At 39.0% G+C, this 138,923-nt stretch overlaps 1 protein-coding gene across 1 annotated transcript; it reads left to right on the top strand.

Moving 5' to 3' along the window:
- The first annotated feature begins 19,698 nt into the window (after positions 1–19,698).
- On the top strand, positions 19,699–129,944 carry LOC143034102 (IQ and AAA domain-containing protein 1-like). The gene is made up of 19 exons (XM_076200045.1): positions 19,699–19,793; positions 20,018–20,108; positions 37,196–37,357; positions 47,120–47,257; positions 50,608–50,778; positions 58,197–58,334; positions 61,363–61,562; positions 73,370–73,535; positions 76,657–76,659; positions 77,670–77,802; positions 84,221–84,369; positions 84,693–84,831; positions 88,394–88,546; positions 94,121–94,320; positions 109,973–110,038; positions 120,061–120,192; positions 122,089–122,274; positions 125,084–125,178; positions 129,237–129,944. The coding sequence occupies exons 1-19, from the start codon at positions 19,699–19,701 to the stop codon at positions 129,406–129,408; spliced, it is 2,589 nt and encodes an 862-aa protein (XP_076056160.1). The 3' UTR covers positions 129,409–129,944.
- Positions 129,945–138,923: the final 8,979 nt, after the last annotated feature.

Genomic DNA, 138,923 nt, shown 5'->3' with positions numbered 1-138,923 from the left:
CTTATATGGTGATGACTAATATTTGATTACAAAGGCGGAGCATGCCGACAGGAGACCTTTTGGTCCATATCTGGGTCGGATGCGAAAAAAATCATAATAATAATAAATTAATAAATAAAAACTATAATAATGTAAATAACAAATAAAATACATAAATAAATGCATAGGTATAGTTAAATAATAAACAAACAGGTAAATAGTAAATAATAATAAATTGACATGTAACTAATAATAAATGAAAATGAAACAGACAAATGATAACAAAGCAAAAACAAATAATAAAAAAAATATATAATCATTACAGCATCTTGCTTAGGTGTTTATCTAAATGATTCTTAAAGCTTCGAACTGAACTACATTGCACTACCTGTGCAGGAAGTTTATTTCATTCAATAACTACACGGGTGGCAAAGTTGTTTCTACCTACTTCCAAATTGAATCTACTTCCGGACAGTTTGAGACCATTGTTTCTTGTCTGATTCTCATTCAATGTGAAAATTTTGTCACTTTTGATGTTGTCCATTCCCTTTAGAATTTTAAAGACCTGTATCAAGTCACCTCTGAGTCTACGCTTTTTTAGGGAAAACAGATTCATATGTTTTAGTCGATTTTCGTATGATTTATTTTTGATATTTGGAATCAGTTTTGTGGCTCGCCGTTGTACGTTTTCCAGTCTGTCAATGTCTTTAATGTGATTCGGTGACCATACGGAAAGAGCATATTCCAAATGTGGACGAACTCACGATTTATATAGCTTGTTAATGAGTGATGGACTTTTGAAATCAAAAGATCGCGCAATCAGTCCTAGAATCTTATTTGCTTTCTCAGAGGCTGAAATACACTGCTTGGGTGATTTGAAATCGTTACTGATAATTACGCCGAGATCTTTTTCACTATCTACTTTTGTTAACGAATGTCCAAATAACTTGTAATCGTACTTACTGTTATTTTTACCTATGTGCATTACCTTGCATTTACTTGTGTTAAATTTCATTAGCCACTTTTCAGACCATTGCTGTAATTGATCTAAATCTTCTTGAATATCTAATTGGTTTAAGTGATCATTTGCCATTCCGCACAGTTTTGTATCATCAGCAAATCTGGAAACAGTAGATTTGAGTCCATGGTCTATATCATTTATATATACTATGAATAGAAGTGGTCTAAGAACGGAACCCTGAGGAACTCCACTTGTAACATTTTTCCATCTAGAAGTTTTTCCATTTAAAACAACTGTTTTCGACCATTCAACCAATTACTAGTCCAACCTAATAGGCTACCACTTATTCCGTGTAAAGCTAATTTAGTAAGTAGTCTTTCGTGTGGGACGGTATCAAAAGCTTTTGCAAAGTCTAGATATATTAAATCTATATTGTTTCTTTTGTCATAATTCGAGATAACTGTGTTGTAGAATTCGAGTAAGTTAGTCACGCAAGAACGTTTCCGTCTGAAACCATGTATCATTTATCAGACGGTTACTTTCTAAATGATGTTCGATAGCATCTCTGATTATAGTTTCCATTATTTTTCCTACGATTGAAGTCAAACTTATAGGCCTATAGTTACTTGGTTTCTTTTTGTCACCTTTTTTTGAATATGGGAGTAACGTTAGCTAGCTTCCATTCTCTAGGGACATCTCCGGATATGATGGATTTCTTGAAAATAATTTCTAATGGAACAACAATCTCATTTTTAATTTCCTTAGATTCTTGGATGCCAACCGTCAGTTTTATTAACTTTGAGTTTATCTATACACCTTTTAATTTTTTCTTTTGTTATATTTCTAGACTTTTCACAGGTTTCAGTTTGGAGTTCACTTTGAGGTGTTTCGTTTACGAATACCGAGCTAAAATAATTGTTTAAAATATTACACATTCCTTCATTTGAATATTCAAGTTGACCGTCAGCAGATAATAATGGGTGGCAGCATGATAGACAGGTCGTTCTGCATTTTTACAATACGCATCTAAGCGATTTTTATGAGTTAAATGTTACAGCTTCTGCTGTTTCTGTTGGGACTCATTCCACAAATTTCTACATTTAAAGTAAAAACATTGTTTTGTGATCTATGTATACCAACATTGGGGTAGTGTTGAAATAATTGTGCATTATGTTGGGGGTTAGGTTCGTCCAACGGTGTAAATGGTAGAAACAATTTTTGCTTGTAGACACTAAGATGTTTCCACAGCTGTCAGGCGCGGATACAAGGGGGGTGGCTCAGGGGGCCCAACGCCCCGAGTATGAAGAACAATGGTAATGGTCCATTACCATTGTTCACTCATCTCGAGTTTGATTCTCCTTGAATAAACACTTTTTAGTGCAAATTTATGATTTGAATTATATTTGTGAATTATATATGATTTAACATACAATTACGAGCAAAACAGACTTAGGTTTCTGGACCAATCTCCAAGCCAACAGCATTATTCTTGGGGTTGAAATATTGGCGTGTGTGAAGTATCGGTTATCGGTTCGGTCCCCCCCCCCCCAATAACATTCCTGGATCCGCGCCTGACAGCTGTCATGTCATCCCTACAATGTCAGTCTTTTAAAGTTGGCAGGTTTAGATGTCAGCATTCAGAATAATCTTAATGTCCAAGTTGAAGCTTCAAGCACTTTTATAGCCCTCACTTGCACCTAACCACTAACTCACCATCCCATTCTCAGAAAGTGGGAAGTGAGAAACCCCTGGTAGGGCAGTCTTATCAACCAAGTATCAAACCATTGTTGTAGGTTATATGAATAGTTCTGGAGTTCAGCTGATTTATAACTTCCAATTACTTTATGTAAGCTCTCAACATCATCTGTAAACATATGTAAAGGTGAACTGATATTTTCTTCATATAGATATATCACCCTGCCAATTAATGACACACACACACACACACACACACACACACACACACACACACACACACACACACACACACACACACACACACACACACACACACACACACACACACACACACACACACACACACACACACACACACACACACACACACACACACACACACACACACACACACACACACACACACACACACTTCAGCGAATGGACGGCTTGGATGACGTTCTGAAGAAAACTGAAGTCTGTGGAACCCAACGCAAAGAGAAGTGCCTAGTGTTTTTGCAGGGTGGGGGGGAAATTGCTCGTGGAGTAGTGGGAAAGTAGGGAAAGAGGAAAAGGGGAGGGATTACTGAGGGAAATGGAAGGAAATGAGGAGGGAGTAGACTTGGCCCAGCCAGACAAGCGGAAGGTAAACAAAAGACTGAGTGAGGATGACATGTCTAATAAAAATGTAAAGATTAGAAGTATAGAGAGGAGCAATACAGAAGAAAGTGACGAGAATATGTTCCAGGGATTTAAAGAGGGTGGGGGGGGACACAACCCCCGCCCCCCGACTGATAAGACTAGAGGAGAGAGTTGATAAGGTGATCGAGGACTTGGAGCGTAAGTTAGGTAACGTAGACTCCATTTTCCAGAGAATTGAAAGGTTGGAACAACTAGAGAAGGCTAACAGAAACTTAACTGAAGAAATAGAGGACCTAAAAAGACAGTTAGGAAATGTAAAGGAGGAGAATGAGAAATTGAAGAAGAATAGTAATGAAAACAGAGAGAAAATAGCTACAGAAGCTAAAAATTGGAGAATAACTCAAGAAGGGAATAAGGTTTCATTCACTGACATAGTCAAACAGCAATTGAAAGAACATAATGAAGACTCAGTTATTAAAGTGATGAGACAGAAGGAGAATATAGTAAGAGAATTGGCTGACAAAAAGAAATGTATAATTATATTAGGAATGGAAGAGAAACATAACCCAGATAGAACCGCAAGAATCAAGGAGGAAAATGAAAGAGTAAGCAGTTTATTAAAATTAGTCCAGGAAGATGAACCAGAAATTATAAAGGAAATTGAGGAAAAATTCAGACTCGGAAAATATAGTACAGATAAGACCAGACCAATTAAGATTAAATTCAGGTCACAAACAACGGCAGAGAAAATTCTATCCAAGACAGGGAAACTAGCAACAAATGATCAATATAAAAAGGTATGGATAAAAAGAGAAATGAATAAGGAGGAAAGAGAGGCAGAAAAGCAGAAAAGAATTGAAGCTAAGGCAAAAAACGAGGAAAGAACGGAGTCAGAGAAAGAGAGATTCTATTGGAGAGTAGTGAACATGAAAATAAAGCAGTTCGACATACTAAAGAAAAACATAAGGGAAACAGAGAATACAATGGAAGTGGCAGAAAACTAAGAGTGTCTTACACAAATATAGATGGATTGATAACAGGATTGAATGAACTGAATGATTATTTGAAAGAAAAAGAACCGGACATAATGGGAATTGTAGAAACAAAATTAAAAGGCCCACTACCACCCAACAGTGTAGGACATGATACATACAATTATTGGATTAGAAACAGAGAGAAAAAACAAGGGGGTGGAGTTATGTTCCTGACTAAGAAGGATATAAACGTGAAAGGTGTCATATATGGAAAGAATACAGTAGAGATGATTATGATAGAAGTGGAAGACGGAGATAAGAAGAGAAGAAAATTTGTGATCAATTATGTGCCTCCGAAAACAGCCTCATGGGAGGAGAGTGAACATAAAAGTATGTTAGAGGACACAAAGATAGCATTAACTAAAATAATGGAAGACGGAGGAAGAATAGTTATGATGGGCGACTTTAATTGCAAAGAAATCTGCTGGGAAGAAATGACAGTAAAGAGTGGTGATGACTCATGGGGAAATGCTCTACTTGAGATGATTACTGACCATTCAATGACACAATGGATACAAGAGAACACTAGGTATAGAAATGAAGAAGAACCATCGAGGCTAGACTTAATAATTACATCTGAACCTAGAATAGTGGACAAGATTGAATATAAAACACCAATAGGTAAAAGTGACCACATATTGATTGAACTGGAACTTAATGAAGAAAAATATATGAAAAGAAATGAACAATATAGAAAAGGAAGAATGATGTATGAAAAAACAAACTTTGATAAAATAAGAGAATTCTTCCAACAAGAAAACTGGGAAGAAATATACAAAGAAGAAACAACAGTGGAAGAGAAATGGAATATTTTGACAAAAATTTACAAAAAAGGAGTGGAAAAGTATGTCCCAAGACAAAAACAAGAAAAAGAATATGTAAAATGCTGGTACAACAAAAGTTGTAGGGAGTTAAAGGACAAAAGAGACAAAGCCTGGACCAGATGGAAAAAAGACAGAAGACCTGAAAAATGGAAAATATATACTGGTTATAGAAATGAATATGTACAAAAGTGCAGAGAGGAAAAAAGAAAATATGAAAAAGATGTTATAGAAAAGTGTAAAGATCAACCAAAACTATTCTAATGATTTGTAAAAAATAAACTGAAAAACAAACAAGACTTAGAGAAATTAAGACAAGGAGGAGTTGAATATACTGAGGAAATGGAAATGGCAGAAATTATGAACAAACATTTTAAATCAGTGTTTACAAGGGAAAATATACAACCTGAAGAGATTGAGTGGAAGGAAAAAGTCCCCCCTATGGAAGAAATAGAAGTAACAAAGAATGAAATATTGACACACTTGGGTAATTTTGATGTCAGAAAATCGCATGGGCCAGATGAAATAGCAAACTGGATTCTGAAAGAATGCAGGAATGAACTGGCAGACAAAATACATAGCATAATAAGCAGTTCCTTAAAAGAAGGAAAAGTTCCAGAAGATTGGAAAAAAGCAAATATAGTACCTATATATAAAGGAGGAAATAAAGAAGAACCTACCAACTATAGACCAGTCTCTCTAACAAGTACAATAGCAAAAATATGTGAAAGAATTATCAAGAGTAGATGGGTAAAATAATTGGAAAAAAACAACGTACTAAATCCAAGACAATTTGGATTCAGACAAGGACGATCATGCGTCACCAATTTAATATGTTTCTATTCAAGGCTAATAGATATAATACAAGAAAGAGATGGATGGGCTGATTGTGCATTTCTAGACCTAAAAAAAGCTTTTGACAAAGTACCACATAAGAAGTTGCTTAAGAAATTAGAATATGAAGGAGGAATACAAGGTAAATTGCTAAATTGGATGGAAGACTTTTTGCAAGAAAGAAAAATGAGAGTAGTGATAAGAGATCAGCACTCAAAATGGAATGAAGTAATAAGCGGTGTCCCGCAGGGAACAGTTCTGGCCCCAATAATGTTTGCTATATATATTAATGATATGGATGAAGGAATTGAAAGCTATATGAGCTTCTTTGCAGACGATGCAAAACTACTGAAAAGAGTGAAAACTGAAGAAGATTGTGAATCACTACAGAGAGATCTAAATAAAGTACATGAATGGAGTAGGAAGTGGGAGATGGAGTTCAATACAAAAAAGTGTAGTATAATGGAGTTTGGAAAAAGCAAAAACAGAATAACAGGATCATATAATTTGGGAGAAGAAGGAATAAAAAAAGTAGAAAATGAGAAGGACCTGGGAGTCATTGTTATGAATAATATGTCACCTGAGAAACATATAAATAAGATTTTTGGAGAAACTTATAATTTAATAAGAACAATCAAAGTGGCATTTACATACCTGGATGAAGAAATGGTGAGGAAAATCCTAATCACCCTGATAAGACCAAGATTGGAATATGCAGCAACGATATGGTCACCAAGTACAAAAAAATGTATAAAAAAAACTTGAAAGAATACAAAGAGCAATTACAAAACTGGCACCAACACTCTCAAAACTATCATATGAAGAGAGACTACAAAAACTTAAACTACAGACACTAGAGCAAAGAAGAGAGAGAGGAGATTTGATAGCTATTTACAGAATCATGAAAGGCATAGAAATTACTGATAGAGAGAATCTGATAAAATGGGATGACAGAAATACAAGAGGACACGGAAAGAAAATAAAAAAAGACAGCTATAGAAGAGATTTTAAAAAGAACAGCTTTCCTCACAGAGCAATAGACAGTTGGAACAAGTTAGATGAGAAAGTGGTGTGTGCAAAAACAATACATGAATTTAAAAATAGTTTAGATAAAATGAGATATGAAGACGGGACCCCACGAGCATAGCTCCCCTTCCCGTAAAATACAACTAGGTAAATACACACACACACACACACACACACACACACACACACACACACACACACACACACACACACACACACACACACACACACTTCAGCGAATGGACGGCTTGGATGACGTTCTGAAGAAAACTGAAGTCTGTGGATCCCAACGCAAAGAGAAGTGCCTAGTGTTTTTACAGGGTGGGGGGGAAATTGCTCGTGGAGTAGTGGGAAAGTAGGGAAAGAGGAAAAGGGGAGGGATTACTGAGGGAAATGGAAGGAAATGAGGAGGGAGTAGACTTGGCCCAGCCAGACAAGCGAAAGGTAAACAAAAGACTGAGTGAGGATGAAATGTCTAATAAAAATGTAAAGATTAGAAGTATAGAGAGGAGCAATACAGTAGAAAGTGACGAGAATATGTTCCAGGGATTTAAAGAGGGTGGGGGGGACACAACCCCCCCTCCCCCCGACTGATAAGACTAGAGGAGAGAGTTGATAAGGTGATCGAGGACTTGGAACGTAAGTTAGGTAATGTTGACTACATTTTCCAAAGAAATGAAAACATGGAACAACTAGATAACACTAACATAAACTAAACATAATAAAAAGAGGACCTAAAAAGACAGTTAGTAAATGTAAATGAGGAGAATGAGAAATTGAAGAAGAATAGTAATTAAAACAGAGAGAAAAAATCTACAGAATCTAAAAATTGGAGAACAACCCAAGAAGTGAATAAGGTTTCATTCACTGACATAGTCAAACAGCAATTGAAAGAACATAATGAAGACTCAGTTATTAAAGTGATGAGACAGAAGGAGAATATAGTAAGTGAATTGGCTGACAAAAAGAAATGTATAATTATATTAGGAATGGAAGAGAAAGATCACCCAGATAGAACCGCAAGAATCAAGGAGGAAAATGAAAGAGTAAGCAGTTTATTAAAATTAGTCCAGGAAGATGAACCAGAAATTATAAAGGAAATTGAGGAAAAATTCAGACTCGGAAAGTATAGTACAGATAAGACCAGACCAATTAAGATTAAATTCAGGTCACAAACAACGGCAGAGAAAATTCTATCCAAAACAGGGGAAACTAGCAACAAATGATCAATATAAAAAGGTATGGATAAAAAGAGAAATGAATAAGGAGGAAAGAGAGGCAGAAAAGCAGAAAAGAATTGAAGCTAAGGCAAAAAACGAGGAAAGAACGGAGTCAGAGAAAGAGAGATTCTATTGGAGAGTAGTGAACATGAAAATAAAGCAGTTCGACATACTAAAGAAAAACATAAGGGAAACAGAGAACACAATGGAAGTGGCAGAAAACTAAGAGCGTCTTACACAAATATAGATGGATTGATAACAGGATTGAATGAACTGAATGATTATTTGAAAGAAAAAGAACCGGACATAATGGGAATTGTAGAAACAAAATTAAAAGGCCCACTACCACCCAACAGTGTAGGACATGATGCATACAATTATTGGATTAGAAACAGAGAGAAAAAACAAGGGGGTGGAGTTATGTTCCTGACTAAGAAGGATATAAACGTGAAAGGTGTCATATATGGAAAGAATACAGTAGAGATGATTATGATAGAAGTGGAAGACGGAGATAAGAAGAGAAGAAAATTTGTGATCAATTATGTGCCTCCGAAAACAGCCTCATGGGAGGAGAGTGAACATAAAAGTATGTTAGAGGACACAAAGATAGCATTAACTAAAATAATGGAAGACGGAGGAAGAATAGTTATGATGGGCGACTTTAATTGCAAAGAAATCTGCTGGGAAGAAATGACAGTAAAGAGTGGTGATGACTCATGGGGAAATACTCTACTTGAGATGATTACTGACCATTCAATGACACAATGGACACAAGAGAACACTAGGTATAGAAATGAAGAAGAACCATCGAGGCTAGACTTAATAATTACATCTGAACCTAGAATAGTGGACAAGATTGAATATAAAACACCAATAGGTAAAAGTGACCACATATTGATTGAACTGGAACTTAATGAAGAAAAATATATGAAAAGAAATGAACAATATAGAAAAGGAAGAATGATGTATGAAAAAACAAACTTTGATAAAATAAGAGAATTCTTTCAACAAGAAAACTGAGAAGAAATATATAAAGAAGAAACATCAGTGGAAGAGAAATGGAATATTTTGACAAAAATTTACAAAAAAGGAGTGGAAAAGTATGTCCCAAGACAAAAACAAGAAAAAGAATATGTAAAATGCTGGTACAACAAAAGTTGTAGGGAGTTAAAAGACAAAAGAGACAAAGCCTGGACCAGATGGAAAAAAGACAGAAGACCTGAAAAATGGAAAATATATACTGGTTATAGAAATGAATATGTACAAAAGTGCAGAGAGGAAAAAAGAAAATATGAAAAAGATGTTATAGAAAAGTGTAAAGATCAACCAAAACTATTCTACAGATTTGTAAACAATAAACTGAAAAACAAACAAGACTTGGAGAAATTAAGACAAGGAGGAGTTGAATACACTGAGGAAATGGAAATGGCAGAAATTATGAACAAACATTTTAAATCAGTGTTTACAAGGGAAAATATACAACCTGAAGAGATTGAGTGGAAAGAAAAAGTCCCCCCTATGGAAGAAATAGAAGTAACAAAGAATGAAATATTGACACACTTGGGTAATTTTGATGTCAGAAAATCGCATGGGCCAGATGAAATAGCAAACTGGATTCTGAAAGAATGCAGGAATGAACTGGCAGACAAAATACATAGCATAATAAACAGTTCCTTGAAAGAAGGAAAAGTTCCAGAAGATTGGAAAAAAGCAAATATAGTACCTATATATAAAGGAGGAAATAAAGAAGAACCTACCAACTATAGACCAGTCTCTCTAACAAGTACAATAGCAAAAATATGTGAAAGAATTATCAAAAGTAGATGGGTAAAATACTTGGAAAAAAACAACGTACTAAATCCAAGACAATTTGGATTCAGACAAGGACGATCATGCGTCACCAATTTAATATGTTTCTATTCAAGGCTAATAGATATAATACAAGAAAGAGATGGATGGGCTGATTGTGCATTTCTAGACCTAAAAAAAGCTTTTGACAAAGTACCACATAAGAAGTTGCTTAAGAAATTAGAATATGAAGGAGGAATACAAGGTAAATTGCTAAATTGGATGGAAGACTTTTTGCAAGAAAGAAAAATGAGAGTAGTGATAAGAGATCAGCACTCAAAATGGAATGAAGTAATAAGCGGTGTCCCGCAGGGAACAGTTCTGGCCCCAATAATGTTTGCTATATATATTAATGATATGGATGAAGGAATTGAAAGCTATATGAGCTTCTTTGCAGATGATGCAAAACTACTGAAAAGAGTGAAAACTGAAGAAGATTGTGAATCACTACAGAGAGATCTAAATAAAGTACAAGAATGGAGTAGGAAGTGGGAGATGGAGTTCAATACAAAAAAGTGTAGTATAATGGAGTTTGGAAAAAGCAAAAACAGAATAACAGGATCATATAATTTGGGAGAAGAAGGAATAAAAAAAGTAGAAAATGAGAAGGACCTGGGAGTCATTGTTATGAATAATATATCACCTGAGAAACATATAAATAAGATTTTTGGAGAAACTTATAATTTAATAAGAACAATCAAAGTGGCATTTACATACCTGGATGAAGAAATGGTGAGGAAAATCCTAATCACCCTGATAAGACCAAGATTGGAATATGCAGCAACGATATGGTCACCAAGTACAAAAAAATGTATGAAAAAACTTGAAAGAATACAAAGAGCAATCACAAAACTGGCACCAACACTCTCAAAACTATCATATGAAGAGAGACTACAAAAACTTAAACTACAGACACTAGAGCAAAGAAGAGAGAGAGGAGATTTGATAGCTATTTACAGAATCATGAAAGGCATAGAAATTACTGATAGAGAGAATCTGATAAAATGGGATGACAGAAATACAAGAGGACACGGAAAGAAAATAAAAAAAGACAGCTATAGAAGAGATTTGAAAAAGAACAGCTTTCCTCACAGAGTAATAGACAGTTGGAACAAGTTAGATGAGAAAGTGGTGTGTGCAAAAACAATACATGAATTTAAAAATAGTTTAGATAAAATGAGATATGAAGACGGGACCCCACGAGCATAGCTCCCCTTCCCGTAAAATACAACTAGGTAAATACAACTAGGTAAATACACACACACACACACTTCAACGAATGGACGGCTTAGAAGACGTTCTGAAGAAAACTGAAGTCTGTGGATCCCAACGCAAAGAGAAGTGCCTAGTGTTTTTACAGGGTGGGGGGGAAATTGCTCGTGGAGTAGTGGGAAAGTAGGGAAAGAGGAAAAGGGGAGGGATTACTGAGGGAAATGGAAGGAAATGAGGAGGGAGTAGACTTGGCCCAGGCAGACAAGCGAAAGGTAAACAAAAGACCCCCCGATCAGCTGAGCGATGATGAAATGTCTAATAAAAATGTAAAGATTAGAAGCATAGATAAGAGCAATACAGTAGAAAGTGATGAGAATATTTTCAAGGGATTTAAAGAGGGTGGGGGGGACACAAACCCCCCCCGACTGACAAGACTAGAGGAGAAGGTTGATAAGGTGATCGAGGACTTGGAGAGTAGGTTAGGTCATATGAACACCATTTTACAAAGGGTTGAAAGATTGGAAGAACTAGAAAAGGCGAATAAAAACTTAACTGATGAAATAGAAGACCTAAAAAGACAGTTAAGAGAAGTAAAGGTGGAGAATGAGGAATTGAAGAAGAATAGTAAAGAAAACAGAGAGACAATAGCTAAAGAAACTAAGAATTGGAAAACAACCCAAGAAGGAAATAAGGTTTCATTCACTGACATAGTCAAACAGCAATTGAAAGAACATACTGAAGACTCAGTTATTAAAGTGATGAGACAAAAGGAGAATATAGTAAGAGATTTAGCAGACAAGAAGAACTGTATAATTATATTAGGAATGGAAGAGAAACACAACACAGATAGAACCACAAGAATCAAAGAGGAAAATGAAAAAGTAAGCCAATTACTAGAATCAGTTCAGGAAGATGAACCAGAAATTATGAAACAAATCGAAGAGAAATTTAGACTCGGAAAGTATAGCACAGACAAGACCAGACCAATTAAGATTAAATTCAAGTCACAAACAACGGCAGAGAATATCTTATCCAAAACAGGGAAACTAGCAACAAGTGAACAATATAAAAAGATATGGATAAAAAGGGAAATGAATAAAGAGGAAAGAGAGGAAGAAAAGCAGAAAAGACTGGAAGCTAAGGCAAAAAACGAGAACAGAACGGAGCCAGAGAAAGAGAGATTCTATTGGAGAGTAGTGAACATGAAACTAAGGAAGTTCGACATACAAAAGAAAAACATAAGGGAAACAGAGAACACAATGGAAGTGGCAGAAAACTAAGAGTGTCTTACACAAATATAGATGGATTAATAACAGGATTGAATGAGCTGAATGATTATTTGAAGGAAAAAGAACCGGACATAATGGGAGTTGTAGAAACAAAATTAAAAGGCCCACTACCACCCAACAGTGTAGGACATGATGCATACAATTATTGGATTAGAAACAGAGAGAAAAAGCAAGGGGGTGGAGTTATGTTCCTGACTAAGAAGGATATAAACGTGAAAGGTGTCATATATGGAAAGAATACAGTAGAGATGATTATGATAGAAGTGGAAGACAGAGATAAGAAGAGCAGAAAATTTGTGATAAATTATGTGCCTCCAAAAACAGCCTCATGGGAGGAGAGTGAACATAAAAGTATGTTAGAGGACACAAAGATAACATTAAATAAAATAATGGAAGATGGAGGAAGAATAGTTATGATGGGCGACTTTAATTGCAAAGAAATCTGCTGGGAAGAAATGACAGTAAAGGGAGGAGACGACTCATGGGGAAACGCTCTACTTGAGATGATTACTGACCACACAATGACACAATGGATACAGGAGAACACTAGGTATAGAAATGAAGAAGAACCATCGAGACTAGACTTAATAATTACATCTGAACCTAGAATAGTGGACAAGATTGAATATAAAACACCAATAGGTAAAAGTGACCACATATTGATTGAACTGGAACTTAATGAAGAAAAATATATGAAAAATGAACAATATAGAAAAGGAAGAATGATGTATGAAAAAACAAACTTTGATAAAATAAGAGAATTCTTTCAACAAGAAAACGGGGAAGAAATATACAAAGAAGAAACATCAGTGGAAAAGAAATGGAATATTTTGACAAAAATTTACAAAAAAGGAGTGGAAAAGTATGTCCCAAGACAAAAACAAGAAAAAGAATATGTAAAATGCTGGTACAACAAAAGTTGTAGGGAGTTAAAAGACAAAAGAGACAAAGCCTGGACCAGATGGAAAAAAGACAGAAGACCTGAAAAATGGAAAATATATACCGGTTATAGAAATGAATATGTACAAACGTGCAGAGAGGAAAAGAGAAAATATGAAAAAGACGTCATAGAAAAATGTAAAGATCAACCAAAACTATTTTACAGATTTGTAAACAATAAACTGAAAAACAAACAGGACTTGGAGAAATTAAGACAAGGGGGAGTTGAATACACTGAGGAAATGGAAATGGCAGAAATTATGAACAAACATTTTAAATCAGTGTTTACAAGGGAGAACATACAACCTGAAGAGATTGAATGGAAAGAGAAAGTCCCCCCTATAGAAGAAATAGAAGTATCAAAGAATGAAATATTGATACACTTGAGTAATCTTGATGTCAGAAAATCGCATGGACCAGATGAAATAGCAAACTGGATTCTGAAAGAATGCAGGAATGAACTGGCAGACAAAATACATAGCATAATAAACAGTTCCTTGAAAGAAGGAAAAGTTCCAGAAGATTGGAAAAAAGCAAATATAGTACCTATATATAAAGGAGGAAATAAAGAAGACCCTAACAACTATAGACCAGTCTCTCTAACAAGTACAATAGCAAAAATTTGTGAAAGAATTATCAAAAGTAGATGGGTAAAATACTTGGAAAAAAACAACGTACTAAATCCAAGGCAATTTGGATTCAGACAAGGACGATCATGCATCACCAATTTAATATGTTTCTATTCAAGGCTAATAGATATAATACAAGAAAGAGATGGATGGGCTGATTGTGCATTTCTAGACCTAAAAAAAGCTTTTGACAAAGTACCACATAAGAAGTTACTTAAGAAACTAGAATCTGAAGGAGGAATACAAGGTAAATTACTAAATTGGATGGAAGACTTTTTGCAAGAAAGGAAAATGAGAGTAGTGATAAGAAACCAGCACTCAAAATGGAATGAAGTAATAAGCGGTGTCCCGCAGGGAACAGTTCTGGCCCCAATAATGTTTGCTATATATATTAATGATATGGATGAAGGAATTGAAAGCTATATGAGCTTCTTTGCAGACGATGCAAAACTACTGAAAAGAGTGAAAACTGAAGAAGATTGTGAATCACTACAGAGAGATCTAAATAAAGTACAAGAATGGAGTAGGAAGTGGGAGATGGAGTTCAATACAAAAAAGTGTAGTATAATGGAATTTGGAAAAAGCAAAAACAGAATAACAGGATCATATAATTTGGGAGAAGAAGGAATAAAAAAAAGTAGAAAATGAGAAGGACCTGGGAGTCATTGTTATGAATAATATGTCACCTGAGAAACATATAAATAAGATTTTTGGAGAAACTTATAATTTAATAAGAACAATCAAAGTGGCATTTACATACCTGGATGAAGAAATGGTGAGGAAAATCCTAATCACCCTGATAAGACCAAGATTGGAATATGCAGCAACGATATGGTCACCAAGTACAAAAAAAAAAAAAAAAAAAATGTATAAAAAAACTTGAAAGAATACAAAGAGCAATTACAAAACTGGCACCAACACTCTCAAAACTATCATATGAAGAGAGACTACAAAAACTTGAACTACAGACACAAGAGCAAAGAAGAGAGAGAGGAGATTTGATAGCTATTTACAGAATCATGAAAGGCATAGAAATTACTGATAGAGAGAATCTGATAAAATGGGATGACAGAAATACAAGAGGACACGGAAAGAAAATAAAAAAAGACAGCTATAGAAGAGATTTGAAAAAGAACAGCTTTCCTCACAGAGTAATAGACAGTTGGAACAAGTTAGATGAGAAAGTGGTGTGTGCAAAAACAATACATGAATTTAAAAATTGTTTAGATAAAATGAGAAATGAAGACGGGACCCCACGAGCATAGCTCCCCTTCCCGTAAAATACAACTAGGTAAATACACACACACACACACACACACACACACACCTCTCATGGCGCTGTGGTTAGAGCTCTGGCCTGCCACTACGGAGGTCCGGGTTCGACCCTCGCCCGGGGCTGAAATAATATCAGTATCGCAGCGCTGAGGGGTGTTACTCCAACTCTCGTGGGCGGGGAGTTGGGGGTGTGTGTGTGTGCAAGGTCATAGCATTATCCATAGATCGGACCTACGAGCTCTGAGCTCTCTTCCAGGAGGGAAATAGCTATCGATCACGAGTCCAACACGTGATCCAAAAGACCAAGTTAATACACACACACACACTCTCTCTCTCTCTCTCTCTCTCGGTGGCGTGGTTGGTAGAGTTCCAAACTATCAGTATGACGGTATCGACGGTACCTGGTTCGAATCCTGCCCAGGACTGAAATTATTTCAGTATCGCTGCGCTTTGAGTTGTTACTCCAACTCTCGTGGGCGGGGAGTTCGGTGTGTGTGTGTGTGCGTGTAAGGTCATAACATTACCCATAGATCGGTCAAACGAGCTCTGAGCTCTCTTCCGGGAGGGAAATAGCTGTCGATCACGAGTCCAACACGTGATCCAAAAGACCAAGGTGAAAAAGACCAACGTGAATCACACACACCGAACGCGCTACAGCACTAACTGACTGAACACACACAGAAGCACAGCTGAACAGACACTCAAGCATACGTATATATGTATAAACTCGCATGTAGACACATATACTCGCTAGTACAGACGCACATACACATTCACATAGGGACTTGCACTAACAGGCACGCATACTATGTCATCAAATGACATTGGACTGCTGTGTGTTTTTCGCTGCATTGAACCAAAACCAATATATATGTGAGAGCACAAAAACTCTAATTGACGAGTTGAAATCAACATTATCCCAGGCAACTTCTAGCACGTTTGGTGAGAGTTACATAAAAAAAAAAAAAAAAAAAAAAAAAAAAAAAAAAAAAAAAAAATATATATATATATATATATATATATATATATATATATATATATATATATATATATATATATATATATATATATATATATATATATATATGGTGAAGGTAGGTTAGGAAGACATAAATCAGAATCCGAGATTATTTCTGACTAGTTTCGCACAAATAAGCTTCTTCAGAGAAATAATGTGTTGGCACTCATTATTTCTCTTAAGAAGCCTATTTGTGCGAAACTAGTCAGAAATAAACTTGGATTCTGATTTATGTCTTCCTCACCCACCTTCACCAATCTGTCACAATGCCTCAATATATATATATACATATAACACTACAATCAATAAGTAATGAGAAAATGTCAGGAGACTCTATTTATTTTTATAAGCTTCCAAAACTGTGTCTCCTTCAAAATAATTGCCTCTTGCATCTACACACTTCTGCATGCGTCTCTCCCAATCCTGGAAAACCTCCTCAAAGTCCTTTTTCAATAGTCCCTTCAGGTAACTTTCCAATGCCTCTTTCAGCTCCTCTGTTGACTGGAATATGGTTCCTCTGAGGCTGTCTTTCATGCGTGGGAACAGGAAGAAGTCGCAAGGGGCTAGGTCAGGGCTGTAGGGTGGGTGTTGTACCACTTTCATTCCCATGTCGGCCATCTAAGTGGTCACCAGCGTTGACTTTTGGCATGGGGCATTGTCCTGGTGGAACCACCACTGACCACGCCTCCACTGCTGAGGCCTCTTCCTCCTCATCTTCTCCCTGAATCTTTTTAGAACAGTAAGATAATATTCCTTATTGACGGTTTGAACCTGAGGAACCCATTCAACGTGAAGGAAATTCCATCCAACTTGTAATTTTTAGGCTGAACTGGTGTTTGTTTCCAGATTCCTGTGAGGCTCGGGTCTCTTACAAGAGAGAATCAAAGAACAGGCTGAACGTAGCCAAGTGCCTCTGTTTAAGAATCAATACTCTAGAATTAAAATGATTTGATAAAAATATAAATATTTCTGTTGGACAATTGCATTTGTCAACATAATTTGAATTGCAAACGATGTTGAAATTGTGTGAAAACAGGATAAAACTGACTCGAGGAGAGACTGATGTAGTTGATGGCAGATTTTAGTAGGATATATGAGAGTAAAAAAGTGGAAAGAAATGTGAGCAAAAGTAAGATGATGAGAAGTATAAGGGATGAAGGTGGCAGGGAGTTGGAGATGAGTTTAAAAGGTGAGAGGTTGGAGAAAGTGGATAACTTTAATTATTTAGGGTCACATGAAGTGGGAGGGAGTTAAATCATGTAGTAAAAAAAAAAAAAAAAATGTGGGTGATGAAAAATGTCACAAGAATGCAAAAAGAAGATTGTATGAAGGGGTTATTGTGTCCACGCCACTGTATGGAGCAGAGATCTGGGACTTGAAGTAAGTAGGAAGGAGGAACCCAAATTTGTTTGATATTAGATATTTAGAAAGCATTGTAGGAGTTATGAGGATGAACTGAGAAAAAATATGGAGGTGAAATAGCGGGAGTGGAAAGAGAACTGGCAATTAGTGTAACCAGTATTTATGATACATACAAACAATGGTGGTTTGCGGGTGAGGTAAAGTCTCTGGTGGACTTTCTTCGTTTCATCAAGAATATGATCTGGGATAACATTGTTGTACAATTAGGTCCTTGACCTAACACTCCTGGTGCCGGGCTTTGATCTCAGCACTGCCCTGGGGAATCTCCTGGGGAGTCCCCTTCTGCAGGCTCACGATCTGGGTAGATGTCTCTCTGTGATACAGCTGTCCGATAATAAAGGGGATTAGTGGGTTGCCATCTGTGAGACGTGTTAGTTATCAATTATAGGCATTGGTGTTAGTTCCGTTATATAGGGATTAGTCATGTGGTTAGTAGACTTGGTTAGATATAGTGCATGTATGTTAACTTACAGTAATATAAGTGGGGTAGGTATGAGAAGGGGTTCAATGAGTCTATCTGGTGACATTAGGCATATTCGTGTGGCGACACTGTGGGGCATCCTGTTATGATCTGAGTCATTTTTTGGGAGGTTGGAAAGTGATTGGGTCTGCAAAGATTACAGGTCTTGCTCAAGGCGAGTACCATAATGCATGTGTGTGGATCACGTGCGTGGTTGGTGATGGTTAGTAACGGTTACAGTTAGTGTTGATCAAAGAATACTGGGATATTTTGGATATATAGAAAGAACTAATGGGAAAGTTAACAAAACAAGTGAAGGGCGGAGGAGGATTGAGTAGATTTGAGGGGAAGATCAACACTGAGGTGTTGGACGGGATGTCCAATAGTCCAAGCACATAAGGCAAAGTTGAAGGCTTTGGCTTACTTACGCGGCTTCTGGCATAGGCTCCTCACCACATTCACCTTGAGCAGGTTGAAAAGAGTATTTGTGCGCAAGATGAATGTTTGTTGAGCAAGGAAGGGAGAGGGAAAATATTTTGTGAATGGATGAGAAATTGACACAGCCCAAAAGGATATTTTTCTTGTCTTCTCTGTAAATTCTCATGTGTGTGTGTGTGGGGGGGGGGGGTCGCCATGAAATAAAACGATAAATATAAACCAGTTTCAGCTGCCAGGACTTGCTGTTAAAGTGCTGTCTTGGTGGGATACAGGGAATACACCTTTATCTATAATGAACTAAGATGGAAGGGCCAACAAATGGGGTCTGGATGGGTGAATGATGGGTATATTTTTTGACTCTGCCACCTACCTTGTAAGGGATACTGAGGAATACTGGGACCATTGTGGGGAATGAATAAATAAGTTACAATATTGAAGACTGAATAATAGTTTTGTTATAATAATTATTACCTTGAGTTTCATTAACTGACAGTTTACAGCTCTACAATGGTTGGAATTGGTCCTCTCGCCCTGTGATAGGTCTCTGTTATGTTTGTGTGTGACAGCTTCTTCGTCATTGGCTTCTAGTAATAGCAGAATGGGTGCACATGCTGGTTGTCAGTCCTCTTATATGAAAAGCTGGAGGAAATACAGTTGAAATTGATACACAATGCTATCAAGCATTGGGCGGCATTTTGTAGGACCACTGGCAGGCATCCGTCATTGGTTCATAGTAGTTGTATTAAAAAAAAATCTTTTATCGAAAGTATATCTTCTAGTTTGTGTGAGTTAAATTAATCTATGTGGATCCCCAGTTGGAATTTATTGAATATATCTAGGCCTTGCTCCAACTGTATGTGGTGCAAAGCAAATTTCAGGAGTGGTATTCCGTTTGTTTTACACACTTTGGTAAAGGTTTATATTTTCCATTCCACATGTAATTCTATTTGACAATCAAATAGGTGATCACTATTATGTATGCAACAGAAACGCGGGGGGACGTTTGGGATCTTTATTGTGACGTTAAGCGTACAGAAGAGAACCACAATAGGAGAGCTACATGCTCCCAGTAAGACAGACGGCTATAGACTGACGTGGGGGCAACGTCGTACTCCCTGCGCAGAAGGAAGGCGATGCCACGTCCTACATATTCAATCAATGAGGGCCTTGTGCCCGTGACAGAGTCCTTTAGTCCTTGTAACCCTATGGTGCCCTGCTCGTGTCGAACGCCAGGGCCCCTCATAGCACTATACCACAATCACAACTGTAATTATATACTTATCTATTTCACAGAACGTACAATGACCTATGGGGTGCGACCCAGAGCCACCTCACCCGTGTGTTGGAAAGTGAACAAGGAACTGAAGCTGCTTTCCATCATGATGTGAGCCTGTATAATTAATTTTTTCGTTAGACCACAGCAGAGATATCCTTTTTTTTTTCCTCAAAACTTGCATGCATTATTATTTGTTACCTTCACTTGTTGAAAGCAAGACCAAACCAGTGCTGCCATGAATTTAGTTCATATACAGAAAGTAGCTGTTCAGATCACAGTAGGATTTTGTGGAAGTCAGAGCTTGCTGTTAAGAAAAAAAAAGTCTATTTTTTCACATTCATGAATATCATACCATACTTTAACTTTCCATTGTCTTTATACCTACATAGTACGGAGCACTATACAAACCTGACCATAATTTTTTATTATACGAGGGTCATTCCAAAAGTAAGGCCTCATATTTTTAACTCAAAAAGTTAAAGAGCTACGAAGACGGGAGTGGCACCATTAAAACGAGCGACCTTTTGTGCTCCAGAATTTATTTTTCTACGTATTCACTACCAGTCTCAATGCACTTTTGCCAGCGATGAACGAGAGCCTTGATGCCTCAGTCGTAAAAGTCAGCGCCTGCCGAGGCGGTCCATTTTTTCACGGCTGCGATTACGGCGTTGTTGTCGGGGGAAACTCTGCCCACGTAATGCGTCCTTCAGAGGTCCGAACAAGTGGAAGTCTGACGGTGGCAGCACCGTCCAGCCGAACTTAGTCACACATTCCGCGGTCTTCAAACTTGTGTGTGGCCTGGCGTTGTCGTGTTGCAAACGGAATGTTTCCCTTTTCTCTGGCCTTACACGGGCAATCCGGGCCTTCAGCTTGGCCTACGTTTCAACGTAACGGTCAGAGTTGACAGTCGCCTCTGGTTTCAAGAAATCCAGGAGGATGACGCCTTTCCTGTCCCAGAAGACGGTGCACATCATTTTGCCTGCAGATGTCTGCGTCTTGAACTTCTTCTTTGCTGGGGAGTGTGAGTGGTGCCATTCCATCGACTGTCGTTTGGAATCCGGCTCGTAGTGGTAACACCACGTCTCGTCACCAGTGATGATGCGGTCCAAGAATCCGCCACCTTCGTCTTCGTACCAAAGGTGACGGATATCCCGTCGGTGGTCCTTTTGGTCCTGCGTGAGCATTCGTGGAACCCACCTAGCACACACTTTGTTGTATCCTAGGGATGACAACATCGTTTCCAGAGCACTGACACCCATATCCAACTCTACACGCATTCCATTCACCGTTATCCGCCGATCAGCACATCTCTGTCGCCTCTCTGAAATCGACGAACCCATCTCCTAACTGTGCTGACATAAACTGCATCGGCTTCGTAAACGTTCACCAGGCGCCGGTGAATGTTGATTGGTTCAATTTTTTCTGTATGGAGGAATTCAATGACGCATCTCTGCTTCTGACGCACGTCTATGACAGGGATTGCTTTCTTAGAGTGCCACACCATCAGTATCTGCAACAGAGAGAGGAAACTTTCAGGTCATGAGTGCATAAGTTCAGTCGTCACAACCATGCAATTTGCAATCCCCTCAGATCCCTTTGGGTGGAATAAAAAATAGGAGACATTACTTTTGGAACGACCCTCGTAGCAGGACTGGCATTCTGCATGTAGTGTAGAATTTAACTAAGTTTAATCTACTTAGATATATAAAAAGATAAATGATGTGGGTGTTCTTATGAGTTTCCATAATCAATGAACAATGAAGTTTTGATAATGCTTTGGTATGTATTATTCCGTACTGAGGTATTGATTGCATGTTGCTTGTTATCATGCAGTGGTTGTTGCATTGTAGCATGCTGTCAATATTTTAGGAAATTTTTTGGGACGCCCCTATGGGCTGAAGCCAACATGATCTATTTTAGAGTAAAATCTCTAATCACAGAGGAATGATGCTACTTTTATTCTACATCTGTCCCTTCTTTATGCTGTTCCCTTGAAACTGTCGTTTACCACTTCTGTGACTCTACGTCTCCCTGTGGTGGTGGAGGTGGAGGGCTAGGGATCCTGCTCACATTATGTTCATCTTATGAAAAAGTCAAGACATAAGAGGTTCTAGGAGAACTCCAACCGGAACCCTAAAATCTACGTCATTAAATGTGCGTGGTGGTAGTACAGATGAGAGCAAAAGGAGAGAGGTTGTGATATTGTTAAGCGAAATTAAGATGAAAGGGAGAGTGGTGGGGAGAGTATTGGGAGTGATGAGGAGACGAGGGAGAGAAGGAGTTTCTCTGTTTGTAAGTGATAAAGGAGAAGCACGTGGTGGAATAGAGGGAAGTGTCGTCAAGGTTAATGTGTGTGAAGGTGAAACTGGGATGGGAGATAAGGGTTTTTGTTAGTACATATTGACCTGGTACTGAGAAAAGTGAAGAGGAGAGGGAGGATTTTTTGATAATTTTAAATGAATGTTTAGAGAATTTTAGGAGGGATGTCAATGAAGTAGTGTTTGGGGATCTGAATGCTAGGGTTGGGGGGTAAGCCAATAGATGGAGTGTAGCGGAGGTAAGGTGCTACGTTGTAATTCAATGTAGCGGCGTAAGGTGCTACGTGGTAATTCACTCTATTCGAATTTTTCTCCTTTATTAATAAATTATAACACAGTTTCTGTACACAATTCTTCACTAGGGCACGTCACACACCGACTGCTCCTTGACTCGTGCAGTCCGGTTTTGTCTTCCGGAAATGCTGAGTCTGCTGAATTTTGAGGTGCTCTCAGTCACCTTGTCAAGATTTTTAGTCGGAGTGTTTGGCCCTTTACAAGTTTGTTCTTGGTTCATAATTACTACCTATATCCCATTCTACAATACATAATATATCCAGGGGGGAAGGGTTGATTACTATTGTGTTGCCGTGTGTTATTCCGAATTGGCGATTGACTGCATCTATTGGTGTGTGTTCGTGTGTCTGTGTGTGAGTCCGCCTCTGTGCGCTTGCTAAATTGCTGATTCGGCAGTCGCCGCACTGTGGCTCGGAGCGGAAGTGTGGCGCCACGATGTCTGGGTGAATGTGACGTTGTCCGCATGGTGCATGGGAACGTGGTGATGTGGTTAATGTGGTGTATACATATCGCCCTCCCCCTGGGGTTAGGTGCCACCCGGCACCTAATGGTACATGGTTAACAAATATAATATTGATATATATATATATATATATATATATATATATATATATATATATATAGTTATATAGTCAGAGACACAAAATCTTTGGGTGGTTATAAGTGGAGAAGGGTGTGTGTGATGTTGAATTGATTATGAGGGTTCCAAGAGGACATGTTGAACAAGAAATAATGGGTATGTGATGTTGTGTCTCTGAATGGGGACTAAGGTTGTGTTTCACCAGTATTCATATATATTTTCAACTTTTATCTATGAGTTTGTGTGACACTTATATATTATTTCTGAGAAACTCTCATCTGTGAGTTTGTATGGCACTATCTGTGTTTTCTAAGAAACTCTTATCTGTGAGTTTGTATGGCACTATAGTATGTTAAGATATTGGTGAGACACAAGGTAAAACTTATCCTAGGTTTACAGCAATTTGGGAAAACCTTTTTCAAGCACTTATTTCATGCAAAAGTACTTTGTTATTATTATTATTATAAAAATGATGATTAAGGTTGAGAGGGCAGTGGAGGCATAGGGTAAGATTTTATATTGTAGGTCTAAAGAGTCTATATCAAGGGTAGTTGATTTGTTTAGGAGACGTACCATGTCTATCTCACTTGGGAGGATGGTATCGGGGATCTTAGGGAGGGGTGGGAGTATTAGTTGGGTTATGGGACCTAGATTGTGGGTGGTGTTTAGAGTGCCTTGGTAGTGGAGTTGGTTAGGTAGGAGCATTGAGTCCATCATATAGATGTGACAGGTGTCTGGTAGGGTGATAGAGCCGTTGATCTTATGATGGGAGGGTGGTTTGTGTAGGCATATTACGGATACTATTGTGGGGTGGGGAGGAAAAATGAAGTGTTTATTTCCTACGTGGATGTGGTGTATTTGAGTGTTGTCCGAAAAGCGAAAGTCGCATGTCTCGGAAAGGTTGACTTTGGGTGTTGTGAGTTCTGAGAGGCAAGGTTGGGATTTGGTTAGTTGGAAATGGAATGGGTAAGCTGGGCAGATATAGAAGTTTGGACGTGCTGTCTTGCAGGTTGCCATGGTTTCTGGGGAGGTAAGGGTTATCCATTGTCCATCAGTTGATTTTAGGATGGTGGAGGTTGGCAGGTTGAGGGTCATGGTGCGGTTTTGGTAAGGGTAGGGAAAGGGGTAAATTTCCCAAAGGGAGGATCTCTTGATCGGGTCCATAGGTATGTGGATAAGAATAGATTCTTGAAAGATAGTTAATGCTAGGATGGGGTAGTAGTAGTGGTTGCATCCTGTGGATGGAGTTTTTGTTTTAGTGATTAAGGATATGTATATCTGACTCTCGCTAAGGTTATAGTGGTCGGAAGGAAGTAGAGAAGGTTTGATAGATATGCGGAAAGAAGTTCTTATTGTAATGTTGGCCATTTTAACCTCCACTGAGGAATGCATGACGTCCTGCATCTTCAGGGGCGAGAGCTAAAGTGTATGTTTTAGTTGCGTCGACGTAGTGTCATGTGATGGGAATTTCGCTTGGTTGGGTTATTTGTTAGTCTGGTGGGTGGGTTCTGGTTGGGAGGTGGGGTTGCGTTTAGGTTAAGTTTGACTTTTCTTAATTTCTCTCCGTGTATGGTTACGGTTGTGTGATCGGAAGGGTCCGTTAATAGGAAAACATTGTTGGGGAGTGAGGTTGTGACTGTGAAGGGGCCTAGGAACTTGGGTTTGAGTTTGTTAGTTCTATTAGAGTCTCTGACCATGACTGTGTCTCCAAGTGTTATGTTGAGTGGAGATGATCGTTTGTGTTGTTTGGTTTTGGTTTTTTCTTGGGCTGCTTTGAGGTTTTCTCTGACCTGTTTGTATATACTTTGCATGCCTCTTTTTAGGCATTGTGTAAGGTTTTCTAGGTTGTATAAGGGGGGTGGGGGTTGGTTAAAGATTTGGTAGGGTAGCCGCATTCTTTGGCCAAATATGATCTCATGGGGGGACATCTTTGTTGCGGAGTTGACTGTGCTGTTGATACTGGCTTGTACCTGGGGTAGCCAATCTTCCCAACTATCCGAAAGATCGTTGGCCAAAGGTCTGAGGATTTCAAGCACTTTTCTATTAGTGCGTTCTACTAGTCCATTCCCTTGTGGATGGTAGGCAGTGGCGAAGGTTTGATTTATGTTGTATAAATGTGCTATTTCGCGCATTACTTCGTTCTTGAATTCAGAACCGTTATCAGACAGCATTTGTCTTGGTATATTATACCTGCAGAATATGTTGTTAACCAATGCTTTGGCCACAGTCTCTACTGTTTTGTCTTGTAGTGGAACTAGGATTGTGTATTTTGACAGATAGTCGACTGCCGTGAGTACATAATTGGAACCTTGATGGCTCGTTGGCATTTTAAGTAGGTCAATGCCAAGTGTTTCCCATGGTTCAGCAGGGAGTGGGATGTCTTTGATATTGAGTTGTTTGGGGTCAGGTCCTCTGAATTGGTTGCAAGTGACACATGAGTCTATATGTGTGGTTATGTCTTTTTTCATATGTGTCCAAAAATATGAATGCCTAGCAGTAGTCAGTGTCTTATCCCTGCCTGAGTGGCCTCCCATTGCGCTGTCGTGCAATATGTGTAGGACCTTGGGAACTGGGGCTTTGGGGATGACAGTAACTTCTCTGTCGTTAGTGGTTCTCCTTATGATTCCGTCGACCAGTTTGAGTTCCTCTATAGGGACAGGTGGTCGGGACTGTAAGGGTGTTCTTGAAAGTAGATGTTGTTTTACTTTAGACCATGTCGGGTCTTTGTCTGTTTCTTCTCTAAGGTCTTGCATAGGAATACAGGTTGTTTTTGTTAAGGTTGATATGTGAATTTGTCTGCTTAGTGAGTCTGCTACTACGTTAGCTTTTCCAGCTAAGTATGTGATTTTAGGGTCAAAGTCTAGTAAGGTGGTTTTCCACCTAGCAATTCTGCCATGTAGGTCTTTAGAGTTAAAGAGGTAGACTAGGGGTTGGTGGTCTGTAAAGATGTTTATCTTGTATCCTAGTATGAGATATTTGAAATGTTTTAAACCCCATATCAATGCAAGTCCTTCTTTGTGGGTTGTTGAATAATTACTTTCAGGCTTATTTAGTACTCTACTTGCGTATGCAATGGGGTGCTCTTTCCCGTTTTCATCCTTTTGTTGTAGAACTGCGCCTATTCCTTTAGAGGAGGCGTCGGTGTAAAGAAGGAATTCTTTCTTCATGTCAGGAAAGGCTAGGACAGGAGTTGTGGTAAGAGCATGTTTAAGGGTGTCGAAGCTTGTCTGTTCCGCTTCAGACCATTTGAATGTCTCGCCTTTTCTTGTGAATTTGGTGAGAGGGGATGCTATGTGTGCAAAATTTTGTATGAAGTGTCTATAGTATGAGGCTAGTCCTACGAAACTTCTTGTTTCATCTGCGTTTCTAGGGGTTGGGAAATTTGCTATGGCATTTATTTTGTCTGTGGTGGTATGGATGCCTTGGGTGTCTACCTTATGGCCTAGGAAGGTGAGTTCCGTCTGTAGGAATTTGCACTTTCCTAGTTGGATTTTCAATCCCGTGCTTTTTAGTCTTTTTAAGATAATCTCTAGTATATGGAGGTGGTCAGTTTGTGTGGGGCTATAGATGATGAGGTCGTCTAAGTAGACGAATAATGAGATTCCTATCATATCGCTGAAAATGCGATTCATTAATCTCTGTTGGGTTGAGGGGGCATTCTTAAGGCCAAAGGGCATGTGCTCGAAGTGGAAATGTCCCTTATCTGTGGAGAATGCAGTTACGGGTTTTGATTCATCTGTCAGTTCCACTTGCCAGAAGGCTGACTTAAGGTCAATTGTGGAAAACACAGAATTCCCGTTTCCTATAGATTGCAAGACATCTTGCATGGCAGGTAGTGGGTGTGGGTCAGATTGAGTTAGGTGATTGATTTTCCTAAAATCTACAACAGGGCGTAGAGTTCCGTCTTTCTTAGGGACTAGGAAGAGGGGACTGTTCCAAGGGGAATCTGAGTGAGAAATTACACCTTGGTGTAACATATCATGCACTCTGTTTTTTTCTTGTGTTTTCCTTCTGTGGGGTATGCGGTAAGCGGGGGTGTATGAGGGGGTGGTGTTGGGGGGGATTTGGATGTGGTGTTTAGTTATATCACATTTGCCTAGAGGTTCGCCTTCTAAGGCGATAGCCGATCTATTCCTTTGGAGGAGGTTTAGTAGCTTGTTACGTATCTCTTCGTTGGCTGATGTTGTTATTTGGTTGGGGTGGATAGGGGTGAGGTTTTGTGTTTGTCCTAAAGTGTTGATGTGTTGTGGGAGTGGTTCTTGGATTGGGGAATTATGGAGGTGGACTGAACAAATGTTTGTGTTCTTTCTGATTTTGCGGTGTTGGTCGGAGAGATTTGTTAACATAGCTAGGGTGTGTTTATTTTCTGACACTAAATCCCATGAAGGTTCGAGGGATATGTTGTTAACTCTTGACGTATCTGGGTCAATTATGACATCCTGATGTTCGATTGCTCCGGGTATATAAAGTGGGACTGTTATTGAATGTCTAGGGGGTATGATGACTGTGTTAGACATCAGTGCCTTTGAGGTGACATAAGGTGGTGGACGGAATGAGTAGCTCTTAGTTGGAGTGGGGTTATTTAAGCCAGATAGACATGAAAGAGGTTGTGTGTCTGGATCGGGTGTTTCAGGGATTTTGGAGTTGTCATTTTCATCTCGGAAGGAGATTTTGTTGGTATCTAAGTTGATGATGGACTTCCATTCTCGTAGGGACTTTAAACCTATTATCCCTTGGTGGTCGAGACTCCATGCATCTGCTAAGTGGAAGGATGTGAGGCCTACCTTAGATTTGTTAATTTCTATATCTAAGTCTATCATATCATGAAGTGATATGGTACTTCCTTCTATCAGTAGGCCTTCTGTGTTGGAGTACTGGATTTGGGGTGGGTCATTAAGTGATTCGTAGAGAGCTCTGGGGATGAGGTTCAGGTTTGTGCCTGTATCAACCATCATGTCAACACTGATTTGATCTAGTGTTACCTTTAGAGTGATATAGTTGTGGGGTGGGTCGGACGTTCCTATGGTGGTCTGGTGCGTGAGGCTGGTACACGTTCCCCCAATCGGTGTTGAGTTGTGTGTGTTGAGTTTGACGTTCTGTGGGAGTACGGTGTTTGTTGTGATGCCGTAACTGGTCTGTTTGTTCTCTGATGAGGATGTGGTTGTGATCTTTGTTGAGAGCATTCCTCGTTGGAGTGAGTTGTGGTTTTGTGTAGGTTGCAGTATTTACCTGGCCGTGTTGGTCTTGATATGTTGAGTGGTGTGTGTGTGGGGGGGGGGGTGCGTGGGTGATTGGTTTTGTTGTTGGGCTCTACATTGGGAATCTGTGTGGGAGGTAGTTCCATGAACTGAGCAAGGGGTAGTGCGGTGTTGTGTCTGTGGTTGTTGGTGTTGCTGTGCTCTACATTGGGCATCTGTGTGAGTCGTTGTTCCATGAACTGAGCAAGGGGTAGTGCGGTTTTGTGCTTGTATTTGTTGTTTTTGTGTGCAGTCTCTGGTGTTGTGAGCTGTTGAAAGATGGTAGGAACACCAGGTTGATGGTTGTGCTGTATTGGGGCTAGGGGCCTGGTGTGACTGAAGGCTATTTAGTCTAGCATAATGGTGCTGGTCGGAGAGGGAAATGTTGCAAGCGTTGGTGATATCTAAGATATAATTATAAGCTAATGGGTTTCTGGTGTTTAAATCCCTTCTAGCTGCTTCTTTTTGACACTTTGGTGGGAGTTGGGAAAGATAAAGGCCTATCTCTAGTAATGTGTATAGGTTTTCTAATGTCATTGCTTTTTTTTCCTGAGATGTTTGTGAAGGTCCAAGGGCTTTGGTTTTCTAGATTTTCCCTAATTTCTTTTATTGCATTGGCAACATTGTCTTTGATGTTAGTCTGTTTTTGAGTTCTAGTGTTGTTTAGAAATGTGAGGAGAAAGTTAATGTTGTTTGTTTGTTTGTTCTGAAAGACATTAAACAGATGGGATTTGTATTCATTGTATGTGATTCCACCAGCAATAAGGTTATCAAGCATTCGAGCCGTGGATCTATGCTCATCTGAGGCTTGTATATTCTGGCGGCATAGATTTATCTTCTCTAAGTTAGAGTAGTTAGGATTTTTAGAGAAAAAAAGGTCACATGCCGTTAGGAAGTCAGTGATGGAGAGTCCGCTAGTTTGAGAGAAGGTGGGGACTTTGGTTAGAGGGGAGATAGTTTGGTAGTTATTGACTATTGTAGGTTGGTGTTGGGATGTATGTGGGTTGGTTGGCAGTTGGGTTGGGTGGGGATGTTGTGATGGGAGTTGTGGGTGAGGATGTTGTGATGGGAGTTGTGGGTGAGGATGTTGCGATGGATTTGGGTAGGGGTTTGAGGTGAAGGATGTTTGACTTGACGTTTGGAGAAGGGCAGGCTAAGTTCTCGTATACATGGGTTGTGGGGTTTGGGGGTTGTTGTTGGGGGTCTACATGAGGGGCAACTTGGAGTTGTGGTGAGGTGTGGGGGAGGGGGTTGAGGGGTAAGAGTGGTTGGTTTGCGTCAAGCAGTTCTTCGTGGAATGGGACATATTCTAAGTGTGGGTTGTCAACGTTATTCTCGGGAATAATTGTAGAATCTACTTTAGGTGTGGAATGATCGATGTCACTGGGGGGTTTCTTTTCTTTCGATTGAGAAAGGAATGAGTCAATTAAATTCTTGACTTTGGATCTCGTTCCTGAAGCCATGTTAGTGTCTAACTAGGGATGCGTGCATTACCTAAAAAATAGTGTGTTATAGTTAGATAAGGGGAGAGATATAAGTCATCAATGGGTAATATATAGAATATTCTAATAAAAATGTGTATAATGCAAACAAGAATCACTTAACTGATAAAATGCATATCAAAATGATACAATGTATGTAAAACAGGGTAATAATAATGTCATAAAATTGTAAATATGCATAAAAGGGTAATATGAAAGTTCTTGTAGGTACAATATATATAACAAGGTAATAGTGAAATCTATAAAAATTAATGCATGTACAATTATATTATATAGCACTGTTACCTTGGACACTCGAAGTTGTAAGTGTAGACAGCTGTGTAGTTACCGTTAGGTGGGGCTGTCGCTGTCCGTAGATTGGTTTGTTTTGACGGTGGGCAATTACCTCCAGGTGAGGCTGCTTGTGGTTGGGTACATCTAGACGTATGAAGTCTAGGTGTATGGTGCTCGCATGGAATGGGAGAGAAAGCGAGTATCAGGGGGATTTCAGGGGTAGACGGGAATTATTAATATAATAAAATGGTATGAAGGGTGGATAGGAATTACAATATTTACCTTGATATGGGTTTTAGGTGGTTGGAGTCGGTTGCGACGATTGCCCGGAATTGTGTACTTGGTGTTATTGTGCTTGAATGGTGATAGAGTTGACAGATTCTTCTATTCTGACAGAGGTGTCACTGTAGACATCTGTCTACAGAGACTATGGTAGCTTACTGCCACCAGGTGGTTTAAAATCGAAAGCCTTCGATTTCACCACCGATTCTAAGATTGATGCAATCTTAGAATTCAGACTGTCGTCTCGAAGGGAGTGGTTGGTGGAGGGGTAGTGGGTAGACGTGTCGTTTGCTTGGAAGCTTGCTGACGAAGCAAACGATTTCTTCTTCGTTGACCGTGGTCTGCTCCTTCTGAGTGGTAGGCGTGGCTCGAATGGCTGAAGATTTTATTCGGCCTTCTGTGGTAGGCACGAGTGTAACCAGTGTTTCTTGGTGTAAAGTAGGCTTGACTCTTCGGAGTTTAGAAATGGGAAGCACCGCTCGCCAGTTGGATTGGTTGTGTAACCTTGGTTGTATGGCTGAGGACGGCGTTTCTATTCAGAGCGTGGGAGCACCGCTGCCGCCAATGTAGCGGAGGTAAGGTGCTACGTGGTAATTCAATGTAGCGGCGTAAGGTGCTACGTGGTAATTCACTCTATTCGAATTTTTCTCCTTTATTAATAAATTATAACACAGTTTCTGTACACAATTCTTCACTAGGGCACGTCACACACCGACTGCTCCTTGACTCGTGCAGTCCGGTTTTGTCTTCCGGAAATGCTGAGTCTGCTGAATTTTGAGGTGCTCTCAGTCACCTTGTCAAGATTTTTAGTCGGAGTGTTTGGCCCTTTACAAGTTTGTTCTTGGTTCATAATTACTACCTATATCCCATTCTACAATACATAATATATCAAGGGGGGAAGGGTTGATTGCTATTGAGTTGCCGTGTGTTATTCCGAGTTGGCGATTGACTGCATCTATTGGTGTGTTCGTGTGTCTGTGTGTGAGTCCGCCTCTGTGCGCTTGCTAAATTGCTGATTCGGCAGTCGCCGCACTGTGGCTCGGAGCGGAAGTGTGGCGCCACGATGTCTGGGTGAATGTGACGTTGCCCGCATGGTGCATGGGAACGTGGTGATGTGGTTAATGTGGTGTATACAGGAGTAGTAAAAAAAATTGGGGTACCAGGTAAGAATCTTGGTAGAGAGATGAAGTTGGAGATGTGTTTAGACAATTATCTAATTGTAACAAACAGAATATAAGGAGAGTCAAGCATAAGTATACATGGGGAAGGGCAGTGAAGGGAAGGGTGGTTGATAGGGCAATAATGGACTTTGTAGTGGTACTCAAAGGTTGAGCAGTAGTCGTCACTCAGGTCAGGTCAACCGGGTAGCTGCTTCAAATAGTGATATGGTGAGTGGTTGTGTTACCGTATTCAGCCCCGATGAGGTACAATCTCTACTTAGTAGAATTGAAGCCTTGGAGGATACTGTAAAGTGCCTTAAAGAGGAGAATCGAGTTCTCCGCTTGAAGGCCCAAAATACGGAAGACAAAACTAGCTTGGAGCCTGGATGAAAAACGGTGACAAATAAGATGCAGAAAAGTGGAAAAAAGTCCTCACCTGCCCCACTCAATTACAAGAACTCGTTTCAAGCACTAGCGGGTCTAGAGGAAGAAGAAACTAAGGAAATTCAAGAGAAAAAAGGGAAGGGCAGACGCTGGATCCCTGCCCACAGGTAAGATTTTGGTTGTATGAGACATTCAAGTGAGGTACTTAGACAGGGCCATCTGTGATAAAGATAGGAAACATAGGACGCAGGTGTGTTTCTTCGGCGCGGGGATAGGAGATGTTAGAGATAGGATTGAAGAGTGTTTAGTTGGGGAAGGTAAGGCCCCTGTCGTTTGCTTAAGTGCTGGGGGGGGGGGGCAATGACATAGGTAAGTTAGGGAGTGAGGAATTGTTTGCGCGGTTCCGGGATGCGCTAGAAAATATTAGGAATAAGGGAGGTGTTCCTGATGTATGGAATCCTTCCGAGGCGTAGAGTTGAAGGCATGTGGCATTCCAGGGCTATTGCAATGAATTGCAGGCTAGCAAAACATTGTAAGGCCAATGGATGGGCATTTGTCAACAACTGGGATCGCTTTTACGGTAGGAATCATCTATATACAAGGGACGGGGTGCACTTGTCGCCCAGAGGATTTCGGCTCCTTGCTGAATCCCTTGACCGAGAAATAGGCATCCTACAGGGTTTTTTCGGGTAGATTACGTGGGAGTAGGGGGGAAAGTATCGGATTATAGTTTAGGCATTAGAAACAACTTAGAGAGGGACTGTGAAAAGAATCACCAAAGCAGGTGGAGGGAAGATAAACTAAAAGTTTACTATACAAATTGCAGAAGCATAATTAACAAAATTGATTTGCTGCTAGGTAAAGCATGGATAGAGAATTTTGATATTATAGCTATTACTGAATCATGGATCAATATGGCTGATAAATATTTCCTTCCGGAAATCGAAATAGAAGGATATAAGTTTTTTTTTCACAAGGATAGGATTGGCAGGTTAAGAATACAATAAACTGTATTGTCAGCAGTTCGATTAAGGAAGAGGACTGTACGGAATCTATTTGAGTAGAGATTATAGGCAAGAATAAGAAAATTATTATTGGCGTCTTGTACAGACTGATCCGAGGGGAGAAAATACTCTGGACTTAATTTTAACTAATAATGAGCACCTAAAGAGTAACGTAAAAATGGGAGATAGTCTAGGCTCTAGCGATCATCAAGAAATAAGATTTAATATTATTTGGGAAGAATTAAAAAGTACGAATAACGTCCAAGTACCAGACTTCAGGAAAGCAAACTCTGACAATACGAAAACCTATTTGAAACTGAATATGAAATGTTATACGGGTCAGGTCTCGGTACATGACCAGGGGTCAGGTCATGACCAGGGGCCGGGTCACGGAGGGTAATATGCAAACCTTGGGTCAGGTCACTTGGGGGCGGGGGCTCAACAGACAGGTCAGCGATTTGGATGGAATGTATAGCAATCTAACTGATCTAATTATAATCAAACACGGTCGTCGCAATGCCCTGTTCTGGGATCCATCAGACTACTAGGCCACCGCGTTACCGATTGCAACATCACGGAGTGTACAAAAGACCCGGAACCTGGTATAGTCTAATACTCTAGGAATGAAAGTGATAGCCATATGCCGTCCGATATACTTCATTTCACTCAGATCCCGACGCCAGCCTTGAGGTATAGTAGCATATAACCGAGGCTCTTATTCGCTTCGCCTTTGTATCTGTCACAGAACAAATCACTCGCCACGGTGAAGTTTTTCAAATAATCAAACACAGTCGTCGAAAAACCTCGATCCGGGGTACTGTTACACCACCACACAACAGACTACACCATCGCTGGGCGTAGATAAGACCTGGTGTTATACTCCAGAAATGAAAGTGATTGCCATCTGCCGTTCGATATTTTTTGTTTCATCCAGCTCCCGACACCACCCGTGAGGTATAGTAGCATATGACCAAGGCTTTTATTCGCTTCGCCATTGTAACTGTCATAGAACACTCGTAACAGTGAAGTTTTTCAAATAATCAAACCCGGTCGTCGCAAACCTCGACCCGGGGTACATCAGAATGCTACACCATCACGTTACCTATTACACCATTACTGAGTGTACAAATGAGATGTAACCTGGTTTGGTCTCATACCTTAGGAATGAAAGTGATTGTCATCTACCGTCCGATATATTTCGTTTCACCCAGATCCCGGCGCCACCTGTGAGGAGTAGCATATGACCAAGGCTTTTATTCACTTCGCCTTTGTAACTATCATAGAACTAATAATTCGTCACGGTGAAGTCTTTCAAATAATCAAACCCAGTCGTCGCAAAACCTCAATCTGGGGTACATCAGAATGCTACTCCACAGCGTAACTGATTATATCATTACTGAGCGCAGAAAAAAAAAAAAAATCGGAACCTGGTATGGTTCTTACTCTAGCAATGAAAGTGACTGTCACCTGCCATTGTTGTACATAGTATCGTCGGCATTTTTAATAGAGATCAGTCATACAATAAGCTTAGAATATCCTAGCCATTCTTATGGATGATAGCTGTTCTTTAGGAATAGTACCAGTTGATAGCACTGAGCACGGAATTGTTCATCCCGAGTGTGCGTAATGGTGAACATATCGCAGCGAACTAAGTGTTCTGACAGGTACTACCACCAGCCTAACAAAGTTTTCACATGCTTGCGGCCTCTTACCACGTGACGTACTCCTCCTGGTTTCGGACACCATCTCCAAGGCACCTAAATCCAATACCCCATATGAGGATCTGAGGCAAGCAGTTCTGGCCCGTCTCGATTCTTCCGAATCTACACGCCTGCAGGATCTTCTCTCCAAAGAACTCGGAAATGAGAATCCGTCCGACTTGCTGCGACGCATGAAGCGATTGCTCGGAGACAAATGCACTACATTCGACCAATTCACCTTACTCCACCTATTCTATAGTGCCTGCCACCAAACATCCAGGCAACCTCTTCAGCGCCAAGAACAAGCTCTCACTCCAAGAACTAGCCACGCTCACTGATGACTTCATGGCGTCAGTACCAGTCTCACTGTCCTGCCTGCCACAGCAAGCCAGCAGTCTCTACCACCAATGTCTTACCTCTAAACAGCTAAGGGCATCAAGAAACCTGTCTTCAAGAGGAAGACATTTCAGCAAGAACTTAACCTTCGCCGATCTTTCGAGTGAACCTTCTACGTTGCAGCAGTTTCCCAACCAATTCTTGGCGCCGATCTATTTACCCACTTTGATCTCCTGATCGAAATTAAAAATCGCAAGCTCCACGATCCCCTTACATCGATTTCATCCAACGCCAGACCAACAACCGGAGTAAGCCAGCTTTCAACCATCAGTGCCGATAACAAGTTTGCTTCTCTCCTCAGGTCTTTCCCTACTTTGACACAACCTTACTCCACGACCATGACCGTGAAACACCACGTAAAGCACTACATATAGACTACGGGACCTCCAGTCTACGCCAAGGCCCGTCGTCTAGCTTCAGAATGCCTCGAACTAGCGAAGGCAGAACTGGAAGTCCCCATGCGTTAAGGCGTTATTCGCCCAGGCTCAAGTAACTGGTCGTCGGCGCTCCACATTGTCCCCAAAAACAACGGCGACATCAGACCATGCGGTGAATACCGCGCCCTCAACTCGCGAACTGTGATGGGTAGGTTTCCAGTTCCCAACATACAGGAGCTTTCCTCACACCTTGCAGGAACTCGCATATACTCCCGGATCGACCTTGTCAAAGCCTTCCATCACATTCCAGTACCCCGAGACCCTGACTGGTATTCGATTCCTCTCTGGACCGTGAGTTAATATTCCTAACCTTTTTTCATTTGCCTATCTAGGCCGATTTGATTTAGTTGGAGTATTTACAGGGGCGTACATAATTCCGACATTATGGAAACTACATAGTTTTCTTTTTCTTTGTATGCGGGTAACCTGAGGCGTAGAACTGTCTTCTCGGGTTCGGACATTTATGCTAACCACGCTAGAGGGTAAGTTTTGGGGCGAAGATGGAGGGTGCGGTAGGGGTAGAGGGAAAGGAGGGGGGGCGCTGTCGTTAATTGGAAAAATTGCGCGTCGGTCACGTAGGCCCGGAGAGAGAGAGGGGAGGTGGGGCAGGGTATATCCCATGATTCACAGTTAGTTCAAATTAACCTACTGAAATTTCATCCATAGATCTTACATACATCACTACGAACAATACAAAAATGCATAGGAAAAACTTTGGCATTACATATTGATTTTGTTAGTTCTGTAGTTATTTTATTCAGTAGAAATTAGAAGAAAGGTTACATATTATTTCATGATATTCATAGTTGTGCACTATGTTTGAAGATATTGCTTGTTGATTATGTTGACGGGGTTGAGTTGTTGGATTCTTGGATAGGGAGGAACACTGAAAAGCTGGCACCGCCCTGGAATCGGACCCGGAACCTCCCACTGTCTGGGTAGGCGTGCTTACAACATCACCGTCGCCTCTATTAACTATTCGCACATCGCCATTCTATGGGTCTCCGCCGGTCCGAGAATCTGCTCTGCTTCTGGATCGAAATCACTGCGTCAATTTGGATAGGTAACGTCACTGGAAAGCTGGCAACGCTTTGGAATCGAACCCGGGACCTCTCACTGCCCGGGCAGGGATGTTTACCGATTACATTACGGTCGCCTCTGGTGACCATTCGCACAGATATTTATTGGAGTTTAATGTATTCAGAGAATGTAGTTGGTCTAGAAAGTTACGTTTTTGATCTGACGTTTGTAAGTTTAACCATGGATGATGATGATGCGTGTCAAAGTTGTAACCCACAATGTTGTTTGTGATGTTGAGGGATTGAAGTTGTGGGGTGCGTTCTGAAGGTATTGTTGTTAATGGCATGTAGATGTTTATTTTGTATGTTAATTTTTGTTATTTGTTTGTTATTTGTTTGTCTTATCATTTCCTGTTTTTTTTTGGGGGGGGGGGAGGGTGCCAACAGGTGCCAGAATGATGTTCTTTGTATTGCGCTTTATCGTCCCTAATTGAGTGTAATCTGTGTATATTGATGTGGTGAGTTTTGTTGCATTTATGAGGGTTTTGTGTATGTTGTAGATGTAGAAATATATTGATGTTGACAAAGATACCCTTTTTTGTCTTACAGCAAAAGGGTGAATTGATTCGACATTTGCGAAACACGTATGTGAGCTACCTTTGTGTGGCGCGGAACCTGGACACTTGTCACAATCTTCTGGTGCAGCCTCAAAAGCGACAATTGTTGCGTCATCTCCTTGACAGTACACTAGGACGCATTGTTGAACTCAAAGTAAGTGATTATTCATTTAAAGGCCCTACAGTGCATCTTTTCTTTTTTCTTGATTTGCGGGGCTGGTACCCGCTCGGACCTCGACCTTGCAGGTGGTCCGGAACAGTTTATATACACGGTCCGTTGTCCATGCGATGCCACTGTTTTTGACGGAGGCACCCTGATCTCGGGGGCGGGGAGGCGTTATCCCTCAGCCGCAGGCGTTGCCGGGGGGAGGGTGTGCCCTCAAGAGGCTGAGGGTTGCCTCGGAAGGGTAGACAGTTAGGTGCCGCGTCCCACCAGCCGCAGTGAGCAGCGGGCTGAGTCCCAGGCGAAGGGTGCCCGTGGCTCTACACTCTAGCAGGTAGTGGTGAAGGGGTGGTTGCATCTCGGCTCTACAAAATTTGCAGCGTTTGTGATTGTCTCTTCCCGCGCTTAGCACTTGCCACCCACAGCGATATGCTAGGCGAGTCCTGTGGACGATAAATTCCGCCCTTCTACCCGGAGGCAGGTGGACTGCCTCGTACCCAGTGACGAGGAAGTAACACAACGCTGATTCCTAAGTACGGAGTTTGCTGTCGTGGTTGGCCCTGGACATTACTCTGTCCATCTTGATAATGACGCTCTTAGTCTGTGTGATCGTGGGTGCCAAGGGCAGTGTAATGTTGCTGAACCTCGTCGTTGCATTGGCAGAATAATCTACAATAGTGTTTCCTGGAATCCCGGCGTGACTGGGGATCCAGCAAAATGTTGCAGACCTTCCATGCTGGTACGGAATCTGTACCGAGTGCTAGATTGATGTCGTTAAGTAGACGTCGTCTGTTGTCTTCATGGGCCGAACGACGTTAATACCACCATTGACTCTGTGTGGATGACGACTACTCCCTGCCCAGCGGAGAAAGCGTGGACCAGGGCCTTGGAGATGGCAGTAAGCTCCGTCTGAAGAGTAGAGCCTCCGTCACTCACTCTCCATAGCGCGGTTGCCCCTCGGCGGTTGTAAAAGCCACGCCACACCTTCCCGTGAGAAGGTCCACTGAGCCAAGATCTAGATATACCAGGTCTAACCACTTCCGACCGAATTTCGAGAGAGTTGGCGCAGCGGGCCCGTGACATCACCTGGCTGCTCAAAGTGGGCTTCGCACGTCCCGTTGCTGTTAGTTGTAGCTGGCTCGTCGTACGGGAAGTGTCGCTGCCTCCGCTCGCACCGCTCCACGCAATTAGTTATATTCTGACAATGAAGATCTATATATACCGGTATATATAGATCTTGACAATATGGCTTATTGTACCATAAAGGGTTGTGGCTCAAACCAAAGAGGAATTAAGCCAAATGTTAATTTTCATCGTTTCCCTGCAAATACACGCACATGTGAACGTGTACACATATAAGCACACACGACGATATCTCCCCGTAAAATACAAGTATATAAAACACACACACACACACACACATATATATATATGTGAACGTGTACACATATAAGTACACACGACGATATTTCCCCCTTTCCGTAAAATAGAATTTTACAAATACTCTCCACACTATCAAATTTCTCGGTGGCGTAATTGGTTGAGAGTCAGGCCTACAAAGTCAAGATGTAGGCGATAATTGATTCGAAACCAGCCCAAGTTTATTTTCTTTTTAGTCTCGCTGCGCTTCGAGTCGTTACTCCAACTCTCGTGGGCGGGGAGTTGGAGATATGTGTGCGTGTAAGTTCATAGATCGGACATACGAGCTCTGAGCTCTCTTCCGGGAGGGAGATAGCTGTCGATCACGAGTCCAGTACGTGATCCAAAAGACAAAGATGAATCACACACACATGTGAACATGTACACATATAAGCACACACGACGATATATCCCCTTCCAATAAAATACACGCACACACATATACACACACACATACACACACACACACACACACACACACACACACACACACACACACACACACACACACACACACACACACACACACACATATGTGAACGTGTACACATATAAGTACACACGATGATATCTCCCATTCCCGTAAAATAAAACTATATAAATACACACACACACAACCAAGACACTCAAGAATTCGGTGGCGCAATTGGCTGAGAGTCTGACATACAATGGTAAGATATTGGCGGTACCTGGTTCGAATCCTCTTCGGGATGATTTTTTTTTTCAGTCTCGCTTTGTTTCGAGTCGTTACTCCAACTCTCGTGGGCGGGGAGTTGGAGATATGTGTGCGTGTAAGTTCATAGATCGGACATACGAGCTCTGAGCTCTCTTCCGGGAGGGAAATAGCTGTCGATCACGAGTCCAATACGTGATCCAAAAGACCAAGATGAATCACACACACATGTGAACATGTACACATATAAGCACACACGACGATATATCCCCTTTTCATAAAACACACACACACACACACACACACACACACACACACACACACACACACACACACACACACACACACACACACACACACACACACACACACACACACTATAATTTAATAAGAACAATCAAAGTTGCATTTACATACCTGGATGAAGAAATGGTGAAGAAAATTCTGATCACCCTGATAAGACCAAGATTGGAATATGCAGCAACGATATGGTCACCAAGTGCAAAAAAATGTATAAAAAAAAACTTGAAAGAATACAAAGAGCAATTACAAAATTGGCACCAACACTCTCAAAACTATCATATGAAGAGAGACTAGCAAAACTTGAACTACAGACACTAGAGCAAAGAAGAGAGAGAGGAGATTTGATAGCTATTTACAGAATCATGAAAGGCATAGAAATTATTGATAGAAAGAATCTGATAAAATGGGATGACAGAAATACAAGAGGACATGGAAAGAAAATAAAAAAAGACAGCTATAGAAGAGACCTGAAAAAAAAACAGCTTTCCTCACAGAGTAATAGACAGTTGGAACAAGTTAGATGAGAAAGTGGTGTGTGCAAAAACAATACATGAATTTAAAAATAGTTTAGATAAAATGAGATACGAAAACGGGACACCACGAGCATAGCTCCCCTTCCCGTAAAATACAACTAGGTAAATACAACTAGGTAAATACACACACACACACTGATAATAGCAATGAGCTAGAGAGAGAGAGATAACAGGGTTGGGGGGAAATATAATAATTCCAGTCTTCCTTAGCGTTTCACAGTTTTCTTCGGTGTTTCACAAAGAGAAAACGGAAACATCCAAATGACGTCAGAAGCTGCGCAGAACTGCTCAAGCGGTCAGACCTGGTATATTTAGATCTTGCACTGAGCCGTCTGTGTAGTACGTCAAGCTTGCTGTTGGTGTGTGTGTGTGTGTGTGTGTGTGGGGGGGGGTGATGGACCCTATGGCCTCAAGGACAATGGGCCTCAACCGTGCCGGGTCGTAGTTAGCCTTCCTTCCGCTGAGTAATTAAAAGTAGAGAACCTTTGACAAGAGAAGTGGTAAACAAACGGAAATGTAACATAGTGGTAGATTGGCAGGAGGAACATTTCCCGTGTGGTAATTATTATTGGGAATATTAGTACTTACCTCGGTTCGGGAAACTTTCCCTCGAGGTGTTATTTTCTTTCGATTCAGGAGCCTACCCTGAAACTTCGAACCACGCCTATCGTAACTTTAAATAAAATACGATTAAACTCCCCTCCCTTTTATTTATTAAATCTATGATGTCATTTTGGTTTGATAAATCGGGAAACTTTGAGAAATCACATAAAGTAAAAGTTAACCCGTGGCTTCGAGCTTTTTTCGAACACGTAAGAGTCCCGCCGAATACGGACACTATCGTCGGGTCTGAACAGCAGATCACCCAGAGCTCTGGTTCCTGACAGATCACTCTTAAATCCTGTAGGTAAGGGACTTTTTTAAGTTCACATCAGAAGCCTTCAAGTTCAACATTATTTCAGACCACTAGTCTGAGAACGCTACCAAGTAAGTTCTCAGACTTCCTAATGAATTGTTAAACCGTAATTACCTTACCCGGTAAGAAGAAGAAGAAGAAGGAGAAGAAAAAGAAATATAAGAAGTATAAGAAGAAAACGAGAAATACAAGATGGAGAGCCAATGAAATAGTACAAATAATAATTCAATAATGGGGATTGAGGAAGGCATGCATTAAGAAATAGAGAAAAATATAGTTTAGGTAGATATGTACAAGGAGCTGCAAGGCCAATGAAAGTAAAAATCAAATAGCAATGTACGGTGGGTGAATTACATTAATGAAAAAGGCATGGAAACTAGACAAATTCAAGGATGTCTGGGTAAGAAGGGATCCTCATAGGAGGAGAGGGAGAAAATAGTACGATTGGTAGAAGCTAAGAAAAAAAAAAAGAGTTTTACTGAAAAGTGATAGTTCAGAGATTAGGGTTGTCTGAAAAAAGAGGAGAAAGAAAAGGAGAGAAGTAAAATGACTAGATATAATCTATACAAATATAAACGGGTTAATATCAGGAGAATTAGAAATAAATGACTAACGGAGAAAGGGCCAATGTGCTTTGCAATAACGAAGCTTAATAGAAACATTGGTGCTCTGGTGCAAGAAGGAAATTACAACATATGGAGGAGGGGACAGGAGGGGAAAATTGGAAGGTGACGTGATAGTAGAGGTGAAAAGAAGCATAAAGGTTAGAGTGGAATTGGGAGAAGGAATGGCCGAGATAATGGATATAAAAATCACGATTGAAGGAGATGGAAAAAGAGACATGACATGCATATATCCCTCCAAAATCAAGATCATGGAACAATAGTACAGAGGATTGATAAGAAACTGGAAAGGTCAATCGAAAAAATTAAGAATGTAACTCTTATGGCTGACTTAAATTATGGAGTAGTAATATGGAAAAAACAGTGAGAATCAGGGACCTTGGGGGAACATAACAATACTTACTCTTACTCCAGTGGCTATCAGGACTGCAGTCCTTTCACCGCTTTCACTATGCCTCTCCAGACCAACCTGTCCTCCGTTGTTTCCTTCCAATTTTGTAGGTCAGGGTTAATGCGGGCCACGTCATTCGTCACTCCATCGCTCCACCGGTACCTAAGTCTTCAATGGGGGTGTCTACTCCTTATACTTCCCTCCATCACCATTTTTGGCCATCTTGTTGGCTCCATCCTGGCACAGTGGTCGGCCCACCTTGCCCTTCTCCCACTTGCGACATTATTCAGCATTTGTTGTCCTGTCTGTTCTCTAATTTCCCTATTGTGCCTTCGTCTCCGTTCTCCCGATTCTGCATCATACACTGGGCCCAGAATTCTTCTAATAATGGTGTTTTCAAAGACTTCAAGTTTTATTTTTCTTTGTTTGGTCAATGTCCAAGTCTCACAACCATATAACACTGTTGGTCTAATTACAATATTGTATGTCCTCATTTTTCTTTTCTTGCTAATCTTTCTGCTTCTCATGATAGTAGAGAGAGCATGATAGCATCTGTTTCCTGCTGCAGTCCTTTCATTTACTTCAATGTCCATCTCATTTCTTTCCGTTACAAGGGCTCCTGAATACTTGAATTTGTCTGTATATTGCACAGCTATCTAAAAATAACAAACAAAATGTCTATATAAGAAAAACGAAAACTCGATGCAAAAAAGTCACAACATTGAGCGACCCTAACCTTTCGCTGCAGCTCAAAAATCAACTGTCTCACATTTTCTTTGGCGACGCAAAGGAAAACAAAAACAAAGTAAAAAAAATATATGTATGTAAGGACGCGTAAAAACATTTGAAGCAGTTTGCATGAAATGAGGAAAAGTGAAAAGGTAATACTTGCAGAAAATTACAGGAAAATGGGGTATGGTGATAGGTTAAAAATGTGATGTGATAGAGCAATTCTGAGACCAGATTTAGATTAAGCACCCAAAATTAGTCTAGAAAAGCTAAAAATTTCCATACCAGATTTTGTTTTGTTTTTATTTGTTGGCCAGTGTAATTGGAGTACAAAGAGATATAACAGAAGTTGGAACCATATGTGAATTTGTAGCCATATATCATAATTGGAAAGTGAGGGACTATGCTCTTTTCCTATATTAGGCTAATACAATTAGTTAAATACATACACAAAACACAAAACAACCTCTCCAAGACTAATCCTCAAACTCCATATTGTTCTTGATCCCCCAAATGTCATCCGAATAAACCTTCTGAAGATCCTGCTTCATACAGGCCAATTTTATTACTAGTTACCTTGCGGATGGAAATATTGGTATCAGAAAGAATTATAACAAAATTGCCTACCTTCCCCGAAGTACATGGATTAAAAAAGGGTTACTCCATGAGCAAACTGTTCACAAACATTTCCTAAAAAGTGCTGGAGGGATTCAACAAGAAAACCCCACCATAAAGGAGAGTTTCAGTACCTATTGTCATTAACAAGGCATTTGACAATGTTCTCAGAGGTATACTACAAACAATCATAGAAACAGATATTTATAACAAAGACAAAAATTGGTCAACCAATTTGTTACTAGGGAAACATTGCAGAATAACCCAGATTTTCTCTTTTTTATAAAAAAAAAAAAAAAAGGATATAAGATATAGTATCTCTAGGAGCAATACTCTTACCTATGCCGCCCCATCCATTCAAAGTGACCTTTCAACCCCTGGCCCAAAACTTAACACTAATGTATTCCCTTATGCAGATGACTTAACTACCATAATCCAAAATGAAAACTACAAAATAAGTGCAGAGGTAATTATTAAACTCTATCTAGCGATAGTTAGACCCATCCTTGACTATGCTGTACAGTTTTGGTCTCCGTCCTACAGAATGGACATAAATTCACTAGAATCAGTACAGAGAAGAATGACCAAATTGATACAAGGACTCGGAAATTTGCCTTACGAAGAGAGGCTTAGGCACCTAAACTTACACTCTCTGGAAAGACGCAGAGTGCGGGGTGATCTAATAGAAGTGTTCAAGTGGATCAAAGGCTATAACAAGGGTGATGCAAACAAGGTCATCATAATAAAACAACAGGGCAGGACTCGCAGTAATGGGTATAAACTGGACAAATTTAGATTTAAGAAGGAAATAGGCAAGAATTGGTTTACAAATAGGGTGGTCGATGAATGGAATAAACTTAGTAACCACGTAGTAAGCGCTGAAACTATCAGTTGTTTTAAAAAACGATTAGACAACTTTATGGATGGGGACGACAGGTGGTGATGGATACGGAGCTGCCTAGTGTAGGCCTTATGGTCTTTTGCAGTCTCCTTTATTTCTTATGTTCTTATGTTCTTATGTTCAAGGAACAAAAATTACTCAGAAATAACAAAACAGAAGCCTCACCCCAGAAATCATCAGTCACATTAGATAATCCAGACAAGCATAAATAAAAAAGCTCCCTACAGGGAAACTAAAGGCCAAACCCTTACATTGGAGAAGGGCGCCATATATTTTAGGTCTAACATTTGATACTCATATGACCTTCAGCCTACATGTCAAAGATCTGACAGTGAAAATTAATAAGAAAGATAACAGTAAGAGACTAGTCTTTAAACAATGCATAAGAACAACCCCTCTATACTTCCACAATATGGTTCGGTTCCCAACAATCAGCAAAGCAAATACAACCACGTTACAAAAAATACAAAATAAAGCACTGAGATGGACCAAAACTAACAGTTCATCTGCACACAGAAAATAAGATCCTTCCTATAGAACATAAAATAAAGATGATAAGTGTAAAGTTCTGTGCTAGAACCCTAAACATCATTCGCCTATCTCATTATCATACAAGAACAAACCATCTTAACATAAAAAAATTCTTGCTATTCAAACATATATATATATATATATATATATATATATATATATATATATATATATATATATATATATATTTTAGCACCAGAAAGAAAAAAACATGCGTACGCTCTCAAGGCGTAATCGAAACTGACTCCGACGCCAAACCACGCCACCAAGCTTAGACTTGGCGGGAAAAAAATACACGCTTAATTTGAACATTTGGTTCTCACAACAATTCATTAAATGTACAATAATAAATAAACAATATCATAAATACGTATGTACAACACACAAGGAATATTCTATGCCATCATTATATTGCTCGGCCACCACCACTCGGTGACCCACCGAACAAACGAGAAAAACAATTGACCACAGCAAGACCATTTTATGTATCGGGTGGCTAATGAAACAAAATCGAAGCATATATATATATATATATATATATATATATATATATATATATATATATGTAAATTATTTAGCACTACAGACAAAAAACGTGCGTACGTTCTCAAGGCGTAATCCAAACTGACTCCGACGCCAAGCCTCGCCACCAAGCTCAGACTTGGCGGGAAAAACATACACGCTTAATATGAACACTTGGTTCTCATAATAATACATTAAATATACAATAATAAACAATATTACAAATACGTATGTACAACACACAAGGAATATTCTATGCCACCATTACACTCTATCAACAGACTGAGAGACAATACATTGCTGCATACCAGACCCCCTGATATCCATCCATCTGAATCTTCTCTCTTCTGAAAGGACAGAGTCCATCTGGCCAGACTGTAGCGCGGCCACCATTCAGCACCTTTTAATGCTACCAGAAGAGACTGGATGACCGCATCGTAGATAATTATCCAAGATGCAGCACATCAGCCCATACTGCATTGTACACAATCATGCACGCCAACAACAGTATTTGTGGTAAAACCCCTTTCCAACCACGGTGTTCCTCAGGGAGACGGGACTACTAGGGCAGACAATCTAGGAAACGGCAGCAACAATAACAACAACAACAACGATAACAACAACAACAACAACAACAACAATGACAACAAGAACATGAACAAGAACAACAACAACAACAACTCCTTTTTTTCATCATATACAGGGCCGAGGATTTTCGGTCTCTTCTCTTTTTGTCTTGTCAGTGTCCATGTCTCACTACCGTACAGGAGTGTTGGTTTTATTACAATGTTGTATATTCTTGGCTTAGTTTTTCTGCTAATAGTCCCACTATTCATTGCGGATGACAGAGTATGGTAAGATATGTTTCCTACAGCTACTATTTTGTTTACTTCTAAGTCTAATTGATTTCTCTCACTGATGAAGTCGCCTAATATATATATATATATATATATATATATATATATAAATTTATATATATATATATATATACACACACACACACACACACACACACACACACACACATATATATATATATATATATATATTGTGATAAATATATATATACATATATATATATATGTACAACAGTGAATGGGTCCTAGTGATTAGAGATACATTTTAACAACCACAATGCACTTTAATTCTAAGCCATCAAAGGCCAGCATGCTGAAATTGAAATGTGGTACTGCCCAGGACTCGAACCCGGCATCCTCATGACAAGTGCGACAGTGACTTTCCAACTAGACTATCAAGAGATCTCTCTCTTGATAGCCTAGTTGGAAGGCCTTTGATGGCCTAGAATTAAAGTGCATTGTGGTTGTTAAAATGTGTGTGTGTATATATATATATATATATATATATATATATATATATATATATATATATATATATTACACTGCCCTACACTTGCATGACCCAGACAACACTTTTTTTCTTGAGTGAATTGTGGGGCAATTGTTTAAGAAAGATTTGGGGTGATGGATTGAATGAGTCATTGCATTTATGATTTTTGTTCTGGCTGATAATGCATAATTTTATTCAATTTGGGAAATACTCACTTCAGTATATCAAAGGATTAACACTATCTTCCCAGCATGAGATTGTGGCCTTGGATCTGAGTGACATTCAACACTGCGATGATATTATGTGGGAACGTAACCTGACACCTGCAGATTTGGAGGTGCCCATTCCTGCTTACATCAGAAGAGAAAGACAAGGACTCCTAAAGGAGGTGCGTGAAAAGTGTATTAGAGATGGTGATGTCGTGATCTTTGATTTTTTATTTCTTTGGGTCATTAGCATCCTTTTCCATTATCTCTCGACATTAGGAGAATTTTCCTTTGTTCTTCAGGCATTGGCATCTTATTCATTGTCTCTGATACATTATTGCTCGTTTCCACCTATCCTAACATGGATAGAGGACCAAAGAAGTGTGTTGATAGTTCCAGGGGGGCTCCTCAATGTAGCCACGGCACTAGGGTATCATTCAGACAATTGGACCCCCGTCCCCAGGCTCTGCAGGGGATACCACGCACCGTAAAACAAGTGGATTACTGACACATAACGGGGTCAGGTGGAGCTGCTGTCCTTCCGCCCGGTGGAAGCTTGACTGTCCCTTTCAAGATGGCAGGACCAAGAAGCTGTGCTCCACATTCGCAGTGTTGCTGTCCTACAACGTGTCCTGGACGTCAAGTTCACAACAGGCCAGAAGTAGGCCTTGTATACGAAGGACGCGCTGGGCACCATCGGGAGGACCGTGCTCTGTGCATCGATTTTCTCGTGTCTGTCAGCCTATCAATGAGCTTATGAGTGGATTCTTTGTGCGATGTGCCCAGCGCACCATGGGTTGTAAATTTCAGTGTCCCCAATGTGAGTGTGACCTCTTAGAGTATACACTCCTGTGTAAAGTGATGGTAGGTTTGGGCGATTCTGCCCTAAAGCAGGAAGTGTTTAGAGAGTGTCATACATTTGGTGATTTGGAGAGCCTTATATCCTTTTGTGCTTCATATGAGGCGGCCCAACCTGAGGTTGTCTCGATACATGGTGAAACAATACGCGAGAACGCAAAATAGTGGGAACTGACGTCACGCCGATGACGTCAGCGATGTTGACGTCACTTCACGCAAGCCTGTGATAGCCACTTCGCGTAACAAGGTTACTGTCACCCAGAAGTCATGTAGTTCTTGTGGGTACAGAAACTATCCTAACAAAGCCTCTTGCCCAGCATAGCATTCCATCTGTGTAGCATGCGGGAAGCCTGATCACTTTAAAAGGTATAGGAGCTTCAGAAAGTATGGGACTGGCAATATTGTAAATAGTGTAACCGTCTGCGCCGCAGTATCGCCCCGGAGCCACTTCTGCAAGTACAGCTGACGACACAGGCGGGTAGTCAGCTGTGTTCCACCACAGTGATGGCTGACACGGGAGCCCATTTGTGTGTAGCTGGCTCGGCCCTAACGTCACCGTTTGGTCTCCGGCCTGCACTGTTGCAGCGTCGGTCTGGACTCAAAGACCTAGCCAAGATCCCACTGGCCAGCCTTGGAGCTGCGCCCTGCCACATCAGTCTCCCAGGGCGCTCAGCATTGGAAGAGGTGCACTTTGTCAAGACTGGAGCGCCTTTTCTCTCGTGCACCGCCTGTAATGAGTTAGGCCAGGTGTACAACAGCTTCCCACACCCACCGCCAACCATCGCCGCTGCGAAAGTGACAGAAGACGTTTCCGGTTGCTCTCCTCCCAGACCTCTCTCTGCCTTTGCAACTGCTCGAGGAATGGTTACTGAGGGAGTTCTCGTCGACAACATTTAACACTGACAGAAATCCACTACCTGTCATGGAGGGAGCGCCGCATCACATACACTAGCTGGAGGACGTTCAAGCACACATTTGTCATACTATTGCCTCGGTCCCTAAGCACCGGAGGGCCGAGGTTAAGCAGCATCTCAACAATGGCGTTAGGAGAGGCGTAATTTTCCCAATCTCCGCGGGTGAGGCCACGGAATGATTTACATTCTACCTCCACCTCCACTCCCTTTCCTGCCACATTCGCCCCCAAGTATTTAAAGCTATCCACTTACTCCAGTCTCTCTCCCTTAATATTCACTTCCAATTTGCTGCCATATTCTCCCCTTGTACATCTCATCACCTTTACCCACATTTATCTTCAACTTCCTTCTTTCGTACATCTTCCCAAACACCGTCACTAACTTCCTTAGTCACTCCTCTTATCCTGCCACAGGCGCAATGTCGTCAGTAAACAAAAACTAGCTTATCCCCCATTTTCTCCGTTTTCTTTAACCATCTTCAATCCCCTGGCCATTACTCTTGCATTTACCTCTTGCACCACTTCATCCACGTATGAATTGAACAGCCAAGGCGACATAACACATCCCTGGTAAAGTCCCACCTTTACCTCAAACCACTCACTCTCTCCATTTCTAATTTTAACAAGGCTCTACAATTCTTTTAAAAACTCTTGACTGCTCTTAACAGCTTTCCTCCTATCCCATATATCTGTAATACCTCACACAGTGCCTTCCTGTCTACCCTGTGAGAAGCCTTTTCCAAATTCATAAAGCCCCCCCTCAAAAAAAAAAAAAAAAAAAAAAAAAAAAAATAAAAAAAATCCTTATCTTTTCTCATATCTGTCTCACCACAAAAATCTGATCCACACAACTCCTGCCTGTCCTAAACTCACACTGTTCCTCATCAATTACTCCCTTTTTTCGTCTCCTAATGTTCTCAATCAAAACCCACCCATAAGCGTCCCCAACTACATTCAACAAACTGATTCCTATGAAACTACTATACTCACACTTGTCCCCTTTCCCCTTGTAAAGAGGAACTATACATGCACCCATCCAGTCTTACGGCACTCTACCCTATTTTAGACAAAAATTATACAACCTCACCAGCCAGTCCATCATCATTGTACCTCACTTTTTCTAGACACTCCGCGTGACTCCCATCTAACCCAGGTGCCTTACCTGCTCTCATCATTTTAATAACTGCTCTTACCTCATCTTTTCTTATATTTTCTCCATTTTCCTCATTCATTATTGTCCTTTTATTAGCGCTTCCCACTTCAACTACCTTTCCCTCCCTATCCTCCTTCACATTTAGTAAATCCCTAAAATACTTTGCCCATTTTTCCTCTTACTGCTGTCTCTTTCATTATCATCTCTCCATTTGTACCTTTTACCTTTTCTTGTCTGCTTGACTCGCCTCTCTTCCTCTCTTAATTTCCTTCCAAAACATCTTTTTATTACTTTAAAAAGAATCTGTCAAACTCTTACCCCATTTCACATCTGCTTTCCTCTTTGCTTCCTTTATCTTATGCTTTACTTCTGTTCTCTTTTCTTTGTACCTCTCATATGGTTTAGTTTGTCCAAAATTAAATGTGCTAGTCAATACACGCCCATTATTCTTCGCCATCCATACTATAGCATTATTTACTTTGTCTTGATTGTCTATGGGAATGATATAATTATATACACATTTTTGCATTACTTTTTTGATGTATTCTTAATGTACTAGATGTGCACTTGTAATTATTTATGTATTTATTTAGTTATGTATTTTACAGAGAGATGATTTCATTGATGACTGTTTGAAGCGGACAGGTTTTTATGGCACACAAACTGAAGATCTTCCTTCTCTTACTGTAAGTGAGGCCATTGTGATCCTCCAGAGGCATGAGAGAGCGAGGCAAGGCCGGGTGAAGGTGGAATACCGCAGAGACCTGCTTGCAAAACTGGTAAGTAGGAGTAAGATGTAGGTAGGTATTCTATTAACTTCTTCAGTATAATGATGTATTATATGGACTTTGTTTGGGCTCTGGATAGGCAATTTTACATAGCTGATGGATGAATTCTGGGCTAAAGGGGGCCTTGGTTGGCTGACCAAGGCCCCTTGCATACTAATTGTTAGGCGTGGGGGTTGAGGGGAAGACAGCCAAATACACGACAAATACTAAATATCTTTATTACAATAGGAAGTGCAATCTACATAAGTTACAAACATGTAATGCCGGCACATTTAATGGGGAACACTAGCTGCTGGAAATATTCCCATTCTGACATTAAGGGCCGTACTTTTGAACCTTTTTGCCAGCCCTGGCTATCACTTTCTACCATTAGAAAGAAGAATTCTATTAACTTTGGCAATCATAGTTACAAAAAATATTGGTAGGCTTTATAGGTAAGCTGATAAGCCAAATACACTTAACTAGAATACCACCAGGTAAAACTCTACCCTTTAACGGTAAATAGCATTCGCCAGAGATGGCGGAAGGTTTATAAGGTGAGCGTTATGGGTGTGGGGTCCCATGGGGTACCTAACGTAGATGTAGAGTCTGCTGGGACTGGAGTGGCGGTAAGCCGGGGGTCCCTAGGCGAGTCCTCTGGTCAGTGGGTGTGGCGGGCGTCTTATGCCACTAGTACTTGGTGGGTGGGCGTGTGGCTGATGGGTATTAGCTGTCACGGCATCTCCCCTGGGGCGTCGTCCTGCAGATCCTTCTCAACAACTCCGGGGTATCCACAGTTGGCGCTAGTCGATGTTTTGAAGAAGACTGAAAGATTTTAGAGCACAGTCTGACAGCAGCAACAGGACTTTGTGTATTTACCTTTTACCGAATGTAAACAGGAAAGGAGTAACGCTCATTGGGTCCTGTCTCGTATTCTCTAATTTTCTAATATACCTAGACTTAAATTCATGTACGGTCCCAACTTAATCAATATCTTTCATTTCCAATTATCATATTTATATTTGAACTCGTGTGGATGAGAGGGAAAGAGGTTCTGGCCCGGCGGCAGCACAGGTCTTACAGAGGCAGGAGATTTAGTGTCTGGCCCGGCAGCATCATCAGGACTTATAGACATTAGGGGAGTTTGGGTATGGCCCAGCATCATCATCAAAACTTATAGACAGTGAGGGGAGGTCAGGGCAGGCGGCAGCTCGTGGGCTTACTAACTCCGAGATGTCGTTTCTACTGCCTTTTTTACTGGCTGGGGCGGGAGGTGTGTGGGGAAGGTTGTTGTCGTTTTGCACACAGCACGCTCTTGCCACCCGCTAGGTGGACTGTTGTGCCATCACCACACACTAATAATAAACACTTCAGTTGAATGAAATTACCCACCTTTAGCTGGAACAAAATCCATAAGATAGGTCATTGTTGATGTGTGTTTAATATGGAGGTATGACCACAAAACAAATTAATTAGTATCAATTGTACATACCATTCCTTTGAAGGAGCTGCTTTTTATAGCTAATTTTGTCAATCCTTTCACTGATTAATTTGCATAGCAACATTAGCATTATGTAAATGGAATTTTCTAACAATAGAATATGAACAATAGTGTTTTCCACATTGAAAGGCTAAAAAAATGACTAACCCTAGAAGTCAACAAGCATTTTAGATTGAATTTCAGTTAATAGGAAAATAGGATAATGATGAAAGAAACATGAAAAATCAAATTTGACACTGAAACCCCCTCCCTCTTCCACCAGTAAATATACAGAAGAGAGAGAGAGAGAGAGAGAGAGAGAGAGAGAGAGAGAGAGAGAGAGAGAGAGAGAGAGAGAGAGAGAGAGAGAGAGAATCCAAAGCTGAAGGCACAGAGAAGATCCCAAACACCCACCTCAAACACCTTGGCCAAACAAAAATAAGAGCTTTAACTAAAATTTTCAACTACTGGTTATACAACAAAATAATAAACATATGTGGATGAGCTCAAATAATACCAATCTTGAAATCAAACAGACCACCTGAAAATCCTGCATCGTACAGTCTCATCTTACTACTATCCATTATTGACAAAAGGAATTGAATAAACAGACAATACCTGATAGATTACCGTTACCGGTAATGGGAGATATACTTCGTAGTTTGGGAACCGAGACACTTTATTTTAGCACTATAGATATCACATCAGCTTTTTGGCAGGTCGAGGTGCATAAAGATTTTCGATATTATATAGCATTTTCTGCACCAACGGGGCACTACGTTTTCAAGTGAATGCCATTTGGTTTATGTAACAGTCCATTAACTTATATGAGATTAATGAATACAGTACTAGAAAGTTAGGAAACACAGCCAGTGTATTTCTAGATATCTTAATAGTTTCCAAAAAAACAACACTTTAAGGAATTAAATTTGGTATTCTCAAGATTAGTTGAAGCATGATTGAAAGTGAAAATTGAAAAAAATGTAAGGTTTGGAAGACGGTGTAATTTATTTGGGACATAAGATAAATAGACATAGACTTAGTACAGTGAAATCAAAGGTAGAAGCAGTAAAGAACTACCCTGTACCGAACAATGTGGTGGAAGTTAGAAGTTTCTTGAGATTGACAGGATATCATATTATTTTTATTAAGGGATATACAGACATATCTAATCCATTAATTTATTTGTTAAGGAAAGATTCAAGGTTCATTTGAGGACCTGAACAACAAGCTTTTGACAAGTTGAAAGATAAACTTACTAGTTCTCCAGTTCTCTTTTTTCCTAATTATGATAAAGAGTTCATTCTTTGTACTGATGCGTCAGTTAGGAGGCATACTGATACAAGACAGTGATGGTAAATTGCAACCAATAGTTTTCACATCGAGACTTTGTAATAGTGCAGAGAAAAACTGTTCCATTACAGAAAGGAAAACATTAACAGTGATATACTCACTGGAGAGTTTTAGATATGATACTGGGATATCCACTCAGAGTGTGGAGTGACAATACAGCTATTCAGAACTTATTCAAACACAAGAATTCTAGAGGCAGATTGGCCAGGTGGTTTACTACACTTCAGTGTTATAAGGTTAAATTTGAATACATTACAGGCGGGAAGAACGTTGCAGCAGATGCACTATCTATGAATATTAGCCTACCAACTGCAGGGTTGATAAATTTTATCTGCAGTATTAATTAACTAGTAACATTAGAGGAATAATTGATAATAAAGGAACAGTGTAAGAGGCTGGTAGATAAAGGTAGATAAGTAAGGTAGATAGAAGGGTATGTGGCGAGAATTTTATTTTTACGAGTTAGATATTTGGTAGAGATAAGCAGTGAAGGAGTTGCATAATTTCACTCACCGTCTAAAGTTTATAAAGAACCGCTAGGGTACATATTTTAATGTTGAGGTGACAATATGTAAACTAAGCCATTTTTGCCTTTTTATCGAGATTGCTTGTCTAAGCAGTATTGCTTGAGACGTTGTAACAGTCTTTTTGATTGGAGAAGGGTGGAGGAGGGAAAAAAATATTGGTGCATGGGAGAAAACTCACGCCCTTGGGGGAGGCACTTATTTGTAAAAGTACAGATTATTGGACGAATTAGGTAGTGACGTCGAAGCAGAAGTGACCTAGTGAGTGGATTGAGGATCCCAGGCGGGAGTCCCTTGGTGTAAATTAACAGCCAAGTGTAACATTCGAGGAAAAAACAAAAACAAAAAACGAAGAAAATATTTTACCCAGTTTGATTCACCCTATCCAGAAACATTACTAACTTGCTACAGAAGATTTGGTGAAGGAAAGTGAATGAAGAAATATAATACCATAAAAGGGAACAGTAAATTGAATTAAAACAGTAATTACGGAGAGACGGGAACTGAAAGTGATGGGGATGAAAAACAGTGATGAGATCAGACTTTGGAAAAAGTGGCACAGTACTTGATGAACCCACGAGGTATTTCTCCAAAACTACCAAAGGGATATAATATAGACGAATTTCACTTAAGCAATAGACTTTTGTATAGAAAAACGGTCGTAAGTGGGAAGGATATTTCCAGGGGCACAGTGAATCAGTTGATGATTCCACAAACTCTTGTTCCAGAGGTATTAAGATTACTTCATGGCAGTGATTATAGTTCTCATCCAGGAAAAGATAAAACATATAGACAAGCTCAAATTAAATACTTTTGGCCAGACATGAAGAGAGATATTTACTTTCATATTGAAAATTGCTTGAAATGTGTTGAGGTAAAAGGAAATACACAGACGCCTGCTTCTATGCTATCATATCCCATACCACAGAAACCTTGGGAAAGAGTTTACTTAGATATGCTAGAGTTACCTATGTCTGAAAATGGACATGAATATGGATTTGTTGCCATTGATTACACTGGTCAACAAAATTCATTTATTAAAATAACTGTCCCACAAGCAAAAAGAGGTGAGCTTGATAGAATTTTTCTGCTGATTTCAAATATGTTTTCAGAAATTTTCTACTAGGCATAGTTTTTCTGTGATAGCATATTAGATTTTAATCAATTACAACTATTAAATGAGTAATCAGCCAACATTGAAGAGCTTTACTTCCCTTGATACAAGGTTTCCATGTTCAGAATGTCACGGTGAAACCTTTCACCGTGCTCGTCACTGACGCAGTGTTGCCAAACTGTGTTGTCAAATGGTTGATTGAAAATTATCCCACGTAACACATGTATCGTAGCATACCGTGGAACACAAAAATTGTGGGTGATGAAAAAAAATGGACATTATTTTTGGATTTTGCATGCAAAAACATTTAAGATACAGATATTGTTTTCCTTAGGACAAATTCTTTATTGACCAGTGTTATCTGTCAACATTTTGTATTTTACAACCCATTCCAAGTAAGAGAGCTAAAACAATTGCTTCAGTAATATACAAACAAATAATCTGTAATCTCACTACTCCTACTCCTACTCTTAGTTTCAGACAATGGTACTGAATTTAACAACAAAATCTTGGAAGAATTATGTAGATTATTTAAGATAAACAAAATTAATATTAAATTCAATCATCCTCAGAGCAAAGGAGTTGTAGAAATATTAAATAAGAAAATGATCACTTGTCTTAGAGGTTTGATAAGCCTACATAGTATAACTTGGATTCCTTATGTTAAATGTGCACTCAATAACTAAACCAATACAATTACAGATGAAACTCCACACTATATTATCTATGTGGAAGACAAAATTTTCTCATATGAAATCTTAATTACAGAATCGAAGCCAGCGTATAATATAGGTGATTACATCTCAAATAGGATACATACATTTCAATCCATACACGAAAGAGTTAGATAATACATGGAAGAATATTCACAAGAGATGAAGAAACAATAGAAAATAGCTCACAAAATAGAATTACAACTAGGCGATTTGGTCATGGCCAAGATGCATACAATCAGTAGTAAATTTCACCCAAATACTCCGGTATGTATAGAATAATTGATTTTGCGGGTGGAAATAAATACAAGATCTTACACATAGAAATTAGGGAAGTGTCAGTTAGACATGTAGATGATTTAACAAGAACTATGATAGAATTTACTAATGATGATAATTGTGACAACGATGACTGACACAACAACTCTTTTTGATGTGAAAAAACCAGGATATCTATTCTATACATTCTATTAGGAATCTTTGAGTTCTGAAGAATATCAGGAATATACTGACCATATCATATATAAACTTAATGTTAATACTATCAATTTTTACAGACGAAGACTGGAATTATAATATTAATATGTATGGTGCATGCCTGGGATTGGAATCCTGTGCGACCTGGAGCCTTGCTCAGTCATGAAAGCAACGTATAAGTATAATTTTAGATTTCAAAAACATCTCCATTAGGAATTGTAAGATTACAAACAATAATCTATACCTGTGTCGTGCTTTTATTTTCGTGTTCCGTGAAGCATTATAAAATTCTTGTGAAGCTTTACTAGTTAAAAATATGTAATGCAGAACGGTCACTACAAAGATATATTTATAAACCAGGTTACTCATAGTAACATAGGATGTTCACATTTCCTATTTTTTCTAAGCAAAGCCAGAATATCCATTATCTGTCTTGAAATAGATTCTAAATTGAAATCAATTGAAGGTTCAGTCTCGGCTTCTGACAAGTGTGAAATACATGCAGGGACAGTCTCCACTATTACTAACGCCCTGAATACAGTGCATATAACCGATAAAATATACCTCACATATATCAACATTGCCTTCCCAGAAAAATCATTTTTTTTTTAAAACAAGAAAGCTACATCCATTGAGGTCAAACATAAACAAATATTATAGTAACTATGGTATATTTCTTTTTATGATTATTCTTTTCTCCTCCTTAGTTATTGCTGGCTTAACATCATTGATTGTAAAAAAAAAAAAAAAAAAAAAAAAATTAAAGAGAATACAACCATTGCCAGTATGAGAATTGTAATATGCCGGAGCCATGTGAGGCTGGTAGAAAAAGGTTGGTCGGGACGGCCAACTGGTAGCTGCCGAGCCCTGTAAGAGGTTGGTAGAAAAGAGGGTAGAAAGAGGGGGTAGAAAACGGGTTTTGCATTTTATAGGTAGGTTGTTTGTAAATAACAGTCCGAGCGAGCGGCCTGAGGCCGCTTTTCCGATTTGTGTAGGTAACAAGATATTGTTTGTAAATAACAACCCGAGCGAGCTACCTGAGTCCGCTTTGTGTAGATGATAAAGTAGCTAAGCTTGGAAGCTCGAATATGTGTTTACTTATTTCTGAAATGAGATTCCTTTGTAACCTAAATGAGAATTATTCAGAGACTCAAAATTATTCTAAGCAATATTGCCGTAAAGGCTTGAAACAAATAATCTGATTAATGAAAGGATGCAGGAGGAGAAAATTCTTATTTGGTCGCGAATGTAAGATCACGCCGTTTGGGGAGGATCTTGAATATAAAGTTAAAGATCATTGGACTAAGGAAATCACAACGTCACTGCAAAGTTCACGTAGGATCTTGTGTACGTGCTCTAGGGGGATTTCTTGGTGGAAATTCGGAGAATGCGCTGTATTCTATATCTGAACAGAAGAAATATATTAAAGAATTGGAGAGTTGGATTCTCCTAGACAGAAGGTAACAATTGGGCAAAGTGAGTCGCTGTATCCATAAGTGAGGACAGTGGCGACGACATTGTTTGCTACTAAAGGGGCTAGGGTTTTCTAATCTGTGAAACTCAGACTAACAATTATCATTATTGTATGGACAGCCTTGTGAGGTATGATAGACCAGTTTATATGTCTAATTTATGAAATAGAAATATTATGTAATTAGAAAATTTCTTTAACTCTAGTGGAATATTCCTCCAATGCAGTTACATGAAAAATCTTTGTGCAAGAGTATTCATGTAACCTTTCCATTGTCCACTTGCCTTCTATATTGTAGGAACGAGAGAGAGGGCGTGGGAAACAGATGATGCCCCTTGAGGAAGCTGTGATCTGCATACAGGCTCATACAAGGGGGATGTTAGCTAGGAAATGTGTTCTGGAAATGCGCCGGCAGGAGGAAATATTTCTTGGACTGGTGAGTACTTAAAAGTTACAAACAGTAGTAAATGTAGGAAAGAGGCCAAACGCAGAGTATGGGAGTCCAGTATATATTTGACTAGAAATGCCAATTTTTATATCATAGTTTGCTTTACCCTTTATGCTGATAATTATTTTTCTATTTCAGTTTGCTTATTCCAGGAGAATACATAATGTTTATTATGGAGAGAATTCATATTATAACTCTTAATAGTCAATCAGTCAATCTGTGACCCAATTCTCTCTTACAGGAAACCCTTGACTATCATGAAATTGTACACGGCCACAAATATAGTTCATAAGTCAACCTATAGATTATGTATTTACCTGATATCAGTATACAGAAAATGAGCTATGATCATGATGTTCTGTCTCTTCAATCAATCTATTGCTCTGTGTCTCTGTGGGTCTCTTAATACCCAAGGTAACTAGCCATAACTGTCAGTTGAGCCAATTAATCACTCAGAGAAGATATTTTGTATCATTTGGATAGGGTGAGAGTAGATCACTGTAGAATAAGGTATTCTTTGCCTTCTGTGTGGTGGTTGTATTTAGGACAGTTGGAGTCTCTTGCCAGGCCAATTCTACGTTGGTGCTGTTTTAAAGCAGGATGGCGACCTAAATGCAGTTAGGCCAATGTGGTTCTTAATTCTTTTGTGGGTGATTTCATAGCCGCATTCATGTCTGGGTGAACCTGGTGAGGTGTAGAATTTGGAAGACTCTTGTAGAGTATTTGTTTTGTGCTCTGGATATGTATTTGTTTTTGTATGGATATATGAGATCCTGGGGGCAGATTGTTGTAGATTTTTAGTAGTATGTTCCTGGAGTTGTTATTCTATTATTTTCAGTGGGCTGTGCCTGTGTGATGTAGTGTGAGGGGTAGGGGGAGTTGCGGGTTCTTGCATCGAACTGTGTGTCTGTCATAATTTTGAGTTGCTGTCTATGAGAAGGATTTTGGTTACTGAATGTGAAGGTTTGATTGGGTTGTCTTGAGGCAGCCAGTTATTATTTGTAAGGCTTTATATGTTTTTCTTTATGAATTTTTTGTTTGTTTTCATAATTGTTTGGTATCATGTTGTAGATTCATAGATAAGTGTAATTTTTATGTTTGGAAAGTGATTATCATTTCTTTCTGCTGTTCAAATCCTTTAACTGCCACCATTCTTAGTATGTTCAATTTCTTGTTTCTCTTTCCTGTGAGGTCTTTGATGTGTGGGCTAAAGGTCATGTGTGTATCAAAAGAGATGCCAGATAATTTATTTTATTCTATTTTTTTTTTCCAGTGGGAGAAGTTAACCTTTTAGCCTGGCTGTTGAGTGCATCATAATATTTTGTTGTCAGAAACAACACCGATGAATTCTGAGAGATAGAAAACATCCTGCTTTATTTCATCCATAATTCTAACTTATTTGTGTAATGTTTTGTGTTTTGGATGCTATTTTGTAGTTGTAGTGCTGTGTTATCACAGTTAGGTTGTCCACATAGGTGAGAGGTTGACTTTTAGGCCTACTCATGGTTGGGAGTTGAGAAGTCACTTGTGAATAGGTTGAATAGCATTGGTGATTGTATTAAGGAGGATATAAAAAACCAGGATATGCTGAGAGAATTGTTGGAGGCAGTGAAGGGTAGGGGTAAAAACAAACAAAAGAAGAATGGTTACATTTCAAGGAGGAAGTGGTAAAAGGTGCAAAGATGGTATGTAGGATGAGAAGGATGGGAGTCAGTAGAAGGAGAGGTAGCAAATAGTGGGATGAAGAGGAGAAGGCGATGATGGAAGGGAAATAGCAAGTTTATGAATATTTTATTACTAAGTATATGAAAAATACAAAAAGAAGCGAGAAGAAACAAAATGCAAGGTGAAAGAAGGCAGACGAGAGCGATGGTCAGTGGGGTAGGAGGTTAACAGGTAATTAAGAAATAATATAAACATATTTTGGAAGGAAGTGAAAAAGTAAGGAGGACGAGTTAGGTAGAGAATAAAAGATAAAGAGTGCAGACAGACAGATGTTCATGGAAACAAAGGTGTTAAAGGGAAGATAGAATATGTCAGAGAATTGTTAAATGTGGAGGAGGAAAGTGATGGACTAATTGTGATGGGATAACAGACTGGGAAGGTTACAGTCCTGTTTCCTACTCTCCAATTTATCATACTTTGAGGCTAGGTATGATAAACTAGAGAGTAGGAGGCAGGACCCAATGAGTGTTGCTCCTTTCCTGTATATTGCAATTAGGTAGATACAATTAGGTAAGCTGAAACGACCATTTAAAATGATAAAAGCCGGTTAGACATCTGAGTTGGATGGGTTTCATGTGGAGTATCTGAGAAAGGAAAAAATTGTTATAATGGAGTTGCTAGTGAGGTTGTTTAATATACACCTAAGGGAGGGGAATGTGTCAAAAGACTGGAGGAGTTTCATATTGGCAATGGCAATGGAAAGATTATATTCGAGTGGATGAAAAGCTTCAATGTGCTTTAATAAATGATTATCTAATGTGTGAAGGACTTAACACATGGAGCCGACATAAACATAACAGCGTGATAGTTTATGCTATTGGTGACGTCCGTCTGCCTCGGGAGGCAGGGGAACTTCGCCCCGTGATCGATCATGTAGAGTTGTAGCACTTGCTGTGGGTGTACAGTCTGATTGGCAGACTCTATTACATTTGATGCAGTTGAAGACCTCATCAGGTTTAGAGGGTATGGATTCTTTCCTCTGCTGTCTGCATTCTCTTCCCTCTTCTCAATGCTATTCTCTCTTCTCCTTGCTTCTCTGGACACATGCCTTCACTGTACTTCTCCAGCTGTTGCGATCTTCAGTCATTGACTCCCATTTTGCAGGATTGATGTCTTCTGCCCTCATGTCTCGTTTTTAGGTGTCTTTGTACACTAAGACAAGCCTCCCTGTAGGTGTAAAACCAGTGATGAGTTCACCTTACACTTTTATATTGGTAAATATGATAAGGTAAGGACACACTATACAACAGGTAAATTAAACTTTATCTGAGCGATATTTTTTGTCCAACAGCGTCCGGAACCCAACCTCAACTGGAGCTGTGCAATTCAGTTGGAGAAGGTGAAGGAGGGGCGGTACAGGATGCAACAGGAAAGGAAAGAAGAGTATGAACAGATGCAGCAGAGGGTTAAGAGCAAAATCCTGCAGGAGGAGGCAATGGGACTGATGACAAGCATGGAAGATACCATCAGGGAGTGGGTCTTTGCTCAAAAGTAAGGCCATAAATGCATTGCATGGTTACGTGAATATATCTTACACACACACACACACACACACACACACACACACACACACACACACACACACACACACACACACACACGGATATTTCAATTGCAGTGAGGTCAACTGGGCGGAATGGGAAGCAAGCGGCAAAGCAGATATATTGAGAAATAACCTGTTAAGTATAGTAATGAAGAACAAAGTGACCCAGTGGGTAAAGGAAGTGACGCAAGTAAAATATGACATTTCCACAAGATTAAATCTGTTACTAACCAAAGAGCCAGACATCATCAGTTCATTGAACTACCCTTGCCCCATAGCAAAAAGTGACCATATACAATTTTAATTTTAGCTAGAGAATAATAAAATAGAGCCAAGGAATAAATCACACGGGCAAGAGAGACTCGATTTCAGGAAAGTGGATTACTTAGGGTTGAAATAATCTTTAAATAAACTGAGAACAATTCATAAATACTACGGGAATAAGGGGGGAATGGGAAATCTTTCTTGACATTTACAACTGGGAAACGAACAAATATGTGTCAAAAACTAGTGGAAGGAAAATGCAGAAACAGGTCTGGTTTAACAAAAAGTGTGAGATTACAGTAAAGGCCACGGACGCGGCTTGGGGAAAATGAATCAAGAGAAGAAGCAATAAAACAAGTTAGAAATGACTATACAAGAATTCGCAGGGAGGAAGAAAAAAATTGAAATAGGTGTAGTTTATAATGAACTGTGAGGTTTTTGAAGAGTCCTCAGCCCAGACAGAAATAAGGAACGAAAGTCCCAATAGGTCTTATTTATCTTATTTACTTATTCATTTTTAGGAAAGCGAGAACTTAGAACCAAAATGTATATATTTTTTGAAAATGAAATATAGTTATCCAAGTACCTGAAGTGATAGGGTATCAGAATATATATGGTTATGGGGGTCTATATGCAAAATCCTAGGAGGAGTTCCTGAACAAACAAACAAACAAACAGACAGACAGACAAATGAAAGATAGTTTTCCAAGTACCTTGGGTTATAAGGTTTCAGAATATATATGGTTATAGGGGTCTATCTGCAAAAACCTAGGAGTAGTTCGTGAATAATCACTCACCTAACCATAACCCACCTAACTTTAACCCTTAACCCTAACCAATTTTTTTTTTAATGAAATATAGTTATCCAAGTACCTGGAGGGATAGGGTATCAGAATATATATGGTTATGGGGGTCTATCTGCAAAACCCTAGGAGGAGTTCGTGATCAAACAAACAAACAGACAGAGGCTACTACTTTATTATAGTATATATATATATATATATATATATATATATATATATATATATATATGTACATATATATACATATATGTATATATATATATAAAGGAAAAATACATGAGGATAGTAGTAAGGGGTAAGATGTCAAGATAAAGAGCAGTAACAAGTGGAGTTCCACAAGTTTCAATGCTTACAACAATAATGTTTCTTGTCTATATCAATAATATGCTGAAAGGAACAACAAGCTCTGCCAACATATTTGCAGACGATGGAAAAATAATGAGAAAATTGAAAAATGAGGAGGCTGGTAGACTATTGCAAAAATATCTAGACACTATTTTTGTATAGAACCAAAAATGGGAAACGAAGTTTAATACCAAAAAATGCAAAGTACTGGAAATAGGCAATAGGGGCAAAAGACCGTCCTTAAACTTAGGAAGTGAACCCATTCCAAAAACAAAAAAGGAAAAAGACTTGGGAGTGTTGATAAAAGACAACCTGTCACTTGACAGACATATCAGCAGGATTGTGGGAGATATTTACGGAATACTGCAGAAGATTAAAATGGCTTTCCACTGTATGGATGAAGAGATGATGAAAAAATTCATCGAAGCCCTGCTCCATCCAAGACTGGAATATGTGTCAGTAGTACGGTTGGTGATGTATGGTTGGTGATGGTTAATGAGGGGTTACACCCTCGTAGGATTGGTAATAATTTATTTTAGAAAATTATCCTACTAAAATATTCCAGTCAATGTTTCTATAATTGAAATCTCCCATGATTACAATGTTTTTGTACTGGGACGCTCTGCGAGCTTCATGAATCAGGGGATCAGTCTACTTAATGCTGAGGTTAGGAGGTCTATATAGGACGCTATTAATAAGTTTCTTATTCTTGCCTATAATCTCCACCCAAATAGATTCCGTACTATCCTCTTCCCTAAAGGAATTGTTGATAATACAATTTATTGTATCTATAACGAAAAGTGCTACACCTCCCCTACTCCTGCCAACCCTATCCTTGTAAAAAAAAAAAAAAAAAAAAAAAAAAAAAAAAAAAAAAAAAAAAAAAAAAAAAAAAAAAAAAAAAAAAAAAAAAAAAAAAAAAAAAAAAAATTATTGTTTTATCTCTATTTCCAGAAGGAAATGTCAATCATCCATATTGATCCAAGATTCAGTAATAGCTACAATTTCAAATCTACCCATGATTTATCTCGCCCAAATAATTTTTATTTTTTATCCTTCTGCTGTTTGTATAGTAAACTTTTAGTTTATCCTCCCTCCACCTGATTAGGTGATTTTTTTTTCACAGTCCCTCTCTGAGCTGTTTTTATTGCCTAAACTATATTACGATACTTCCCTCCTGACTCCCACGTAATCTACCAGAAAAAACCTGCAGGATGCCTACTTCTCGCTCAAGGGATTCAGCAAGAAGCCGAAATCTTTTGGGAGACAAGTGTACCCCGTCCTTTGAATATAGATGATTCTTACCGTAAAAGCGATCCCAGTTGTCGACAAATGCCCATCCATTGGCCTTACAATGTTTTGCCAGCCTGCAATTCATTGCAACAGCCCTGGAATGCCACATGCCTCCAACTCAACGCCTCGGAAGGATTCCACATACAACAGGAACCTCTCCCTTATTCCTAATTTTATCTAGCGCATCCCGGAACCGCGCAAACAATTCCTCACTCCCTAACTTACCTATGTCATTCCCCCCAGCACTCAAGCAAACTATGGGTTTCACACCTTCCCCGACTATACACTCTTCTATCCTGTCTCTAACATCACCTATCCCCGCCCCGGGGAAACACACCTGGGTCCCATGCTTCCTATCTTTGTCACAGAAGGCCCTACCTAAATACCTCACCTGGCAATCCCCTACAACCAAAATCTTACCGGTGGGGAGGGATCTAGCGACTGCCCTACCTTTTTTTCTCCTGCACCTTCTTCGTTTCTTCTTGTAAACCCGCGAGACCTTGAAATGAGTTTCTGCATTCAAGCGGGGCTGGTAAGGGCTTTTTCCATCTCTCCGTGTTTTGTTTGTCACCTTTTTCCGCCCAGGTTCCAAACATGGTTTGTCGTCCGTGTTTTGGGCCTTCGAGCTAATAACTCGATTTTCCTCTTAAAAGCCCTCAGCAGTTTTCTCTAAGGCTACAATTCTACTACGTAGAGATTGTACCTCTTCGGCTCTGATCACTGAAACACAACCACTCGTCATCTCACTGTTTGAAGCAGCTACCTTAGTTTGACCTGACCTGAGTGACGCCTACAGGTGGACCTACAGGCAATCCTCGCTATTAATGTGGAGGAGCGCTAAACCTAGTACAAAGCCGAGTGTTGTTTACAGATTATTAGTAACACTAAAGATATTTCCGAACCAAAATTGACAGAAAGAATTATATACAGCTTAACAGCCGCTAAAGTGCGAGTGTTGCAAAAGGATTACTTCCAAATTATCACCTTCAAGTAAATATTTAGAGACATCAAGTGTGACACTCAATAAAGTAGTGCTGAAAACTGTTGGCATTTGGGGCATCTGTAGAGTCACCAATGTTGGCTCCTCTGCTGGTCGTCAATGTTAGTTCAGCTCCTAGGTTGCCTGCGTTACTTCTGTGTGAAGTAAGCGAAGTGGCCAGATTGAAACGAGTGGTGGGGAGAGAAGGCATGGGAGTTTTTTCAAAAAGGGGAGCCAATAAGGACTCGTGTGGATCCCGTAGAGCTACGAAAAGACGGAAATGTCAAAGAGAGAAAGAGCTGGGAAATGCCAAGAAGCAGGTAGCAGTGTTAACCCATTCAACTCCGATGACAAGATGTCTTGTCATTTGGTCAAATAAAACAAAAAATCATAATAAAACAACAAAATGTTTGATGATCAAACAGCACCAGAAAAATATGACGTCATATTTTTCTGGTGCTGTTTGATCATCAAACATTTTGTTGTTTTATTATGATTTTTTGTTTTATTTGACCAATTGACAAGACATCTTGTCATCGGAGTTGAATGGGTTAACTGCCAAGATGGAAACCATCCATTTTTACGTTGGATGATAAGAACTAGTCAACTCTAGAGAGTAGTCCTAGCAAGTATGACTGTCCTTGTATAAATACGGACTGTCTGCTGCTAACGTTTGAATGTGATTTCATCTCATATTTGTGCGAGATTATTATTTTTTGTCTGCGACACCTATCGGGAGATAGGTCTGTCTGCGACTTGATAACTAATATATATATATTTTTATCTTAAGGCTATCGACCCATAAAGGGGCCATTAAACCTGGTGCGAACCTGCGATCCGGTTTAATTTACCATTACAATTTCCACAACAGTCCTGTTGTGCGCAAATAAAACACTACTTTGTCAATAAGGAAACAGTCATTGGCCAAAAGATTTGTCACGTTTAACTGAATGTTGTTGAGTCTGCAGTGATGTATAAGCGCCTGGCGCTGTGTGTTATATTTCGTGCAGTGTATGAGTATGTCTTATAGATAGTGTAGTGTTGCAGGTATTGCATTGGGGAGGAAATACGCCAGTGATATAAGGATCTAGATGGATGATGTGGGTGGAATTCATCCTCAGACTTGCTATGATGATTTCCTCCCATCTATTGCTTCTGTATGATGTTGACTAATGTTATGTGCTCCTTTTTTTATGTGTGATGTGGAGATTGTCCCTCTGGTGTTGCCAGTGGGCGTTGTTACGAATTGGGGGAGGAGAAAATATCTAAATTTAATTTATTCTATTTATTTTCCAGGTTCGTAAAAGTGATTTTCGTTTTAAAACATTTATTTATATAACAAAACCCTTTTATAACAGAAAACTTAATCACATTTTAAGTATTTGATTTTAATATAACTTAAAAATCAGAAGACAAGGAAATCATGTGAGATTAAATTAACCCTAAAAAGACCGTTGTGTAAAAACTCGGTGCTCGGTGGGAGAAAACAAAGATCACACACGGAAAACTTAAAAGTGGTAAAAACCTGAGACACACCAACATTAAAAAAGAAACCCAAAAGGTGACCTACAAACCTAATAAAAAAAAAGCAACAATACACGGACGTAATGGGAAAAACAAAAGGTGGAGGAAAAATATTAAAAGGGTCACCCACGAGAATAGAATAGAATTAACAAAAGCCCGAATACACACCAATTCCAAAAATCTCAAAAGGGGATCCTACAATCCTAACAAAAACCTCGTACCAGACATAGGATGTATTTCCTATAAAAAACCCACTTACGTGTTTTTAAAACCCTAGGCTGATACTACATACCTTGTGGGCAAAAATTCTTCGCAAGGAGACGGAACGGCCGGGTCTCGACTCGTCGAGATGAGGAAGAAACAAACAAGAGGGGTTTGACTCTCTCTTTTAAATGGCTCGCCAATTGACCTGATGGGTCACTGGAGCCAAAAAGGCCGAAGGGTACTTACAAAAGGAAATTTTCCCTATACCACTTCTGAATGACAGCCTAGTAGTCTAACCACTTACACAACCTTAAATTACACACACAAGAATATTATGCACGTAACAATAAAAACCTTAATACTAACACAAGGAAAGTAAAAAGGACAATAAAATAATTAACCAGCAACTCGACATGCGCGAAGCACATGTCCAGCTAGTCTGCCGGCGATTGGAAATGTTACCATACGAATACAATTTGAATACAATTAAAATATTTTAATACACAGATTCGAGTACGTCGTAGCGTACTGACAAATGGTAATAGAGCACAAAAACCAGTTGTAGGAAATTTAGTTACATTACATAAAATAAAAATTGTAAAATGCAAAGAAAAGAAACATAAAAAATACAACTTGGCAAATCTGCGCCCCAATGCTAACGTTCACGGTTTACTTGACCTGAGGGCAAGGGCATTAACCAAAGATCGCCGCTGATCTGACCATGTTGAGAGTGTGTCAAACTTGGTCCGCAGCTGGCCGATAAGGGTGTGTGTGTGTGAAAACTGCGTGCTTGCCGACAACTTACAACCACCACGAGAAAGAAAACACGTGAACATTGGAAACGTGACAGTATGTAATTGTTTTCTTAAGATTGAATTGAAAGTGCCGAACCATAAGTCTGACACCCATAGTCTAATTTAGATCTAATTAGGGACTCATAAATCATTAGTAAAGATTTCCTATCTGCTCCCCAATTTGTGCCCGTTAGTTTGCGGAGCAAATTAAGTCTCTTGCTGCATGCATCAACTAGGTACTTTACATGGGCCTTCCAATTTAGCCTGGAGTCCAGTATCAGGCCAAGGAAAAAGGTTGAATTTTGTACTGGAATGGGATTTCTATGTAATTGCAGATCGATTTCTGCCTAGGCTCTACGTGAAAATACAACCACTGTTGACTTTACTTCCGAAAACTTAAATCCCCATTCCTCAGACCATTCCTGGAGCGAGTTCAGGGCAAGTTATACCCGAGAGCCGGAAAAACCAGCGTTTGATGAGGAATGCCAGATTCCGACGTCGCCAGCGTATAATGAGTATTTAAGGTCCCGAGGTGGAGTAGGTAGAATATCGTTAATAAGTAACATAAGTAATGTGGGGCTCAACACACTTCCCTGTGGTACGCAATTTTCTTGTATGCATACCGATGAAAAGCAATCTTGAATTTTGACAGAGAATGTTCGCTCTAGTAAAAAGTTTTGAATAGAAATAGGAAGATTACCTCTAAGGCCAAGTGCATAGAGTTTTTTTGAAGATACCACGTCGCCATGCCATGCCATAGGCTCTTTCTAAACCTAAGAAACAAGCTACAAGGAAATCTTTCTTCTCGAAACTTGAAAGGATATCATGTTCTAAGTTGACCAAATGGTCGAGACTACTTCGATTTTTCCTGAAACCACATTGGGCAGGAACTATAAAATTTTGAGATTCAAGAATGAATTTTAATCTGTTATTGACCATACGTTCTAATACTTTGCATAAGCGTTTGGTAAGCGCTCTAGGGCGATAAGAGGAAGGACTCTTTGGATCCTTTCCCTTTTTGAGAATAGGTATGACTTGGGCATATCTCCATGTTTCTGGGAAGTCATGTTTAATCCAGATTTCATTGTGCAGTTCCAGTAATTTGTTGAGCGAGATTGAATTTAGATGTTGCAGCATCTCATACCTAATCTCATCAGGACCAGCAGAGGTCCCTCTACACGAGCTTAAAGCCTGTTTGAGCTCGTGTAGTTGGACGGGAGTATTGTATTCGTGTTGTGTATGTGCACGGAAGACCAGTGGCTCTGCTTCCAGTCTTTGTTTATGCTGTAGGAATGTTGGCGAATAGTTATCTGTATTGCTTGCATAAATGTATCTGCTATTATGTTTGTGATGTCGGTGGGCGTATCTATAGATGTGGCTCCTATCGTCAAAGTCTTTATGGTAGGTGCATGTTTGCCGTCAATTCTTCGGACGGCTGACCAAATCTGCGTTAGAGGGGTGTGCATGTTAATTGTCGAAATAAAATCACGCCAAGACTTTTGCTTGGACTGTTTAATTATTTTACGGGCCTCTATTTGCGCCTTTTTAAAAGTAATCAAGTTGGGTAAAATTGGGTTCTTTTTAAAAGTTTGATAAGCCCTATTCCGCTTGCAAAGTGCTTTTTTGCAGTCTGATGTCCACCAAGGAACTCTATGCTTGTGAACTGCCGAGGTCTTTGGTATGTGCCTATGCACTGAATTCAAAATGGATAATGTTAAATTGACTACTTTGTCATCCATATTGTCCCCTGTGTTGTTGATGTTGGTAGTACGTAGATACATTTCCCAGTTGGCTTTCGTCATGATGAATTTGGGACAGGGAGAGGGTGGGTTGTCTCCATAGGCTGGAGCAGCCGTAACGTGGTCACCCCCTATTTTTAGGATGACTGGGAAATGATCGCTGAGCATGGTGTCGTCATGTGTAGTCCATTTTATGTCGTCAGACAGCGCAGGAGATGATATGGATAAATCGATGCATGAAAAAGTGCCCCTAGTATTGCCTACACGAGTGGGATCGCCAGTGTTTAGGAGGATCAGGTTGTTGATGTTTAGAACTGCCTCCAATTGCTCCCCTCAGGCACATGTTCTATCACTCCCCCACATGTGATGGTGGGAGTTAAAATCTCCGACTATGAGTTTATGGTGGGGCAGCTGTCTTGTAAGGTTATTTACCTCCTGTAGCGGAAATGGTTGGTCGGGAGGTAAATATATGGAGCAGATGGACGCAAGTTTATTCTGTATTTTCGTTTTGACAGCGACTGCCTCCAAGGTTGTGGATAGTGGCAGCTCCGCTTGGGGAAGGCAGTCGCTGACAGCAACTGCGACCCCCCTCCAGGCGCGAACCTGTCCTTCCTATAGATGGTAAAGTTTTTCAGCTCTAATTGAACACTGGGATTTAGGAATGTTTCCTGTAGACATATAACTGAGGGGTTGATTATAGAGTTGAAAATAGATAGGTCATTTACTTTACTTCTAATACCTCGGCAATTCCACTGGATATATTTAATTTTATCTTATTCATTTATTTATACTTTTCTTCATTTCTTGTTTGCTTCGATTTCTTCCTTTCTTGGCCTTAGTGGGAGAGGTGTGTTTTGCCCCCGATGTTCGGTCTGGGCTGGATATCGGACTTAATAGTCGTTTGCAGGAGCCGGCGATCTCCATGGGAACATCCTCTTCCACATGTGTAGGCACACGTAGTGGAAGCTCTGAGATAGTCGGGGAAGGTGCGAGTGCGTGGTTTGTTTGGTAGGTGGGTAGAGAACTTTGTCCTTATCGGAGTGCTTGCTTACAGTCTGTGTTTCAATGGTTCTGAACGTTTTCTTAACTGCAGAAGCATAGGAAGTTGCTCCGGAGGGACTAGTTGGGGTAACTTGTCTTTCCATCACACGCTTCCGTGCTTCGTAGAAAGAGATGCCATAAGTTGCTTTCTCGGTACAAATTCCTTTTTCTATTTTGAAGGTGGGACAATCTCGGGAGGTGGACACATGCTTGTTGGTAGAGGGGCAGTTGACACATTGAAATACATTTGCAGAGCAGGCATCTGTAGGATGTTCGCCTGCACACTTACCGCACACAATCGTTTGGCTATGACAAAACTTAGCAAGGTGACCCTATTTAAAACATTTATTACAGCGTAAAGGGTTGGGGACATAGTCGTACTGAGACGTGGATATATCCAACTTTGACATGGTCAGGGAGGGTTGTGGAGTTGAAAGTGAGGATAATAAGGGGCGTGTTCACTCGCATGTTCTTTTCCCGGTCTAGTCCCGTTATGAATTTGACATCTAGAATTCCTTCGTTTTTCATTTCTTTGACGATGTCAGACAGACTCGTCCATGGTCATCAAATCTCTGCAGTGGATTACTCCTCTGTAGGAGTTGAGTGACCTATGGAGGGAGGCAGCAATATCGAAGGTATGAAACTTCATGGCCTTAAGTAAGTCGCGTGTAGCTTTTCCAGAGTTGGTGGTAACTTGTAGATCTCCGCTTCTAAGTTTCCTAACCTGGTTGATATCATCAGTATAAAAAGACATAGATTTCTTCAGAATAAAGGGATTGTGTTCGTCTAATTGGGTTGGGTCAGAGTGGAGAAAAACATGCCTAGCTTTATCCGCGTCGATATTAGGGTCGTCAGGGGAAGTGTTTTTCGTTTGCAGAGTAGAAGACTCCATTCTGCACGTCTGGGTGGGGGACAAGCAATCTGGTACACAAGATATGTGCTCAGAAGAGCCAAAAGGGACAAAACTATTGGGGTCACACAGTTCCTTGGCGACTGGCGACAGCCGCGTGGAATGACACGCTATATGTCCAGTGGGGACGGGGTCTACACTACTCAAAACAACGACAGATTTATACTAGATTTCGCCGGGCCGGACGACCGAGGAATCTCACGAGCCAGCAAGGATTCGTGCGGATCCCGGAGAGCTACGAAAAGACGGAACGGTCAAGGAGAGGAAGAGTTAGGAAATGCCCAGAAGCGGGTAGCAGTGTTACCTGCCAAGATGAAAGCCATCAAACTTCACGTTGGAAGATGAGATTTATTAAACTCTGTAGAATAGCCTTTGCATGCATGTATCATTATTTAAGTATTGCTTTCTGCTAAATATTGTTGACGCCTGTTATGATCGGGGGTTGAAAATGCCGATACTACGTACAACAATGGTGACGAAATTCTTAATTCTTTGCTTTTAGTATACAATAATTTATAATCTTTGTACAATACATATATATTCTTGTTATGGGATATATAGAAATATTTTTTGTTTTATTTAGAAAAGAATTGGAATTTGTTGGATTGAAAATATACCTATATGAATATACAAGATGAATTAACACTATTGCCGTGTTAAAGGGTGACCATAGTCTTGACCTGGTACTTGGCGATCACGCCTGCACGATGAGTACCTCGGCACGTTTCCAGTCTCACCCACCTGCCACACAGGGAAGGAAAATAGTGGTTATCGTCTCTGAGGTCGGTCATGATAGGAAACAGAAACGAAAAAGAAATATATATATGTATATATATATATATATATATATATATATATATATATATATATATATATTCGTGAAGTAAGGAAGCAGGTTTTCTTTGATGCATGTTGAATTAAATACGACAGCATTCTGACAGTTGAGAACTGTGAGATCCGAGTCCTTATATACTACCGTAACCCTAGAACCTGCTCAATGATGAAAAACAACTGTAATAGTCGAGCTGATTTTACATCTAAAACCAACGTGGTGTACTTATTTAAATGTCCAGCCGAGGATTGTACGCCTCGCAATGTCACATACGTCGGGCACACCAGATGTACTCTTAGCCGAAGACTAACTTTTCACCAACAGGACGGAGCAATCAAGGACCATTATTTAAAATATCATAATCGGAATATTGACAGAGACACCTTAATTGAATGTACCAAAATTATTGCGTACAACGAGGACCCCAGAAGGTTGAAACCCCTGGAGGCATTCCACATCAGGGATTCTGCCCCCACTAAAACATACAGTCGGACATAACATCCAGTATGAAGTTGTATAGTAACGCTAACCTGAGACATCGCTATATCGAGGTCCCCTCTCCCCCTCCCCTCCCACCCCCCACTCCCCCACCACTCAGACGATCAGCTAGACTCCGTAGTGGGAACTCGGACAGCAGTTTATGTATTTAAACCTTTCTCTCTATCATTTGTACTTTCCTTGTAGACGTAAGTAATAACACTCTTGTTAAATATCTTTTGTTACACCTGTATATTTGTATTATCATTTTTGTAATTTATATGTACCAACATTTGTATTAAATATTGCAGAAATTTTGTCAATCGTGATGATGTCTCTTTGAAGACGAAAGCTCGATAATATTAAATGGAGAACTATGGAGATCTTGTATTAGCTCACCCTACAACTGGAAAAAAGCACTACTACTAAAACACCCCACACCATGAAAAATTACCTTTAGAATTTCAAAACACATATGCGCATACAAATTTCGTTCCTTTCCTCCTACATCACCATATATTTACGTTTCTTTTTTGGTACTCTACTTCAGGAATTTGACAGGAAAATTTCCAGATTTGCCTGATGAAGATGACGGTGGCTCAGCGACAGTTCTGGGCATAGGCCAAGATGCTTTACCAGATGTTATGGCACTACCAAATGTGGCAGACGTCGCCAAAGCAGAGGAGAAAAAAGTAAGTATCCCATACTGTAGGTGTGTCAGTCTATAATTTTGTGTAAGGTAGATGAGGAAGCATGTAAACGAACTTTGGTGTATACATAATGGGAATCTCTTTTATTATACCACCATTCACCAAGGATTAATGACTTCTTTCAAAAATACCCTGCTTGAAAAGGTTTTTCAGTGCATTCAGGATGGGAGAAAGTGGGACTAACAAAGTTTACTCTACATTGATGGATACAGCGGGGGGTGGGGGTGATATTCAGGGTAACTGTTGAATCACCACCTAGTGAAGGCTTTAACTTTCGGAGGAAAAAATAGTAAAATTTCAACGTTGCTCACAATATAAAACAAAATAATCGAGATTATGAAAAGTATTTCTTTATATAACCAGGTGTTGTTTTTACCTCATAAATACACACTACCTAAAGAAATTTCAGTTCACTCAAGAAGGGAGAGAGGAAAAGCAAATGCACATTATCAGCTACTTGTACTCTGTTTATAGGCAGAGACACTATTTACAACGGAATAAGGAGAATAGTGCAAGATAGGCTTGGCTGTTGGATTAGTAGGACTTCATAAGAGTATTGCCTATCAAGTCACTTGGGAAATACTTCACTAAGGAATTGTTTCCGTGACTGGCTGCTCAAAATTTATTGCTCTTGGAAACATTTTTATACATATGTTCCAGATGGATGGATGCACAGGGGGGCAATGGTACCGTCCCCTTATGCAGAAAAAAGAGAAGACAGGGAAAAATTCCTTCGAGCTGCGTCAGAATATTATTCTATACATAACCACCACCTAACCCCTCATCCACAACCCACTCTCTTCCTTGCATCACAGTATCATCTATACAAAGCCATTCTCCACTCACCCCTACTCCCGCCTTCTCCCTTTCCTGCTAAATAGACATCCCACTCTTGCTCAATGCTTCTTTCACCCCATCCCATCCTCTGTCGCCCTCTCATGTTCATTTCCCCCACCTCTGCCTTCCACACCTTTTACTAATCTTTCTTCATTCCTTCTTTCCATGTGTCCAAACCATCTCTACTCTTTCATCAACTTTATCTCCCATTTCCTTCTAACCTCATTTCTCACTCTATCCAACCTTGTAACCCCTACTATACTTCTTAGGCATGTCATCATAAACATATTTAAATTTTTCCTCTCTTAAATTCTATGTCTCGTCTCATATAGTGCCGTTGGCACAGCCACCCCTTCATATAATCTCCTCTTAGCACTCATCCCTAAATGCCTATTTCTCATCACACATTTTAATCCCCAAAGGAACTTACTTGCTCCTCTCAATCTACAATTCTCCTCTACCATCACTTCGTTTCGTGCCACATGCGACTCCAAGTACCTAAAGCTACCCTACTTCCTCTGGCCTCTCTCCTCTAAGGGAGCGTCGCCAGCGATCGTTCGAAATAATCTGGTACATGAGCGAATTTTAGGTAAATATTTCAAAAGAATCTCTATGTGGCAACACTCATACAAAGTTATACAGCTGTATTTCGTTTCTATTTTTATACAGAATAAAATAGATAAAATGTTGGCAACCTCTAGCAGACCCATTGCGTCAACATTTCTATAGCTATTTCGTTTTTTTCCCTACGGAATTGTGTTTATGGAGATATTTGGCAACTCCTCCCACCAGCATACCCCACAAAGACAGTGGACAGGGCATCAGTACTCTTCAAAAGGTCAAAGAAAGGTGACGTCGCTCCTGGCGCTCTCACCGTACGCCACAATTTTGATTCCTCGCCCTGTATTGTTGCTGTGATCATGGGAAAATTAACAAGAAACAAGAGAGTGAAATGCCCGTGAGTGCCTGAAAAAGAAACAGGAAGGATAAAGAGAGAGGAGGAAAACATCACGGCTGCACCCAGCACTCCGCAAGCATCCACTAGCCACGCTCACCTTACACCTCTACATTCACCTCACACCTCATCAGCAAAGAGGAAATTGGAGATTTGCTATACATCGCAACCATCAAACAAATGGTCGCGAAAATTTAAATCCCCCATCCTGTAAAGTTTATGTTTTTGTTCTTTCTGTTGTAATATCTTCGGTTGTTCTTTATGGATTTTTGTCATGTTTGTTTTATTTGAAAGAAAACATCGTGCTCTTTTATTTTCTACAGTAAAATATATATATATTTTATGAAACCTAAATTTTGCTGCATTTTTTAATTATTCAGAGAAACAAATTAATAAAAAATCTGAGGTATTAGTTTGAAAAAATTTATTCAATAACTTTTGTTCCCCACACTCTAAGCTTTCATTTCATACCAAGCTGAATGATGTGGAAGGATTTTCCATTAAGTAATTAGAGCTTCACTACATCTTTACTGAGCTTTATATATACATGGGAGGAACACAATACCCAGAGGAATTATACACTAATGTAAGGGGTCATTATACCTAGGTTTAAATACATACGAGGGTCATTCCAAAAGTAATGCCTCCATGTGTCCAAACATGGAGGCATCAAACACGTCCATGACAGGGATTGCTTTCTTGGAGTGTCACACCATCTATATCTGCAACAGAGAGATGAAACTTTCAGGTCATGAGTGCATAAGTTCAGTCATCATATAAATGCAATTTGCAATCCCCTCGGGCGGAATAAAAAGATGGGAGGCAATACTTTTGGAACGACCCTCGTATTTGAAAATCTAATTTCACCTACTCTATAAAGCGATGCGACGCTCCCTTAACACTTACTTCCAATTCACTGCCATCCTCTTCCCTTGTACATCTCAGCACCTGACTTTTACCCACATTTACCTTTACATTTCTCTTATCACATACTTTCCCAAACTCCGACACTAACTCCATTAATCCCCCCTCTGACCCTGCCATAAACGCGGTGTCATCAGCAAACAACTGGCTCACCTCCCACTTTTCTCCTTTTACTTTAATCATCTCCAGTCCCCTACCTGTTACCCTTGCATTTACCTCCCACATCACCTCACCTGCATACACATTGAACAGCCATGGCGACCTGACACATTCCTGACGCAATCCCACCTTTACCTCAAACCACTCGCTCTCTCCACTTCAGGCTCTACTACTCTTGTAGCTCAACAAAATGCTCACTTGACTCAAATATATATGTAATTTTGCTTGATTTTATTCTATTTTGTTGAGCAGGGTGTTTTTATTGTATGCAACCTGATGTGTGGAGGTGGATACGGCGTAAAAAAAAAAAAAAAAATCACACTGGACGCATACATGACATTTTCCTATCCACACATTACTTTTATTTATTTATTAATTTCATTTATTTTATTCTATATATTTATTTATTGCTTATGGGACACGCTATTTCTGTGGGAGGTTTAGTTGGTGAGGTATTGAAGCTGGCAATCCAGGTTAGGTCCAAGGTAGCGAGGGTCTGAACAGTGGTCAGTGAGCGTGGATCAACCGTGGCCAACGCGTTGTTTGACATCAGGTGCAGTGTCTGGTCATAGATGCCAAACAGCATGTTGGCCACTACTTGGCCACAAAATGTGACCATAGTCTAGTCATGCTATCTTTAGCCTAACTAGCTTGCCGGCTTCAGCCACTTGCCATGGATGCATCGACTTCTGGAAAAAATAGAATATTATATAGCTCAATATAAAACTAGAAATGAATTCTAAACTTGTCTAGCCATCTGTCTATATACCAAAAGGCCTCTTCTCCACTATAAGGGAGGTAGCTAGCCAAGGCATGCACCCACACTTCACCCATCCGATATCTATCAAACACCCATTTGTTTTCTCTTTGATCTTATCAACTTTTGAGGGAAGAGCCTTCCCTGCTTCCTGCCTACCCTGAGTCAGAAGGAATGCAGCGAAACACAGCACTCCCACAGCAAGGCTCGACTGCCAAAGCTGGTTCACCTCCACTGGTTCACTGCGTTACTAGTTATGATGTTAGAGGAAAAGAATCGTGACCACACAGGTGTGGCTCCTTTCCTGTAAATTACAATTATGAAAATGCAATTGAATAAATTAGATAAACATAACCTAAATCTAGAATTTCATGCTAACTTTTATTGTCATCACTTTATTAATTTTCCTTTTAATTAAAAACATCTAAGCCTGAACTGTCATGACTTTTTATTTTGGCTTCATTCTTTGTGTGTGTGTGTGTATTACATATCCACCTTTTATATACAGGCATCTGACCGTGAGAAAGCACGGGAACAAGCTAAACAGCGACGGGGGAGGAAAGAGGAGGAAGACAAGGTGGTAACCCTACGACCTTCAGCTTTCTTATGTAACCTTCACCAAACCTGCGAGGTTTACCAAGGTATGTCACAGGTCTGTTAGTTTCTAATGAATTAGCCTTTACTCTTATTAGCTGTACAGATTGTCACCTGAATCAATTATGTTTTAATGGTAGCATGATTGTATATGACGTTGAAAGGTTCAGACAATTTCTCTATGGCCGCCCATTTACTCTCATTACTGATCATCGCCCTCTAGTGTCCATATTTAGTTCCGAGAAGCCGGTTCCAGCACAGGTATCGGTCAGGTTACAAAGATGGATTCTGAAGTTCGCTTCATTCAATTATAAGATTAAATGCAGAAATACTGCTGCTCACAGTGATGCTGATATTTTGTCCAGGCTTGCTTTGGGTAATACTGTAATTTGTGATAGATAACTTGTTGACTAATACTTTTATGGGCCATCTTTTTGTGCTTTTACTTTATGTTTTCATTTCACTGTTGTCTTTGTTAGGTATGATTAGTCACTATTTTCACCTGTAGGAAGCCCCTTTGCTTCCGATCATCCGACTTAATGAAGTTCCACTTAGTATTGCCCTGTATAAGAAGGGGGGGGGGGGAACGGAACTTAATTTTTATTTTTCTTCCTGAATACTATTACACTTTGTTCCTTAAGTTATGCCAAGGGACCCCCGTCTGGAATACTCAATTTTGGTACTAGGTCAGTTCTGCAATGACATTATTTCTTTAGTCCAATGACCTTTGCTGTTAGATATAGGAACTTCCCCTAAGAGCGTGATTTTACAGTCGTGAACCAATTGAATTTTCTCTTCCACCCTTTCTCCAATCAGAAAAGCTGTTACAAACCCAATGCAATTATGCTTACTCAAGCAATCTTGAAATCAATGCACACACTGACTTATTTTACATATTGTTACATCACAATAAAAATAAACATCATACAGCAATGAAATCGGGTCCTCAGCAACTGTTTGCAAACATTAGACAAAGAGCGAGCTTGTGCAACTCCCTTCGCCTTCTCGCCTTTCTTTCTACCCACTTGTCTACCAACCTCTTACAGATGTCTAGGCTTCCTTTGAGTAATGCTGTAATTTGTGATTGAGAACTTGTTGACTGCTACTTCTTAGAGAGTGATATATTAACTACTGTAACACAAAAGCAAATTTAAAAGAAAACTGCTACCTACTCTGTGTTAATCAAGGTACTTCACTATACTATAAAGGGATGGCCAAATGCTTCTGAGAATGACCAAGACTTAAAACCATTTTCCCAATGTAAAGATGAACTGAGTGTTGAACAATGGTGTTTGCTGTGAGAACTCTTTGTTGTCATTCCCCCTGTTTTACAAGGAGATATACTTCGAGAACTACACGAGACCCACCTTGGCATGACAAAAATGAAAGCTTAGCATGGGCAAGCAGATTGAAGGTGTTGTCTCTTCTTGTCAAGTATGAGAGTCACTCAGATCTGATCCTCCAGCTACACCTGTACACCCTTGGACTTTCCCTTCTAAACCTTGGTCAAGATTACATGATGATTTTACAGGCCCAGTTTCTGGAAAAACCTACCTTGTACTAGTTGGTTCATACAACAGATATCCTGAAGTCTTCCTATTAAAAAGTTCTACTGCAATTGCAACTATAAAAGTCCCCCAAGAGGAATACCAGGAATACCAGTTACAGAAAACGGGCCTCAGTTTACTGCAAGAGCTTTGAGTTTTGCCAGAAAAAATTGAATCCTACACCGTACTTCTGCAGCATACAAACCTTCTACAAACGGACAAACTGAAAGGGTGGTGCAAATGCTTAAATCAGCTTTGACACAAGTAGAAGTATTGAGACAAGTTACAAAAGTTGTTATCCAAAAGTACCTGTTTACCTATCGCATTACATCACACACTACAACAGGTCAAACAACAGGAATATTACGTGAAAGTGCGTCAGCAACATTGTTTGCACCTCCTGGAATATGCCTAAGGATTGGGCTAAATTCCTTCAATCGTGAGAAACCATCTGCCTAGGCGACCTGAAAAGTTTTTGCCTTTGATAATGTGTGCGTCAGCAGTGTGGTCCGTGTAGACTGTAATAGTATATAAAAAATTGATAAATTATACCACGAAAATACTTTAAAGCCTACACCACTGCCATGGCCTCCAAATGATTAACAGAGTAACGAGACTCTGGCTTGTTAAGAATGTGACTAGCATATGCAAGTATATGGGGTCTACATCCATCTACTTGCTGCATAAGTGCAGATCCAATACCTGTACCAAAAGCATCTGTACAAATAGTAAAGGGAAGGCTATAGTCTGGTAATGCCAACACAGGGGCTTCAGTAAGTGCAAATTTCAAGGAATAAAAAAAATTCTGATGAACATCACGCCATTGGAAGTATCCTTCTTGAGGAGACGTGTTAGTGAGGAAGCAATTGAAGCAAAATTCCTAATAGATGCACGAACAGTAATCCGTCCTCATCCAGTCTCCAAGTTAATCGCCATAAACAACAACCATAGGCAAGCGTTCCACTAATGCTGAAGACGATGACGATAAACAAAAGTTCAAACAAAGCCAGAACACGAAGAACCACGAGGCATTTGTCTCTCAATAAAATCACGTGGCGGACCTAGCCAATACACTGTCCTGAGCAACCTCACTTCTTATAAGTAATCCTGTAACCCTAGATACTAGAAAGGGAGAAAAATAAAAAGCACAAATACAAGCGCAATATGCCGGCCGGCTCCAAAGTTCACAACACTGCAAAGTTCAAAGTTGCGTTTGGAATACTTTTGAATGTTCAAAACACGAAGCTCACACAATAGCAAATGTTTTTAACGCTGCCACCATTTTATGATACAGGGGTGGCCAATGAAATACTGAATATGAATAAATTAATAATTGTACAGCACTGCATAGATAATACGTGCTCTTGCCTTGGAGACAAGACCAAAACTGGTGTAGAGACGTCAAGATTCGCAGGAAAACATACACGAATTGCATGGTTCGATTACAAAAATACACACAAAAATATACAATGACAATAATAGAATCAATATACAATAATAAATATACAATACTACAAGTACGTATGTATAATATACAAGGAATATTCAATGCTACCATTACAAGATTGTCAAAAGGTCGGAAAAAAAAAGCCTTAAAATATGTCAAGTAGTATAAATTTGTACACAGAAGTGTTTATTTGGGAAATAAGTTAGATTACGAAGGACTACAAAGGATTACAAAGGAGGAGCATGCCGACAGGAGACCTTTTAGTCCATAACTAGGTAGGATGCGAAAAAAAATATAAATGATAAAAAGATAGATAAAATAGAATATAAATTATAATAATAAAAGAAAATAATAAATAAAATAAATAATACATAGGTATAGTAAAAAAATAAACAAACAGGTAAATAGTAAATAATAATAAACTGGCGGATAAATAATAGTGCATGGAAATCAAGCAAATAATAAATAAACAGACAACTAATAACAAACAATAAAATAATATAAAATAAATGACAGTCATTTCAGCATCTTGCTTAAATGTTTATCTAAACGAATATTAAAGCTTCGAACTGAACTACATTGCATTGCCTCTGCAGGAAGTTTATTCCATTCATTAACTACACGATTGGCGAAGTTGTTTCTACCCACTTCCAAATCAGATCTATTTCCTGAGGGTTTGAAACTATTATTTCTTGTCGGATTCTCATTCCTTTTGTCACTTATGATGTTGTCAATCCCCTTTAGAATCTTAAAGATCTGTATCAAGTCACCACTGAGTCTACGCTTTATTAGGGAAAACAGATTCATATGTTTTAGTCTATTTTTGTATGATTTATTCTTGATATTTGGAATCAGTTTTGTGGCTCGCCATTGTATTTTTTCCAATCTGTCAATGTCTTTAATGAGATTCGGTGACTATACGGAAACAGCATATTCCAAATGTGGACGAACTAACGATTTATATAGCTTGTTAATGAGAGATGAACTTTTGAAGTCAAAAGATCGCGCAATCAGTCCTAGAATCTTATTTGCTTTCTCAGAGGCTGAAATACACTGCTTAGATGATTTGAGATCGTTACTGATAATTACCCCTAGATTCCTCTTATAATCCACTTTTGTTAACGAATTTGCAAATAACTTGTAATTGTACTTACTTATATTTTTACCTATGTGCATTACCTTGCATTTACTTGTGTTAAATTTCATTAGACACTTTTCAAACCATTGCTGTAATTGATCTAAATCTTCTTGAATATCTAATTGTTATAAGTGATCATTTGCCATTCCGCACAGTTTTGTATCATCAGCAAATTTGGAAACCATAGATTTTAGTCCGTGGTCATTTATATATACTATGAATAGAAGTGGTCCAAGAACGGAACCCTGAGGAACTCTACTCGTAACGTGTTTCCATCTAGAAGTTTGCCATTTAAAAGAACTCTCTGTTTTCGATCATTCAACCAATTGCCAGTCCGTGTGAAGCTAATCTAGTAAGTAGCCTTTCGTGGGGGACGGTATCAAAAGCTTTTGCAAAGTCTAAATATATTAAATCTATATTGTTTCTTTTGTCATAACTCGAGATGACTGTGTTGTAGATTCGAGTAAATTAGTCACGTAAGAACGTTTCCGTCTGAATCCATGCTGGCTATCATTTATCAAACGGTTATTAAATGATGTTTATCATCTCTGATGATAGTTTTCATCATTTTTTCTACGATTGAAGTCAAGCTTATAGGCCTGTATTTATTCCGTTTCTTTTTGTCACCTTTTTTGAATATTAGAGTGGCGTTAGATGATAGATATTGCTCCAATCCTGTATACTATAACTAATGTAGGTAATTAGGTAGGTTAGCACACAAACACGCACACACATAATTACTTACAAGTACAATAGCTAAAATCTGTGAAAGAATCATCAAAACTAGATGGGTAAAGAATTTGGAAAAAAACAACAACATACTAAATCCAAGACAATTTGGATTTAGACAAGGACAATCATGCGTCACAAACTTAATGTGTTTCTATTCAAGGCTAATAGATGTAATACAAGAAAGAGATGGATGGGCTGATTGTGCATTTCTAGACCCGAAAAAAGCTTTTGATAAGGTGCCACATAAGAAGTTGCTTAAGAAATTAGAAACTGCAGGAGGAATACAGGCTAAACTACTGAAGGGGATGGAAGACTTCTTGCATGAAAGAAAAATGAGAGTGGTGATAAGAGACAAACACTCTAATTGGGATGAAGTGATAATTAGTGTTCCACAAGGAACAGATCTGGCCCCAATAATGTTTGGAATATATATTAATGATATGGATGAAGGAATTGAAAGTTATATGAGCTTCTTTGCGGATGATGCAAAATTGTTGAAAAAAGTGAACACTGAAGAAGATTGTGAGTCACTACAGAGTGATCTCAATAAAGTATGGGAATGGAGTAGGAAGTGGGAGATGGAATTCAATATCAAGAAGTGTAGTATAATGGAATTTGGAAGAAGCAAAAAAAGAATAGTGGGATCATATAAATTGGGAGAAAAAAAAAATAGAAAATGAGGACCTAGGAGTCATTATTATGAATAATATGTTACCTGAGAAGCATATCATTTTTTTTTTTTTTTTTTTGAGAAACATAATTTAATAAGAACAATCAAAGTGGCTTTTACAAACCTGGACGAAGAAATGGTGAAGAAAATACTAATCACTTTGATAAGACCAAGATTGGAATATGCAGCGACGATGTGGTCACCAAGTGCAAAAAAATGTACAACAAAACTTGAAAGAATACAAAGAGCAATTACAAAACTAGCACCAACACTCTCAGAACTATCATATGAAGAGAGACTAACAAAACTTGAGCTACAGACATTAGAACAAAGAAGAGAGAGAGGAGACTTGATAACTATTTATAGAATCATGAAAGACATAGAAACTATTGATAGAGAGGATCTAATAAAATGGAATAGTAGAAATACAAGAGGACACGGAAAGAAAATCAAGAAAGTTATAGAAGAGATCTGAAAAAGAACAGCTTTCCCCATAGAGTAATAGACATTTGGAACAAGTTAGATGAGAAAGTGGTGTGTGCAAAAACAATACATGAATTTAAAAAAGTCTAGATAAAATAAGATATGAAGACGCGACATCACAACCATAGCTCCCCTTCCCGTAAAATACAACTAGGTATATACACATACACATACTTGATGCTGAAAGATACAAAGACGGGTCACCATGAGCATAGCTCCCTTCCCGTATAATAAAACTAGGTAAATACAACTAGTTAAATACACACACACACGCGTGCGTGCGTACACATACACACTAAAGTAATTACAATTAGGTAGTTAAATAAAAACAAACACACACACATACCTGCATTGTGATACAGCACATTGATAAAGCACGAACACTGCATGTCACAGGCAAATGAGTATTGGATGTAATACTCTTAAGGCAGAAACCTATTTTTTGCAGACATATGGAGTTCGCGAGCTCTGTCCTCCAACCCGCAGGAAAACCCTGACCGCAGTATGATTGAGACTGAAAAGCGAATTGAAGTGGAGAATGAGGTGAGACGTCAGGTGGACATCCTTATGAGAAATGAACTACAGAGACTTAAAGAGGCAAGTGCACACACATTGTGTCTACCATTAAGGTGATGATCTTTCAATGTCACACGATAAAATTACTTTTTGATCTCATCCATCACTTTACATTATTTCTCTTCTTTTCTGTTCTCTATCCTTAATTTCTTAACTTCACACACAATTTTATTTTCTCCCTCAATTTTACACATCTGTTGTTCCTCACCATCACCATTGCTTGACTCATAGTTAAAACCACATTTTCTCTTTTCCATAGGATGCCTCCTTTTCACTTGACTCAGCTAAACCCTAATCATCCACTTCATATGTTCTATCATATAGTAATGATTGTTTATCTACAGGATATTGAAGGAGAGAAAAAAGGGGCCAAAAAAAGGAAGCGTGTTAAGAAAGGAGGAAAAAAGGGGCGCAAGCGGAAAGAGAAGGACCTGACACCTGACCGTTCCACCGAGTCACTTTTTGAAGAGCTCATTCTTAATGGTGGGTACCGATCAGACTCAAACTACTCTTGTTGTTGGAATATGGTAACCCGCATGTAAATGGGAATGTCCTATGACAGTAAAATATTCATGGTTATGCACTCTCATGAGTGCATAGAGGGATTAGGGAGAAATGTCAATGTAATAGTACTGGGAGACCTTAATGCTAGGGTAGGAAATGAACCAATTGACGGAGTGGTTGGGAAATGTGGAGTTCCAGGAAAGAATCGTAGTGGAGAGTTGATGGTGGAGATGTGTCTAGAAAGAGAGTTGATGATAGCAAATACAGTGTTTCGGAAGAAAGTCAAGCATAAGTACACATGGGAGAGGGTGGTGGATGGAAGGGTGGTAGATAGAGCGTTAATGGACTATGTAGTGGTAGATAGGAGTATAATAGGAAGAGTTAAGGATGTACATGTGCTAAGGGGAGAGGGTGGGGGAATATCAGATCATTTTTTGGTGGAAGGTAAGTTGAGAGTGGAGGATAGATGGAGAAAGAGGAAAAGGACAAAAGGTAGGGAGGTGCTTAGAGTGAACTCTTTAAATGAAAATGAAAAGGAGAAGGAGTACAAGAAGAAGCTGAGAGAGGAGTGGGAGGGAGTGAAGGATAGAGTAGAGCTAGGAGTGGAGGAGGAATGGGGATGGTTCAAGGAGGGAGTCACAAAGTGTGCAAAGATGGTGTGTGGAACAAGAAGGATGGGAGGAAATAGAAGGAAGGGTAGTGAATGGTGGGATGAGGAAACAAAGAAGGTTGTAGAAGAGAAGAAGCGAGCTTTCACAGATTGGTTACAAAATAGGACGAGGGAGTCATATGAGAGGTACAAAGAAAAGAAAAGAGAAGTAAAGCACAAGGTAAAGGAGGCAAAGAGGAGAGCAGATGTGAAATGGGGTAAGAGTATGACAAAAAAAAAAAAAAATTGAGAGTAATAAAAAGATGTTTTGGAAAGAAATTAAGAGAGGAAGAGGAGGCGAATCAAGTAGAGAAGAAAAGGTAAAAGGTGCAGATGGAGAGATGATAATGGAAGAGAAGGCAGTAAGGGGAAGATGGGCAGAATATTTTAGGGTGTTGTTAAATGTGAAGGAGGATAGGGAGGGAAAGATAGTTGCAGTGGGAAATGCTAAGAAAATGAGTGATGAGTGAGGAAAATGGAGGAGAAATAAGGAAGGATGAAGTGAAGACAGTTGTTAAGATGATGAAAGCAGGTAAAGCACCTGGTCTGGATGGATGCCACGCAGAATGTCTAAAAGAAGGAGGTACAGTGATGGTGGACTGGCTGGTGAGGTTATTTAATGTTTGCTGGAGAGAGGGTAGAGTGTCGGAGGACTGGAGGAGTGCCTGCATAGTTCCACTTTACAAGAGAAAAGAGGCTTATGGGAGGATCTTTGATTGAGAGGATTAGGAGAGGAAGAGAGGGAGTAATTGGTGAGGAACAGTGAGGATTTAGGACGGGTAGAGGTTGTGTAGATCAGATTTTTGTGGTAAGACAGATATGTGAGAAAGCTATAGGAAAGGGGAAGGATGTTTTTTGGGCTTTTATGGATCTGGAAAAGGCTTATGACAGGGTAGACAGGAAGGCACTATGGGAGGTTTTGCAGATATATGGGATAGGAGGAAAGTGGGAGGTGGGTCAGCTGTTGTTTGCGGACGACACTGCGTTTGTGGCAGGATCAGAGGAGGGAATGAAGAAGTTGGTGACAGAGTTTGGGAGCGTGTGTGAAAGAAGAAAACTGAAGATAAATGTGGTTAAAAGTAAGGTAATGAGATGTACAAGGGGTGAAAGTGGCAGTAGACTGGAAGTGAGCATTGAGAGCAACTGGAGGAAGTGGATAGTTTTAGATACTTGGGTCCAAATGTGGCAGAAAAAAAAAGGTGGAGTGGAGGTGGAGGTAGAATGTAGATTGAGAGAAGCGAGTAAATGCCTTGGTGAATTAAAGAGTGTAATGAGGAATAGACATTTGGTAATGGATGCTAAGAGGAGGTTATATGAAGGAGTGATTGTGCCAACAGCACTGTATGGGGCAGAAACATGGAACATAAGAGAGGAAGAGAGAAGGAGTTTGTGTTTGAGATGAGGTCTCTGAGAAGTATGATGGGAGTTACTAGGCTAGATGTAGTGAGAAATGAGGAGGTGAGGAGGAGAACAGGGGTGGAAAGGGAGTTGGGAGATAGGGTTGATGAAAGAATATTAGGATGGTTTGGACACATGGAAAGTATGAGTGAAGAAAGACTAGTAAAAGAGGTATGGAAGGGGTGGAGTGTATTTAGGGATGGAATAGGTGAGAACGATTTTATGCCTTTTTCTTTTTGGCTACCTCCTTTGTATGTGGAAAAAAAGCCTTGGTATATGTATGTATGGTACGGTACCTTTAAATATAAAAAATTGTCTAATAATATTTACATATATTTTCTAACTATATCATATTGGATTATTATAGAACATAAAGGCAGTTTTTTACTTCATGCGTAGAGAGAGAGAGAGAGAGAGAGAGAGAAACAATAATAATAATAATCTGCCCTAGATTGGAATGTGAAATAAAAGATATATATATAAAAAAAAAAAGACCAAGAAAAGTCAAAGTGCAGACTTGTAGATAAACCATACAAAGAAAGGCTGGAAGCATTGGGCTTGTCATTACTGAAGGAATGAAGGTAGAGGTGGGGGACGAGTAACTTGATTGCAATGTGTTAGTTGAAGAGTATGGAAAGAATTAATAAAGAAAATGTCTTGATTTGTGACTGAAAAACATTATGAGGAAATGTAAAAAGCCATAAGTTTGAAGGAAATATAGTTTACTGTATATATGTATAAATTGGAATAACCAAGTATATAATATAGTCCAAGCCAGAACCATAAATAAATGATTAGGTATGAGAGAGAGAGAGAGAGAGAGAGAGAGAGAGAGAGAGAGAGAGAGAGAGAGAGAGAAAACAATATCCCATGAGCATAACCACTTTCCTGTATACTACAATTAGATAAGCAATAAGATCACAGCACAAGCACTTCATAAAGGTCTGCCAAAGTCTATATTTTACCATAAAAAAAAAAAAAAAAAAAAATCAGCCCACCAGAGAAATCACTCCTAAGACAAGCAAGAATTTTACTAGCATGCCATTGTTCAAGCCATCACCCCATACTAAAATAGTACCAGTACAGAATTGGCATTGCAAAAGACACAAATTTCCTTAGATGGAATCACCACACAGAAGAGACACATTATATTTCATTATATTATACTATCTTATACTATTTCCAGACATAAAATATCTTCATTGAGTAAATTAAGGGCTAAACAATGGCCATGTCAAATTTCCTGGTGGCTGCAAGACAGTCACCTACATAAGAATTCCAGGGTAATGGATTTATTGACAGAACTATGGGCCAGCCCGATGACTATGTCCAGATTTCTGACGGTTGCAGGTTTCCTATAAAGGAGATCTATGGCATTATGCTCATGAGTAAATTTAACTAGTTTTATTCATATACATTTTCTATTTGAATGTACAAGAATTTGTTTTATCTTTTTTGTAAGCATTAGTAAATGACTATCTTTACACACTCTAGGTATTATCAAGAAGGTACCACAGGTGCAACTAGCTGAAGTGATGGGCCAAATAAATGTCATTGGATGTGAAACGGTGTTTCGAACAAAACTGCCGAAGCCCTGCATGGGGGACATTAAGAATATCCTGACAGAATATGTAATACTACCCTTAGGTAAGTTTACACTAGTTTGAATTTTTTCAATTGCCCATGCTGACGCACCCTAATTATGTTATCTATATCCAGAATCCTTAGAATAATTTGGGAATTATTTTTTATTAACCCAAGGAGATGTATGGCTTTGTTTCCTCTATATGCTGCGAAATGTCTTACTATAGACAATTTTAGTAGTATTTTCCTAAATGTATTTACCAAAATATAATATTCAGGATAGTTGTTAAACACATATAATTCCCTCTCTTTTTTTTTCAACTGCCACACTTAGTTTGGAATTCAGTTAATATTTTAGCTTGACCATATCAGCTTCTAAGCTATTCCGAGATTCATCAGCTTAAAAATCTATATTTCTTGACATCCTTTATTTTTTCATGTCACTGTGAAATTAAACACTTTCCACCCATTTAAGGCTTAATACTACCCACAAATACTTGAAATATTTTATAACAAATCTATTTATTCACTTTATATACATCTGGACAATTTTATCTCGTTTTTATGGCAAAATAAAAATCTTCGATTTTTCCTCACTGTATACAGAAACATGATAGGGATGGCAAGCTCTTGTCAGGCCCTTCAGAGGTTCGATACACATAAGATTGGCATTAGGGCTATAAATGAGAGGGAATTGCTTAATTTAACTTTTAAGTCCTCGAAATTTTTTGCTTCTGTTTCATAATCTTTGCAATATATTACATTTAAAATACCACAGTAAGCATACGAATTTCCAAAGTCAAATCTAAATTGAAAATCAATATGAAAAAAAAAAAAAAAAAAATCCACAACCTAGCAGCGCCTCGGCAGCACTGCACCACTGTATGTATGTATGTATGTATGTATGTATGTATGTGTGCATGTATGTATGTATATATATATATACATATATATATATATATATATATATATATATATATATATGTGTGTGTATATACATATATATATATATATACAAAAGGATTTTTCCCCCTTACAAGGGAGGTAGCCAAAGTCAAAAGGCGTAATTCCACACCCACCCATTTCATCCCCTCTCATTCCACTCGCATTCACCACCCCCCGCTCCCTTCCTCTTTTCTTGGCTCCCCATGGATGACAGGCCATTCCCGCATCTCGTCCATTGCCCTAGGTCAGATGAAATGCATCAAGATATAGCACTTCCATAGCAAGGACGCTTCATTTAATCGGCGACCCCCCTTCTCTGTCCCGCCATGCTGGCTGCGTTAAAATATCATTCACAGATAACTACTCTCTAACATCCCATCACACTTATTTCTATGCATCACAGCGTCATCCATATAATTTACAATCATTCTCCCTTCCTTCCTCAACAGATATCTCCCTCTTTCTGAACGCCTCTTTTACCTCATCCATCCATCTCATCCTCGGTCGCCCCCTCATGTTCACTCCAACCACCCCTGCCTTCCACACCTCTTTTATTAATTTTTCTTCACTCATTCATTACATGTGTCCAAACCATCCTAATACTTTTTCATCCACCCTATCTCCCAACTCCCTTTCCACCCCGGCTCTCCTCCTCACTTCCTTGTTTCTCACTCTACCTAGCCTAGTAACCCCTACCATATTTCTTAGACATCTCACCTTAAAAGAATAATAAATTAACTATTTCTCACTTATGTTCCATGTTTCTGCCCCATACAGTGTTGTCGGCACAAGAGCCCTTTTATACAATCTCCTCTTATCATCTATTCCCAAATGTCTATTTCTTATTACAATTTTAATCCGCCAAGGCATTTAATTGCTTCTCTCAATCTATATTCTACCACCTCCATCACATGTAGCACGGTTGGTAGCGTCTTGACCTCGTGATTACGGACGCACGGGTCAGGGTTCTAATACCATGGCAGAACTTCTAAAAATGTTCAATCTGTCTTTAACATACATACATACATATATATATATATATATATATATATATACATATAAATATATATAGGTATATATATATATATATATATATGAAGTTTGGGATCCATGTTGAAGGGGAGAAGCTGAAACACGAGACTCCTAGGACCGTCCTGAGGGATGTGATGGGGGTACAGTGATTAAATATTCAGTATACTGGCCAATGCTGGAACTGGGAGAGGTAGCCAGTGCAGCCGGAGCTGTCCAGGGTCCCCCTAATCGTTTCGTGTCAACGAGTATCAGGTACATGTGACATAACAAAGACATCTGTTCACAATCCTCACATAAAACTTAAAGCCATAATGACATTAAACTGCCACAAAAATTAACTCGGACGTACACGCACGTACTACCAAAGAAAACCAATCATATCGTATTTATGTGTATTTAAAAACGTGGACAACTGGCCACAATTGTTAATTCGTACATCTTAACTCACAATGAAATGAAATACATGATAAAGTGCACACGCATGCGACGAAAAGAAATCAAACAAGTCACGGTCACACACTCTTATAAACTCCTTATAAACACTTAGGCGTGTACTTCAATTCACTCGGGCAAGTAGTAATAACTGGTTATACCCTACGTTGAGTTTGTCGTCGTGTTCCTTGTGCCTAAGTATTTGGGTTCAAGTCAATGCACCTGTTTATGCTGGCCTCTTTCGTCGTCCACACTTCCAAGAATAATCTTCTTTTTTTGGAACTGTCTCTGTGTATTACTTGCGTTCCTCCCCAGTCTATTTCGTGTTGGTGTTCGGTGATGTTTAAAAAGGGCCGAAGCTGGATCTTTACGTCTAACTGCCCGTTTATATCCTTCTAGCCTGGTAGCGAGTTTCTTCTCCGTTTCTCCAATGTAATCTACATCACAATCCATGAAGCCAGGGTGGTACACCACTCCCGCCTTCTGTATGGTTGCTTCAGTGTCCTTGACCTTGGTCAGGTTGTGATGCAGATTGTTGCGTGGTTTGTGTACCACCTGTATGTTATTGTCTCGGATTATCCTGGCTGTTTCCTCTGAAGTACCTTTGATATAAGGGATTGGACCCTGTAGGAAGGAGAGAAAACACCTATGTGATGTTTACCGATCCAACGGTCACTCGAGTCAGACCGTACGAAAGTGGACGAGACCACGACACGCCGAAACACAGACACTGCGCACACATGAACCTCCTCTTCAAGATATCAGTTTCTGAAGGGTAATAATTTTTTTTTTTTACAAATATATCATCTACATACCTGCAATAAGGGGTAGGTTTTTCAAGTTGGCTAAAAATCAGTTCCTCTAAAGTTCCCATGGAAAAAAGGCAAACAGAACACCAAAGGGGGATTCCATAGCAACTCCGTCGGTCTGGTGGTAGAGCGTCCCATGGGGAGAGCAAAATGGAGCTTCGATCATTGGTGCATATCTGAAGCAGGGTCAGAAGTTTTTTTCGAGTATGTCAAGAATGGGGGCTGACCCACTATGTAAACTTTGTTGTATATAAAATATATCGTTCTACCCACAAGAATATTGATAAACAAGGATTCAGCATCCAGAGAACCTTAGATTCCCTGTCTGGGAGCATCTTTTACCAATTCAATGAACTCGCGAGAAGATGCCAGGCTAAATCTGTTGGGAACAAAAGAGGTTAAAAGCTCATTTAGTTTTTTTGCTAACTGGTACGTTGGGGTAGGTATCTGGCAGATGATGGGTCTGAGGGGGTGTTGGGTGCATGTATTTGCACTCTGCCATAACAATAACCAGGTTTACACTTGCCAGACAATTTGCAAACTTTTGTACCACCTGCAACCGCATTGATGACATTTATTATGTTATTGCCTTCGAGGTTATTTTGGGAATAGGGTTCTTTTAAATGGGCTAGAGCTTTGTCTTATCCTCTAGAATGGTGCCATTCTTCTCCAGGTAGAAACCTGGTTATTGTTATGGAAATGTAAAAACATATAAGCCCAACAACTCCCTCAGACCCATCATCAGCCAGATACCTAGCCCAACATACCAATTAGCAAAATGACTAAATGAATTGTTAACCCTTTTTGTCCCCAACCACGGCTATTCGAGCCACGAGGTCCAATCCATTCTCCGCGGAGTGATCGACAACTAGTACAAACACATCCCACTACATTAGAACAAGAAGGGCCATACATATTTTTTTCTACAAAACATGCATATCTACCAAATACAAGAAAGAAGAGAAAATGATCAAAATTATATTCCACATAAATGTGATCCCAAGAAAAGAAGGTGACAACTTATCCTTTACAATATTTTACAGGAGTAGGAAGACCTCTTCTTTCCTTTTAAAGAACAACTCTGCTCCAGAACCACAGTAGTTCCTTCAATCATACACAGTAATTAAATCCATATGCGCAGAGGAAGACTGTAAGCCCCTTTCAGTCTACGTGAGACGGACGACCACCACATTATCTAGATGAATCTCCATGCACTTGCAACACGAAGGACCGAAACAACATCACTGGAACCAGTACTGACGCCACCTTTAAAGAGAAGCTGGTTAAAAACACCGAATTTGTGGCAAAAGAAGAGGACTCACAGCGCCTGTCCTTCCTGGAGACCATCTGGATAAAGGAGCTGCAACCTGCCATCAATAGGCAGGTAAATGACGTCGCCCTCCCCACTAGCATGGAACCTGTTCGGAGGAGCCAGATGAACCCCAGGACATAGGAGTCTCTATGTCGGAGGCCATCTACTCTGCGCCCAAGGGAAGAACGTAAAGACCAAAGTCATTCAGAAAGACAGAGACAGATCGGCGCTGAATCCGGAAGTGTGTAGGCGGATGGCTAATGAGAGTGTATTACAATGGAAAATATATATTAATTTTTATTAATTAAAGCACTACAACAAAGACGTGCGTACGCTTTGAGAGCGTAATAGAAACTGCGTTGCGTGAATGACTGGCTTGGCGGGAAGCATACATGCCCGCATGGTTCCTTCACAAATTTGGCACATGGAAATCCAGTCAATACAATTATTTTGATTTTTATGTAAAATTATACCGTATATATATATTTTTGATAACATATTATGTCATACAACAATATGCGATGTGATGTCACGTCACTTTAAATTATCACATTGTTTTAATTTTATTTTATTCTATTTCTTTTTGTCTGGATATGTTATCTTTATATTATCTTATATTATAAGTTATCTTGTGACACTTTTTGGGATTTCCACTTTTTTTTTACACCACTCACTTCACTTACACTGTTACACCCTCGGTCAACATTCCACACACACCGGAGCTGTATCTAACATACATAACTACATAACTACATAACTACATAAAAAAATATATATATATATATATTTATATATATATATATACATACATATATATATATATATATATATACATATATATATATACATATATATATATATACATATATATATAATAAATGAATAAATAAATAAACAAATAAAGTAAAATGAAAATTGTAGATTATAGTACATTGTATAAAAAAACTGAAAAAATGCTGGGAACCTTTTATCTATGTTTAATAAAATCATCTAGTGCTATCCTAAACAAGATCTTTAGATGTCTTCATAACTTTGCAGAGGTTCTTTTTATTGTTTTGGTGATAAGTACTGCATATATTTTTAATGAACATTTTATTTCACCGACAGGAATTGATGCTGTTCATGCCCAGGCACCTCTAGTTAAAAGTGTTCTATTGTGTGGACCCAGGGGATGTGGAAAGAGTATGTTAGTAAAAGCTCTCTGCTATGAAGCAGGAGCGACTCTGATGGATTTGACAGCGAGCAATATTGTGGGTCGGTATCCAGGAAGGGGAGGCCTTAACATGCTCACACACCTTGTGAGCAAGGTAAGTCTGTGTGTACTAGGTGTCCATAGTGTCGCAGCGTACTCTAATTTTGGTCTTATCAGTGTAACTGGTATTTTCTTTACCATTTCTTCATCTATGTAGTCAAAGGCTTTCATTGATCTTAAGAAGTTAAAAGTTTCTCCAACTAATTTGTTGACATGTTTGTCTGCTGTCATGTCATTTGAGATAGTTACTCCTAGGTCCCTTTCCGAGGTGACTTTTTTAACTTCCTTTGTACCAATTTTATATTGACACGAATTTTTATTTTTGCTTTTTCCAAATCTCATTATGCTACATTTCTTAACATTGAAGTTCACTTCACATTTCTGACTCCATTTCTAGACTTTGTCCAGGTCTTCTTGAAAAGATTTGTAATCTTCCTCTGTACTTACTCTCTTTAGTAGTGTCGCATCGTCTGCAAAGAAGTTCATGTAACATTCCACACCTTCATCCATATCATTTGTATAGATAGTAAACATTATCGGGACTCCGCTTATATATTCCCAATTTGAGTTTTTGTCTCTGAGTACCACCCTCATTTTTCTCCTGTTCAAGAAATCTTTCATCCATTCCAATAACTTTCCTTGTATTCCATCTATTATTTCAAAATTTCTTAGTAGCTTTTTGTGTGGTACTTTGTCAAAAGCCTTTTGTAAGTCCAAGAAAGCACAATCCACCCATCCGCCTCTTTTTTGTATTATTTCTATTAATCTTGAGAAAAAGCATATCAAGTTTGTGGTATATGATATTCCACTTCTAAAACAAAATTGTTTAGGATTTAGTATTTTGTTCTCTTCCAACTGTTTAATCCATTTATTCCTAATATTTTTTTCACATATTTCTACTACTGTGCTTGTAAGGGATACCAGTCTATAGTTTGTTGGATTTTCTTTGTCTCCTTTTGTCATATAGGTTCGAACGGTAATACTCGGGGAAAATTTGAGAAGGCGAGAGAAACACACGACACACCAACAAAATGTGTTTAATCGGATTAACACAGGCAAAAAATTAAGCTTACACAAAAGATAAATTATAAAACAAATTGTAACTTCCCTGGTGGGGAGAAAGAGACTGAAGTGGCCTGCTCGGCAAGCAGACAGGTCTCTCTTGTCCTTCGACGACGACGAGCGTCGGAAAAGAAGTCCTTCCAGGTTCTCCATGCCCTTCCTTTGCACGTCCGGGAGGGTGAGGGAGAGTGGAAGGGCATGGATCTGCGCATGCGCACAGCAGATACCTCGTAGGGACAGTTGGCAACACTGCCCCCAAGATGACCTCACGCCACCCTCGACCGAGTCAGGTGTGCTGGGTCACCACCCTACCAAGCCTCGTCTTGCCAAATCACGTGATCAGTGGATGATTAGGCGTCCGCGCCAGCAGCCTCCCAAGTCTCGTCACGTGACCCACGTGACAGTTCTCCGATGATGAGGACAACTCGCGACGCGGGTCGCGAGTTGTAAATGTGCCTATTAGCCTTGCTACCTCGATCTTCCGGATGAGCGAAAAACCTCAGGATCTTTCTTTTTCCTTGAGGGAAAACTCCGATGGAAGATCGAGAAGCTGTGGCTAATGTGACCAATATGGCATGACATATAAGTGTCGAGTGTCTGTGCGTGTGTGTGTGTATGTAGACGTGACTGTATAGGAAAAAAAAAACGATGTCTCCTTCCTCCGGATCTGGGGACAAAAAAATACAGCAGTTATTTGTTTCCAAGTCTGGACAGTAGGTCCGCCCCCACATTCTCGTTCCCTTTTATGTAACGCAAGGTGTAGTCAAACTGTTGCAAGTATAGCCCCCACCTGGTGAGCCTGGCGTTGGCTGTCTTGGACGGCTTCAAATGCTCCAGCGGCATATGATCCGTCTCCAAGACGAACTTACCTCCGTACAGATAGAATTGAAATTTCTTTATCCCATCTACCACACCTAGTAACTCACGCTCGATGGTGCTGTAGTTCCTCTCAGCTGCCCGCAATCTTCTGCTATGGTAGGCCACTGGGTACATCCATCCGTCCTGCTCCTGGAGTAGAACAGCTCCGACGGCGTCCTGGGATGCATCGGTTCGTAGCGTGAAGGTTTCTCTGGGATTCGGGAGCTGCAATATGGGACTGTTACATAGGTGTGATTTTAGTTGTTGGAATGCCCTTTCCTCTGTCTCTCCCCAACTTACTCTGTTTGGAGCACTCTTCCTTAGAAGGTTATGCAGCGGCAGTGCTACCGCGGCGAATTCGGGAATGAACTGCCGATAGTAGCCCGCAAGGTTGACGAAGGCCCTCACTTGTTTCTTCGTCGTAGGGATCAGGGCCTCCTTAATCTTCTTCACCTTGTCCTCTTGGCAACCACATTTGCCATTTCCCACTGTGTGGCCCAGATACTGGATTACGGTCTGGCCGAGTTCCGTTTTGGAGGGTTTGACAGTCATACCTGCTGCTGATAACCTCTCCAGTACCTTCCTTAGCACCACCATGTGCTCCTCGAATGATTCCGTATGAACCAAGACGTCGTCGACGAATACCTCTGTGCCGGGCACATCGTGAAGTACGTCGCGCATGGTCCTGTTGAACACCGCTGGGGCATTGGTGAGCCCGAAGGGCAGCACGGTGAATTGGTACAGCCCCCATGGTGTGCCGAAAGCTGTAATCCTCCTGCTCGTGAGTCCTAGCGGCCTCCTCGCGCGCCCATTGCCTGTCCTGTCTTTCCAAAGCCTGTTGTGATTTCACGTATTCAGCGATCTCGGCCGGGTCGGTCATTCCTAACCCTTCCTTGGCCTCCTCTATGATCGCTTGGGCGGTCCTGAAAGTACCTTCACTACCTGCCATGATGAGCGCTGAGTTAATCCGATAACTGCGTGGACGTACTTAATACTAATCATGCACACTTCACTTGTCCCGCAGTTCTGTATTTCTCTCTCTCTCAACCGAGTCCCTGTTCGTGGCGCCACTGTCATATAGGTTCGAACGGTAATACTCGGGGAAAATTTGAGAAGGCGAGAGAAACACACGACACACCAACAAAATGTGTTTAATCGGACTAACACAGGCAAAAAATTAAGCTTACACAAAAGATAAATTATAAAACAAATTGTAACTTCCCTGGTGGGGAGAAAGAGACTGAAGTGGCCTGCTCGGCAAGCAGACAGGTCTCTCTTGTCCTTCGACGACGACGAGCGTCGGAAAAGAAGTCCTTCCAGGTTCTCCATGCCCTTCCTTTGCACGTCCGGGAGGGTGAGGGAGAGTGGAAGGGCATGGATCTGCGCATGCGCACAGCAGATACCTCGTAGGGACAGTTGGCAACACTGCCCCCAAGATGACCTCACGCCACCCTCGACCGAGTCAGGTGTGCTGGGTCACCACCCTACCAAGCCTCGTCTTGCCAAATCACGTGATCAGTGGATGATTAGGCGTCCGCGCCAGCAGCCTCCCAAGTCTCGTCACGTGACCCACGTGACACCTTTGTATATTGGTACAATATTTGCATTTTTCTAATCTTGTGGTACTTTTCCTTCTTTGAGTGAGAAGTCAATTATCTTATGTATTTTGTCCGTTAGTTCAACTATATATTCTCTCAGTGTCCAGTTCGCAATTCCATTCTGCTCGTGTGACTTTCTGATGTCAAGGTTTTTTATTTGGTCCCTTATTTTATTCTGTGTCACCATTATTTCTTTCATTTCGGGGATCTTCCTCGCTGTCCTTCATCACAATTTTGTGAGCTTTCAATTGTAAATACAGACCTAAAACGGCTGATCATAACTTCAGCCATTTCTACATCATCTACATATTTTTTTTTTCCTTCGCGGTTTCACTATTTCGTGTTTGTCTTTTAGTTTATCATTTATATATCTGTAAAATAGTTTAGGTTAGTCTTTGCATTTATCTATTATATATTTTTCAGTTTCTTTTTTCCTCCCTGCGCATCTCTACATATTTGTTTCTCAGTTTGATGTATGTTTGCCATTTGGTAATTTTTTGTCTTCCCCCCCCCCCCATCTTTTCCAGGCTTTTTTCGTCTATCTTTAGCATCACTACACTTTTTGTTATACCAACACTTTATGAAAAAAAAAAAAAAAAATTCTTTGGTACATATCAGTTCCCTCCTTGTATTTGTGTGTGTGTGTATTTACCTAATTGTATTTACCTAGTTGTATTTTACGGGAAAGTGAGCCATGTTCGTGGAGTCCCGTCTTCATATCTTATTTCATCTAAACTGTTTTTAAATTCAAGTATTGTTTTTGCACACACCACTTTCACATCTAGCTTGTTCCAAATGTCTATTACTCTGTGGCGAAAGCTGTTCTTTTTCAGATCTCTTCTATAACTGTCCTTCTTGATTTTCTTTCCGTGTCCTCTTGTATTTCTATCATTCCATTTTATTAGGTCCTCTCTATCAATAGTTTCTATGCCTTTCATGATTCTATAAATAGTTATCAAATCTCCTCTCACTCTCCTCTTTGCTCTAATATCTGTAGCTCAAGTTTTGCTAGTCTCTCTTCATATGATAGTTTTGAGAGTGTTGGTGCCAATTTTGTAATTGCTCTTTGTATTCTTTCAAGTTTTGTTATACATTTTTTTTTTGTATTTGGTGACCACATCGTCGCTGCATATTCCAATCTTGGTCTTATCAAAGTGATTAGTATTTTCTTCACCATTTCTTCATCCAGGTATGTAAATGCAACTTTGATTGTTCTTATTAAATTATAAGTTTCTCCAAAAATCTTGTTTATATGTTTTTCAGGTGACATATTATTCATAATAATGACTCCCAGGTCCTTCTCATTTTCTACTTTTTTATTCCTTCTTCTCCCAATTTATATGATCCTACTATTCTTTTTTTGCTTCTTCCAAATTCCATTATACTACACTTCTTAGTATTGAATTCCATCTCCCACTTCCTACTCCATTCCCATACTTTATTGAGATCACTCTGTAGCGACTCACAATCTTCTTCAGTGTTCACTTTTTTCAACAGATTTGCATCATCTGCAAAGAAGCTCATATATCTTTCAATTCCTTTATCCATGTCATTAATATATATAGCAAACATTATTGGTGCCAGAACTGTTCCTTGTGGAACACCTCATATTACTTCATCCCAATTAGAGTGTCTCTTATCACTACTCTCATTTTTCTTTCTTGCAAAAAGTCTTCCATCCAATTAAGCAGTTTGCCCTGTATTCCTCCTGCAGTTTCTAATTTCTTAAGCAACTTCTTATGTGGTTCTTTGTCAAAAGCTCTTTTTAGGTCTAGAAATGCACAATCAGCCCATCCATCTCTTTCTTGTATTATATCTATTAGCCTTGAATAGAAACACATTAAGTTTGTGACGCATGGTCGTCCTTGTCCGAATCCAAATTGCCTTGGATTTAGCACGCTGTTTTTTTCTAAATACCTTACCCATCTACTTTTGATAATTCGTTCACAAATTTTTGCCATTGTACTTGTTAGAAAGACTGGTCTATAGTTAGTAGGGTCTTTATTTACCCCTTTATATATAGGTACTATATTTGCTCTTCTCCAATCTTTTGGAACTTTTCCTTCTTTCAAGGAACTGTTTATTATGCTATGTATTTTGTCTGCCAGTTCATTCCTGCATTCTTTCAAAATCCAGTTTGCTATTTCATCTGGTCCATGCGATTTTCTGGCATCAAGATTACTCAAGTGTTTCATTATTTCATTCCTTGTTCTATTTCTTTCATAGGGGGACTTTCTCCTCCCACTCGATATCTCTAGGTTGTATGTTCTCCCTTGTAAACACCGATTTAAAATGTTTGTTCATAATTTCCGCCATACCTATTTCCTCTGTGTATTCAACTCCTCCTTGTCGTAGTTCCTCTAATTCTTGTTTGTTTTTCAGTTTGTTGTTTACAAATCTGTAAAATAGTTTTGGTTGATCTTTACATTTTTCTATGACATCTTTTCATATTTTCTCTTTTCTTCTCTGCACACTTGTACATATTCATTTCTATAACTAGTATATATTTTCCATTTTTCAGGTATTTTGTAATTTTTTTCCATTTTGTCCAAGCTTTATCTCTTTTGTCTTTTAACTACCTACAACTTTTGTTGTACCAGCACTTTACATATTCTTTTTCTTGCTTTTGTCTTGAGACATACTTTTCCACTCCTTTTTTTTTATATAAAATTTTGCCAAAATATTCCATTTCTCTTCCACTGTTGTTTCCTCTTTGTATATTCTTTCCCAGTTTTCTTTTTGAAAGTATTCTCTTATTTCATCAAAGTTTGTTTTTTCATACATCATTCTTCCTTTTCTATATTGTTCAATTCTTTTCATGTATTTTCCCTCATTTAGTTCCAGTTTAATCAATATGTGGTCACTTTTACTTGTTGGTGTCTTATATTCAATTTTTTCCACTATTTCAGGTTCTGATGTAATTATTAGGTCCAGTCTCGATGGTTCTTCATTTCTATACCTAGTGTTCTCTTGAATCCATTGCGTCATTGTATGGTCAATAATCATCTCGAGTAGAACATTTCCCCATGAGTCGTCTCCACCCTTTACTGTCATCTCTTCCCAGCAGACTTCTTTGCAATTAAAGTCGCCCATTATAAATATTCTTCCTCCATCTTCCATTATCTTATTTAATGTTATCCTTTTGTCTTCTAACATACTTTTATGTTCTCTCTCTTCCCACGAGACCGTTTTTGGAGGCACATAATTTATTACAAACTTTCTGCTCTTCCTATCTCTGTCTTCCACTTCCATCATAATTATCTCTACTCTATTCTTTCCATATGTGACATTCCTCACGTTTATATCCTTCTTAGTCAGGAACATAACTCCACCCCCTTGTTTTGTCTGTTTCTAATCCAATAATTATATGCACCATGTCCTTCACTGTTGGGTGGTAGTGGACCTTTAAATTTTGCCTCTACAATTCCCATTATGTCCGGTCCTTTTTCCTTCAGATAATCATTCAGTTCATTCAATCCTGTTATTAATCCATCTATATTTGTGTAAGACACTCTTAATTTTCTGCTACTTCCATTGTATTTTCTGATTATCTTTTGTTTTTCTCTGTTATGATCCATTTCTTCACTTTCATATTCACTACTCTCCAATAGAATTCCTCTTTTTCTGTTCTTTTCTCGTTTTTTCCCTTAGTTTCTTGTCTTTAATTTTTCCTCTTCTCTTTCCTCTTTATTAATTTCTCTTTTTATCCATACCTTTTTATATTGTTCACTGTCTGTTAGTTTCCCTGTTTTTGCTAAGATATTCTCTGCTGTCGTTTGTGACCTGAATTTAATCTTAATTGGTCTGGTCTTATCTGTACTATATTTCTCGAGCCTATACATCTCTTCAATTTGTTTCCCTATTTCAGGTTCATCTTCCTGAACTAATTCTAATATATTGTTTACTTTTCCTTTTTCCTCCTTAATTCTCGTAGTCCTTTTTAAGTTATACTTCTCTTCCATTCCTAATATAATTATACATTTCTTTTTATCTGCTAAGTCTCTTACTATATTCTCCTTCTCCCTCATTACTTTAATAACTGTATTTTCAGTCTGTTCTTTCATCTGCTGTGTCACTATGTCTTTAAATATAATTTTATTGTTCTCTTGGACTTTCTTCCAACCCTGTGCTCCTTTTGCTATGGACTCTTTATTCTCTCTATTTCTCTTTAATTCCTCATTCTCATCTTTTACTTCCTTTAACTGTTTTTTAATTCTTCTACTTTAGTTAGGTTTTGGTTTTCCTTCTTTAATTGTTCCAATTTATCAACTCACTGTGCAATCTGTGTGAGTTGACCTAGTCTACTTTCCCAGTGTTGAGCCATTTTTTCTAGTCTTTCCTCTAACCTTGCTAATCGGGGGAGGTTGGTATCCCCCCCTTCATTAAATCCATTGAAATTATCTTCACTTTCCATTTTGTTGTTCTTTTTCATATTTCTAAACTTAATGATTTTAATGAAATTATTCATTTCTCCTGCGTCAGCTGAGGACCTTTTGTTGACATTTTTTCCCGTCAGGTGGAGCCCGTGCGCTTCCTTCCTCTTTTCCTTCCATTTCCCTCAGTAATCCCTCCCTCTCCTTTTTCATCACCTTCCCACTACACCACGAGCTTTCCCCTTCCCTATAAATGCAAAAAGGTACTTCCTCGTTGTTGAGATCCACGAAAATTTCCCTTCTTCTTCGGAACTCCAATCTTCGCTGTGAATCGGTCTACGTGTGTATTTACCTAGTTGTATTTTACGGGAAGGGGAGCTATGCTCGTGGGGTCCCATCTTCATATCTCATTTTATCTAAACTATTTTTAAATTCATGTATTGTTTTTGCACACACCACTTTCTCATCTAACTTGTTCCAACTGTCTATTACTCTGTGAGGAAAGCTGTTCTTTTTCAGATCTCTTCTATAGCTGTCTTTTTTTATTTTCTTTCCGTGTCCTCTTGTATTTCTGTCATCCCATTTTATCAGATTCTCTCTATCAGTAATTTCTATGCCTTTCATGATTCTGTAAATAGCTATCAAATCTCCTCTCTCTCTTCTTTGCTCTAGTGTCTGTAGTTCAAGTTTTTCTAGTCTCTCTTCATATGATATTTTTGAGAGTGTTGGTGCCAATTTTGTAATTGCTCTTTGTATTCTTTCAAGTTTTTTTTTTATAATTTTTTTTTGTACTTGGTGACCATATCGTTGCTGCATATTCCAATCTTGGTCTTATCAGGGTGATTAGGATTTTCTTCACCATTTCTTCATCCAGGTATGTAAATGCAACTTTGAGTGTCCTCTAACATACTTTTATGTTCACTCTCTTTCCATGAGGCTGTTTTCGGGGGCACATAATTTATCACAAATTTTCTGCTCTTCTTATCTCTGTCTTCTACTTCCATCATTATCATCTCTACTGTACTCTTTCCATATGTGACACACTTCACGTTTATATCCTTCTTAGTCAGGAACATAACTCCACCCCCTTCCTTTTTCACTCTGTTTCTAATCCAATAATTATATGCATCATGTCCTACACTGTTGGGTGGTAGTGGACCTTTTAATTTTGTTTCTACAATTCCCATTATGTCTGGTTCTTTTTCTTTCAAATAATCATTCAGCTCATTCAATCCTGTTATTAATCCATCTATATTTGTGTAAGACACTCTTAGTTTTCTGCCACTTCCATTGTGTTCTCTGTTTCCCTTTTGTTTTTCTCTTGTATGTCGACTTTCTTTAGTTTCATATTCACTACTCTCCAATAGAATCTCTCTTTTTCTGACTCCGTTCTTATCTCGTTTTTTTCCTTAGCTTCAAGTCTTTTCTGTTATTCTTCCTCTCTTTCCTCTTTATTCATTTCCCTTTTTATCCATACCTTTTTATATTGTTCACTTGTTGCTAGTTTCCCTGTTTTGGATAAGATATTCTCAGCCGTAGTTTGTGACCTGAATTTAATCTTAATTGGTCTGGTCTTGTCTGTACTATATTTCCCGAGCCTGAATTTCTCTTCGATTTGTTTAATTATTTCTGGTTCATCTTCCTGAACTAATTCTAGTAAATTTCTTACTTTTTCATTTTCCTCCTTGATTCTTGTGGTTCTATCTGGGTTATGTTTCTCTTCCATTCCTAATATAATTATACATTTCTTTCTGTCTGCTAAGTCTCTTACTATATTCTTCTGTCTCATCACTTTAATAACTGAGTTTTCAGTTTGTTCATTCATTTGCTGTCTGATTATGTCAGTGAATGCAACTTTGCTATTTTCTTGGATTTTTTTCCAACCCTCCTTGTTCTCCTTATTATTCTCCTTTAAGACTTTATTCTCTTCTTTTACTTCTTTTAACTGTTTTTTTAATTCTTCAATTTCCTTAGTTAAGTTTTTGTTCGCCTTCTCTAGTTCTTCCAATTTTTCAACCCTCCGTACAATGTTGTTAACATGACCGAACCTACGCTCCAAGTCCTCGATCATCTTATCGACCTTCTCTTCTAGTCTTGTCAGTCGGGGGTGGGGGGGTGGGGGGGGTTGTGTCCCCCCCACCCTCTTTAAATCCCTGGAAAATATTCTCATCACTTTCTACTGTATTGCTCTTATCTATACTTCTAATCTTTACATTTTTATTAGACATTTCATCGTCGCTCAGCTGGTCGGGGGGGGGGGGCCGTTTCTTTACCTTTCGCCTGTCTGCCTGGGCCAAGTCCTCTCCTTCCTCATTTCCTTCCATTTCCCTCAGCAATCCCTCCTCTTCTCCTCTTTCCCTACTTTCCCACTACCTCACGAGCAATTTCCCCCCCACCCTGTAAATACAATAGGCACTTCTCTTTGCGTTGGGATCCACGAAACTTCAATTTTCTTCAGAACGTCTTCTAAGCCGTCCGTTCGTTGAAGTGTGTGTGTGTGTGTGTGTGTATTTACCTAGTTGTATTTACCTAGTTGTATTTTACGGGAAGGGGAGCTATGCTCGTGGGGTCCCGTCTTCATATCTCATTTTATCTAAACTATTTTTAAATTCATGTATTGTTTTTGCACACACCACTTTCTCATCTAACTTGTTCCAACTGACTATTACTCTGTGAGGAAAGCTGTTCTTTTTCAGATCTCTTCTATAGCTGTCTTTTTTTATTTTCTTTCCGTGTCCTCTTGTATTTCTATCATCCCATTTTATCAGGTTCTCTCTATCAGTAATTTCTATGCCTTTCATGATTCTGTAAATAGCTATCAAATCTCCTCTCTCTCTTCTTTGCTCTAGTGTCTGTAGTTCAAGTTTTGCCAGTCTTTCTTCATATGATAGTTTTGAGAGTGTTGGTGCCAATTTTGTAATTGCTCTTTGTATTCTTTCAAGTTTTTTTTTATACATTTTTTTTTGTACTTGGTGACCATATCGTTGCTGCATATTCCAATCTTGGTCTTATCAGGGTGATTAGAATTTTCTTCACCATTTCTTCATCCAGGTATGTAAATGCAACTTTGATTGTTCTTATTAAATTATAAGTTTCTCCAAAAATCTTATTTATATGTTTCTCAGGTGACATATTATTCATAACAATGACTCCCAGGTCCTTCTCATTTTCTACTTTTTTTATTCCTTCTTCTCCCAATTTATATGATCCTGTTATTCTGTTTTTGCTTTTTCCAAATTCCATTATGCTACACTTTTTTGTATTGAACTCCATCTCCGACTTCCTACTCCATTCCTGTACTTTATTTAGATCTCTCTGTAGTGATTCACAATCTTCTTCCGTGTTCACTCTTTTCAGTAGTTTTGCATCATCTGCAAAGAAGCTCATATAACTTTCAATTCCTTCATCCATATCATTAATATATATAGCAAACATTATTGGGGCCAGAACTGTTCCTTGCGGAACACCGCTTATTACTTCATCCCATTTTGAGTGTTTGTCTCTTATCACTACTCTCATTTTCCTTTCTTGCAAAAAATCTTCCATCCAATTAAGCAGTTTGCCCTGTATTCCTCCTTCAGTTTCTAATTTCTTAAGCAACTTCTTAAGTGGTACTTTGTCAAAAGCTTTTTTTAGGTCTAGAAATGCACAATCAGCCCATCCATCTCTTTCTTGTATTATATCTATTAGCCTTGAATAGAAACATATTAAATTGGTGACGCATGATCGTCCTTGTCTGAATCCAAATTGCCTTGGATTTAACACTTTGTTTTTTTCTAAATATTTTACCCATCTACTTTTGACAATTCTTTCACAAATTTTTGCTATTGTACTTGTTATGGAGACTGGTCTATAGTTGTTAGGGTCTTCTTTATTTCCTCCTTTATATATGGGTACTATATTTGCTTTTTTCCAATCTTCTGGAACTTTTCCTTCTTTCAAGGAACTGTTTATTATGCTATGTATTTTGTCTGCCAGTTCATTCCTGCATTATTTCAAAATCCAGTTTGCTATTTCATCTGGTCCATGCGATTTTCTGACATCAAGATTACTCAAGTGTTTCAATATTTCGTTCTTTGTTACTTCTATTTCTTTCATGGGAGGGACTTTCTCTTTCCATTCGATCTCTTCAGGTTGTATGTTCTCCCTTGTAAACACTGATTTAAAATGTTTGTTCATAATTTCCGCCATTTCAATTTCCTCTGTGTATTCAACTCCTCCTTGTCTTAATTTCTCCAAGTCTTGTTTGTTTTTCAATTTGTTGTTTACAAATCTGTAAAATAGTTTTGGTTGATCTTTACACTTTTCTATGACATCTTTTTCATATTTTCTCTTTTCCTCTCTGCATGCTTGTACATATTCATTTCTATAACAAGTATATATTTTCCATTTTTCAGGTCTGTCTTTTTTCCATCTGGTCCAATCTTTGTCTCTTTTGTCTTTTAACTCCCTACAACTTTTGTTGTACCAGCATTTTACATATTCTTTTTCTTGTTTTTGTCTTGGGACATACTTTTCCACTCCTTTTTTGTAAATTTTTGTCAAAATATTCCCTTTCTCTTCCACAGTTGTTTCTTCTTTGTATATTTCTTCCCAGTTTTCTTTTTGAAAGAATTCTCTTATTTTATCAAAGTTTGTTTTTTCATACATCATTCTTCCTTTTCCATATTGTTCATTTCTTTTCATGTATTTTTCTTCATTAAGTTCCAGTTCAATCAATATGTGGTCACTTTTACTTATTGGTGTTTTATATTCAATCTTGTTCACTATTCTAGGTTCAGATGTAATTATTAGGTCTAGTCTCGATGGTTCTTACTCATTTCTATACCTAGTGTTCTCCTGTATCCACTGTGTCATTGTATTGTCAGTAATCATCTCAAGTAGAGCGTTTCCCCATGAGCCGTCTCCACCCTTTACTGTCATCTCTTCCCAGCAGATTTCTTTGCAATTATAGTCGCCCATCATAACTATTCTTCCTCCATCTTCCATTATCTTATTTAATGTTATTTTTGTGTCCTCTAACATACTTTTATGTTCACTCTCTTCCCACGAGGCTGTTTTCGGAGGCATTTAATTTATCACAAACTTTCTGCTCTTCTTATCTTTGTCTTCCACTTCGATCATAATCATCTCTACTGTATTCTTTCCATATGTGACACACCTCACGTTTATATCCTTCTTAGTCAGGAACATAACTCCACCCCCTTGCTTTGTCTCTCTGTTTCTAATCCAATAATTATATGCATCATGTCCTACACTGTTGGGTAGTAGTGGACCTTTTAATTTTGTTTCTACAATTCCCATTATGTCTGGTTCTTTTTCCTTCAAATAATCATTCAGCTCATTCAATCCTGTTATTAATCCATCTATATTTGTGTAAGCCACTCTTAGTTTTCTGCCACTTCCATTGTGTTCTCTGTTTCCCTTTTGTTTTTCTCTTGTGTGTCGAATTTCCTTAGTTTCATATTCACTACTCTCCAATAGAATCTCTCTTTTTCTGACTCTGTTCTCATCTCTTTTTTTTCCTTAGCTTCAAGTCTTTTCTTTTTTTCTTCCTCTCTTTCTTCTTTATTCATTTCCCTTTTTATCCATACCTTTTTATATTGTTCACTTGTTGCTAGTTTCCCTGTTTTGGATAAGATATTCTCAGCCGTCGTTTGTGACCTGAATTTAATCTTAATTGGTCTGGTCTTATCTGTACTATACTTTCCGAGTCTGAACTTCTCTTCGATTTGTTTAATTATTTCTGGTTCATCTTCCTGAACTAATTGTAGTAAACTGCTTACTTTTTCATTTTTCTCTTTGATTCTTGAGGTTCTATCTGGGTTATGTTTCTCTTCCATTCCTAATATAATTATACATTTCTTTCTGTCTGCTAAGTCTCTTACTATATTCTCCTTCTGTCTCATCACTTTGATAACTGAGTCTTCAGTTTCTTTCATTTGCTGTTTAATTATATCAGTAAATGCAACTTTACTATTTTCCTGTATCTTTCTCCACCCGTGTGCCTCTTTTGCTATTGTTTCTTTATTGTCTTTATTGTTCCTTTTTAATTCTTTATTCTCCTCTTTTACTTCTCTTAAATGTCTTTTTAGTTCTTCTATTTCATCAGTTAAGTTTTTGTTCGCCTTCTCTAGTTCTTCCAATCTTTCAAACTTTTCTGCAAGTTTTGACATTTTACCGAACCTAACCTCCCAATGTTCAGTCATTTGTTCAAGCCTTTCCTCCAGTTTTGCTAGTCGGGGGAGGTTGGTATCCGCCTCCCCCTCTTTAAATCCTTGGAAATTGTTATCCTCACCTTCCATTGAATTGTTCTTATCTATGTTTCTAATCTTTACATTTTTGTTAGACATTTCGTCGTCACTAAATTGGTCGGGACCTCTTTTGTTTACATGGCGTCTGCCTGCCTGGGCCAAGTACTCTCCTTCCTCATTTCCTTCCATTTCCCTCAGTAATCCCTCCCCTTCTCCTTTTTCCTCACTTTCCCCTACACCACGAGCAATTTCCCCCACCCTGTAAATACAATAGGTACTTCCTTTGCTTCGGGATCCACGAAATTTCACTTTTTCTTCAGAACGTCCTCTAAGCCGTCCGTTCGTTTAAAGTGTGTGTGCGTGTGTGTGTTTTGTCTAAAGCAAGCAAGCTAGACAGAATGCAAATATGCAGTGTTTTATGTATGAAGTGTCATTACTAGCATCTATGTATAGTCAACAAGTTATACAGTCTTATGAATTTTGAATCCTTGAAAGTATTTTTTGTTTATATTATTTCAGTCTCCATTACATGAACATGGATATACTGTAGAGGTGGAGCCCAGGGTATATCAGGGATAGAAATTTTGTTTTATTGACAAATAAACTGAGTTGAAATCTGTGTAGAGGTGTGTTCTTTTCGTAGATTTGAACTCGTGTAAAAAAAAAAAAAAAAAAAAAAAAAAAAAAAAAAAACAAAAAAAAAAAAAATCCTTGATATACCCAGGGCTCCACTTTTGTATCTATGTACATGTATGAGGATTGAAATACTATAATATATATATATTGAGACATTCTGACAGGTTGACGTAAGTGGGGTAGGAAACACAGGAGTCTTAGTCTGAGTTTATTCCTTACTAGTTACGGAGGTATGGCTTTTCCTTTGAAAAAGCATACCTGCGAAGCAAGTGTCAGAAATAAACTGAGACTAAGACTCATATATGCATAAATACCACTAGGAAAACAACAGAAATGAGACCGAGCGTTTTCGTCCATATAGACAATGTCTGAATAGACGAAAGCGCTCGGTCTCATTTCTGTTATTTTCCAAGTGGTTTTCCGGCATACTAGAATCACGCATTCAAGTGATTTCTTCTGCGAATATATATATATATATATATATATATATATATATATATATATATATATATATATTTATATATATATACACTTCCATAGATTCTAAATCCATATGACTATAACTTGTTGACTATGCATACAAACTTAGTAACAGCTAGGAGTGAAATAGTCTTGTTCAAATCAAAATATTTGTTTGCTAAATAAAAAATGGATATTAAATAGTGGCGAAACAATTGTTCAGATTGTATACTATTGTGTTCATAGCATAAAAGAAATGAATCCACATGAATATTAATTTGACAAGTATTGTTCAAAAGAGCTTGCACAGCTGAAAAACATATCTCTGTAGATAACACTGAGAACATAAGAGCACAAGTAATACTCATAATTCACCGTGAAGATAAGCACACTGGCATTCTAATTTTCACCTTTTTTTTTATCCTACTTTTAACTTTTGTGATGTTCATGTGAACCAATTCTTTTAGGTTGGTCGTCTACTTCAACCCACCATCGTCTTAGTTGATAATGCAGACAGGATGTTTCTTAAGAAGGTACGTTTGTAGTATGTAGGATGTATGACAATAACAATAATTGTTGGCTCAACCTTCCCTGACTGGAGAGATCAGCTCCTTGACAACCGTTCTACTAGGAGCAGAGTCACCAAAGCAGGTCACCAAAGTGACCATGTTCTTGTGACGTCTTCTGATTTTGGTGATCTCGTGTAGTTGTCGACGACATTGACAGGAAATGACTAGCTTTTTGGTGATGTAGATTGCCCCCCCCCATATCATGAGTTTTACATTCCTTTATACACTCATTTAGACCAGTTTAAGAAAAATCTTCTCCCTTTGTCTCATTACCAGGTCCGTATGCACTCACAAAAACCGGTATCTTCCATCCAGTTGTAACTTGGCCCACATCCTCAAAGACGCCACTCTAACAATTTTCACTTGCTCTTCCTCGCCCACTCATCACTCCTGACACCTTACCACACTCATAAATTGAAAATCACCCTTCCCTTTTATTTTAGTTTCACTCAGCACCAGCAAACTATGTTTCTTTTCAGAAAAATACAGCCAATTTCTTCCCTTTTGCATAAATAAATAAGTAAATAAATAAATGAATAAATACAGGAATTAAATTAATTAATAAAGAAATAGATAAATAGATAATAAAAAACAAACAGAAAAGCTAGTGATATGGCTTGGAGAAAAACGCAAGAAAACAAAAGAATCTTACTAATAAGCTAGAAACGTCCATATAAGAACCCACAGGAAGAAAGTGATTTTGAAAGAGATTTTGCAAATAAATGCAACGATGAACCGGAAACGTTTTGCAGGTTAATCAATGGTAAATTGAAGCACGGAAGTAATCAACAGCTAATAGTGGGTAGTGAGGTCTTTGAGGAGGCCTCAGTTCTGGCAGGAATAATTAATTAAAGTTTCTGATCTGTCTTCACAAGGGAGTTTCTCTCTCTCTCTCTCTCTCTCTCTTTTTTTTTTTTAGGAAAAGGAAGCAGTGAAATATAAAGATATAAGAATATATTAATGTAGAAGTGATTGGAGTCCTCAATCTTTTGAGATAATTGGATACAACAAAAGCTTAAGGATTTGACGTGAATGTAAGGAACAAATGGCGGACAAGATTCACAGTCATATTGTACATTCGTTAAAAGGAGGCGAGACGTCGCTCAATTGGTAAAGGGCTAATGTTACACCAATTCATAAAGGTGAAAGTAAGGAGACACCACTAAGTTATAGTGACATTATGTGAAAAGATGAACAATTTGGCAGATTGTTTGGTTTCAGCTCTGGAAGGTCATGTGTCAAACCTTTTAACGTTTTACTCAAGAGTGATTGGCGTGCAACAGGAGGTGTGTGTAATATGTGTTCGTTGACATAGAGAATTATTTTACACTGTACCTCACAGTCACTTATGTGAAAATTGAAGCATATTGGAGGACTAAGAGGTAAACTATTCGAGTGGATGAAGGGAAGATACATGAGGACAGTAATAAAAGATAAGATATCAAGATGGAGGGCAATAACGAGTGGAGTTCCACAAGGTTCAGTGTTTGCACTAATAATGTATCTTGTCTATGTCAATGACATGTTGGAAGGTACAGCAAGCTATGCCAGAATGAGAAGAGTGAAAAACGAAGAGGACTGTAGGCTATTACAAAAAGATATATTTTTGCATGGAGCCAAGAATGGGAAATGAAGTTTAACACAAAAGATGCAAAATACTATAAATGGACAACAGGGGCAAAAACACTTATAAATCATTCCATGGAATTACAAAATGAAAAAGGAGAAATATTTGGGAATGTTGATAAAAGACAATATGTCACCTGACAGACATATCATAAGGACTGTGGAGCGTGATTTGGAGTGACCTCTGTCGTCTCTCCCATCACAGATTACAAAGGATTACAAAGGCGGAGCATGCCGACAGGAGACCTTTTGATCCTGGGGGACGCCACTATTAACATTGCCCCACCTAGATTTTACTCCATTTAAGGTGACCCGCTGTTTTCTGTTACTAATCCAAGCTCTAATCCATTCTAACACTTTTCCTCCTATGTCATGGGCTTTGATTTTATTTAGTAGTCTCTGGTGTAGCACCTTGTCGAACGCTTTGCTAAAGTCAAGGTAAATAACATCGTAATTATCATTGTTATCTGACGCCTTATATACTTTAGTGTAAAAGGATAGAAGATTAGTCACACATGACTTACCCTTAGAGAAACCATGCTGTGAATTACGAATTGAATTATGTCTTTCGATGTGTTCTCTGAGTCTATTTACTATTACTGATTCAAGCAATTTTCCTACAACCGATGTCAAACTGATCGGCCTGTAGTTGCATACAGACGATCTATCTCCCTTCTTAATAACAGGAATGTTTGCTTGCCTCCAAGCAGTAGGCATAAAATCATTGTCTACTGATTTATTAAATGTTTTAGTTAACTGGTCGCAGATTTCAAATTTACACACCTTTAGCATTCTCGGAAAAATTTCGTCTGGACCGGGGATTTTGTAGTTTTAAGTCTTTCAGTCTGCTTGACTACTTCTACTTTACTAATGCTGATATTAGATAGACTACTTTCTTCATCCCCTCTGAAAATCGGGTCGCAGTCAGGTACTTTATCATAAGTAAACACCGATAGAAAATAATTGTTAAACTCCTCACTCATTTTATCCTCCGATTCTCTCATGACATTTTCATAGTTTTTAATTGGTCCTATTCTTTCTTTATTTCTTGTTCTATAGAGATGAAAGAAACTCTTTGGGTTGGATCTTGCTTGATTAGCAACCTTAATTTCATAATTACGTTTCGCTACACGTGTATTCTTTTTAACCAGCTTTGCCATTTCGTTATATCTTGATCTAAGGCATGTTTCCCCGTTTTTTATTTTTACGTAAAATCCTCTTTTCATTCCGATCTCATGTTTCAATCTGTCCATCATCCATTTGGGAGTATTACTATTTTTCCGTATTGACTTCAGGGGGATAAATGTATTTTGTGCATTAATGATTAAATCAGTTAGATTGCTATACATTTCATCCAAATCGCTTACCTATCTGTTGAGCCCTCGCCCCCAAATGACCTGACCCAAGGTATGCATATTACCCTCCGTGACCCGACCCCTGACCATAACCTCCCCTGTCACGCACCGAGACTCGACAATGTCCGAAACGTCCGCGATGTCCGTATGACATTTCATATTCAATTTCAAATAGGTTTTTATATTGTCAAAGTTTGCTCTCCTGAAGTCTGGTACTTGGACGTTATTCGTACTTTTTAATTCTTCCCAGATAATATTAAATATTATTTCTTGATGATCGCTAGAGCCTAGACTATCTCCCAGTCAATGTTTCTATAATTAAAATCTCCCATGATCACAACGTTTTTGTACTGGGATGCTCTGTGAATTTCATGAATCAGGGGATCAGTCTGCTCAATACTGAGGTTAGGAGGGCTATACAAGTCGCCAATAATGGATTCCGTACAGTCCTCTTCCTTAATCGAATTGTTGATAATACAGTTTATTGTATTTTTAACGAAAAATGCTATACCTCCCCCACTCCTGCCAACCCTATCCTTGTGAAAAAAATTATTTCCTTTTTCGATTTCCGGAAGGAAATGTTTATCAGCCATGTTGATCCAGGACTCAGTAATAGCTATAATTGATGCAAATTCCTGGACAGTGGAAGAAGGTGGTAGATGAGGTGGTGTGGGTAACACGTACCTTAAGTGATTGATGAAGGGAGGGGGAAGATAGCTGCAGTTGGGGAACCGAAGTCCAGGCGATTTGTATCACATCTCGGGACCACTCGCCTTCCCTCCAAGGCAAGCGTGAGAGTAAATCAAAGAGGGGGGAGGGGTATGATGGGACAACTCATTAAGTGAACCGTCCTAGGCTAATGAAACCCAGAACTCCTATTGTGAGTTTTAATGAATTAAATAATTAAACACTAGAAATATATCTTGACATTAAATAAGGGTTTTAACAGTTGGATTCACACATACATCCTATCTATCCTATCTCCCTGCGCGCCTATCTAGGGGTCCTATCTAGGAAATACTCTTTGTTACTTGCTATTATCCTTAGAGGGTCTCTGCTGGGTGAGGGGATGACTTCCATGGGGTACTGTTCCTCGTTCTGGCAGGATGCTTTTGCTATTGAAGGATATCGTTGTTGTCGATCACGGCGGGAACCCGGGTCATCCTTTGTGATTAGCCTCGTGGAGGGGGAGCGGGATTGAACACGTAGGGGGCTTCTCGTGTACGCTATCCAGTTCCTTTCAGGTCAGTGTCCCGAGGAAAGGGGTACAGATACGTACGTGACCCCTTGATACACGAATGTTTTGTTCACTGGAGGCTGGATGCCTCTAGTCACTATGATGGTCGGGATGTCACACACAGCACTCCACCTGATAAGTTTCGGAGGGGGATTTGACCCGCTATTACTCCTTGAAAGTCCACAGTGCGTAAGCGCTCACTTAAGGATGTAAATCCTTAATAACCACATGAGGGAGGATAGGGCGCGATTGGGCTCTCCAGGACGTGAGCGGCCCGAACCTCCCTGATTGACTTTAATGGGTAGACTGACCTATGTCTCGCGGTATGTGAGGTCGTGATGCCCGCTAGCCGGCTTCCGACGTTGCCAATAGTTCTATGTCTCCGTCCCTAGTTGCGAAGGGTACTACGAATAATGTTCATGTGGGAGATGACACAGTTCCATTTGTTCCATGAGGTAGACACTGTTCACGAGCGGGTTAGACACAATCCTAATTATTCTAATTGCCTAGCTTAAAACAAATATGTGGCAGCGCGCAGGGGGTGTGTTTGGGCGCTTTGTTTGGGCGCGAAAACCGTTGAGCTTGGCTCTGAGAACACAAATTAAAAGGGGGGGGGGGTGTTTCTAGATAATTAGAAGTCTTTCCCTTCGTTAAGGCACTGAAATTGATTGTCAAAAATGGCATGACAGTTGAAGAGGATAACGAGGAGGAGAAAGGACAGGATGTAGCTACTAGAAGTCTTAAGGACTCTGGTAATTCCCCCGAGTATGGGGAATGAAGGCCCGAAACGGTGGTAAATCAGACGAGAAAATGGGAAGGGGAGACAGCGAGCCGGGTGTCACAATTTCAAAAATTGTGACAATATCGAAATTCTCTACGCATGCTTTACCTCGCAGCAAATAAATTTTGTTAATTATGCTTCTGCTATTTGTATAGTAAACTTTTAGTTTATCTTCCCTCCACCTGCTTTGGTGATTCTTTTCACAGGTCCTCTCTAAGTTGTTTCTATTGCCTAAACTATATTCCGATACTCCCCCCCCCTACTCCCACGTAATCTACCCGAAAAAACTCTGTAGGATGCCTACTTCTCGATCAAGGGACTCAGCAAGGAGCCGAAATTCTCTGGGCGACAAATGCACCCCGTCCCTTGTAAATAGATGATTCCTACCGTAAAAGCGGTCCCAGTTGTTGACAAATGCCCACCCATTGGCCTTACAATGTTTTGCCAGCCTACAATTCATTGCAATAGCCCTGGAATACCACATGCCTCCAACTCTATGCCTCGGAACACACTTCCCCTATTTCTAATCTTGTCTAGCGCATCCCGGAACCGCGCAAACAATTCCTCACTCTCTAACTTACCTATATCATTGCCCTCGGCACTTAAGGAAACTACAGGGTCCTTACCTTCCCCTACTAAACACTCTTCAATCCCATCAAGTTTGTAGTAAATAATGTGCCTCCTAAAACGGCTTCGTGGGAAGAGAAAGAACACAAAAATATGTTAGAAGACACAAGGATAACACTAAATGAGATAATGGAAGATGGTGGAAGAATAGTTATAATGGGTGACTTTAATTGTAAAGAAATCTGCTAGGAAGAGATGACAGTGAAGGGTGGAGACGACCTATGAGGAAATGTACTACTTGATATGATTATAGAACATACAATGACGCAATGGATACAGGAGAATACTAGGTATACCTGTAGAAATGAGGAAGAACCATCGAGACTGGACCTAATAATCACATCAGAGCCTGAAATAGTGGACAAGATTGAATATAAGACACTAATAAGTAAAAGTGACCACATATTGGTTGAACTGGAACTAAATGAGGAAAAATACACAGGAAAAAAAATATATATCGAAATGGAAGAATGATGTGTGGATTTTTTTTTTGACAAATTAAGAGCATTCTTTTAAAAAGCAGACTGGGAAAGAAAGCACAAGGAGGACATAACAGTAGAAGAGAAATGGAATATTTTGACAAAATTTATAAAGGAGTGGAAAAATATGTTCGAAGACAAAAACAAGAAAAAGGATATGTAAAGTGTTGGTACAACAAAAGATGCAGGGAGTTAAAAGACAAGAGGGACAAAGCTTGGATAAAATGGAAAAAAGACAAAAAACCTGAAAAATGGAAAATATATACTAGTTATAGAAATGAAATATGTACAAGTGTGCAGAGCAGAAAAGAGAAAGTATGAAAAAGATGTCATAGAAAAATGTAAAGATCAACCAAAACTATTTTAAAGATTTGTAAACAACAAATTGAAAAACAAACAAGAATTATAGAAACTACGACAAGGAGAAATTGAATACACAGAGGAAATAGAAATGGCAGAAATTACGGTATGAACAAGCATTTTAAATCGGTGTTTACAAGGGAGAACACACAACCCAGAGATATCGAGTGGGAGGAGAAAGTACCCCCTATGAAAGAGAAAGAAGTGACAAGAAATGAAATAGTGAATCACTTGAGTAAACTCGATGTCAGAAAATCGCATGGACTGGATGAAATGGTAAACTGGATTTTGAGAGAATGCAGGAATGAACTAACAGACAAAATACATAGTCTGATAAGTAGTTCATTGAAAGAAGGAAAAGTTCCAAAAGATTGAAAAAAAAACCAATTTAGTACCAATATATAAGGAGGGAAACAATGAAGACCCTACTAACTATAGACCGGCCTCTCTTACAAGTACGATAGCTAAAATCTGTGAAAGAATCATCAAAACTAGATGGGTAAGGCATCTGGAAAAAACAAAGTACTAAATCCAAGGCAATTTGGATTTAGACAAGGATGATCATGCGTCACAAACTTAATGTGTTTCTATTCAAGGCTAATAGATGTAATACAAGAAAGAGATGGATGGGCTGATTGTGCATTTCTAGACCTGAAAAAAGCTTTTGATAAGGTGCCACATAAAAAAATACTAAAGAAATTAGAAACTACAGGAGGAATACAGGGCAAACTGCTGAAGTGGATGGAAGACTTCTTGCATGAAAGAAGAATGAGAGTGGTGATAAGAGACAAACATTCTAATTGGGAAGAAGTGATTAATGGAGTTCTACAAGGAACGGTTCTGGCCCCAATAATGTTTGCTATATATATTAATGACATGGATGAAGGAATTGAAAGTTATATGAGCTTCTTTGTGGACGATGCAAAATTGTTGAAAAAAGTGAACACTGTAGAAGATTGTGAGTCGCTACAGAGTGATCTCAATGAAGTATGGGAATGGAGTAGGAAGTGTGAGATGGAATTCAATATTAAGAAGTGAAGTATAATGGAATTTGGAAAAAGCAAAAAAAGAACAGTGAGATCATATAAATTGGGAGAAGAAATTAAAAAAGTAGAAAATGAGAAGGATCTGGGAGCCTTTATTATGAATAATATGTCCCCTGAGAAACATATAAAAAGGATTTTTGGAGAAACTTATAATTTAATAAGAACAATCAAAATGGCATTTACATACTTGGACAAAGAAATGGTGAAGAAAATGCTAGTCACTTTGATAAGACCAAGATTGAAATATGCAGCGACAACGTGGTCACCAAGTACAAAAAAATGTATAACAAAACTTGAAAGAATACAAAGAGCAATTACAAAATTGGGACCAACACTCTCAGAACTATCATATGAAGACAGACTAGCAAAACTTGAGTTACAGACATTAAAGCAAAGAAGAGAGACTTGATAACTATTTATAGAATCATGAAAGGCATAGAAACTATTGATAGAGAGGATCTAATAAAATGGGATAGTAGAGATACAAGAGGGCACGGAAAGAAAATCAAGAAAGACAGTTATAGAAGAGACCTAAAAAAGAACAGCTTTCCCCACAGGGTAATAGACGTTTGGAACAAGTTAGATGAGAAAGTAGTGTGTGCAAAAACAATACATGAATTTAAAAAGAGTCTAGATAAAATGAGATATGAAGACGGGACACCAAGAGCATAGCTCCCCTTCCCGTAAAATACAACTAGGTAAATACAAAGGTCTATTTCATAGCATTCCATGACTTGCAAGTTTTGGATAACCTCTGCCATGTCACTCCTACAAACTTCTCTATCTTTCTGTCTGGTCTCCTCTTGCATGCTTCTCATCTCCCGGCTTTCATTCAGTAACACACTTGCTCCATTGCTCATCAGTCGTTCGCGCAAGCTTACCTGTTCACTTCCACTTCCTCTCTTTTACCACCTCCACAATATCTTTCACTCCACTAACTTCCTTAATATCCCTCCTCTGATCCTGCTACAAGTGCAGTGTCATCAGCAAAAAAAAAAAAAAAAAAAAAAAAAAAAAAAAAAAAAAAAAAAAAAAAAAAAAAAAAAAAAAAAAAAAAAAAAAAAAAAAAAAAAAAAAACCTGACTTATCTCCCACTTCTCTCCATTTTCCTTAACCATCTCCAATCCCCGGCCCATTACCCTTGAGTTTACCTCACGCACTACCCCATCCATGTATAAATTGAGCAGCCAAGGCGACATAACACATCCCTGACGAAGTCCCACCTTTACCTCAAACCACTCACTCTCTCCATTTTTAATTCTAACAGGCTCTACTACTCTCCTAAAGACTCTTGAGTGCTCTTAACATCTTTTCTCCTATCCCATATACCTGCAATACCTTCCAGTGTCTTCTTGTATACCCAGTCATAAGCCTTTTCCAAATCTCCCAAAATATCCTTCCCTTTTCCTAGCCTACCCCTGACAAATCAAATTAAGAGAATTTTAACAGAATGTTGTTAGGAAGCACAAGGCCTTGGCCATTATAGTGTTAGCTACCGACAAGTTGTTGCTGTATTGGTTAGATCCAAATGATCCACAGGTGGTTTGGAAGAAAACCTGGTGTAACATACTGCAACTATTAGGATAATTTAAAGTTAATAACTGAAATCTTCGAAGAATTAAATGTGATAGGTGACCACTAAGTGAAGAAGATCGGATAGTTTATTTGTTAGCAAGTCTGCCAGATTCTTATAGTATGCTAGTAACTGATTTGGAAGCAAATCTTGAAGTTCCAAAATTCTGAAAAGTGGTTGCATAAGGAAAGAAAATTGTCAGTGCAGAAAATGGTAGCAGTGTAAGTGTAAAAAAAAAAAAAAAAAAAAAAAAAAAAAATATATATATATATATATATATATATAGTTAGGTATAATGCTAAGAAATATAAGAAAAAATCTGACTGTGCGGTAAGGAAAGGTACATTATAGAAAACTGCTATTTGTTTTTAAATATGTTTAATGATCCCAAGTCTAGTATGTCTAAAGAGAAAACAAATAGTGCCGGTGATGAACCTATATACGAAAGTGATGAGAGTGTGGGGCTGCTTGCTGCCTACTCTATTTTCTATCTATATCTATATACCAAGACCTTTTTCCTCCTTATAAGGGAGGTAGCCAAGTCAAAGGCATGTGCCTACTCCAACCCATTCCACTCCCATCCACCACCCTTTCCCCCGTTTCATCTTAGCTCCTCATGGATGACGGGCCATTCCTGTATTCTGCCCATTGCCCTAGGTCAGAAGCAATGTAGCAAGACAGTATATCCACAGCAAAGCCACTTCATTTGATCGACTACCCCCTCCCCCCTCTGTCTCCTCATGCAGAAAAAGAAAAGACGGGGAGAAATCCCTTCGGGGTGCGTCAAAATATCATTCACACATGAACACCCCCTACCCCCATCTTCACCTCTCCCTTCTTTGTATAACAGTATCATCTATATACACTCTCCACTCAACCCTATCTCCTGCCTCTACTTTCAGGTACCAAAAACAGATCGGTCTGACCCAAGGCGCATGCGCAAAGAGCTTCCTAGGATACTCAAAACTATTGGAGCAGATGACAGAATTTTATTTCTAGGGCTCACCAATTCTCCTTGGAATTGTGACATTAAGGTTATGTATATTCAATGTGTGAACATATGTTTTAGTATCTACTTCAAAAAGAGAGTGATAAAGACGGTGGTTGAAAGGTGGCATCATTTATGTTTACCATTTTCCTAGCAAACTCATAAGTTCCGTACCACTCTTCTCCTTCATACACACGCTGAAATCTTCCTGTACATATTTTATCATATGAGAGATTTCCTCATATTTATGTAATTCAGTGAAAGATACCTGCTATTGATTACCCTGCAAGATGGAAATGAAAAATAATCATCTCCCTGCTACTCACCTTCAAACCCTGTCAACACCCTTACCTCCATCCAAGGTGCATCCTCAATGTGCTGACACTTAGTCTTTGAGAAATCAAGGTGCCCAGCATCTGTCCCAACTTCATTTGGGATCCCATAAACAAGGAAGAGCTTTTCCAGTTCCTTTCAGACCAAATAGGCTACAAAAACTGAAATGACAGAAATGAGATCTTCATAATATCAGGCACAGATGTGATCAGCAGATGCTCAGACCACTCTGTGCCATAATGTGACCGTGAAGAAACTAACACAAGGATTGTCATTCACCTGAAAGATGCACTCGACAAGGGATGCACCACCTCTATGGTGCGCAATGTCGACACAGATGTCGTTGTCATTTAGATAGGAAAGTACCATTTCCTGACCACTCAGCATCAGATGGTAGCCATCTGGGTAACTTTTGGAACTGGAAAAACTTTTATGTATATGAATATCCATGCCATATGCCATACTCAGGAAAAAGATAGGTCAACGGCATTACCTATGTTCCACAGTTTCACGGGCTGAGACACAACTTCTGCTTTCTTTGGCAAGGGAAAGGAATCAGCATGAAAAGTTTGGAATGCCTATGTGGAGGTCACAGAGCCCTTCAACAACAACATAAACCACCCATTTATAACTTTAATAATGAATTGCAAGCAATACCAGTTACTCGAGGGCTTCACCGTGATTATCTACAATAAGACGAGCAACTTGGACTCTACAAATGAGGCATTCATTGAACTCTTCATAAAAAACAAAACAAAAAAAAAACAAGAGAATATTCCTCCAATCCAAAAAGCCCTCATCACACACTGCACATCCTGTGTGGTCCAACCTGCCTGTAGCATCCCAGGCCTGCAGCATGGTTAAGTTAAATGGTCAAATGTGGCTGCAGAATTGCTATAAAACAATGTTCATTCAAGAAGGCACAGTGGAGGTGTACCAAACTATGCAGCTGCCGATGTGAAAAGTAGTTTTGCCGGCTCCAAGCCGGTTGTGAAGTGTAATAGTTGAATTTTGTGATTAGAATGGATAAAACATTAACACTGCATGTTTCCATGTTTTAAAGCCAATTGTTAGCAGGTTTAGTATAAAATGTATAAAACAAATGTTTTGTGCAGAGAATGGATTAAAAAATGAGCACTCCATGTTTCTATGCTTAAATGTTAGTTGTTAGCAGGTGTCTCCATTAAAACTTTTGAACTGACCTTCATGCTTTGCTCTGCTACTTAATTTTTGTACTTAGTATGACTATATTGTATGATTTAATCATAAATACCCCAAATGGACCAGATAATGAGCAACCATTCTTAGAAAATAGATAAAAAAAAAACACAATTTTGGCCAATATTCAGTAAATATAGGCACGGTCTGAACATTTTTACATTATTTCTTGATTTTCGTTTGTAATAAATTGATCACATTACAAAAATGTTTCATAAAAGTATAAAAGTGGTTGTATTGATTGATGCCTGTTATAGAATCAGAGCTGGGACCCTCAAGATTGCCTGATGGAAATTTAGTTCTTTTATCTGGCATGTCCCCATCCCATTGGCAATCAGTGCTAAGCTGTCTCATTAAGTGTTTTATGGATGACTGTAACCTCTTTCTACAGGCACTCTCCACATTATACCAGAAGATGTTAATGGTATATCGACCGGGCTTTGGCGAACGAGCTGACCTGTGGCGTCACTTAATAACAAAGGCAAAGGTTCCAATTACACCATCCATGGATGTGGCTGCTCTTGCAAGGATCAGTGAAGGATATACAAATGGGCATATATGTAATGCAGCTGACAAGGTAAATAAAATCATATTAACAAAATTATCTGAAATATAGGATTTTTGGGGTGCCTCTATGGACTTCAGCCACACATAATTTGTCTATGTTAGAATCAAAATCTCTATTCATAGAGGAATGATGATAATTTTGTACTACAGCTGCCCTTCCATTGTGCCGTTTCCTTGAAAAAATCCTTTACCACTACTCTGACTCTACCACTTCTGAATCCCCCCATTCCCTATACATGTCATTATAGGTGACTAACTGGGATGGACTGATGGGACTATGCATCCTGCTATCTATATGGTTCTCCTATGAAAAGTCAAGGCATAATAGGATATGGGAGTAAGACTCCAGCCAGAATCCTAATAATTGGGTTATTAAATGTGCGTGGGTGTGGTACATATGGTAATAGATGGGAACGGATTGGTGATTTGTTTGTGAGAGGGAGTATGGGTGTGTTAGGATTTATTGAAACTAAGTTGAAAGGAGGGGTAACTTTTAGTTTGTGAGGATGGTGGAGAGGGTGTCGGGAATAATAATAGGGAAGGGTGTGATGGAGTGGAGGGAATGGAGTCTTTGATGCACATCCCAACACTTACTTTTAATTACATTTACTTTCAACTTCCACCTTTCACATAGCTTTCCAAATTTAGTCACGATCTGCCTTTGACCCTCCTCTGATCCAGCCACAAGCTGTGATCTACAAACAACAACTTGTTCACCTCCCACTTCCTTCCATTCTCTCCAACCATTTTCCATCACTCTCACATTTATTTCCCGAACCATTCCATCTATGTATAAATTCAATAGCCATGGTGATATAATATAGCCCTGGCTTCACCACAAACCTGTCACTCTAGCAATTCCTAACCTTAACTTAATTATTACAGAAGTAGCCAATAAAGTCTATAGAACTGGGGAATTAACAGAACAAATGTGCCAGTCAGTTTTCATAGGTATACCAAAAATACTTAGGACTTTAGAATGTAGCTAACATAGAACAGTTAGTATCATAAACCACTTAACAAAAATAATCTTAAGAGTCATTACTAACAGAATAAGGAACAAAATAAGGCCAGAAATAGCTGATGAACAAAATGGGTTTGTACCAGATAGGGGAACAAGGAATGCAATTTTTGTGGTAAGAATAATAGCTGAAAATATGTTAGAGGTACAAAAAGATCTATGTTAGAGGTACAAAAAGATCTGTATGCCTGTTTCGTGGACTACGAAAAGGCATTTGACAAAGTAAGACACAATGAATTAATGGAGATATTGAAGAAAATAGGAGTGGAAGGAAGGATTTAAGGTTAATCGCAAATCTCCATTGGAAGAAAGAAGAAGCAGTGAAAATAGGAGAAGAATTGTCTGATTGGCAAAAGATTAAAAGAGGCGTAAGACAGGGATGTGTAATGTCGCCAGACCTGTTTATTCTATACAGTGAGATAATCATGAAAAAATATTTCCATCTAAATGAATAACAGTAGGAGAAAGCAATCTCAGTAATATTAGATACACAGACGATACTGTGTTACTCGCAGAATCGGAAGCTCAGTTACAGGAATTAGTTACAGCACTAGTAGAAGCAAGTAGAAACAGAGGTCTAAAAGTGAATGAAAAGAAAACAAAAGTGATGGTAATGAAAAAACAAGAATGTCCAAGGATAAGAATGCAAGTAGAAGGAAGAATATTGACACAGGTGTAACATTTCAATGACCTAGCAAGCATGTTAACTTGGGATGGGGAAAGCGAGGAAGAGATAAAGAGAAGGGTAGCTATAACGAAAAATAATTTCAACAAAATTAAACACTTAGTAACTAACAATAAAATTAACATGAAAACAAAAGAAAGATTTGTAAAATGTTACACTTGGTCAGTATTATTATATGGATGTGAAACTTGGACAATTAGTAAACAAATGCAGGACAGGATAAAAGCAGTAGAAATGTGGATTTGGAGAAGGATGCTGAGAATTTCATGGACAGAATTTCAATCGAAGAAATACTGCAGCAAATAGGAACACAGAGGGAAATAATAACAACTATCAGGAAAAGAAAGTTACACTTTGTAGGACACGTCATGAGAAAACAACAATTACATACGTACCTAACATGAAAAATAGAAGGAAAGAGGGCAAGAGGAAGACCACACAGAAAATATATAGATGGATTAAGGACATCTGTCTGTAGGAAAAGAAATAACAATTGCCATATTGTTAAGAAGAGCCATGTGCAGACAGGAATGGAGCTCCATGGTGGCCAACGTCCAAGTCGATACGGCACCCCGGTAAGGTAAGGTGAATGGGTGTTGGATGGGTGTGGGAAGGGATTGGGGTTGGTTGCATGTCCATTATAATGGAGAAGCCTTTTGGTATACAGGTTAGATAAAGTTTCACTAAAAACCCAGATCCTCACAGTAGTTAGAAACAATCCTTGGACCCCTCACAGAACTGTCTGGTAAGAAGTTTTGGACTATTGTTTGTTTGGCATTAGTATGTCTATATTTCTTGTCATCAGCTAACAAGAGGAAGAGGAGCAAAGTGACCACCATTTATCAGCTCTTATAAAGAAAAACCGGGTTGGGATGGGATAACTGATGACGATTGGGAAAGGAATCTTGAGTCCGGTCCAGAGAATGTCAACTACCGAGGGCTGCATCTCCAGACCAAGATATGGGCATTAGTAGGTTTTGAAGGTGGGTGTTAGGGTGGTAGATCTCCCTGATATCCATCTCACTAACATGTAGTTATCCTTTGTCCTAAAGCTCATGTAGATATTGATCAATCTATTACATCCACAGTTACCAATTTTTCATCTTTTGGCAGGTGTTGGTAGAACAACGCTTTGCAAGACTTGATCGCATGCCATTGTGTGCTGCTGAATTCATAGAACCTCTTAGTAAAATTGAACCTATCTACAGGTGAGGTCTATTACAACCGTAGTAGTGAGTAGGTAATTGGTGAAAAATCATTATGATCAATCTATTGTCTCGGCTCTCCTTGCAGCTACTGATTCACACCAAAAGTCACTCAGTGAAGAGATTTTGTGTTGCTGTCTAGAAGGGTCAAGTATAGAGCTATGTAGAATAAGGTGATCTGTCTTCTGTGTTGTGATTGCATCTGGGAGACTTGGAGTCTTTTGCCAGACTAATTCTGAGTTGGTATCGTTTTAAGGCAGGGTGGTGACCTGAACGTAGAAATACCAGTGCAGTTAATTTATGTGTTGGCTTGATTTTGGGGGAGCTTAGTGACTTGTGTAATTTGGAAGTTTATTGTAGTGTGTTTTGTGATCTGTGTGTGTCGTTTATATAGACATATTGTGGGGTACTGGGGGCATGTTGTTGCTGGTGATTAATTAGAATACTACTATGGGTTAATTTCTTATTTAAAGCACCATGCAGTCATAAGTGCAGGGGTTGTTTCTCATGGGGGCCAACGGATGATGACACAGCATTCCTGACAGGCAAAGAAGGCCACTCCTTCCGCAGATGCTACTGTGTCCCAAGGTTCTCTCCCAACCACAGATCGTATCAAAGCCCCGCTGGCATCGGCCATTCAACCTCCAATGATGCAAGTTACTCACACACACCCTCCCCCACCCATGGACCATCGCAGAGTGCGCCAAGACCGCTGTACCCCCTCCCCCCGAACACCCCCCTCTAGTCCTGCGACTTTCGATCCGACCTCGGCTCATGTGTCCCTCCCTCCTCCCTCTACTCACTCCCGAGCACCAGAGTTGAGTTCAACAATGCCTACAAGGTGGCCATGGCCATCAAGATAGATAACAATGCATCCAGATTCAGTGTCCGGCCAAATCCTCCAAAAGGAACATGTATTGATTCCCCTCAACCGGAGGACACACAAATATCTAAAGGGCATACATATTTTTAGTGGGAAACACATCTTCCTTATCAGTCTCAACACGGAAGAAAAGCCAGTAAGGGCAATCCTGGTAGGCTATCCCATGGAGCTCCCGCTGGACAAAGTGAAGCGGCATCAGCAAGTTATGTCTGCCAGGAAATGTCTTGCCCTGAAGAAGAAAGCACTGAACCGTGTCAGAGTAGAAATGCAGTGAACGCTCCCTGCAAAGATAAACCTGGGGAACTGAGGCAAGTTCAAGCTAATTCCCCTCCTCCCAGAACCGCTTCCTTGCTTCCAGTGCCAACAGTTTGGACAGCACCAGTTGTGCTGTTGTGACCAAGTCAAGTGCATTGCCTGTGCAGGCCACACAAATCAAAGGAATGCTTCCAGAACCACAGGGAAAGAAAGGAAGTTACTCCAAAAAAGCCTAACTGTCAGGAAGAACACAAGCTACAGAATGCCAACTGCAACGTCCGGAAGCAGATCCTGGCAAAGACCGCCCATCAACCCTCCCCCCATGAGGGGGTTCACAGCTCCGTCTGTGTATTGACATATATGTTGGGAGGTGATGAAACTTTCATGCTGGTCCAAAAGGTGCAGCTTCTGTCAGTCACTCTTTATAGCGCAGTGACCCTATCAGCAGTTGTAAAATCCGCGTCACACTTTCCCATGAGGGGGTTCACAGGGCTGTTCATATATTACATGTTCGTTGGGAGGTGATGGAACCGTGCTGGGTCGCAGCCAGCCTTCCTTCCATTGAGGTGGAAAAGTTGGAGGCTAGTTCATAGAGATTGCCAAGGGATAGGGAGTGTATAATCTGGATTAGGGCCATCTAGAGCACATTGCTGAACCAATTCCAAGAAGATAGCCTCTCTGCCCATAGTCGAAGGGAGGTAATTCCCACCTGTTCAAGACTCATCACACTGACTCATGGAGGGTCAGTGCAGAGAGCTTGGTTTTGAAGGAATTTAAGCTTGTTCCATGATCTGGAAAAAAAAAAAAAAAAAAAAAAAAAACATAGAAGCCGCTCCCACCCATTCAATCCCCTACATACTCCACTCCCATCTACCCTCTTCCTTCCCTCTTATCTTAGTACCTCCTGGATGACGGTTCATCTCTGCATCTTGTCCACTGCCCTGGGTCAGAAGCAGTGCCGCAAGACACAGAACATCCACATCAAGGCCGCTTTATTAAATCGGCGACACCCCCCCCCCCGTCGTCCCCTCATGCAGAAAAGGAGATGGGGAGAAATCGCTATGGGCTGCATCAATTTATTTCTTGTACATACTCCCTCACCCCCCATTCCCCACCCACTCCACTTCATGCATCACAGCATCATCCATACACAACCATTCTCCATTCACCTCTATCTTCTGTCCTTCCTCAACAGACACTCCCCTCTTTCCCAATGCCCCTTTTACCTCATCCATCCAACTCTTCCTAGGTTGCCCCCTCATGTTCACTCCTTTCACACCTCTTTTACTAGTCTTTCTTCACCCATTTTTTCCATGTGTCCAAAATATCCCAATACTCTTTCATCAACCCTATCTCCCAACTCCCTTTCTACCCCTGTTCTCCTCCTCACCTCCCCATTTCTCACTATATCCAGCCTAGTAATGCCTATCATATATCTCAGGCACCTCATCTCAAACACATTCAAACTCCTCCTCTCTTCCTCCCTTATGTTCCATGCTTCTGCCCCGCACAGTGCTGTCGGCACAATCACTCCTTCATACAATCTTCTATTAGCATACATTCCCAAATGTCTATTTCTCATTACACTTTTTAATCCACCAAGGCATTTACTCGCTTCTCTCAATCTACATTCTACCTCCACCTCCACTCCTCCCTTTCCTGCCACATTCGCACCCAAGTATATAAAACTATCCACTTCCTCCAGTCTCTCTCCCTTAATACTCACTTCCAGTCTGCTGCCACTCTCTCCCCTTGTACATCTCATCACCTTACTTTTACCCATATTTATCTTCAACTTCTCCCTTTCGCACACCTTCCCAAACTCTGTCACTAACTTCTTCAATCCCTCTTCTGATCCTGCCACAAGCGCAGTGTCATCAGTAAACAACAACTGGCTTATCTCCCACTTTTCTCCATTTTCTTTAACCATCTCCAATCTTTTTGGCTACCTCCCTTGTAAGGGGGAAAAAGCCTTGGTATATATATGTATGTAATCCCTGACCCACTAGCCTTGCATTTACCTCTCACACCACCCAATCCATGTAAGAATTGAACAGCCAGGGTGACATAACGTATCCCTGACGAAGTCCTACCTATCACTTACCTTTTCCCTAATGTTTCTGTTTTCTATATATGACAAATATTGTGGGTTCAGAATATATGTTCGTTCGTTGTCTAGCTATCGCCAGTTTCATTTTCTCCTTGTTGCATGAGGTCTATATAATTTCATTTTGGCACATTCTGAGCAACACATCTGATATTTATTTCCATAAAATAATATTCACTTTAACAACAATTTACAGATTTGCCCACTGACCGTACTGAACACTCATTGTTAGATCATTTATGTAATCCTTAGGATCTAAGTTCTTGTTGAAAGTTATTCCAAGATAGTTTCCTGTTTTTGCATTTCTTATTTCTTCCCATCTTTGAGTATATGTCCTCCTTTTTCTAATTTTACTTTTTCACTAATCAGCACTAGCTCTCAATATAGAGTAGCTTTGGCCTTCCATCTTATTTCATTTGGTAACTTGGTATGCATATCACACTCCTACAGTTGTTTTATGATAAATTTTCTGTCAGTTTTTTACATTTTTCTGTCCCTTACATTTTGTATTACCATCAAATATATTCACCAGGATTACAGTACCACCTTTTAGGTGCTGAAATTGTCAGCATATGCTTAGATCAATGGAAATACAATTGTTAATTTAATTTTCACGTATATAAGAATTAAGAGAAACTATTGCATGATGAATCTCTGTTATATCTATACAAATAATGTATACATGGTATTCCTGAGATTATGATAAAAGTTATTTCTGCCTAGATAACAGTAAAAGATGCAGCTCTGGCATTGCAGCCCCACTGATATACACTAACTCTATACATATAAAAATTGTTCTTTTCTTCTATCCCATAGGGAGGAGGAAGAGGCACTGAAGACCTGGTTCCTGAAGACACCTGTAATAAAGAAACGGTTGCGAAACTTGGAAGAAGAAATGGAGGGAGGACTAGGAAAGGGCAAGGGTAAAAAAGCAAGTGAAAAGAGCAAGAAAGGGAAGGGGAAGAAAGGAAAGAGGAAAAAGAAGTAAGAGTTGGTGAACATTCAGCTGTCAAGTGAAACTGAATATAATACAATTTTGACAGGATTCAATGTATGCACAATTAATCAGTTTCCAATTAAATGAACATAGAAATATGGGAAAATATGTGTATCAGTCTACCTCTAGATATTTTCTTTTAATAAGCTTTTGTCTCCTAGTGCTACATAGTAAACACAGTAACCTATTTATGGAAAAATATTTCATTACAACCGTGTTTATCTAGCTGCACAGGATAATGAAATTACCCTAACACTATCATTTAATGAAACATGTACTAATGTGTACATCTGAACCCGACTTACTCAGAAAGCCTTGTGATGTTTTTAGACAACTATGTCGTAGTAAGAAGGATGTGACTTTATGAATGAGGGTCTCCCTTGATAACAATGATTGTTTTGTTTGGGTAACATATGTTTGAGTAACTCATCATCAGTTATGAGCATATGTTGGCAGGCACATCGCTTCACTCAAGGTAGGTATGATAAATGGAAAAAAAAAAAAAAAAAAAAAAAAAAAAACATAAATCCATTAGGTAAATGCAATTGGGTAAACACATGCTCATGCCATAACGGAACGCCAAGTCAACTTGCCTAAGCCTTGAGTTCTGTAAGGGTCCTGTAACTGGGATCAACATTAGGAAAAGGTTCCACATACCATTACAACTAGACTTAACATTCACAAATTATCCTAATAACAATTGCTGGTTTGGTACATAGTCATCCAAGCAATATCCCATGATTTTTTCAAGTGTATTTGGTGCCAAAGATGCAGAGGCTCTTCTTCATTGTCCATGTCTCCGCCATACAGCCAGACTGGTGAGTAAAGCAAGCTTGAAAATTTGAATCTTAGTTATCCTGAATAATGACAACAGCATATGCTCTTGTTGAGTATGCCCATAACACTAGGCATTACACCAAAGTCCCTTAATCCAACAGTTGCCAACCATCACTTGTGCAGACATTTGGGCCCAGGACATAATCCCACCACAGGCATTGGTGGTGTTTGATGTCCTGGGCCAATTCTTGAAGAGGGTTTATGTCCTGGGCCAATTCTTGAAGAGGGTTTATGTCCTGGGCCCAAACTCCTGCACAAGTGGCTGTTGGTTAGTATTGGATTAAGAGACCTAGATGTATTTGTACAATTTCTTCAGGCTGAAGATGATAACCAGTGCTTCCTTCTGAATCAGACAATAGTTTTGTTATGATTCACTAAGAATCTTAGATATATTGCAAGCTGGGGACTCATTTCTATTTGGAAAAATGTGAAATAGGATGGCACCAATTCCTATATTGGAGACATCACATACTTTGCCAATGGACATTTTCAAATTTTAATAAACCAGACATCTGATGACAGCAGTTCCTTGAGGTGTTCAAAAGCCTTTTGTTATGATTCTCCCCACTTCCAGGAAAAGTTCTTCTTGATTTGGGAGTACAGTGGTTCAGAAAAATTAGAAAGTTGAGTTAGTAAAAACTAGTCATAAAACTGTGCCAGCCTTACCAGCAAATTTCCTTATGCTTCTTAAGAACTATGCTCCCTCATTTTAAATATACAATCTTTAATACTCATGAAGGTTAGGGGGAAGACCTCCCTGTGAATGTTAAAAAAACAAGAATAATTGCTGCTCCTCTAAACAACACCCTGGATCCATTTTATTTATATATTCAAGGTGTATAACTAAAGAAAACACTATGTGAATCCTTTAAAACTTTTTATTTGTGAAAATAGATCAACATTACAAAGATGATGTGGTGGTAACATGAATGTTATCTTGGAAGTTGGTTGAGTACAGTCTACCCATCACCTTTTGTTTTTCCCTGCTTACCTCCAATCCACACACTTTCCTATATGGCATGGTCTTTTTTGTTGCTATAGGCAATTGTTTGTTAACTTATTCTTAACTTAATTTTCTAATAAACTAAAAATTCCAAACTTGCTCTTTGCCAATCCACATGCATACACACAAAAAAAATTCATCCATTCAAACTACTAGAATTGATGAAAGAGTTTTTGAAGGAATGATACATGAGAACAGTAGTAAAGGATAATATGTCAAGATGTAGAGCAGTAAAGAGTGGAGTTCCACAAGGTTCAATGCTTGCACCAATAATGTTTTTTGTCTATATTAACCCCTTCAATACGGGCCAAAATCTCGCAGGCAGCATTAGCTGCCAGACGTGCCATGTTGCGTCATAATACTCGCATTATAAAAAATAAAGTTACCGCTGTATTGCTTGTTCTCTTTCACCTGTGAATTTTGATAACCATAGAAAATATGATGAAGCCAGTTTACAGAGTATGGGGTCACGCAGGTACAACTACAATATATATAATCAAGACGCCGACATCGGCATCCTTGCATATCCACTTGCTCCTCATGACGCCTACGTAGGCGTCATCGTATTGAAGGGGTTAACAACATGATGGAAGGAACAAGCTATGCCAACATATTTGCAGATGATGTAAAAATCAAGAGAAGAGTGGAAAATGAGGAGCATGGTAGACTATTGCAAAAATATCTAAACACTATTTTTGTGTGGAGCCAAGAATGAGAAATTAAGTTCAATACAAAAAAATGCAAAGTACTTGAAATGCGCAATAGTGGTAAAGACCATCTTTAAACTATTGCTTGGAAGTGAATCCATTACAAAAGCAAAAGAGTAGAAAGATTTGTGAGCAATGATAAAAGTCAACCTATCACCTGCCAGACATATCAGCACGATTGTGGGAGAGACATATGGACTACTGCAATAGATCAAAGTTGTTTCTTACTATATAGATGAAGAGATGATGAAAAAACTAATTGAAACCCTGATCCATAAAAAATTGGAATATGCATCAGTAGTATGGTCCCCACACAGAGTGAAGGATATAAGCAAGATCGAGAGAATACAAAGGACAGCAACCAAACTGGTCCCCAACCTGGCAGATAAACCATATGAGGAAAGACTAATAGTACTGGGTCTGCCAACTTTGAAAGATCAATGAGAAAGAGGTGATATGATTACAGTATTCAGGTTAATAAAGGGGATAGATAACACTGACAGAAGATATCTCCTGATGAAAGATGGGAGGGCCTTAAGAGGTCAAGGGAGCAAATTGAAACTAAATGTCTAAAGGATGTGAAGAAATATAGTTTTCTATGTAGATGCATAAATACTTGGAATAGCTTAGGAAGTGATACAGCCCAAGCTCAAACAATACGTGAATTCAAAGCTAAAAATGATAATTGGAAACCAAGGATATGGACTCAGCTGGAACTGTACATGAATTTGAGGCTAGGTATAATAAAAAAAAGTAGAGAATAGGAGATGGGACCCAATGAGCATTGCTTCTTTCCTGCATACTACTACAATTATGTAAACACACACACACACATACATGTATGTCGGATACATGGCAAAGATTGGAACTCCGGAAAAGAAGTGCAATTTTCATGGATCTTAACGATGAGGGAGTACCTTGTTGTATTAGTAGGGAGGGGGGAAAGCTCGGAGTGTAGTGGGAAGGTGAAGAAATAGAAGAGAGGGATTATTGAGGAACATGGAAGGAAATGAGGAAAGGGACGAACAGGCCCCGAATCTTAGGAGAGGTGTAAACAAATGGGGGCCAGAAAACACAGATGAGGAACAACAAGGAAACAGAGGTGTCAAGAGCAGAAATATAGAAAATAACAGTTCAATGGAAAGAGAAGTTAACTGCTTTTATGGATTTAATGAGGGAGGAGATGACAACCTCCCCCGACTAGTAAATCTAGAGAAGAAACTTAAAAAAAAAAAAAAAAAAAAAAGTGGAGATGACCTATGGGGGAATGTACTACTTCATATGATAATAGAACATACAAAGACGCAATGGATACAAGAGAATACTAGGTATAGAAAAGAGGAAGGACCATCGAGACTGGGCCTAATAATTACATCAGAACCCGAAATAATGGACAAGATTGAATATAAGATGCCATTAAGTAAAAGTGACCACATATTGGTTGAACTGGAACTACGGTTAATGAGGAAAAATACATGGTAAAAAGGGAACAATATAGAAAGGAAAGATGGATGCATGGATTTTTTTTTTTTTTTTTTTAAATAAGAGAATTCTTTCAAAAAGCAGACTGGGAAAGGATACACAAGGAAGAAACAACAGTAGAAGAGAAATGGAATATTTTGACAAAAATTTATAAAGGAGTGGAAAAGTATGTTTCAAGACAAAAGCAAGAAAAAGGATATGTAAAGTGTTGGTACAACAAAAGATGTAGGGAGTTAAAAGACAAAAGGGATAAAGCTTGGATAAAATGGAAAAAAAGACAAAAGACCTGAAAAATGGAAAATATATACTAGTTATAGAAATGAATATGTACAAGTGTGCAGAGCAGAAAAGAGAAAGTATGAAAAAGATAGCATAGAAAAATGTAAAGATATGTAAACAACAAACTGAAAAACAAACAAGAATTAGAGAAACTATGGCAAGGAGGAGTTGAATACACAGAGGAAATAGAAATGGCAGAAATTATGAACAAGCATTTTAAATTGGTGTTTACGAGGGAGAACATACAACCCAGAGATATCGAGTGGGAGGAGAAAGTCCCCCCTATGAAAGAGATAGAAGTAACAAGGAATGAAATAATGAATCACTTGAGTAATCTCGATGTCAGAAAATCACATGGACCAGATGAAATGGCAAACTGGATTTTGAGAGAATGCAGGAATGAACAGACAAAATACATAGTCTAATAAGCAGTTCATTGAAAGAAGGAAAAGTTCCAGAAGATTGGAAAAGAGCAAATATAGTACCAATATATAAAGGGGGAAACAAGGAAGACCCCACTAACTATAGACCGGTCTCTCCTACAATACGATTACTAAAATTTGTGAATCATCAAAACTAGATGGGTAAGACATATGGAAAAAAACAATGTACTAAATCTAAGGCAATTTGGATTTAGACAAGGATGATTATGCATCACAAACTTAATGTGTTTCTATTCAAGGCTAATAAATGTAATACAAGAAAGAGATGGATGGGCTGATTGTTCCTTTTTTAGACCTGAAAAAAGCTTTTGATAAAGTGCCACATAAGAAATTACTAAATGAATTAGAAACTGCAAGAGAAATACAGGGCAAACTGCTGAAGTGGATGGAAGACTACTTGCATGAAAGAAAAACGAGAGAGTGGTGATAAGAGACACTCTAACTGGGATGAAGTGATAAGTTGAGTTCCACAAGGAATAGTTCTGGCCCCAGTAATGTTTGCTATATACATTAATGATATAGATAAAGGAATTGAAAGTTATATGAGCTTCTTTGTGGACGATGCAAAATTGTTGAAAAAAGTGAACACTGTAGAAGATTGTGAGTCACTGCAGAGTGATCTCAATAAAGTATGGCAACTACAAAGATGGCCCCAACAATCAAACCTGTCATATGAAGAAAGATTGCCAAAACTAGAATTACAGACTCTGGAACAAAGAAGACAAGGAGGTGACTTGTTGACCATCTACAGAATTTTGAGAGATATAGAAATCCTTGATAGAGAAGACTTATTAAATTGGCATAAGAGAAACACAAGAGGATATAGAAACTAAAAAATGACATATATAGAAGATACCTGAAAAAGAACAGCTTTCCCCACAGAGTGGTGAATGTATAGAACATACTAGATGAGACAATAGTGTGTGAAAAAACAATACAAGAATTTAAGAGCAAATTGGGATCTGGTGAATTCATCGACAATTCATCGAAAAATAAAAAATAAAAAATATTCTAATTTGAAATACATAACTCAGTTGTGTTTTCATCCTTGATTTAGCATACTTTTATCTTTGATAATGAAATAATTACTTTCATAGCCTTTATTTAGGATACTACAAAAACAAGGTCAATTTTCTTTTTGTAGTATTTATCAAGGATAGTTAAGATTCTGTAATGACAGAACTATTGAAAATGACAAATTAGTATAAGCTAAATTTAAAACTATAAATTGGTTTACTTAAAATTAGAAAGCTAGGTTATGACTATTGCCCGCAAATAATGATGTTGCTATATGAAGGATATCTTTCTACAATGTTTTTTATCCGTTCAGAAGAGCCATGATATTTCTTTGTGGTTGAGATGAAGTACCAGCCAAGTATTGTGTAAAAGCGGCAGCGACTGCAACAGCACTATAGGAGAGAAGCCAAATGCAGAGTATGGGATCCAATGTATTTAACGTTTTGCCCAGCAGGGCTTCAGAAATTTCTGAAGAAGCCCTGCTGGGTGAAACGTTAAATACATTGGATCCCATAGCAGTGCTTCTTCAGAAATTTGTGAAGAAGCCCTGCTGGATGAAATGTTAAATACATTGGATCCCATATTCTGCATTTGCCTTCTCTCCTACCAGCCAAGTATTGATAGACTTTGACTTTTATGATATGTTCTTTCTTCAGGCAGTCAAAAAACTTCCTAATATTAGGTTGGTGTCCAGCAACCTGTGTTTCAAATGTCCTATGCCATCCTTCAAGCGAATTATTGTACACTCCTCCCTCGATTTAAGAATGCTCCATATACGAATTTTCGCTATAACAAACAAAAAAATGTTGTCCCAAAAATCGAAATACGAACTAAAAATTCGCCATAACGTATAAAATTTCTGTTGAAAAAAATTACTGTATTTTTAAATCGTAAATAATAAAAGAAAATTATTTTTACATCATAAATATAAAAAAAAAAACCAACTGCCATATGTCGTTAAAAAAAGAAAAAAAGAAGTGAAAATAGATACGTACGTACTGAGAAAGAACCAACCACCCAGTTTATTATTGTTTTCAAAACAACGTTGTGTACTGCTCGGTCTACTCATTTGGTCTCGGTTAATCGTGGATTATTAGCATTATTTCAAGTGACATTGTGCCTCCTAAGCATTATTATCTACTTTGCATATTAATATTTTATGTGTCTGTATGTAATTAGCAGAGAACAGTATTCAAGATTATGCATATTTAATGTTGTGATGACTTTATAGGGACATGAAATTTGTTTGTAAGAACCTATCTCGCATAATATAATGGGTTTATATGGGAAAAAAGTGCTTGATTTAAGTATATTCGATACACAAACGGTTTTTCAAGAACGTAACTAGTTCGTAAATCGAGGGAGGAGTGTATTTGTTTTTGGTAAAGAATGTAAAACGGTTTTCGTAAACATCAATTAGAATGAAAACATAGAAAATGAGAACTATTGACACCCATTGTAATGATAGAAATAATGATATAGAAAATGAAAACAACTGATGAATGGATAAAGTATAAATAAATCTCAACAATGATAATATCGCCAATTATAATGAAAACAGAAAATGAGAACCACTGATGTAGGGTCGATATATTGTCGTCAGGTTATCCAAGACTCATTGAACTGTCTGCTACTGTCTGAACTGTCCATGGGAGGTTCTGCTCATGTCTACATCCTCTGGGTCTCCATTCCTTGATTGCATATGAAGACGTGGTTCTGGTCCATTTTATGTCTCCCATCCTCTTGTTGATATTGATGATATAAAAAATGAAAACAACTGGACCAGAACCACATCTTCATACGCAATCAAGGAATGGAGACCCAGAGGATGTAACATGAGCAGAACCTCACACGGACAGTTCAAACAGTAGCGGACGGTTCAGTCAGTCCTGGATAACCTGACAATATATCGACCCTACATCAGTAGTTCTCATTTTCTATGTTCTCATTATAATTGGTGATGTTTACAAAAACAGTTTTACATTCTTTACCAAAAACAAAGGATTCGCTTGAAGGATGGCATAGGACATTTGAGACACAGGTTGCTGGACACCACCCTAATATTTGGAAGTTTTTAGATTGCCCAAAGAAAGAACAAAACTATAATGAAGTCTAAGTAGATCAATACTTGGCTGGTACTTCATCTCAACCACAAAGAAAGAAATATCTTGACTCTTCTGAATGGATAAAAAAACATTGTGGAAAGATATTTTTCCTATAGCAACGTCGATTATTTGCAGGCAATAGCCCATAACCTAGTTTTCTAATTTTAAGTAAACCAATTTATAGTTTTAAGTTTAGTTTAAACTAATTTGTAATTTTTAATAGTTCTGTCATTAAAGAATTTTAACTATTCTTAATAAATACGAAAAGAATTTCTACTTGTTTTTATAGTATCCATTATACAGGTCTATAAATGGTACAATGAAACAGGGAAGTCATCAACAAGCTAATAATGGGTGGTGAGGTCATTCAAGAGGCGTCAGCTCAGGCAGAAATAATGAATGAAAGTTTCTAATTGGACTTCACAAAAGAGAGTACTTTTTTTTAGAGGAAAGCGTGGGGAGCAAAAAACCAAGAAATATTCCATAGCTAGATATTAATGTAGAAGTGGGGGAAGTGCTCAATCTCGGATGTAACAAATGCTTCAGGACCTGATGAGATCTCAAACTAGATAATCAAAGAATGAAGGGAACAAGGCAGTAAAGATTTAGTCTTGTATGTTCATTGGAAGAAGGAATAGCGATGCTTGATTGGAAAAGTGCTAATGTGGTACCAATTCACAAAGGTGGAAGTAAGGAAATGCCACTTAATTATAGGCTAAATTATCACTGACAGACAGACATATCAGCAGGATTGTGGGAGAGAAGCACAAACTGCTGCAGAAGATTAAAGTGGTTTTTCACTATAAAGATGAAGAGATGATGAAAAAACTCATTGAAACCCTATCTGTCCATAACTGGAATATGAATCAGTAATATGGTTCCTACATAGAGTGAAGGATATAAGCAAGATTGAGAGAATACAAAGAGCAGCAACCAACTAGTCCCCAGCTTGACAGATAAACCATATGAGGAAAGACAGCACTGGGTCTGCCAAACTTAAAAAGTTGAAGAGAAAGAGGTGATATGATTACATTACTCGGGTCACTAAAGGGGATAGATTGCACTGACAGAAGAGATCTCTTGAGAGGTCATGGAAACAAATTAAGAATGACCATGTGCCTAAAGGATGTGAAAAAATACATTTTCCATACAAATGGATAAATACTTGGAATAGCTTAGAAATTGATATAGCCAAAGCTCATACAATACATGAATTCAAATATAAATATGAAAACGGGAAATCAAAGATATAGATTAAGTTGAAACTGTACATGAATATGAGGCTATGTATGAAAAAAATTGGGGAGGAAGAGACAAGATCCAATGCACATTGTTCCTTTCCTGTATACTACAATTAGGTAAATACACACACACTTCAGCAGGATTGTGAGAGAGATGTACAGACTACTGCAAAAGATTAAAATGACTTTTCACTATGTGGATGAAGAGATGATGAAAAACTCATCAAAATCTTGATTTGTCCAGAACTGGTGCATCCATGTTATGGTTGCCACACAGCCTGGCAAACCATACGAGGAAAGAAATATACATATGGACAGTAGTGAAGGATAAGATGTCAGGATAGAGAGCAGTAAACAATGGAGTTCCACAAGTTTCAGTGCTTGCGACAATA

This window comes from Oratosquilla oratoria, chromosome 16, assembly GCF_046742065.1.
Source record: "Oratosquilla oratoria isolate Oo_2021 chromosome 16, ASM4674206v1, whole genome shotgun sequence".
Classification (NCBI taxonomy): domain Eukaryota; kingdom Metazoa; phylum Arthropoda; class Malacostraca; order Stomatopoda; family Squillidae; genus Oratosquilla; species Oratosquilla oratoria.
Note: the sequence above shows the minus strand (reverse complement) of the source record. Positions and strands in the feature narration are given on the sequence as shown.

What these genes read in the sequence shown, in the direction of transcription:
- LOC143034102 (XM_076200045.1), top strand. Translation starts at nt 19,699, where the DNA reads ATGTATGCAACAGAAACGCGGGGGGACGTTTGGGATCTTTATTGTGAC. An exon ending in CTTGGAATTGTGACATTAAG is followed by an intron (nt 120,193 to 122,088) that starts GTTATGTATATT and finishes CTCTTTCTACAG; the next exon opens with GCACTCTCCACATTATACCA. An exon ending in TATGTAATGCAGCTGACAAG is followed by an intron (nt 122,275 to 125,083) that starts GTAAATAAAATC and finishes ATCTTTTGGCAG; the next exon opens with GTGTTGGTAGAACAACGCTT.